The 144,179-nt window shown below is 40.2% G+C and overlaps 4 protein-coding genes and 1 long non-coding RNA gene across 10 annotated transcripts; 1 reads left to right on the top strand and 4 right to left on the bottom strand.

Annotated features, from left to right (window-relative positions):
* Nucleotides 1–9,624: 9,624 nt before the first annotated feature.
* LOC103182743 lies at nucleotides 9,625–31,576 on the bottom strand. The gene is made up of 3 exons (XR_488344.2): nucleotides 31,447–31,576; nucleotides 11,099–11,183; nucleotides 9,625–9,704 (listed from the first exon to the last, which is right to left on the bottom strand). It is a non-coding gene; the product is annotated as an uncharacterized LOC103182743 (long non-coding RNA).
* A 643-nt stretch (nucleotides 31,577–32,219) lies between these two features.
* kiss1ra (KISS1 receptor a) lies at nucleotides 32,220–43,382 on the bottom strand. The gene is given in 6 exon segments (XM_007899844.2): nucleotides 32,220–33,421; nucleotides 33,424–33,739; nucleotides 34,534–34,772; nucleotides 35,594–35,729; nucleotides 37,083–37,207; nucleotides 43,145–43,382. Coding segments are annotated over 6 exon segments (1,098 nt in total). The 5' UTR covers nucleotides 43,380–43,382; the 3' UTR covers nucleotides 32,220–33,374.
* A 24,830-nt stretch (nucleotides 43,383–68,212) lies between these two features.
* dph2 (diphthamide biosynthesis 2) lies at nucleotides 68,213–73,234 on the bottom strand. Of its 5 annotated transcripts, none has more exons than XM_007899840.1 (7): nucleotides 73,157–73,234; nucleotides 71,752–71,909; nucleotides 71,243–71,355; nucleotides 70,683–70,903; nucleotides 69,318–70,031; nucleotides 68,604–68,786; nucleotides 68,213–68,336 (listed from the first exon to the last, which is right to left on the bottom strand). In XM_007899840.1, the coding sequence occupies exons 2-7, from the start codon at nucleotides 71,902–71,904 to the stop codon at nucleotides 68,215–68,217; spliced, it is 1,506 nt and encodes a 501-aa protein (XP_007898031.1). In that variant the 5' UTR covers nucleotides 71,905–71,909; nucleotides 73,157–73,234; the 3' UTR covers nucleotides 68,213–68,214. The 5 variants fall into 5 exon arrangements, with proteins under 5 accessions (XP_007898031.1, XP_007898030.1, XP_007898032.1 ...); XM_007899839.2 differs by having other exon boundaries at nucleotides 73,122–73,196; XM_007899841.2 differs by having other exon boundaries at nucleotides 71,752–71,914; nucleotides 73,122–73,189.
* Nucleotides 73,235–77,280: 4,046 nt separating this feature from the next.
* LOC103182740 (selenoprotein Pb) lies at nucleotides 77,281–85,583 on the bottom strand. Of its 2 annotated transcripts, none has more exons than XM_007899837.2 (5): nucleotides 85,557–85,583; nucleotides 80,801–81,033; nucleotides 79,618–79,830; nucleotides 79,031–79,163; nucleotides 77,281–78,258 (listed from the first exon to the last, which is right to left on the bottom strand). In XM_007899837.2, the coding sequence occupies exons 1-5, from the start codon at nucleotides 85,566–85,568 to the stop codon at nucleotides 78,199–78,201; spliced, it is 651 nt and encodes a 216-aa protein (XP_007898028.2). In that variant the 5' UTR covers nucleotides 85,569–85,583; the 3' UTR covers nucleotides 77,281–78,198. The 2 variants fall into 2 exon arrangements, with proteins under 2 accessions (XP_007898028.2, XP_042191547.1); XM_042335613.1 differs by lacking the exon at nucleotides 85,557–85,583 and adding an exon at nucleotides 82,492–82,649.
* A 930-nt stretch (nucleotides 85,584–86,513) lies between these two features.
* usp24 (ubiquitin specific peptidase 24) lies at nucleotides 86,514–141,518 on the top strand. Its single transcript, XM_007899836.2, is given in 68 exon segments — nucleotides 86,514–86,944; nucleotides 97,046–97,211; nucleotides 98,414–98,481; nucleotides 98,957–99,100; nucleotides 99,619–99,741; nucleotides 100,037–100,072; nucleotides 101,736–101,760; nucleotides 101,763–101,800; nucleotides 102,131–102,196; nucleotides 102,492–102,566; nucleotides 102,933–103,091; nucleotides 103,880–103,994; nucleotides 104,090–104,193; nucleotides 104,449–104,556; nucleotides 105,065–105,160; nucleotides 106,613–106,774; nucleotides 107,441–107,548; nucleotides 107,851–108,000; nucleotides 108,579–108,710; nucleotides 109,767–109,878; nucleotides 110,433–110,509; nucleotides 111,017–111,157; nucleotides 111,884–111,937; nucleotides 112,023–112,138; nucleotides 112,327–112,393; nucleotides 112,954–113,064; nucleotides 113,734–113,832; nucleotides 113,961–114,125; nucleotides 114,807–114,892; nucleotides 115,327–115,420; nucleotides 115,542–115,703; nucleotides 116,106–116,203; nucleotides 117,484–117,579; nucleotides 117,823–118,054; nucleotides 118,691–118,853; nucleotides 119,039–119,194; nucleotides 120,789–120,859; nucleotides 121,527–121,687; nucleotides 122,323–122,384; nucleotides 122,563–122,754; nucleotides 123,579–123,696; nucleotides 124,086–124,230; nucleotides 124,623–124,742; nucleotides 124,872–124,997; nucleotides 125,472–125,570; nucleotides 125,654–125,736; nucleotides 126,185–126,326; nucleotides 127,082–127,201; nucleotides 127,687–127,907; nucleotides 128,381–128,505; nucleotides 128,992–129,133; nucleotides 129,486–129,636; nucleotides 130,148–130,243; nucleotides 130,881–130,984; nucleotides 131,590–131,703; nucleotides 132,989–133,085; nucleotides 133,449–133,565; nucleotides 134,211–134,300; nucleotides 134,573–134,675; nucleotides 135,153–135,256; nucleotides 135,687–135,800; nucleotides 136,145–136,210; nucleotides 136,786–136,852; nucleotides 137,054–137,132; nucleotides 137,745–137,820; nucleotides 138,584–138,670; nucleotides 138,863–138,973; nucleotides 139,496–141,518. Coding segments are annotated over 68 exon segments (7,812 nt in total). The 5' UTR covers nucleotides 86,514–86,602; the 3' UTR covers nucleotides 139,559–141,518.
* The last annotated feature ends 2,661 nt before the right edge of the window (nucleotides 141,519–144,179 follow it).

Genomic DNA, 144,179 nt, shown 5'->3' with positions numbered 1-144,179 from the left:
GGAAGCTGCATCAGAGGGGCAGAGACAGCAATTCATTTATTCTCTTATTTTTAAAATGTAATTATGAAAACACTGTGCAGCTCAGAGACTGCATTTTCTGCAACCTGAAAGCACTACAGATACAAGCACAGGAACAAGGTACAGCCAGTGTGTTTTGCCTACATGATGCAAGAATAGCCCATTAAAAGGAGGTCGGGAGTAAACAAAACATATTCTTCAGGATGTTTCTTTGGATAGGATAAGCAAAGATTTAGTTTTGCACTTAGAATTTCCAAATTAGGAGCAAAATATATAGTCAATTCACTTCACAGTAATATCCTGTGAAGCGCTTTGAGACATCTCAAAGAAGCGATAAGACGCTATATCAAATGCAAGGATGATTATTATTTTTGATAGCTTACCAGAAGGTTAACTTTAGGTTCTTCTTCTGTGGTATACAACAAGCAGCTTCAGCTCAGTGTTTAAGGCTGATCTCTTGTGACTTCCATATGTTGGCTAATGAATTAAAGGCAGATGATGCTGCTTTAGCGTTGGCAATGGCTTATGCCAAAAGTTTCCATTATTTGTTCCTAATTTTTATAAGATTATACACCATGACAAATCTCATTGGTTATGTATTGTGTGTAGTGCGTGCAAAAAAAGTATTGAAAACATGAACTCTTCACAAAGGGGCATTTAGAACAGGCTGGATTTATGTCACATTAGTTAACTTTCAAGTAATGCTGAATATCTTAATTTCCAGCTATCAGAATGTTTTTTTTCCCCTCTGAAACAGCTGTAACAAAATAGTTCTCACTGACTTTATCATGATAGAAAAAGCTTCTCAGAGGTTTGAAATTCTTGTTGCCTTACCCTTAAAGACATAGTCTTATAAAATTTGAAATTCTGCAGCATTTCGATTTGGAAGCCAGTTTCCCAGTATTCGTACTCAGGAATTTTAAGAACGGTGGAATGCAAAACCACAAATTAAGACTGAATTTAACAATGTTCCAAAATTCTGCATGACATCAAATTATAAGAAGATCGTCTTAAAGCTCAGACTGTGAGTAATGTTGTGCCTCTGGTGAGTCAGTGAGTTCAAAGACTGGGCTATCCACACCAGAAGGTTTCTAGTTGGATTCCTTGTTTGTAATAATAGTAATCTTTGCATTTGATATAGCGCTTTATCACGACTTTGAGACGTCTCAAAGCGCTTCACAGAATATACTGTAAAGTGAGTTGAATGTATATATTATGAGCAAAACAAGGTAGACAATTGCACACAGCAGTGTCGCACAAACAGTCGTGGATTGAGTGACCAAATTATTATTATTGCACTGAGGTAACTGATCTCAACCAGGGCAGAGGGTTGGGTGGCAATAATATGACCTCAGCTCCCTTGGTCTTGAGAGGGGAAATAAGCTAAGGCTTACACTTCTGACTGTTCAAGTCATATCAGCAGGGAATTTCCAGTGTCTGGTTTCCAATACTGTATTCAGTCACAAGTAGAAACACGAGGATTACTGAAACAATTTGATGGCCATATTTGACCAGCTAAACTACCAGACGTCAGCTGTAACTGAGGGAGTCTTCTAATGCCGTGTGAAAGAAACACAATGGCTATTAATATTTTTTTCTCTGTGGAAGCAACAGGGAAATGATTAAACCTCGCGAGCAGCAGTTTTGTGCTGCATGAATGAGGCTCTGATGTTAGGGAACAGAAGTTGGCGAAAAAGTGAGTCACTATGTGGTGCAGGCTGCACAAGTTATAGCACTCAGTTTTGCCAAACCATCCTGATTCCAATTATCTTTCTCTTTGTAATGAGATGCTGGTTTGTTTTTTTGCTATCAAAACATTTAGAAATAGTTTTAGTTCATTATCACCAAATTAAGGCAGGATTGAAAGTGTGGATAAGACGGACAACATGTGGAGTGACTGACGCATATTAGAATCTCTCAAGGAGGTGTCCTGCTTGTTTATTTTGAGACCTCTTAACTCCTTGATTTGAGTTGGATGTTGGAGATTTAGAACGTCTTGGAAACATTAGACTTCGCAGTGGTTTTGCCCCCAAAATATACAGTCAATTCACCTTACAGTATGTTCTGTGAAGCTTTTTGAGAGGTCTCGAAGACGTGCTAAGGCGCTATATCAAATGTAAGGATTATTATTATTATTAAGAGCAGATCTAACTGTAACTGAATCATGGATTGCCAGACCTTAGGGTTGGGAAAACTGATCGTTGTATATTATTAGTTGCCTCTGGAAATAAACTACAGTAGTAATGTAATAACTGCCGTCTGTACAGTACCACTAAATTAGGAATAAAAAGATCCTTTGTCATCTGACAGTAGACCAACACCATGTTGGAAATAATCCCTGAGGGTAGAAATAACATATGTGTTAAAGTAAAACATTACAATGTTTTAGAAAATCTTTGGCCCAGGATTTTTCTTGCAGCTATATTTTCTTGTGAGGTGCACATATTGTCTAAACTACTGCACTTAGAAGCTAAGCAATTTTACCCCCTTGAATATACCTTCATATTCATACCCCGCAAAATCTATTGAAAGCAGGTGTGGGTTGGTCAAGGTGAGTTACAATATCACATGTTGGCGAGAGACTGCCATAAACACCTCCATGTGTCCGTCCGTCCACCCTCCTTTATAACTCATCATTCTTCACCCCAAATCAGCAAACTCATTCTTCCTCATTTTTGTCTCTTATTCATTTCCTTAAATCTGCAGCAAGTAACTAACTGTACGATTTTAACTTGACCGCAAAATTGTTTTGAAGTTTTATTTATTCCTGTTTTTGAAAAAGTGCGAAGTTGAGAGAGAGAGAGAGACACATAGACAGTCACCCTTGACATTTTTTGACACAAACATATTTTGCTTCTAATGTTTTGTCACTTAAAGCAAAATTATACAGCAACCTCTATCAAAGCAAAGACAATCTTCCAACAGATCAAATCCCTTCTCGTCCATTCCTTTTAGAGAGAATCCCAAACTAGTTTTTGTTCACTCTTGTTATATAAATAAAATGGACTGTAACAAAGATGACTCGGATGTCAGGAGGCAATTTGTCTTTGTTACGACTGATTTATACCAACAAGTAGCAGTCTACATTCTGCAGGCTGTGCTTTGGAGGTACTATATAAGGAAGCGAACATTTTGTTGGCTCTGAGCACCTGAAATAAAATAAAATATTACAAGGTTAGCTTTTTTTAAAAAAAATTACTTGCCAAAAGTGTTCTTTATTGAACGTATTCATTTAGGAAATAGAAACAAGAGGAAGCCATTCAACCCATCGAACCTGTTCCACCAGTTTATGTGATTTTATTAAATCTTTTGAATCTCAATGCCCTGCCCTTTTGCCATACCCTTTAATACCTCTACCACTAAGTATCTCTCTCTCTCTTGTGCTTTCTGACTCTACAGTTTTATTGGGCAGATCAGGTCACACCCTCACCATCCTCTGTCTGATTATACATTTTCAGTTCTAACTGATTAAGTTCTGATTTTAAGGCCAATATCTTCCAGATCCAGAGCAGCTGAATAACAATTGATTCATTTTTTTTTTTTAAATCTTGAGCAATCACACACAAAGATATTATGTTTTATGAATTATTTTTGCTGTGCAAATATTTGAAACACTATACATTTGTTTTTCTGATCTGTCCATTGTTTCATTCTTTCTCCTCTATCATTATTCGTCTTGAGTGATAAAAGTGCAAACGCGGAGAGCAAAATTGCCTCACGTCATTGGGTGAATTTCCCTAGTAATAATAATAATAATAAAATAATCCTCGCATTTGATATAGTGCCTTATGACGTCTTTGAGACATCTCAATGCGCTTTGCAGAATGTACTGTAAAGTGTCGTGACTATTTTTGTGGGCGAGGTATCAAATCAGGAGTAGAGCTGATGGTAAAACGGGTATTTGGTTTGCATCCAATTGTCACTGAATTTATTCAGGTCACAGGAAGCCAGCATCATGGGTGTGGTCAGAAACTGAGTTGACTCATATCACTTCCAGTCAACGGAAAATTTCATGCACTTGCAATTCAATCCAACTCAACTGTGCAGTGTTCAAAAGGCAAAGGTATCATATAAATCACTAATTGGCTAAAAAACAACTTTTTAAAAGAAAAACAGCAACACAATAATTAAAATTCTAAGACTCTAGTAATTTAATGCCCGCGACTTGTCTGATCAGAGTCCACAAGCATCTCATTTTTACCTGCAGGGGATTTTTAAGAATAATTTCCTTTGAAGTAATTGAATCAATCTAATTTCTCTCAGCTCCCCATATCTGTCTAGACCACACATCTAGGTCTCATGTACTGCTGCTCCGTGCCAGCAGCTATGCATCCAAGTTTCCTATTGTCCTGGCTCTATTGACAACAGAAATTGGCAATGATGTGAGGTTAAGCACCCAACCACCAACACCACTACCATTTCTGGGCTGAAGTGTGTTGCTTTGACATGATGCACTGATTAAAAAAAAAGTAATTAATAATTTGGTCACTCAATCTACGACTGTGATTTGTGTCGACACTTGTGGGACGCTGCTGTGTGCAATTGGCTACTGCATTTTGCCCACAAAATATACAGTCAATTCACTTTAAGCGTCTTCTGTGAAGCGCTTTGAGACGTCTCGAAGAGTTGATAAGGCGCTGTGTCAAATGCAAGGATTATTATTAGTACTATTCTTATTATTGCACAACTGTACTAATTTTTCCAGTTCATCTTTTGTAAAAATCTATTTTGTTGATACCTAAGTTTGGGAAATAAAATAGATACCGTTGCTAAATCTTGACCGAGATAGAATTTCTCTTTAAAATATCTTGTTACATATCAGAGAATTGTTCCTCGCACTTGATTACTTCAGACGTTGCATGTACTCAGCACTCAAAGGATTATAGAAAAAAAAGTTTCTTTGTAATAGATTACCAAGGACATGTTATGTACTTCTGTTATAATAGATGTACTGTCTTATTATGGAGCTACAATGAGATTTGTTGTGGAGTTTCTTGGCTAAGGAAGTGTCAATTTGTGGATTTGGAGATAAACAAAACAATATACTGGTGATAGCTGTTGTGTAGTTTGTTCGTTACTTTGCAGTTATTTTTAGCCTTCATATTCAGTGATTTTCAAACAAAAACTCTTCTTCCTCACTCAACGAATCATTACACATTAAACTCAATGGACAGGAAGCCTAACCATCAAAATGCCATTGACGTCAAGGCTACTGACACTCGGAAAGAGGGCCTTTGCCGCCAGGGAAGAAAGAAAAACCAGAGTTGGAGGCTGAGAATCTGTATCTTTATCTCTGCTCGACACCGAATGAGGGGAGAATGAATTTTCTTGCTGTTTCCTCCATTGAGAATGAACTCCAGAGATGTTGCAGTGATTGAAGTTTTTGCCAGGTGGCTATTTAACAAGGTTTCTATTTTGTAAACAATACAATCGATGATAATAATAATAATCCTTGCATTTGATATAGCGCCTTATCACGTCGTCAAGACATCTCAAAGCACTTCACAGAATACACCATAAAGTGACTTGATGGTATATTTTGTGGGCGAAATGTAGCAGCCAATTACGCACAGCAGTGTCCCACAAACAGTCTTGTAGCTTACTGGTTAGAACACTCAACAACAACAACAAGATTTCATTTATAGAGCGCCTTTCACGTCGGGAGGACGTCCCAAGGTGCTGGACAGTTGGGTCAGGACCCGAGCATTGGGGGGAATGGTCAGGGTGAGGGGAGGGAAGGGAGGGAGCGAGGAGGAGGTAGGACAAGTGAGAGGACCCGGGTTCAATATCTGGACAAGACAAAACCTTAGGCAAGTTTACTTACTCCACATGCCTATGTTTAGCAGTAAGTAGGAGCCCAGTCGTCAGTTTTTGGTGGATCGCTTTCTGGGGGTAATAATCCCTCTAAAAATTAAAGAAAGAAACAAATCATAATAACAATAATCCTTGCATTTGATATAGCGTTTCTCATATCTTCTCGACGTCTCAAAGCGCTTCACAGAATAGACTGTAAAGTGAATTGACTGTATATTTGTGGGCGAACGCGGCAGCCAATTGCGCACAGCAATGTCCCACAAACAGTCGTGGATTAAAAATGACCAATTTATTATTGTTTTGTTTTAGAGGGATTATTATCAGGCGTGTGGAGTAAGGAAACTTACCCAAGGTTTTGCCTTGCCTGGAATTGAACCCAGGTGTCTCGCTTGCTACTGAGCTACAGGACTCCACAAATAAACAATTTGGTCACTCAATCCACAACTGTTTGTGGGACACTGCTGTTTGCAATTGGCTGCCCTGTTTCACCCACAACAGACACAGCCAATTCACTTTACCGAATATTCTGTGAAGTGTTTTGAGAGGTCTTAATGGCACGATAAGGCACTGTATCAAATGCAAGGATTATAATTATAAGGTTCTTACCGGCTCATTACAGTGGCGGCAAAGGCAAAGGCCCACAACTCAGTGCAGAAAAACATCCATTGTTTGTGACTTGTATCCTTCTCGCCCTTTGCTCAGGTTCAGCCCATGAATAATTAAAGATGTTATGTATCAGAAATATTCATTTGATTCAAATGATTCTTCTCAGCTGTAATCAGCATGGAACCTGCTGAAACAGGCCCCACGTAATGTACATTCCAGCACGACATATGGTCTGCAGTGTTGATTGATAAACTTGTTTTCCATCTTTCAACAAACTGCTTTTGTTTTATAGGAGAGACAGCGTCATCTGAACATGTTAACCGAAAGGCTTTTGATCTGCCCTGAGAGATTTGGGCTGTAAGACCACGAGGTCTTACATTTTCCCATTAAAATATTATAACTAACGTTGGCATCCAGAGCCAAACATCTTACATTACACGTGCTTGAGGGGGTTGTTTTTTTAAAAAAAAAACTGATTTTCACTGGAGCGCCCAACAATGCATATTTTTTTTCGTTCAGAGAACATGAATTGGTGAAAGAGCTCATTTTCACCGGAGTTAAATTTTCAAAAACTCAAAATCATCAATTTATCGTCAGTGTTTGCGAGCGCGGGGGTGGATTTCGAAATCTGTCTTGCTTGCAAAGCAATGCTCAAAAAAGTAAATTATGCGCACACGTGCATAAAGTTCACCAGGTTGCTATGTCTGTTCTGGGAATTTAGACTGCCAAGTTGCAGAATGTGCATGTTAAGGGGATGTTCCAAAATAAATCACGATTTTCACCAAATTATTATTTTTTTTAATTCCCCTTCTCTTGCCCCATTTTCTTCCACTTTTTGGACCGAGCTCCAAAAAGAGAAATTTCTAAGTTTAATGGTTCTTAGATGCATTTAATATCTCGATCCAGTCAATGACATTATAGTCTTTTAAAATCCGACTGACAGGAATTTGAGGAATAAATTAGGTCACACCTTCTTTCGGAATATCAATGTTGAATATAATTTAATTTTCTGATGTGGTTATTATCTTTTTTAAAGCTTCAACTCTGCATTTCTCACACCTTACCCCAATTCTTTGTTGTGGGCACATTGAAATATGCCTCTCTTTAAAGGTCATTTGAACTTTTCTTACTACAGCAACCCTGGCAATGTGAAACAAATGTTCACTTTTTCCTTTTGCCCAAGAATTATGGCGCCGCATAATATGGTCACTGTGTTAGGCTTTAAGATGCCATCTTGGTATCTGAGGAAGTTCTTGACCAGCTATGCTAAAGCTTAATATGGACATGATTTCAAACATCAGGCAGGATACCAGTGTCTATGTGACAATGCAGAGTTAAATAGGACAAATTGTTTTAACTCGAGGCCAGCAGAATCATGTAGAGAAAGGAAAATGAAGTACAGTAATGTTGAAAACCTGGAATAGATTTTGGAAAAGCTAATATGGAGGAGGAGGACGTTTTAAAGTGCATCACATGATTCACTGTGAAGTGTAGTAACTATGTATTTTGTAGGCAATCAGTGAATAGTCAATTTTATTTGACAAATGTTTGGCCAGAAAATCCAGGAGCTTTAATGTTCACCTGAGCAGACAGAACCTCAATCTAACTGATGGACATTGTAAAGGGATAGGTCGCATCAAACTAAACATGGGCTAGAAATTTTAGAAATATATTGTAATTTGTGCAAAACCCAGTCTGATTATATGCTAAGAAGCTACAAGTTAAACTGAGGTGAATAATCATCCATTCTTCTTTGAAATATCCTCTTTAAATGAAGCCTGCAAAATTAAAACTACAAAACACTTTCGACCTCTCCTAAGTAAAATTATCAAAGTAAAATAGTAAATTAACTGTATTCTAGCTTCTTAGATTGTGCATTTCATTTTACGCAGCTAATTTATTGGTCTTTTGAAGTGATATTATTTTAATCGGTTCCAAAGTACACAGAGCACAATCTTTATGAGTCACATAAAAGGAATAAATGGAGGGATTGAATACTGTATTTGTGCTACCCTGGGACCAAACTCAAGTTAAACAAAAAGTGCAACATATTGAAGGAATAAAACAGGTCGAGATGGTGGGAGGTTGACTTTGCAATTATAACTGACCACATGAAGAGAATCGTCCATCAGGTGGTGAGGTGCCAAAATTCCTGAGCGTCATTTTTACATTTTCTCAGCTTATTTGCCAGCTACAAGGCAGCCTCGGCAAATAAGCTGAGTACAACAGCAGGCTGATCTTACACAACACCCTTCAGATAGAAGAACATCTCAGAGGGCACTGAACAAAGACATTAAGGAGTGGGGTACGGGGAGGTGACCATATGTGTATTGAAGAGTGGGTCATCTTGTACAACCCTTACACACTAGGCATAGTACAGAGCGTGGAAGAATGGGAAATCTTGGATGACAAGACCATGGACTATTAAATGTACATTTGTAATTCTACCAGTCGTGCGTCAATTTAAGCTATGCTTACATAAACACATCAGGGTTTATACCCCACAAAAACCTCTGCCCTTCCTTATCCCATTCTCCATCATGTAAGGATTTTCCACAATCCTGCCTGATTCAAAATTTTAAAGACGAAGGGATCAAATCTTAAAGAGAAAATGACAAGAGGTTAAAACGAGGTGAAATCCAGGCCTCTGACTCATGCTCAAATTATGTTTACAACAGGAGTTGTTTCTCGAGTGTTTTGCTATTTAATTGATACACATGGACGTCACAGACAATGCATCGCTGGTTTCGAGTTATGCTGAGATGAGACTGTACCTTCTGCCAGGCTCCGAAGCCAGCTGCAAACTTCACTCAATAGTGCTCATTGTCTTTTCTAAAATGTTGCCCTTCCGCAATACCTTAACCTCACGTAAGGGTTTGATTCCCAGGCAGGGCGAAACATTGGGCAAATTTCCTTACACCTCCGTTTACCCAGCGGTAAGTAGGAACCTGGGTGTTAGTCGATTGGTGGATCGCTTTTCTGGGGGTAATAATCCCTTCAAAAAAATAATAATAATAATTTGGTCACTCAATCCACGACTGTTTGTGTTTGTGGGACACTGCTGTGCACAATTGGCTGCTACTGTTTGGCCACAAAATATACAGTCAATTCACTTTGCAGTATATTCTGTGATAAGGCGCTATATCAAATGCAAGAATTATTATTATGATGTTAATTTACCTCATTGTGTTCCTGCACCATTCCCTCCATTCCATACTCCCTTGGTACCAAATGCACATTCCTCTTCTCCCCGTTCAGTTAGAAATCTGTCCAGTTTAGCAGAAAAGTATTCACAATCTGTATTAGCATTCACAATCTATTCCACTAACAACAAAAACAACACAGTCAGCCACCTTGGCTTTCTTGGAAGGGCATTATAACAAATGTAAGGATTATTATTATAAGCATACACTTTTAAATGACATACAGCAATGGTAATTATAGCATTTATAATAATCCTTGCATTTGATATAGCGCTTTTCACATCTTCTAGACGTCCCAAAGTGCTTCACAGAATATACTGTAAAGTGAATTGACTGTATATTTGTAGGCGAACGCGGCAGCCAATTGCGCACAGCAATGTCCCACAAACAGTCGTAGATTGAAAATGACCAATTTATTATTGTTTTTTTTGGAGGGATTATTATTAGGCTCTGTGTGGAGTAAGGAAACTTGCCCAAGGTTTCGCCCTCTGCCTGGAATTGAACTCGGGTCTCTCACTTACAAAGCGAATGCTCTAACCACTGAGCTACGGGACTCCACTGCAGCATTTCATCACGCAGTGCTTGCACAGAGAAAGGAGTGTGTACCAATTTTATTTCTAATGTTTTTATTCTTGTTGTTAATGACAGCAGGAGAAACAATCTGTGGGAAAAGTGTGCATGCGATGCGGTTCCTGGGGTAGTTCTATTAGATTGAAACCAGCAGAGAAAGAGAGAGCAATGCTCCAACCTGTTTGGGTGGGTCCTGAGGCCGACAAAGTGGGAGGGTGATTCTCCTGCTGTTTATTGCAAAAAATTTATTCCAGGTATAATCTCACTGTGAAAGCCAGGTATAAAACAGGCAATGTTATTGTTATATTCCGTGTCACCCCACCCGAGACAGGATTTCTTATATCACCCAGGAGAACCATCACAATCCTGACTTTCAAGGGAAACAGATGTGACACGATTGTTGGTGAACTATTAAAATACAGACTTACTCATTTCCCCTTCCCTCACATATCTGAGGGGATGTAATGACCTGCAATTTACAGTGTTCTTCGGGGCAAAATTGAGTCACCGAGTTAACAAGGGCACTCTGCCCACTGCATAAACTTGTCCGCTACATAAAATGGGTGACTTTGAGGAGCTGGAACTCTAAACACCCAAACTGTGTTTAATTTACTGACTGCAAAATGTTTCTATTTTAACAATATAACACACCAATAATTATTTTCCTTCTACCAAAGCTATATTAATAGTCCTGATCCAACTGTAAAGCACTTTGGAACACTACCCTGCATGAGAGGCACTATATATATATATATATACACACACACACACATCCCAACTTCAGTCTCACACTACTCTTTACAGTAAATCCCTGTAAAATGTTTTGAGACATCCTCCAGACATGAAAGGCCATATGGCAAATGCAAGGGTGATTATGATGTACTCACTCACTGGAACTGTCTACCAAACTGTCTTCTTCTTTGCTCCCCCTCTCCCTTGGCCCTGTCAGGACACCACTTCAGGACATTCATCCTATGTGAAAAGCGCCAGATAAATAAAAACACAACGAATTGCATTTAAGAATTAACAGTCTCTCAGAATCTCTTTACAATGTGGTAAAACGGATTATGTGCAATGCTCTATTCTTTCCATCCAGTCATTGATGCTTTGGGAACATTCAGAACAACAACAACAACAACATGCATTTATATAGCGACCTTCACACCGGGTGGGGTCCTGGAGCGCTTAACAGTGGCGGAGTCTGACCCCAAAGCACATGCGGCATTTTGGGAGAGGGGAGAAATGACGGTTTCAGGGAGACTTTGGTTTGGAGATCACGGGGTAAAATTTGCGGTATTTCATGCCGTGTTACAAAATGCCACAAATCACTTGTCCACACACTGTTTGTACAATAAGAATAAATGATGTCTTTGTGTTGCCGCAGTCATAAGCCCTCTCGTTTCTGGAGATGAGATGTTGCAAAATGTATTGCAATGTTGGGAACCTGTATCCTAGAGACTAGCTGAACAGTTGGCAGCGAAATCAAGTCATCAAAGAGTCAAAAATCAGGCCACAGAAAAGCACAGTGGGTGTGGAACAAAAAAAAAAGGAATTTGAAGTCTTCAGTTAGGAATGAGTCACTTCCATTTGTTTAATCATTGATTTGAAATTTACTGCGGCTGAAATGAATGCTTTGCAGGTCACTTCGTGTTTTATGTGTCCTGCAATTTCTTTTCCCCTCCATCATTGAGATTACTACTTCAACAACAACACTACATTTGTAAAGTGCCTTTCATGTTGGAAGGAAGTCCCAAGAAGCTGGACAGTCAGGAATCAGGACTCGAGCGTGTGGGGGGGTGGGGGGTGGGGGGGGACAGGGTTGGGATGAGGGAGGGCAGAGGGGGTAGGAACAACAACAACATTATAGCGCCCTCCACGCCGGACGGCTCCTCAGAGCGCTTCACAGCAACAGATCCCGGGCAGCTGGAGGCATGGTTCAAAGAGGAGGGTTTTGAGTTGTGTCTTTCAAGCCCTTGGTGACTGGAAATGGAAATTTGATGCAAAGCACTGTCACTGGATTCAAAAGCAACTGGCACAAGTTCATCTTCCACACCAAATTCATGCTGAATTACGTAGACTGTTACCGCACAGAAACAGGCCATTCATCCCAAATAGTCTGTGCCAGTGTTTATACTCCACATGAACTCGCACCCATCCTAATTACCTCTCTCATACCTCTCCATTCCCTCATGTACACTTCAAGGCTTCCTCTGAAATTCATTCAGGCTTTCTGTGCTTCTACCACAGTTTCTGGCACCGAGTTCCATATTCTCAACACACTCTACGTAAGGATGTTCCTTACAATGCGATGATCTGTTAGTGGCTATCTTAGATTCCAACCCCCCCCCCCGTTTTGGACTCATGGGATCCTGCTGGCAAAACACATTTTCAATATGCCTAAAGTGAGTAAATAAGAATTAAACAACTTTGTTGGGGGGAAAGAGAGAAATGATTCCAGACAGGGCTATGTCAATAGGTTTTCTGAGTCTGTGTAAATATGATTATATTTACATATGATCAGTGTTAGCTGAATAAGCTCTCTGTTCTGCTTCTCACACTGTCAAACCACTGAAATAACTTTCTATAGCAACTTTTCTTATTATTCTAACACTCAGCAACAGCGCAATGTGACTTCTCCTGAAGAAACCAGAAAAATACTTTGAAGATACCCTTCCTTCTGTTGTCTGAGACCGTTCAAATTTATTACAATATACACACCCATACATGAGAGAAAGAACACACATACCAGCCTAAAGTCACTGCCAATATTATTGAACACTTATTGTGGTTCTCAGATTTGTAATTCATAGAATTGCATGAGATCTACTAATGCTGTGGTTTATCGTCGGAACTGTAGCCTTGTGGCCGGTATGAGATTGGCACGGGATGGGTGGGTAAGTGTGTGATACAGACGTACAGTTGCCAAAAACTCATCAGTTCATGATTCAAGTTGTCCAAATGATCACATGGATGCTCGTTTCAAAAGGAAGTCTCATTAACAGCATCCATTTTACGTTCCACAAAAATGAGTAAAATCGGATTCTGTGCGACAGTCAATTTCACCAGACTTTTTCCATTTTGGTTTCCGAGTGAGATTCCACAAACAGCCGTGGACTCAGTGACCAAATTATTTGTTTATTCATTCATTTTTGAAGGTAAATGCGATCCACCAATTGACTAACAACTGGATTCCTACGTACTGCTAGGGGCTCTGTGTGTGTGTGTGTGTGGGAGGGGGGGGGGTGGGGGGGGGGGGGCTGCGTGCTGCTCTGTGCAGGGATAAAAATCAGTGAAGATTCTGTGACTTATTGAAAAAAAGATGTTGAACCAAATCTGATTCCCTTTGTTTAGTAACGCGATATCGTTAATCTTTGGAGCACACGATCTGGCAGGGTAAGCAATCACAAGGGAACAATGTTCTGTGTCTCGGGGCGAGCCTGCCTAAAGAAATTACCAGTGGATGTGAGGGTAAGAGAACGGTTACACGTGGACATGTCAACAATAGCAGCAAAAAACTTTTTTTTTTTTTTAAATAAAGGGGTCTCTCTCACCTTATATTTTGAAGGAGTGCAGTTTTTGGATTCCTTTTTGAAAACAATTACAACACTGTTAACATTAACATCTATTTCGTCCAGATAAAAGCTTAGCACGAAAAGCTTTGGCAGAGATGCTGAGCTCGGTCCTAAATTTAGCTTTTACTCGTGTGGTTCACTGTGTGTATGTATATATATTTTAGATTATGCTCTTTCACAGTTTTAGTCAATCATCTATTCTCATGATGCGGGGACAAGAAGTTTGAATTAATTTTGCCAGAAACACACGCAGACTGCATATAACATCTAGCACTGTAACACGCAATAGATCTCATTAAATAATTTTTTCATCTCCACAAAACCTGGAGGCAAGTTTTAGTCCAAATGACATTCGGCAGCATTTGATGCTTTTTAGTATTTTTTCTTATTTATTTTTTCCTTACTACTGTATAATTAAAGATCTCACGTTACTTCCAGTAAACTGTAGTATGTGTAATCAGACAGGACTGAAGAAATAACTGTGTGGTTTGACAATGAAAATCATTGCAATTTTCTTTTCTTTTTGACAACCTGACAAATACCAATTCAGGCGTAATAGTGGAAAGGATTTCACTTCTCTGTGAAATAGCCTTTTAAAACCTTTTGCAAATACTGCAGTTACTGGAAATCTGAAACAAAAACAGAAGGAACACATAGCAGGTCAGGCAGCATCTATGTTCTGATGAAGGGTCATGGATCCGAAATGTTGACTCACTTTCCTTTCTCCATAGATGCTGCCTGACCTGCTGAGTGCTCCCAGCGACTTCTGTTTTTGTTTTAAAACCTTTATTAGGTTTTGGAGTTTTAAAGATCCCCTTATAGGTACAGCTGCAGCATTTCTTTTAAACACATGGAAAACAATACATTTGCCAGACAAGCTTGAAACAATTGCTCAATATATCTTGTGGTGCTGTAAATAGTACATTATTATCACGTCCCCATGGCTGTCTCAGAACAGAAGACATTTCCTGTATTTACCAGACATCTGGTGTAATAGGAAGAATTACCTCTGCAGTGGCTATCATTAAAATCATGAAATGTTTACTGCTCAGAGGAGACTGTTGAGACTATTGTGCCTGTGCTGGTTCCATGACTCCAGCTATCTACCCAAATCCCATTCCCTCTAGCCTTTACCTTTTAATACCATCATCTTTAGCCAATTTCTTTTAAATGCTGTCATGAACTTATTTGAACAACATCCTGGAATACATCCATCCTAGAAAATAAAAACCTAAATGGGGAAGAGAAGCAAAGGGACCTAGGGGTACACATATACAATTCACTAAAAGTAGCAACGCAGGTTAATAAGGACATGAAAAAGCAAACCAGCCATATGGGTTCATTTCTAGAGGGATAGAAATGAAAAGTAGGGAAGTTATGGTAAACTTCTATAGAACCTTGGTTAGACCACACTTAGTGTGCAGTTCTGGTACCCACATTATAGAATGGATGTAGAGGTACTGGAGAGGGTGCAAAAGAGATCACAAGGATGATCCCAGAACTGAGAGGTTATACCTATCAGGAAAGGCTGAACATATTATTTATTAGACATCAGGTGATTTTCTTTGAACCCAAAATTTACAATGTTAGGGGCACCAACACCAGATTTTCACATCATTATCTTGAGACAGATGAGCCCGGGAAAATATTTCAGCGATATTTGCATTTAGGCATTGGCAGAAAGCAAGATTGTACCCAGTAGTTACAGAATGGGTCAAATAGAGAATAAGTCCTCACCTTGAATCTCAACCTGAAACCAAGGTCTCATGTCTATGTTCCATAATCATCAACATTTACTGAGTAATTAGCTAGATTACTTGCCACACTGGGCTGTATTACAGACCCACAAGAAAGATCAGAGAATGGCTAAACATATTATACATACAGACAAAGGAAACCTTTCTGTGATCAGAATGGGGTGGATGCAATCCATGGCAAACAGTGGTGGTCTAACCCACTGTGCTCAAGATTCCTTTTCACTTAACATGACAAACAAACATGTGTTGCCACCTTTGCCACATGACTGATGTCAATATATTGTGTAATATTCAACAGGACCCAACACATCAATGACAAAAAATAAGCAGGTGTGAATGAGAAAAAGCTACCCAGCTCGTATAGATTGCCATGACTTTCGGGTCTACGCACAGGATTCCACCAGTCCGTCATTTCCAGCTGTCACCGGCCTTACCACCAAATCTCTTTATTTGTCTGTGGAAAGAGGAATCTGTATCTTGTTGTAGTTTTATGTGCCTGTTTATTCCATACATCATGAGGCGTGAGACTCGAGTGGGATGACTCACACGTGGATTTCTCCCCGCATCCAGCCCTATATTTTGTGAGGCCCTTTTGCAGGGCAGATGCCTTGGGGCCCCTCAATCTTGATCGGTAAATATAGTATTTCCATGTGCAATTGCCAAAGTCATTCTGTATAAGTTATTTCAGATGTGAAACCAGAGCAGTGAGGGATTATACCACTCAAACTGAATAAACATGTATTGCTATAATCCATTCAGGCACCTCACATCCTCTCCTGCAAGTTTTGGAGGCTTCTGGTATTTCTTACTGAGAAATGGAAAAAAAAGACACTGAAGGTGTAATTCTTTGTTGATCGGTAAATTTACCGACTGGCCAACCTTGGCAGTGTAGCTTACATTGGGAAAATCTCAACAAAGACGCATACCGTCAAGGTTAGCAAGTGCTGACAAGCACCAATCACCTCTATAATATATTCTGACTGGTTTTCAGGGCAATGCAAGCGAAATACCAACGCATCAGCCTTTCCCATGAAACAAAAGTGGATTTAGACATTTTTGAAAGCAGATGAAATGCCAGGAATATAACAACTTGCATTTATTTTCATAATTAGGTAGAAGAACATGTGAAAATGCTTGACAAATGTAGTGGTCTGAACGGAGAAATAAGAGATGTTAACCACAGGCACGGTTGAAGCGATCCATTTTTAGGAGATTCTTGAAGACAGGGAGAGAGGCAAGAAGGAAAATATAGTGATTTGAAGTTCTATTCAGTGCGTGATCCATCGTTTTAGAGTAGACAATTGAAATTCTAAAGTGACAAGAACTTTTTTTCCCCTTTAGATTTAATTCTAACGGAGTTCTGTTGAAATAAATTCTCCTCTACTTCTCTTTTTAAATATATCACGTCATACAGAGTGTGGTGCTGTGCAAATATAAAAGGAAAATTATCAAAAAAACTCTTAGCAACAAATTGTACTCTTAACAAAAAAGGTTTTAATTATATATTTCAAGTAGTCCTGCATAAAAACACATAACTATATGTTAAGACTTGGCACAAAAGTGATGGAAGTAGTAGCAAGGGCAAAATTAATCTTAAATTTCTATTGTAAATCGAGTGAACAAAACAATAGAAGCAATTCTCAGACAAGGCTCAAGACTGAACATAAATAAATTCAAATAAATTCATGGTTTAAAGTTCACAAGCGCGCAACGTTGACACACCCTTTGCTTATTGCAGTTCTTGGTTGGTGAAGGATTTTCAGGGTTTCTTTGAAAGAATTATTTGCAATCAATAATTATCTGGAATGAATCAGAGATGCAAATGAATGCACCTTTGTCTGAATCGTGCATTCAGCCAACACCTAAAATGTTTGCTTCCCATGCTTGGTACTTGCCTGAAAGGTATTTTGATGGCAATGCTTTATGGGCTAAATTCAGCATTTAGAATCAGGCCATCTCTCTTGCAATGGGACAGCAGCCACACCCCCCCCCAAATGGGCGACTGTTTGATCAATGTACCTCTAAAACCGCCATTGATTTCTCCTCCATGTGGTAAAGTGGAAACACTTTTCCAGCACGACTTATGTCTTCGTAGTGTGCGATACAGCGTGTTGGAACCCAACAAAATAGATTCTTCACTTCAGCCACAATATCTTGCAATCATAAGAACACTGACATTCACTGTTTATGTGTGGTTCCAGAATGGAAATAGAAATCATATTTCCATATGTATGAGCTCATAATGTTCCGCAGCGAGGACTGGAATTACTTTACTACGAGGCTCTCTTTGTTCCCACTGCCACCATAGAGTTGGCAGCTCCCTCGATCACTTTTAAAGAAGGAGTCTCTTCGCTTTTAAGATTGAAATCAAACTTACGAACCATTAGCATTGACTTAAACATCTTTTCCTAACCATCTGCTCTATTGTTCTTCAATTTTTGTTGTTTGGGTGACATAGGAATGCTGTACCACAGGAATTGCACAGAAATGTTGTTGAACCCAAATGCCATAGAGCTGAATTAACATCAGCAGAGACACAGTCAATGGGTTCCGGTAGATAGTGCATCAGAAAGTTTGCCATTTGATCTTTTTAATAATGATCCTTGCATTTGATATAGCGCCTTATCACATCTTCAAGACGCTTCAAAGCTCTTCACAGTGTAAAGTGAATTGACTGTATATTTTGTGGGCAAAACGTAGCAGCCAATTGCGCACAGCAGTGTCCCACAAACAGTCGCGGATTGAATGGCCAATTTGTTTTTCTTTTTTTTTTGCATGTTAATTCAGGTCTGCAAATCACAGTCACTAAATTTCACAGTAAAATTCTTTGAAACGCTTTGGGACATCTCGATGCCGTGATAAATTCCTAGATCAAAAGTAACTCTTATCATTGTAAAGCATGCACCTTCCAAAATTTATTTTGTTTAACTGTAATTCTTCTCAAATTTATACTTTTTTTAAAAAATACATTCAAACTAGAAAGAACTTTGCTGGAAACTGAGTCATGCCAGGGTGGAGGAGATGCTGCGCTTCTTGCACAAGGGATTGGGAAGGAAATAATCAAAGAATAAAGTAACCTGACAAATTGTATTCAATTGTAGAACAACATTGAGTGTTGCCTGCCAGCTGCCTCAAACTGATCTGGTGCATAGTACAGTGCAACCTGAAGAATACCCCACCCACCCATTTCCTTTCTCTTGTTTGCTCAGCACCGTTTAAACAACGAAACAATAGGGTTTTATTTCTTTGAAATGACAGTTGCCCTGTTCTCTGAAGTTTTCTGATAAGGTCTCACAAAAATTCAAAATTTGCACACTCGTTAGCTGAGTTGGAGCACGAAAGAAAAATACATGATATTACATGATCTCCTGATCTTATTGTTCTAGTGCAGATCCAATCTAAATTGCGTGAACAGGCCAGATTTATATCTTCTTACAAGAATGTTTCCAAAGGAGCTCAATAAACCATTTTTATACAGACTTGGACCCAGTGTTAAAAAGTAAGACTGACTGTCTTACACTCTCTTGGCCACTGTTACACCTGGATTTAGACCCAGCTCTAAAAAGTTCAAAGGCTAGTCTCCGTCCTTTAAAACTCTAGTCTCTGCATTAATTCAATATTCCAATATTACACATTTCTACAGACAGTAGGTCTTAAATGTTCTGATTCAGCCCCAATTCTGATGAATGGGTAAGCTTTCCTAAGAAGTTAACTTAAATCCATTTGACGCCCTTCTCCCTTCAACCCTAAATGTGATCCACGTTATTCCCTCTCAACACGTCCAGTCCTCAGAGATTGAATGGGCCAGTGTTGTACCCTCTTCAGTCATTCTGTTTGAAATGGTTTGCCAGCTTCAATTCTTGTAGAGTACACATAACTGGGCATTAAGATCCTTATGGATATTTCAGTTTGGAAAGGCAAGATGCGATGAATAATTTACTTGCACGGGAACGTTCCCCAAAGTGATCATGAGCAACAGAAAGCCTCTGTACTCAGAGAGTGAAATAAAAGAAGTTGTAGAGTAGGGTGTGGCCCCATTTTATAAATTCTTTTAACTTTACTTTGTTAGTCATACAGAATAATGTCAAATACAAACCACAGCATAAGTGAAAACGTCCTGACTTTTCTTTTGTGTCCTGTGAATCTTAACTGCTGAGACAGGTTAGTCATATGCCAACTTTGATGACTGAATCACTAAATTATATAGTGATCCCATTTTCCATGTTCTTTACGCTATACACATTGTCAGGCAGCTGCAGCCTTGCAGAGGGAATACACAGATAATGCGCTGGACAACACTTTGGATTTTTAATGCACGTTTTTGTTTTTTAAAAAAGATTTTCAGAAACATTGTTAAGATTTTCTTTAAAATCTTGGTTTTAAACCAAATTTAGTTCAGTGTCAAAGAACATAACAATTAAAATAAATAATAATAAACCTTGCATTTGATATAGCGCCTTTTATATTGGGAAGAACAGGATTTACTGTCAATTGTAGTCGCTGTGTATTTCGTGAAGGCAAAAATGGGAGCTAATTTGTGTACAGCAATGTCCCACAAACTGCCATGAAATGAATTACAAATTTTATCTGGGAGATTGTTGGCTGGGACTTGGGACTTGAACCGACAACCTTCTGACTCAGAGGTTCGAGTGCTTCACTTGCCTGCACTTGCTTTAAATAACTGCTGTAATCAAGATACTAGGTGCATTACCTGAACATAATGCAATACCTGTTAAAAAAAATTAGCTTAAACAGAACGTATTCATAAAGCGTTTGAAAATGTCACGCTAGAATAGTACAGGCTACTCTTTCAAGGATTTTATTTAAACACGTTGCTGAGAATCAGCTCATACCTATGGCACTATAAATAACTACTTTAAGTGAGGCACTTAGTATATTAAATGGAAAGCAACTGCATTGGTCAGCTGTGATTTTTTTATATATTTGTTTATTTTCCCCTTGCCCCAAATTAAAAATATAAATGATAACTAACATCCAAAAAACAGTGTACAACATTGCCCAACAATACTGCACGACATAGTTCTCGCTGCTGTCATCGCATTCCTGAAAATTAACACAACTCTTATTTGATTAAATGCAACTGGAACCAGAGTGAAACAATAGTCGTAAACAGCAGCACAGTCAATCAAGCCTCACTGGGATTAAGTAGTCTGTGTAAGCGATCGATTAACCCTCCACATAAAACATCCACATGGAGTAACTAGTAAAAGTGACAAGTTAGAAAATAATGCCTTGAATTGGGTTGGACTCTCGCTCTCAATGATAAAACTATAATGGGTTAGACATTTCAAGCTGTGAGCTTGTACAGAGTGTAACTTCAAGGCTTTAGAAATTGCCCCAACATGCTTGGTAAAGTATATTGTTCTCATTTATTTATTTGTAATGACATGTTTCTCCTGCTGTGCAGTGAAAAAACAACTTGAATTATTTATGGCATCTGTTTTTGTCGGCAAATGCAGCAACAAGTTACGCACAGAAAAGTTTCACTAACAATCGTGAGATGAATGACCAATTAAGAGAGCATTGTTGGCCAGGACACCAGAATGAATTCCTTCCTCTTTTCAATCTGCGTCATGAGATATTTGAAGATAAATGGACAGGTGGGGCTTTGAATTGCTGTCTCATCCGAAACACTGTACTTTTGACAATGAGGTATTCCCTCAGCACTGCACTGGAGTGTCAACCCAAACCGACATAAATGCAATACAATAAATATTTATCCAGCACCTTTCATGTCAAGATGTCTCAAAGTGTTTGACATTGATGGATGGGCACCCAAGCTGGGGTGGGGGGGCGGAAAGATGATCAAAAGCGCAGTCAACTAAGGGTATACAACATAGTTACTAAGATTCATAGCTCCAGCGTGAAGGTTTTTTTTACAACTCCCACCAGTTTCATTTTGCCATTCAGAATTATATCGGGGAACAGATTCAACAACAACTTGCAGTGTTTATAACGCCCTTAAAGATAACTACTTCAAGTAAAACATAGAATGACATGATTTATTCACAATTCTTGATTTTAAAAAAATGGCACGACAACACAAGCAAGCATTGAATGATTTGCTCAAGAAAGAATATTCACAGTGATACAACAGGGAGAAGCGAGAAGCAAGAGTAAAATATATATTTATACATACACACACATACACACACACCAAACAAGGGAAATGGAATACTATTCAACTTTGTGACCTCTCCTGTAATTAGATTTATCTCCTATTACACAATGGCAATTGCAGCATCATATGCAACAGCCATGGATTTATTACCTGTACTTTAACAATCATACGTTTTTTTAATGAAACCAGTCCTGAAAGTGGTTTGGAAAATAAAACTAACTATACATGCCACATAGTCTCTCCTATACAATAGAATATCATGTTGCCCTCGGCTCACCATCTTCCAATTATTGTCGTGAAATCTAGATACAATACAAAGTACCAAATTACATTTGTAAAGTGCCTTTCACATCAGGAGGACGTCCCACAGTCGGGGATTAGGACCCTTGCCGGGGGGGGGGGTGCGGGGGGTGGGAGCTGAAGGTTGACAAGGGTTAGCAGGTCGGAGAGGTAGCAAGGCCTTGAAGGTGAGGATTTTGAACTCGATGCAGGCGAATGAGGCAGAATTAACTCTTAAAGATTACAGAAACACCAACCAAAGGACTCAGAAAGTTCAGATCTATTTAATGTGAAGATGGCTACACGTAGCCTCTTGATTTTTCACATGACATTTCACTTTAAAGTTCTTAAGTACAGTAACAAGGTTGGGAACAGTGTTCAATTAAGGGTTTTGGTATTCTCACTAAATAAGATTTTTCTTTACTAGTCCCTAAGGAAAAAAATTAACACATTTTATGTAAATCGAACTTATTTCTAAATATCTGAGAATTAAACTAACTCCAGTCTGCAAAGTCAACTTGATAGGAACAGGTTTCTACTTTCCTTTGTCTATGGACTTTCTCACTAACCATACATCAATTGAATATCTTATAACCATGAATATCCCCTATAATTTCAAATAGAAAGGAAAAATAAGTTGCCTAACTGAGGGGTTTCTATTTAAGTTTAATAGATTTGGATGCATAATTTGGAAAAACATTGTGTTAAGTTTCATAGAGTATTCCACTTAAAAAAACTTAGTTTAAATTAGAAGTTAACTGTTTTCTTAATTTAATTTTATGCATTAGATGGAACTAATTTTAAGAATGTGTAATCTGATCCTGAAGTTCAGATGATTTGAATAGAGAATAATAAATATCTGGAAGTGATTGCAAGCTGATATTCTAGTTAAAGTATAGGTGATTCGTGAAAGGAATGGAGAAATCATGGGACAGATTACAAGGCTCAATCTAAATGAGCGGGAATAGCTGGATCATATAGATAACAACCAATATATGAGAGTGATTACACAAGGGGTGCAATAAAAACTAGAATAACGTTCAAGTGGATTATTGTATTATGAACTCTGACAATTTTCCTTGACGCTGTGAACTTTATGAGATGGCTTTGTTTTATCTTGGGCACTGTGCGATAATCCTTTAGAATGACTGTAACCTCTTGTAAGTTTAGGCAAAGGCTGAATGATAATGTTAGTATGTCACAGACTAAAGAGCGGAGGCTGTACAGACAGTTTGAGCAATATGTGAAAAGTCTGCATTTTAGAGTTAATTCAAAAAAAACATTTTTTAAGGCACAAACAACAAGCAGACACCAACACATCACCCAAGGCAGCTGAAATCTGGGGCCCAGAAAATAATAACCAGCAGAAATAGCCGTTTTATTATTTTTTTAAAAAAAGACCATTTCTCTTTTTGTTTTATTTTGAAATTATTTTCTCATCAAAGTCCAAGATGCCCAGCAAATTAAAATCAATCCACAAATCCAAAATCAACTTTCTTATTGGCTCCCAAATCAAAGGTTATATTTTATTAAAAGTCTGCCTCACATACACCTCCAGGAGGGAAATCTAGTGCAAAGGGACACTATAATAAAATGTTGTGGGATATCTGATCAAAGAGCCCAATTCATTAGTGGCCTGGCCTATCTGAGGGACCCAACAATCAATATGCTTATGTTTTTATATGCTGGTGTTTGATTCTCTTTTTCTTGCTCTTTACACCAGACATTTTTTTTTGTTGATTTTTATTTTTAATTTAAGATGAAAAAATTGAAATGTAGAATCTGAATTATTAACAACAACAACAACAAGATTCCATTTATAAAGCGCCTTTCACGTCAGGAGGACGTCCCAAGGCGCTGCACAGTTGGGTCATGACCCGAGCAGGGGGGAAATGGTCAGGGTGAGGGGAGGGAAGGGAGGGAGAGAGGAGGGGGGAAATGGTCAGGGTGAGAGGAGGGAAGGGAGGGAGCGAGGAGGGGGAAGAGAGTCGAGAGGGGAGCTGAAGGCACGGTCAAAGAGAAAGGTTTTGAGACCGGCCTTGAAGGAGGAAAGGGAGGAAGCGGCGAAGGCACTGGGGGATGGAGTTCCAGAGCCTGGGGGCTGAGAGGCTGAAGGCCCGACCACCGATGGTAGGGCGGTTGGGGCGGGGGATGTGGAGCAGACCAGAGCCAGAGGAACGGAGGGTACGGGCAGGTAGGTAGGGGGATAGTAGGTTGGAGAGGTAGGAGGGAGCGAGGCCGTGAATGGCCTTGTAGGTGAGGATGAGGATCTTGAAATCAATCCTCTGGGGGATGGGGAGCCAGTGGAGGCGAGCGAGGGTGGGAGTGATGTGGTCCCGAAGCCTGGTGCGGGACAGTACACGAGCTGCAGAGTTCTGAATGACCTGCAGTGTGGAGGGAGGTGGCGGGAAGGCCGGCGAGGAGAGAGTTCCCATAGTCCAGCCTTGAGGTGACAAAGGCGTGGACCAGGGATTCAGCAGCGTGAGGGGTGAGGTAGTGCCGTAGTCTGGCGATGTTCCGGAGATGATGGAAGGCGGTGCCAGTTGTAGTGCGGATGTGAGGGAGAAAGGACAGCTCAGGGTCGAACAAAACGCCGAGGTTCCTGACTGGCTTTGTATTAACTACAGTGGAGGTGAGAAACCACAGATTACTGAGTTTATTTCATGATGCAGAATTTTCATAAGTTATTCATTATAATAATACTCGAATCTGTTGTACAACTTAATCACCCGCAGAATAAATTACATAGCAGTGCAAAAATACAGACCTCACCAAAGGTGAGATTTGAAGTATCATCCTAAACCTGCGCCCAGAGGATTAGAGAACGAGCACATCAATATCAAATTAAATACTAATCAACTGAAGAAAAACATTTACTTATTATTGTAAACAACCGCCTACAGTCCGGTGAAAGAATTTTCCAAAGTATAAGAAAGGATGAGACTGCCACCTAGCACAGTGAATGTTGGGCAACCATTTGAAACATTCAAGAAAGAAATGGACAGAATTTTGATTCAACGAGGACCAGGAGCATTATAGTTTCCGGCACCAAGCTAGTGGGGAAGATAATAATAATCTTAATATCCTTGTATTTGATATAGCACCTTATCGCTTCATTGAGACGTCTCAATGCGCTTTACAGAGTGTCCTGTAAAGTGAATTGACTGTATATTTTGTGGGGGAAAGATGAGAATGATTGGCACAAAATTTTGGAAATTGAGTTAAACAAAGAACCCGTTTATATCCTTTTTAATGCTCTTTTCTGTCCTGCACATCACGGTAAGAACCTGCGATAGGTTAAACCAATTGACACATTTAATCTCTCACTTGATGATTGGCTGCATTCGCTCTCAATCACCATTATAACATTGAGCTTTAACTGATAAAACCCAGTGTGCATATTCTCACTGCAAAACTGGCCTCTCCAGACTCTCTGACTCCAGCAGTAATAAAATATGTTCCGAAGTAAGTTCTATAGACTTAACTCTTTCCCAGCAGCAGCAACAATAGCCAAACTATCAGATGCAAAAAAAAATACTGTGTGGTAAAATTAGGCACAGTCAAGGAGAATCTCTCTGAACAGCTCAGAGAGTCACAAGTGTACATAAATGCAGAAAAATATAATTGGACAGTATTAATAATAAGATATTGAACGAGAAGCGAGTGTAGATCAGCAGTTTACCGTGGCAGATGTGTAACGTGCAACACAATGCCAAACCCAAACTGGTAGAGATCAAATAAAAACCATAATGGAGTGAGAGTTGACCCGTGACCTATTCCCAGACATGTGATCTGACAATTAACACATCACTGAACAATGCAGTCAATGTTAATAATCAATAACTGAAGCCTTGGCTGCATTGTGTTCCCGGTTCCACCAAATCAATGGGCTCCAAGCCGCCATCGGATTTGCCAACTAGTAGGATATTAGTTAACTTTATTTTTGGTTAAATTGGTATCCCACAACTTCACAAGGAGCAATATTTCCCGTGTTTGCCTACAAAAATAGTCACTATACTCCACAGGAATTACCCGCCCGTCTAACGCTTCGAGATGTTTTGCTGTTATAAAATGATAAAATGCAAGTTCTTTCCTGTTAACATCTTTCTATCAGTAGCATTTCCCCACAGATCTTTTACGACTATCACTTTCCCCTATATTCTTCTATGCGTTACCTTGTGCTTCTCTTTAAACTTCAAGCTTCTACTAGCCCACCTGCCTGATCCTCTGAGCAAAGAGGAAGGAAGGATGTCCCTGAGGATGACTTACTAATAGGTTTGAAAAAAATAGGTTTTCATTGGAACAGAGAATGTTAAGAGGAAATCTAATAGAGGTTTTCAAACTCGAGAGGGTTTGAAAGGATAAATAGAGAAAGGTTATTCCCAGTGATTGGTAAATAGGCCATAATAATAAATAATCCTTGCATTTAACATAGAGCCTTATTACATTCTAAGGTGCTTCAAAAAATAAACTGTAAAGTGGATTATCTGTATGGAGAATTATGCCAGTAAACCCATATATCTTGATATTCAGCACTCCACTGTGCTAGCATACTGCTTTAAAGCAGTGCATTAGCTCATCATACCAACTCGTTACCACAGGAGTGAGGCCTGATTTGAAGTAGCTTAACTAAGGCAAACAAAAAAGGGATATACTTTCAGTGTTCCACAACACTTGCAAGGATTTGAGTTTTCTTTGAAACATAAAAATGTGAATAGTTTGTAGCATAAAATTAATAATGACAGGTTGTCCATAATAAGTTACACATATCCTTAATGTGGCTTCAACAGGTGGGACATTGCTATGTACAAATTGGCACCACATTAGCCCACGAAATACACACCATCACAAGTTTACAGTATATGCAGTGAAGCTCTTTGAGACATCTTGATAGAGTGCTATAATAATAACAATCCTTGTTTTTTTTAAAAAAACATATTACTACCTATGGGATTCCATTAAAGTTATCTGCTTTCTTTTCTCTCACTGCAGCCTATAAGCTTTGTTTTTTTGCATCAATAGGGTTTCTGTTACTTCTCCATGTTAATCACTCACAATCTAACTTTATCCATTCTTTTGTCGATGATTCCATTCATTAACTCTGTCTCACAGTGGTCTGCTGACAATGTGCAGGCATTTAAAGTCCACATTTGACGTCACCTAACCACAACTTCTTGATTTATCTCATAATAAAAAAACTGAAACGAGAAATAGGTCATTATGTTCATCACGCCTATTCTCTGTACAAATCCTCTTCTTCCTCCACCCCTTCTTAATCACCTAACTTCAAAGTAACTACAGTAAAGTTCTTATAACTTGACCCTGTCTTAACTTGTCACTATCAATTAAGGCATCATGCTACCAACATCCCAGCCACATTTATATATAAATAACCACTACTGGTAACTCATCACTGAGCCCTTTTCTCTTGGAGCAACAAGTTATCAGTTTGCAGTATTACAGTATTCCCTTTCCTAACTTCCATGGGAATGAATGAGTTTCCTTATAACCTTCCACTCCCTCCCTCAATGAGTATTGCATCAATTTAATCAGAATTTATTAGTTTACAAGGGAGCTGGGTTCACACACTTACCGATTTGTAGTAAACTTGTTTTAATCTCTAATCCAATATAAATCTCTATCCACATCCTTCCACCGAACGCTTGCAGATCGAGTCAAATCGCCTACTTGTGTCAACCTGTTCAAGTTTTTTTTAATTTTAAAAAATATCTGTATAGATTTGATCTTCTCTGCCACATTTTCCAGCTTTGGTGGATTCCTGTGATTGCACTCAGCCCTCTTAATAATGTCAATAAACTAAAGGGCAAACCTCTACGCTAAAGCACTTTAAAGGGGTTATTTCTGAGCCGCGACGAATCATTTGCAATGGTAAAACTACTTCAATAAGTGATCTTCGGTGCAGGAACCTAATTTATGTTTGGTTTTCAAGGGTTAATTTGGTGCTGTTTTCACATTGAACCGACATGGAAAGCGTAAAGAGTGTTAGACTCTGTTGACAGGAACAGTTATCACAAGATCACAATGAAGATTTATTACTGACATTAAAAATCCTTTCGCTTTATTGATTTATTTTAGGGGACATTTTTAATTAAATCAGTCGATTACGGTTACCTCTCTGGTTTCTAAGAATTACTGAATCTGACAGTGAAGGAACTGAATTGCCATCAGGAGGAATTAAAGCCACGGATTATAGGAATTTCTTGGCTTCAGCTAATTTAAAGACCAAACTTTTCAGTACACAAAGAATCTGCCGATGAAATTTTACAACAAGAGAATTTTACAAGCAAAGGAAATGTATTTGAGGCACAACAAGTATTTTTTGGATGAGGTTTGTGCTGTAAGTATCCTCAGTAAATCCGATTCAGTCTCTTTTTCTATGTTAAGACAAATGTGTTTTTTTGGGAAAAAAAACAAGCTTCAATTAAAACAAAATGTCTATTTACTGATATAGTGTTTAGCGACAAAATGTTTGATAAATTGCTTGATCTCATCTTGTCCTGAAAACCATCACAGTTCCAGTGATATTCTCGGTTAAGATCTGCAATGTTGCCATGTAATTCATTATCCTATCCAGCACTAACCCAAATCAAGTGTCCCATCAACAAACTGATGATCAATGTGAACTATTACCACTTACATTTAATGACTTATATTTTTAATTGAGTGGCACCTTGAAGAATAACAGCGAGACTAATTAATGGGTGTGAGGATTTAAACACGCTCTTGGCAATTCTTATGACCCATGAGTTGGGCGTTCATTTAGGATAAAGGTTTGAGAGAAAGGGAGCAATTTAAAGAAATCCTTCAGGTGATACAAACCGTGGGAAAGTGAAAGCCGGATTGCTTGTGGGAAACCATATGTATTGCCTTCACCCGACTCTCAGGCATTTTGACTATCAGGCATTTGTTATACATTAGAATATGTCTTATAAATGCATTAAAAAATACCCTTAGTTTTTTCCTCTTTACCTTAGGAGTTATGTGTGTTGAATGTGATGGAGAGGGTGTAGGATTTCTCCTTAAGTGAAAGATAATACAGGTTACAGAGATGTAGGAGTTGATGTTTTATGGTATCTGGGACCAGGATTATTGGATTGCCAGTATTGTGGAGGGCAATACACTATATATACGTGTACTTCATAAACTGCTTCTCAGAGAGAGAGAGAGACCTTCAAAAGAACAGGATTTGGAGAGCAGTAACATGGATAATGCCATGACTTAATATTCCGAGTTATGAAGAGAAGACTTGGGTAATTGCAATTGGAATATGTTTATAAAATGATCAAAATCATCTATATCATAGATGCAAGCAAGTTTGTCAAGTTAAATGATTAGAAGATGTGAACAAAATGAACAAACCTCAAGGGAAAATACAGATAAAAAAAGAAAGGTTTGTTTCTCTGAGAAGTAATTTATATTCAGAAAATACTTCCATCAAAAGCAGTTGATGCTATGTCAAAAACCTCCCGTAAAACAAAGGATAGAATATCGGTTTTGATTGAATAGTATTGAGTTATACAAATAACCAGAGACAGAGAGGATCTGATATTACAAAGAACACTGGTAGCTGTGTGGCTGGGACTACAGCAATCTCATCTGTGGAATGAAACCATTTAGGATTGAATTATGTTGACTGCACTTTCAGACTGACAGCTCAAGAGTTTTTCCTCCCACTCCCTGAGCTTCCACAGGTTCATAGACCTAAATTTCTCCAGAAGCTTGACCTGGGCTCATTCACCTCTCCCGGGAGATGAATAACTTGGATCGAGTCTCAGTACTAATTTGTGTGTGTGGCTCATTGAGAGTGCCACTTCCCTGCTGATGTCACCAGCACTTAATGTTCGAATCAAATAAATTCAGAAGTAGGAAAATAAATGGGATATTAAAATGACTAAAGTCCTTGCAATGTTTTTGAAAGGGGGCCTCATGGTTAGCCTGCATCATATGCAAAGAAGTCCTGTTGGCGAGAGGTCTCCCTTAAGCAGCCAAATCATCTTGCTTTCAGTAAACGACTTACACCCACGTAAATCACATCGATTCCAATCACCGAAAAACAACGCCCGTTCTCATAAATAATTTTTTTGTGTGTGAAACAGTGAAGCTGGAGGCTCGAAATGGCCGCGCAATTGTGGGCAATCCTAATGGCTTATTTACTTTGGTTTATACGTGGACCGTGACTCACAGAATGGCAGTGTTTAGTCACAAGGACGTTTGTAACGATCGAATCCATTTGACAGTCCATTTATAGGGCAGTAATAGTTACCATACTCTGATGTGTACAAACACTCTGCATGGGAATTTCTTCCCAAACAGACTGTTACAGTCTGCTCTGGCTCCCCCTGTAGGTCATCACAGTGGTGCTTTTTCTCTTAAAAAGAAACATTTAGGAACACCCTTCAAATATAAAATTGTATTTCCCTCTTAAAATCGGAGAGTTCTATCAAAGGATGCATCTATAAAAGACAGAGTTTGGGAACAGTAACCCCCCTGCCCGACAATATCCCTCCAACGTCTTGTACCTTTGCAAATGCGTTAAGTTGAACCCATTAGAAAAAAAAATGATTATCTGAGTTAACAAAGTCATCTGAAGCGCTGGATTAAATACTGTGTAAATTGTCCAGGTTCTGTACTGTCCTTCATGTAATACAGTCGGTTTTACATACCATGGGAAAACGAAGACTCTGTTATCCTGTATTCAAACATTCTAGACATCTCAATCTTTTTTTCTCAGCCCTTTTAGATTCTCAGCAAAGGGACAGCAAATTTATTCCATTCGATGCTTGTGATTCACTCTAAACCGGCCTGTTGCATTTTTCCAGCTGGAGAAGTGTTTGTTTAAGGGAAGTCTCTATTTTCAGCCCTTATGAATCACTTTTCAAGTCATTTCCAGTCAATTCAGTGGAGGCTACAGTGATTCAGTGTTTATGTTGGATCTCGAACCAGAAATTAATACTCACTGGTTTATCTTCACTGTTAAATCTACAGTGTTTTTTATTAAACATTACTGGCAGATCGGGTTTCATTTATTGCTGACATTCTGAGAGTTTTACCTGGTTCCCAGGATGAGAGTTTTCCTTGGGAATTAATTTTCCGCCGTGGATTGTTTTTTAAAAGACACAGACCGTGGCGAGAGAGAGAGAGAGAGAGAGAGACACACAAAAGGAAAATGCATTCGGGTTCAGTAATTCTGCAGGATTTGTTATCACTTAGATTTGAAGTTGGTGGTGGACACCAGGACAATGTTAGTGGGTCAAGGGGAAAAGCATGTAAGTGGCGTGGAGACAATAATAAGCTTATAATAACTTAAACAACACAAGCAGACACAATTCCAGAACTGAGAGATTAAAAGAATCAGAGAGGTAGCGGTCCTGGGAGAGGGAAATATATTCCACATTGCCCTGATCTGTATTCTCCATCCCCTGGACTGAGTCCCATACCTAGAGATTTCTGATAAAGCGGCTTACCTGATCATTGACCTGAGGCAGTGAATTTGCGGTGTTTCTGTTTCATGCTAACCAGTGATCAGGCAAACGTAATGGTACTTTTAAACCAGTGATCCCAGAAATCAGTGTAGCAGGCAATTATAGTAATCGCACCAACAGAACGGTCAATTTAAGCAACGATCACAAAAGCAGAATGTTTCATTGGCTCGTGAGCAGAAGGAATCATTCCACAGGGAGAACACTAGCTGGCAATCACACTAACTGGGTGACTTCAGTAAGTGTTAGTGTTCATGCTAACTCAATAATGATACTTAACTGGGGATCACACTAAATGAATGATTAACTGCCCTGAACTTATACAGTATAACTTCCATGTTTAGCAGTTACTTTCCAAGGCCTCCCTCTGTGACTCATGTTTCTCTTGGATTCTCAGCTCCAGCCTCTGTTGACTGCCAAAGAAAATGTTCAGAATATTCTGGTGTTATTCATCACGTAAAAGGAAAGTTCTGTTTGAACAACTACCTTTTTTTTTGGAAGCAATGAGCACATCATTTCTGTGGCAGACAAACAAGAGACAAAAAATAAATGGTTTCTGGCATTACTGTCACAGTACCTCATCTTATCCTCCCAAAGTTCTAAATAGTCATGACATGTCAATGTCTGAAAGGTAAGTCATGTTAGGAATATGTTTTAACTTGAATTAAAAACAATTTGATGATGTTCAGTGTGGATTTAGAATGAAAGCAACGTGAAGGTAGGCCAGCATAATATTCATAGACAGCAGAATTGAGTTAAGATCATTTTATTACACTTTATTTCTTCTGTGTTTTACTTGCTCCAAATCTTTAGGTTTCTCTGGGCAACACACCATTCTATAGCCTGGACCTCAGCAACTGAGCAAATAGCTCCAAAAACCTCTACCAATGTTATCCCTCTGATTGGCACTTTTTATTCAATACTGTAATAATCCTTGCTTTTTTTATTGTGCCTTATCATGTCTTTGAGATGTGTCAAAATGCTTCGCAGAATATACTGTGAAGTGAATTGACTGTATATTTTGTGGGAGAAATGCAGCAGCCAAATTGCACACTATGTCTTTACCTTATGCACAATAATTAGGATTAGGATTATAACTTCATTGTGTAAAAATATTAATTTCAGCTCCCATTATCTGGAACTATAAAAAGACAAATTATTTCTAACTCATTTCAGTCAGAAAGGTTTCGAGTGATCTTAATCAGCTCCATGGTATGGGATTTGGGTGATTCAAACGGCTTCCTTTTAATTTAAATTAAAGGTAGAATCCCATTAGACCAAACTATTTCCTATTCTTTGCCCTTGCAGAGAATTCAAATGGATCAACTTGCTTTCAATTTGTTCTCATTGTATAAAACGTTTGACTATACATACCTATAGAATGTCAAAAAAAAAACCTGTTCAAAGTGCAGTAATTCTGCAGGAAGCAATATCAATTTATAGCCAATCCAACACTGAATGTCTTCAAGAGACAGCAAAACATTGTGCGAGTCCTAATGATTCTTTTTAAAGTGTTTGTGTTGTTTTTGCTTCAGCTGAAGTATTCAATGAATGATTCAGTGTGCTGAGATGAAAAGATTTGTACATTGTCTGGCTCTATTTTCTAGTTTACATAATTCCCTATCCAAGAATAATATTTTCTGGCAAACCAGTTTGCAAGCAGTTAGCTATATCCATTCGATTCAATGATAGTGATGTACGTTGAGTGGATGACAAACCAGTAAATGCTACAAGAGCTCGATGAGCTCTATTCGCCAATAAACAAATGGTGGGACATTCTCCTGGAGATACATTTGCCACAGCAACTCAAGGTCTGGGTATATGTCTGCTCAACAGTGTTCATAAGCGCTCCGGGAAGTTACCCCACGTGAATGTCGCTATATAAATGCAAGTTGTTGTTCATTCGTTATAATTCATCTCACTTCTGGTTCTGCAGTGACGAACTTCATTTCTGCATTAAGGTGCCAGAGGCCATGCTGATATCTCTCACCCTCTTCCGAAACATAAACGGAAATGCCTTCTTGAAGGTCTTCCTGAAGCTGGCTCCCATGAACCCGTACACTATGGGGTTGATGCACGAATTGGCGTATGACATGCAGTTAGCCCAGGTCTTGATCTTGTATGTCTCATAATTGGCCTGGAATTTGGGATAGAATCCTTGGAAGAGGATGAAGAGCTGAATGGGACCCCAGCAGATCATAAACAGCAGCACAATGACCATCACCATTTTGGAAATCTTGCTTCTCATGGCTATTGTCCTCTCAGACAAAAGCTGAACCTGGTTTAGAAATAGACATAAATACACGAGTGTTAAACTCTTAAAGATAAAATGATAACATGTTTAAATTAAACATTGTTCACAGCGCTTGTTGGTTGCCTCGTTGTTTAGGACTGATTCCCTCTGGCTGGGAAGGAGGTGGGAATCAGACAGACCTCCTGCCTTTCAGCTATTGATTAAAAAACATTGATTCCAGTACTGGGAGAAGATAGTAAAAGAGAAGAAAAAAGACAAACATTTTTGATCATGGCGAACAAAACTATTGATTACAGTAATATTAGAAGAAAATAAGAGATGAAAAATGAAGATACAAGAAGCAAGATCCAGGAAACAATATGTTATCAATACAATATACAAGAAACACAACTGCTAAAGACAAGGACTTTTGATTCCTTAATTTGATGCCTATGATTATCAGCGTGCCAGTTATAGAGACCAGGCTTGCTAGTTCAAGAATTTTTATCTGAAGCAAGAGGTCTTGAGATTTTTCATCTACTGCTTATGAATTTCTGAACTTTGATATTGTCATTACAGTAACATTGCTATAGGCATGAGCATCAGTCAATATTGTTGTTAGTAACTTGCCTAGTGTTACTAGGTTTATTGATTGAACTAATGCAACTTTCCTGACTTGTTAAGTAAACAAGCTTTGAATGTAAAATACAAGTGACTTTGGCTTCTCTGATCACGGGTCCTAATATATAAATTTCAGCAAAGAGAATAAGTTGTTTTTAACAGAGTGGTTAACTGTACTGTTAACAGTACGGTACTTCTGGACCCAACACTACACTCACCTGATAATTGTTGTCAACAGGCTCAACGACTGGCTGCCCAACTCTCTTAACCATGAAGGAGTAGCACAGGGAAATGGTGAGGAGAGGCAGAAGGTAGGCAGTGAGGAAGTGGTAAAGTATGAAGCCTTTCTGATGGGTGACTGAAGGAAAGTCCTCCGCACAGTATGTCCTGGGCCCGTACCAGTATCCCTTTTCAATCTTCTGGTATATAACAATCGGGGTGGACAGAGCAAAGGAGCCTTGAATCAAAGGAAACCGATGTTAAAGAGGTACATCATGTGCTTACATCACTCAATTGGCTGCCACGTTTCGCTCACAAAACATACAATCACTACACTTTACAATATATTCTGTGAAGTTCTTTGAGACATCTGGAAGATAAGATGCTGTATCAAATGCAAGGATTATTATTATTGTTGTTGGCACCAAACATTGGAAGACACCAGAGATCAGGAAGTGATAATTAGGCTGCAGTTAAATTGAAGGATCCAGATTATGTTTATGATCATCATAAAAATCGCCAAAATCTTCTATTCTTTAAAACGTACTCCTAAAACTATTGCTATTTAATAGACTCCTGAGTCTATTCCCTCATAAAAACAGACAGTGTAAGTCATGAGTCACATTCCAAGAATTCAAATATATTGTCGCCTGGACAATACAAATAGCACATGCTGGGCAGGGCTCAATACTACATCGGGCAATGTATTTACACCGGTCAAATAAATACTGGGGGAGCCTCAGTGCACATATGCTCAAAATATTTTTAGTATTACTTCTTTTATATTTCTGTCTAATATCTGAACGTTTTGATGAGATTACAAGCTCGGAACAGCATTCCCAGTGGCTTAGTAGAAATGACTGGGGCCAATGCACAGGAATCAACAACAACAACATTACATTTATAGAGCGTCTTTCACGTTGGGAGGATGTCCCAAAGCGCTGAATGTAGAAGAGGAGACAATCTTCATTGAATAAATTAATTGACCACCTTTGCTTGGAGCAGTGAAACAGTCGGACAGATGGATGGACATGCTGGGTATTATACTGGAGCACATACCCAGCCATATGCATGTGCTGACCACCATGGCAACTTTGGGAGTGCGATGAAGGAGTGACTTGAGTGGATAAACAGTAGCGTAACATCTGTCGGCACTCATTGCAGTCAGAGTAATGCAGGTTGCTTGGACTGTAACCTACAGAAATAAGGGATATAAAAGCAATTATTAGAAAAAGTTACTGATAGGATAAGCCACTACGCCCCAAAATTCTGGCACACTCTTTATCCCTCCGTCTTGCCCCTTCCTTCCCCATCTTCAAATTGCACCCAAAAACCTTCCTCTTCGACTGTAACTATGGTCACCTCCCCCCCCCGGCAAGCGATCGGGATGCTATCCTGCATGGGGGGCGCTGTATGAATGCAAGTTGTTGTTATTGATAAGTAGATTGATTCGCACATTGTACACTACCACTCTCAGTCAATATAGTATAATAATATAATAGGCAGTCAATGCAATGCTGGGATGTTGTCCATACAGTGGAGTCCTGTAGCTCAGTGGTTAGAGCACTCGCTTTGCAAGTGAGAGACCTGAGTTCAATTCCAGGCAGAGGGCGAAACCTTGGGCAAGTTTCCTTACTCCACACAGAGCCTAATAATAATCCCTCCAAAACCAAAAACAATAATAAATTGGTCATTTTCAATCTACGACTGTTTGTGGGACATTGCTGTGTGCAATTGGCTGCCGCGTTCGCCCACAAATATACAGTCAATTCACTTTACAGTGTGTTCTGTGAAGTGCTTTGGGATGTCCTTCCGACGTGAAAAGCGCTATATCAAATGCAAGGATTATTATTATTATTATTTCAAGGACTAGTGAGGGAAGCTTCTGAATGAAAGACTGATTCCTGCTAAACAGGCATTCAACAAGGCAACTGATTCTGCTGAACACAAGAACTACCTGAGGTTTGACTTGCTATGTATTCAATAACTAAGAGTTGTAAGTGTAACAACAACAACAACTTGCATTTATAAAGCGCCCCTCACACAGGGTAGCGTCCCAGAGCTCTTAAGTGTAGAGGATGATTACAGCATTGATTTGCTGATCACTTTGATGCCTGATATCTATTTTGCACAGATAAGTGCCAATTGTTTTAAGTTTCATTAAGAATCATCAAGTGATAGACTCCCCCACTCCCTCTCCCCGATTCAACCTTTCGTCATCTGGACATGGCAACCTGAAAGGATGCTTTGCTTCAGATTCCCTGGTTTATTAACATTGCTTTTGCTGGATTGGTGATGTATCAAGATGATTTTTTTTGGTTATCTGGGTGTCTGACACATGCAGAAACCTATCACCATGCTCAAGAGTATTCAAACCAAATTGAGAGTATTAGGCATAGGTTGGCAAGAGCCAAGGCTTGGTGACCCTAGGATGTCAGATAATCTTAGGAAGCAATGAATGTTCATTGACCTAGACTCTGGAGGGATGGGGAGGCGGGTTGAGCATCCTATCCCTGTACACTCACTCAAAGTTTACACTTTCACTCACCTGTTGCAAGTAGTTAACAAATTTGCACATAAAATCTCCAAAGATCCAGCTGGGCAGAGGATAGAGAGAGGCTGTAAATGGCACACAGCAGACGAGGAATATGATATCTGTGGCAGCAAGGTTAACTTTGAAGAAACAATAAACAACACAAATCAGGAGTGAGATCGCATCAAAACCTATGCATTTTGATGTGGACTCGTCCACACTGAGTTAGTATGCAATTAACAGACTTCACAAATAATAATAATAATAATAATAATAATAAGCCTTGCATTTGGTATAGCTCCTTTCACATCGCGAGGACATCCCAAAGCCCTTCACAGCATTTTCTGTGAAGTGGAGTGACTATATTTGTGGTCACACTGCACAAGTTGCTTTTGCTAACATCTGCAACCTTTTTTTATTTCTGCTTTTCATAATTTTGCTAAACATTTATAATGTATAACGTACTTACATGGTTGCACCCATTTTCATGTGCTACCCATTGCGAATTGTACACGTTAGGCCCAAGTTTGTCTTTATTCAGATCATATTCGCTAAAAATGTTGTGATTTCTTCAGCATCACTAGAGGGCAGTAAAGCTATTGCATAAGTGTTCGAAGAAAGCGTAGCTTCCCGATAACATATCTCTCTTATTCAGCAACTAAAATAATCTTCTGCACATTTCTGTACAATGGCACATTAAATCAGTAATGTAAAAGGAAAGGAAAGAAACATTGGGAAAAAAAGAGCAAAAGAAAAGAGAAATAAAACACAAATAGAGACAAATGTATGTCACTTGGAGCGCTTAATAGTGGAATAAATTATAATATCAAATAAGGATTGATTAAAGCACCTTAAAATTATGTTATGTGTGAGGGTTTTTGTTGTTGAAGAATTAAATTTTTGAATTTGCAGCAATCTGTTTTTATCAACCAGTAAATTTTCATTATTTTCGTTCCTATTTTTGGAACTCTTTAAAATCAATTTTTATTTTCTCATAGGAGCTTGGTAATAGAGTGGGAAATTAATATCTCCAAGCCATAACTGCCGGGTGTGTCACAAGGATTGGACAAAGGGGGGATATTCATCAGTTCTTGGGCACCCAGATCATGTTTTTGTCCTCAGTAATGTGAGATGTTTGTCGAGTTGGTCAAGATGCCGTGCAGAGCATGTTAGATGTCAAGCTGTTCCTTGCATTGTGCATTATCATGTACTCAGGGTCAACGTTAGCCTCAATAACATCCAGGGTAAAGCTGCAATTACACTTGGTAGTTTGGTTCTTGGTGTTCATGTGGAATAAATTGCAGTATAACTACAAATTCATCCGGTTTTTGAACTGCATTTTTCATAATGCATCACACAATAAGTTACTGATGCGTGTGACGTTCACTGAGGGACTTGCACATAATTGCCCCAAAGATTTGAAATGCGTCAGTGAAACCGACCCATGTTTAATGGGAATACCTGGCCCACTCACAATAGAGATGTACGTATGATACTGTAATATCAAACTGTGGACAATTGGCACTGTAGACTTATTCAGCTCGGAACTAGAATATGAGCGTGCAATTTCATACCTCAATGTAAGACACCAAGCTGAATTTAAAATTGTGTAATCTACTTTTTGTAGTAAACCCAGCCTTACAGTTTGATGGGCTTGTCATATAACCAAACTGCTCAAATTAATAGATTTTTTATTCAGTCTTAAATCCTGCTCTGTAAAGATTACACTTTATTACAAGTGTGTGAAATCTATCTCACTGTAAAAAGAAAATAGCTTTATTTATTTCAATTGGTTTGTAATCTATCAGTAAGATTATAAACCTATCTCTAATTTTGTCAACGTATCTACAATCTGTCTCACTGTAACAGCTCCCAGTTTATCAACGTCAGTGATTTTTAAAAATATTCAATTAAAACTAAATTTTCAATCTGTGCCATTGCTATAAACCAGGTCTATTAATTTCAATCTATTTGCAATCTTTTTTTCCTGTAACAAAGCCAGTTATGTTACTGTGGTGTTTCTACAAATTGTCTCCCTATTGCTTTCTACAACCTTACTACGATCAACGCACGGAAGAATATTTGGAGAATGTAATATTTACATTAATAATTAAGTGTAATAATAGCAACACTTATATTCATAATAGTAATAATTAAGTGTAATGACCATTAACGTTTACTTGGTAAGTAGGCATCTCATTATTTAAGCACTCTGGGACGCTACTCTGCCTGAAGAGCACTATATAATTGCAAGTTGTTGGTGATCTTGTTGTTATTGTGAAGAACATCATTGCATGGCCCAGATCGGTTCAAACCACACTGTCAGGCGTGGATATCCATTGCCTGGTATCAGATCAGCACATGCTCAAGTCACTCTGGCACAGACTTAGTTTAAATAAGGAACACCACTGGAGCTCAAATCAACTCTCCGTGTCACTGAGTTGGGCCCATGTAACACGTGGGACCACAACAATTATTGTGTCTGAAAGTGTGGCTTCATTTCAGTTGGTCAGTGTCACCGGCAGTCTGGTGGTATGCAGTCGTCAAGGAAACATTGCTGCTCCTCAGCCAGGTCTGCATTCACTGTTACACAGTATTACATGACATATTTATAACAAAGCGCTCATAATTCATTCAAAATGAATATATGAATCAGTGTTCACAATAATAACCAGATGGAAGCATTGGGTGATTTAACGAGTTGCCCCAGTGTTCTATTTCAAGTGCTCCGGACACTACCCCACGTGAAAGGCGCTATATAAATGCAAGTTGTTGTTATTGTTGTTCTATTGCTTCCGGGATGAAAGCAGCCTGAACAAACAGATTCATTTTTTTCTTGTACAAAAATGATTTGGCGATGAGGGCGAAACCTTGGGCAAGTTTCCTTACTCCACACGCCTGATAATGATCCCTCAAGAAAAAACGAAACAATAAAATTGGTCACTTCAATCCACGGCTGTTTGTGGGACGCTGCTGTGCGCAATTGGCTGCCGCGTTTCGCCCACAAATATACAGTACACTTTACAATATATTCTGCGAAGCGTTTTGAGACGTCTAGAAGACGTGAGAAGCACTATATCAAATGCAAGGATTAGATTACTGGATGAGGCAATATTGCACTGATGCAGCAGTTCGAGATTGAGTTGAGACACATTGGAGGAGCCGAGTGGAGGAAGCTTTGCTCTTTTTCTAAACCATTTTCGTTCTATGCAGCCTGGTCGTCCTTGATGTTAACATGAAAGTTGGAACATTTCCCATTGCAGTCTTGAGAATCAAACGCAGAGTGACGTGGTCTGTTTACTGATTTATCAAGCAGAAATGAAGAATAACTAGAAACATCATATCGCAATTGGCTGCTGCATTTTGCCCGCAAAATATACAGTCAATTAATTTTACAGTGTTTTCCGTGAAGCGTTTTGAGACGTCTCGAAGACGTGATAAGGCGCTGTATCAAATGCAAGGATTGTTATTATATATGTAGTTGAACAGGTTCCAGTAACAGATTCAAAAATCATAAGCTTTAACTTAAATTAGACACAAATGTCACTTCACGTTCTGGCATCAGATTAATGTCAGATTCAGTTCATACTTAACGATTTATGGTATAATATAGTGGAGCTGAGCTTAGCTGAGCTGTCTTTTCAGATGTTTCGATTCACGGTGTACTTTAATGGATTGAATTGCATCACATTATAAACATTTGGTTTTTCCAGAAATCCATTGTTTTTCATCACACACCTTCATTGCGTAACAAAGACCGATTCAGGCCCATAGCAACAATAGTGTTTCCTTGGTAATAAAATACTGCACAACCCTACAGTGCTAATTTTAAATTCAAGGTCAATATGAATTGCTGATTGGAGAACTAAATAAACACTTCTAACCAAAGTTGCATCTGAATTTGAAACTAAGATCTTTCACCTGTGTAGTCCTGGGTGAATTAGTGGTCACTTAGGAAATCATATTAAGTATAATCACAGTTTTAGTGTGTGACAGGTTCGATGGGCTGAATGGCCTCCTCCTGTTCCTGGTTTATAGGAATGGAAAAGACTAAACACTGAGACATGAACCTTAAAGAAAACATTGGACACGTTTCGCTGCAATTCTGAACAGTGTGAGCAACTGCGGTCAAAGCCAAGAATTGATTAGTGCTTTCAAGCATATCATGCAATCTCCAGTGATATTGCCTTCAGAGTAAGGGAAGCAAACTGTTGTGTTAACTAGAATAATACCAAGTCACTCATATCTGCATGTCAACTCTTTCGCATCTTTACCACACACAGTTAGAGCTGCCGAACGAGTTACATCTGTGCACAGCTTTACTGATGTTTCTTTTCTGCTCCTGTACACTTGCTACACAAGTCGTGTAAGTTACCAGTTCACGCACAAGTCATACAACAACGTCGACTTTCATTTATATAATGCCCTCCACGCAGGATAGAGTCTCGGAGCGCTTAACAGTGACAGAGACTGACATGGAGAAGGCATAACCGTGTATGTCATATCGATCTCTATGTCAGCTCATGTGTAAGTACCATACACAAAATAAAAAATAAAAAAATTGTGTTAGGATCTAAACAGCCTGACTTCCATGTCAAGTCCTGTACAATTATGGTGTACAGAAGGTCAAATCACCAATACCTGATTCCTTCAGTTCTTATGTCTCAGCAATACATATCATTAATAAACAGTTCACTCCCAGTGTTCATATACGTGCTCGTTCTCACGCACAACACAATAAATTAATAAAACAACTTTTTTTTAAAAAATGTTATTTTATCATCCTCATTCAGTGTTATTTGAACATTTATTTTGACCATACTGAAAGTCAGATGGTATTGTTTAAAGACAAGATGTACGATTCTGTTTTATCTGTTGAATAATAATAATAATCCTTACATTTGATATAGTGCCTTATCGTGTTGTGGAGACGTCTTAAAACTCTTCACGGAATTTACTGTAAAGTGAATCGACTGTACATTTTGTGGGCGAAACACAACAGACAATTCCGCACAGCAATGGGGGGAGACAGGTTCTTCATTGCTAAAGTAACGACAGCTCGCCAGATAAAACATTATTAACACTCTCCATGTGGTATCACAAGATGAAGAGGTTGGTCATTGTGTTTCCATCACACTCAACAGTTGGGAAAGGTTCTTTTTTTAACGAGCGAAAGAGAAAGAGAAAGAGAGCTCTTTAATTATTCGTGTGGAGGAATTCAAGGGGAAGAAAAATGAACACCTTAATTTGGTGTAATGCCAGTGCACCTGTTTAAAAAACAATATCAATTTAGAAGTAGGACTGTGGCACTCACAGAGTTAAGCAACTGATAGCTTAGAGGTGAGTCTCTCCATGTTAGTCTGTCTTAAATTCAAGAAGAAAGGACCAGAGTGTTTAAACTTCTACACTTCAGAGATTTATTTTTGCAAAGGAACTAACAAGTGGGTGATACCTGAGAAGGTAATGTATATTTTGCTGTCACCATCAGAATATATATTACCTTCGCCTCCTAGTCATATTTCACACATAGCTATATAATGCACAAACTCTTCTTTATTTTCTTGATATTCTTATCATCTATAAACGTTTTTTTCTCTCTTTCTCTCTCTCTCTCTCTCTCTCTCTCACCCTCTTCCTGAGCATTCGGTTTGAGATCCAAACGGTTCCTATTCCCATCCATTGCATCTATTCCTTTCTTTAGGCACAGATCCCTTTACCCCGTGTTATCATTTCATTCTCACCGCTTTAACAGCAACAATAATAATCCTTGCATTTGTTATTGAATAAATTGCAAGGATTATCATCAAATTAAATTACATTGACAGTTCCGAATCCCATCCCTTTGCATCTATTGCTCTGGTTAGAGACACAGACAGAGTGAGGGAGGGAGTGAGTGAGGGAGGGCGGGAGGGAGGGAGTGGGTGAGGGAGGGAGGGAGTGGGTGAGTGAGGGAGTGAGTGAGTGAGGGAGGGAGTGAGTGAGTGAGTGAGTGGGTGATGGAGTGAGTGAGTGAGGGAGTGAGGGAGGGAGTGAGGGAGGGAGTGAGGGAGTGGGTGAGGGAGTGAGGGAGTACTTACCGATGTAGAAGTTCGTGGCTGTCCTCATCTGCCGGTGTTTGGTGATGATGTGGATGACCAGAGAGTTCCCGATCATCCCGGTCAACATGATCAGTCCGAAGAAGAGAGGGACCATCCAGGCGTCGGTCAGGAGCGGAGGGTCACTCTCCTCACTGCCGCTCACTGGGGACGAGCTCAGGTTACAGCCACTCGCCATCTCCGGGGGACCGGGAGGGGATCCGTGTCCCAGGTCCATGGGAATCCCAGACATGGGTGAAGGGAGTGAGGGAATGAGTGAGTGTGTGAGTGAGTGAGTGAGAGTGAGTGTGTGTGTGAGTGAGTGAGAGTGAGTGTGTGAGTGAGTGACAGTGAGTGTGTGAGTGAATGAGAGTGAGTGAGTGAGTGAGAGTGTGGGTGAGTGAGTGTGTGTGTGAGTGAGTGAGTGAGTGAGTGAGTGAGAGTGTGTGTGTGAGAGTGATTGAGTGAGTGAGTGAATGAGTGAGTGAGAGAGAGTGAGTGAGTGGGTGAGTGAGTGAGTGAGAGTGAGTGGGTGGGTGAGTGAGTGAGTGAGTGAGTGAGTGAGTGAGAGAGAGTGAGTGAGTGAGAGAGTGGGTGAGTGAGAGTGAGTGAGTGAGTGGATGGGCAGCAATCGAATGCAATCAGCAGAATGAGAATGCTGCTGGAAAAAGGGTATTACTGTTATTTTCACCCAAAAAAAAATCAGACAGCGATCTCCTCTCCTGGATAGGAGTGTTAATGACTGAGCTGTGGGTGTCTGGTGGTTAATGATCACACTCCACCTCTGCTCCAGACCTGTTTTATACTGGAGATTGGAGAGGCGACAACACGTGTCTAAGGCTGGCGAAGGAGGGTGGGGGGGGGGGGAGGCACCTGAGCCACACCTCCTGCTAGTTTTGGTCCTTAATATCATCATATAATACACTGTAATCCTTCCTGTCTTCGCGACGCCTGAGAGCACTTCGCTCGATCTATCCCGCGAAGCGAACGGGGCTAAAAGGAAAACTGGAAGGCCAGAGTTGGCTCGAGGCGAGTACGACGATTGATCAATACTCTGGGATTTGCGCTCGGTTAACTTTGGGATCCGGCCGCGAAGCAAGCACTGCGGCAGGGCGTGAAGTTGGTGAAAAGTGCCCGCATCGAAAACGTTGATCGTCACAGATGTGAAGGACCGAAGTCGTTTCCTTCTGTTTTGGCAACAATTTTATCACAGCACCCGTCACCTTAATAAGCACAGCGTTCAACCAAATATGACTGCCCCGTTTCGCCCACAAAATATACGGTCACTGTGCAGTATATTCTGTGAAGAGCTGTGAGACGGCTTGAAGGCTTCATAAGGCGCTATATCAAATCCAAGGATTATTATTATTATTACCTATTTATGGAGGTATCATCTTTCTGACAAGGCTTTTAAAAAAAACAAGTTTATACCTGGTCTTTAAAGATCCAGCAGCATAATTTGAAAAAAAAAGGGTGCTGTCTGCCTCCAACACAGTCACAACACTTGAAAGTAATTATTTCTACACCAGTGATATAACCTTCAGAACAAAGCCTTGCAGGAGGTTGCAAAATTGAATTGAGTTTCAGTTGAATTGCCTGCAGCCAAGTAGCTTCTAATCAGCACCCTCTTTCCCCACTTAAAAGTACTTCATGTTGTGGTGAAAAAGAAACCTAAATCGATACTGTACCTCCCTCGCCTTCGATTAAATCCAGGCTTGAGGATTGTGGTAAATGAATGATGTACTCGCAATTACTTGGTTTTCCACGTGCTACTCTTTTTCTTGTCTATTTCTTTTCATACGTACTGTATATTGCAATATTTTGGTGTAGGCAGTAATTTGTGTTCACATTATCAGAGGAATTGGTTTGACAAGAATCAGTTATTGTACAGTCGTCGAATCCCGTCTGCTTTAAAATGTGTTTCCAGTTGATCCAGGCAGGGATGAGATTTATAGGACTGATCTATTGCAGCTCATGCTGACTGAGAGAGTCAGTGGTGCGGTTTACTTGAAAAACTAACATATAAAATAATCTGTCTTTTTTTTATCCCGTTCTCCTTTTTTTTCACCCACAAAATATACAGTCAATTCACTTTACAGTATACTCTGTGTAGCGCTTTGAGACATCTCGAAGACATGATAAGGTGATATATCAAATGCAAGGATTATTACTAATGTCTGACATAGTAACTCAACTAATCCGGTTCGCTTCATGTGTCAACAGTTGTCAGCCTCAACAAGTGAGAATAACCCCCAATAAGTCTTATTCATTAAACTATGTTAATGTTCTATATATTTCAGTTTGGCAGCAAACGCCTTTTCTAATGGCATTTCAGAGGATTTTCCACCAATCATATAGAATCAAGGATTATTAATAATAATAATCCTTGCATTTGATATAGCGCCTTATTAGGTCTTCGAGACGTCCCAACAATGTGATAAGCCGCTGGTTTAAATAAAAGGTTTATTATATTATTACACAATATTGAGGACCTTGAAGACAATCGCAAGCATCTGGAGGACTTCAAATTTCCATCTTGGATTTGATAGGTTTCATCTGAGAGAAGCGGGCTCAAATTGGTTTGGCTGTTCATCTCTATTGAAAGGCTCCGCACTTTGCTGCAAGTCATTCCTTCCTTCAGCGTGATGGTGAAGCTGTCACTGTTACAAATGACAGCGCCAGCAGTGAATGAGCTAAACAGATTAGAACTTAATGGTCCATTTCTCAACCGCTCGAAAATGTCAATTTACTTTACAAAATGATTTTTTCTTTAGTAATACCTAGATTAGTTATATTACCCATCCACTCAAAATATAAGATACCTTTTTATCATCTTTATAGGTCCAGAAACTACAGTATAAAATATTGACTGCACTGTGGAGTATACCAAAGGGCAGAGTGTATTTTATTTGGTGTGATCTCAATTGCAACTGCCAGAATATCCTCAGGATAGATGTAACTGCAAACCACTACAAATGATAACTATCACTCTTCTCTGTTGAGTCATGATATAATAGTTCTCCTGTGTGTTTATCTTAGTTTTAAATACTCTTGATTTTGTTAAAAGAAAATAAGAAAAAAAACGCATTAGCCCTCAGTGGTCAGGCTTGATGCTGACACAATGGCAAAGTGGTGAAAATATTGTCATTTGTAGAAGTCCATAGAAGTCTCTTGGTAAGTATATAATAATAATAATAATAATAATCCTTGCGTTTGATACAGCGCCTTATCCTGTCATTGAGATGTCTCAAAGTGCTTCACAGAATCTACTGTAAAGCGAATTGGTGGGCGAAACACACACAAAATACACAGTCAATTCAGTTTACAGAATATTCTGTGAAGTATATTCTATGTGTACTTCCCATCCCCCCCACACACACACACACAAACAAAATACAGCAAGTCTGGTGTTCACATTAATTGATTGGCTCTGACGTCTCTATTTTTTCTCTTTTTCGTTCATAACATTTACAAAATTTAGTTTCGATCTGATTTTCACCTGATTGTCATTAATATCAGGCTGAGATTGACTGTGGTGCTTCAGGCATATTAATTGATAATTCATGCAGAGAAAATCTGTATAATTAGTGGAAAGGTTAGAAGCTACTGCTGCGTCTATGTGAGTCACACAAAAAACAATGGTTGTCCTTAAAACCGACAGTATAATGGCATGAACTGGCACTAGAAAATAGTATTTTTTCACAAATACTGTACATTAAGCAGTGATTGCACAATATTCTCTTTGCAGATAGGAGGACATTGGGAAAACATTTATTTATGTTTCTCTATTCAGATGGATGCAGCAGTGAATATTAACAAGAGCTAAAAAGGAATCATTTAAAATATTACTTTTTTACTGACAAAAGCAGTGGAACAGAGAGATCTATTTTATTTTGTGAAAACAAGCTTAAAATGGCGATGTGGTTCACTCAAAATTGTTGTTTGTCACAATCTCCTGCAGAGGACAACCATAACGGGAAGAAATTTCTCTTTCAAATCGCATAAGATACAAAAGCTGAAAAAAAAATCGGCAATCAGTAATTTCATGACGGACTAGGTGAGTCCAGGGAGGTACAGTTGTCATCCTCTCCTGCCAATTCCCTCAAGTAAAGGACAGACCATTTTATTCCAGGAAGAGACAGAAAATGAGAACAGAAGAATTTGCGAGGTGAAAGAAGACCAAGGTCCATCCAGTTCGCCTTCCACCATCCGGGCAGTCACTTGCATATGTCATGCCCCAAACTATGTACTGTATCCACCAATATTATTTCCTAACAGAAATCGAGAGGTGTGTTTGATGCAGAGGTCTGAGAGCAGTTTGCTAGTCTGTCCTCTCACTTAAGGTTGGCTGCAAGGTTTATACATGACGAAGAGGGAGCAGGGAGAGTGAAGTTGTTTTCAATTAGCGAAATCAATAATTTAAAAAAATCTAAATAGTGTTGTGCTTTTATCAAAGATTCAATTAAATGAATCGATTGCAAGAGGCAAGCCTGTCTATCGGTTTGTTTGGTTCAAAAGGTTTTCTCTTCATTCTATTTGTTTGAAGGTGAAGAGCTCTCTCAGCACAATTATCTCATGACTAAGGACCTCTGTACCTGCGGTCAAGCCTGTCTATCGGTTTGTTTGGTTCAAAAGGTTTTCTCTTCATTCTATTTGTTTGAAGGTGAAGAGCTCTCTCAGCACAATTATCTCATGACTAAGGACCTCTGTACCTGCGGTCGACAAGCTTTCTGTAGGTCAATGTGTGCTTGAGTACCCTTCATCACTTGCAGTGAGACCCTTTTAATGATATGAGTAATAGGCACACAGCCCTGTGCTACTTCGGATCCCAGGATGATCATAACAGGGCAAGCAATTGGGATGCTCAGTTTGACAAGTCCTAAAAACATTTCCAGTTAGTTAAATGTACCTATGTTATCTCTTCTATCTTGTCCCACTGTTATCAAAGCGTTTTATTCTCTAGAGAGCTGTTCACTATTCTAAAGGGAACAAAAGCCCTGTTTAAATTCCAGGCCAATTTCCAGGGAAAAACAATCTTTTTGAAGGAGATGGATAAGTGTGATGATCTGAATGTATTTATTCCTCAATAAATTCCCAATTTGAGACTCTGTAAATCCAGTTACAGAACTTCTCTGTAGAGTATTGAAAACACCAGATCTGTCAGGATTGCGTTAATGTACAGAGCTTCCTTGTGACATGTCTATTCATAATCATTGGTGGAAATGGGCTCAATGCCTTTACAGTCTTTTATAAACAGAATACAAATCCATGTTATGATTGCTATGAGCTCAAGGCAGACAGATGCCTAAATAAAGCGGACAAAAATAATAAAATCTCGTCAGAGGAAGGAGTGTTAGAATTTTTGTTTAGAAAGATAGGATGACCATGAAAGATCTGTAGATGGATCAGAAAAAATCTCTTCAGGAGATTCTGTGTTTAAACATCTTCATTACACTTCGGTAAGATTTGTGGGAGTTATCATGATTCTCTTTCTCTTTCATCATGTGGAGTTCTGTAGCTCAGTGGTTAGAGCACTCGCTTTGCAAGCGAGAGACCTGGGGTTGATTCCCGGCAGGGCGTAAACCTTGGGCAAGTTTCCTTACTCCACACACCTGATAATAATCCCTCAAAAAAACAATAATAAATTGGTCATTTCAATCCACGACTGTTTGTGGGACACTGCTGTTCGCAATTGACTGCCGTATTTCACCCACAAATATACAGTCAATTCACTTTACAGTCTATTCTGTGAAGCACTTTTGAGATGTGTAGAAGATGTGAAAAGCGCTATATCAAATGCAAAGATTATTATTATCATGTCAGCACCTTGGGATGTCCTCCAGACGTGAAAGGCGCTATTGTGCTATTGTGTTGTGTTGTTTTTTCATAGAACCAAAAAACAATTGGTTTATCAAAGGCATGAATGTTTAATTAGTCATTGAAATAACATGAAATAAAACAGAATTTGGGGTTACTGTATTCCGGTGAGTAACAAATGTAACAGAATAACCCCATTGACTGTAACATTTACACTTTGATCTCCAATGATTATCAAAGAGACAATTTAATTGTCTATAGATCTCTTATTAAATGTCAGTGCATTGCAAATTATTGGGCAATTGATTTTTAGCGGAATGAATTCCTATCCTAGTGCGTGTGTTTCATTAATTGCCAAGCTGCACACATTTATAATGATAAGTTGATTGAATTTGTATTTATGATAAAAAAAAGATTATCGGATTAGGCAGGAGCAATACTGTACAAGGAAATTGAAAAAAGCCAAAGGAAGTAAAGTAAATACAACATGTTTCAGGGCAACATTAACAAATAGAGCAAACGGACAATAAGAGCTGGAGCAAGTGGTTTAGATTTTGCAAAGTGTTTGATCTTCATTATAAGTGTTTGGATCTTCAGGCCAGTGAAGTGACAAGAACATTCAGGGACCTAGAAACTGGTTTAGTAACTGAAAGGGCCTTAACTGAAATTGCAATTCAATAAATAATTGAGCAAAATGAGTGAGCTCTTTTCTATTGTTCTGTATGTTCTGATTTCTTCAGTAACTTGTATTTGTTAGGTTCGCTTTCAATAGATCTATAATATCAAGTCAGTCATTCTTTATTGCTAGCTGTCTCAATGGTCCCAATTGTGTTAACATGACTGGCAGTACTACCTTATTTGATATTTGTTGTTGCAATTATATTGGTCATTGTCCTTTTTATATGAAGTCTATGAATCAAATGACAAATTGATTTTCAAGTCAAACTCTTCAAAATGTACACTCATAGATGATGATCTTTTTAACATTCATGAATTAAATATTATGACAATGATAGCTTCATAGATTATCCATCTACATCTCCAATAACTGCTGTCATCACACCCCTCCTCAAAAAACCTATCCTCGATCCCTCTATAATCTCTCACACTACCATTCCCATCTCCAACCTACCCTTCTGTTGTTGACATTGTTGCAGGTCAATTCAGTCACACCTCTCCCTCCTCGAGCCCCTTCAGTCTGGTTTTCACCCTGCCCACAGCACAGAGAAGCGCTTGTCAAAGTCACAAACGACATTCTCTCTATCTGTGACCAGGGTTCCTCTGCCTCCCTGTCCTCCTGGATCTCTCTGCCGTGTTCGACACAGTCCACCACGCCATCCGCCTCCATTGGCTCTCCTCTCTTAGTGGAACCGCACTCGCATGGTTTGTTCTACTTAACCAACCGCCTCCATTTCATCTCAGCAAATGGTTTCTCCTCCCGCCCCCGCCCGGTCTCCCCAGGGCTCCATCCTTGGCCTCTTCTTTTTCTTATCTATATGCTCCTTCTGGGCGATATCATCCGCAGACACGGGGTAAACTTCCACATATATGCAGATGACACACAAATCTACTTTGCCTCCTCCAGTACCAACTCCAGGTCCGTCGATGTTCTATCGGTTTGTCTGGCAGGCCTCAAGGCCTGGATGAGTGCAAACTTCCTGCAGCTGAATGTGGACAAGACAGAAGCCATACTCCTTGGCTCCCGTCAATTTCTTCACTCCTGCGGATCTAAACTCCTCAACCTTCCTGGGCTCTCCCTGAAACTCACAGAACCAGTACGCACTTAGGCATCCAGTTCGACCCCCAGCTGTCCTTCCTTCCCCACATCCGGTCCCTGACCAGGACCACCTCCTTCCACTCCGCCACTTTGCCAGCCTCCGACCGTACCTTAGCCAAGTGCATGGGCCCTCCAAAGACAATGGGAAATCAGGTTTGCTGTATCTCTGGAGCTCAGAATTTATGGCCAAAGGAAGCATTGAGGAGCAGGGACCATTCACCCCAATCCAGAGATCACTCCACACAGGAATGTCCATGGGACTCAAGGTTTAGAATGTGGGGCAGCAATCCTGTGAAGCATTTGTATCACAAAGATTTTTAGATTTTAAGGAGTAGATATGCAGAGCAGTCTCTGGGATTCAACACGAGAGACAAAAGCCATGATAGGATCCAATGGCTTGTGTAAGAACAAACTGAATGAAGGCAAATGTCACAATATGTGCTTAGAATGAGAAATCACTGAAGTAGTTTATTAGGAGAGCAGAATACCCCCAACCCACATCATAGCTTTCTTCAATACTTTATTATGTTGGTCAGAAGAGATCTTTCAGGACATTATCTACATGTACTGTTGGCATTAACAACTTTGCCCATAGAAAGCAACACCCACCTCTGTAGGTATTGCATCCATCAAGTAAGTGCCTGTTTCTAACTGGTTAATTTTTTAAATTTAGCATTTTGGATATTAGAGACAATTATCTGCCTGGATAATTTACATTCATGCCTCCAAAGTTTCAATTACTTTTTGCCATGGTCGGTGACTTCCCACTTCTCTAAGTTGCCCTTGTGACACCGCAACTGTGTCAAAGGAGAAGTAGTGGATTCTGTCACCTTGGCATTGCTTGTAATAATAATAATAATAATAATCCTTGCATTTGATATAGCGCTTTTCACGTCGGGAGGACGTCCCAAAGCGCTTCACAGAGTACACTGTAAAGTGAATTGACTGTATATTTGTGGGCAAACGCGGCAGCCAATTGCGCACAGCAATGTCCCACAAACAGTCGTAGATTGAAAATGACCAATTTATTATTGTTTTTGGTTTTGGAGGGATTATTATTAGGCTCTGTGTGGAGTAAGGAAACTTGCCCAAGGTTTCGCCCTCTGCCGGGAATTGAACTCAGGTCTCTCGCTTGCAAAGCGAGTGCTCTAACCACTGAGCTACAGGACTCCACGACCATTTTTATGGTCACAGTTATCCTTTTTATGGATGTCAAGTATAGTAACATGTCACAACTTGGAGTCAGAATGCTCCTCAGGCATTTGCTGCTAGCCTAAGGTTACTGACAAATCCAGGGGGGATTAGTTATAATTGAAGCTTGGGATGTCAACATTAATATATATTTGAAATACCCGAGAGCAGTCGAAAAATGACTTTTTNCTGACATTTCAGATGAGAAGGTCACGTCAGTAAATCAGGTAACCGGCAAAAGAACACCTAAAGAATACAAATAACTGTTTGTTCATCATTCTGTCTTCAGACCAGCACTTCCTTCAAGAGCTCTCACAACAGGGAAGCTCCTGGGAAAGCACCAAAAGTTTTGCTACTACATTACTGCAATGTCCCCTGAGTAATGTTCTGCCTATTTCAATTTGACAAGTCCATTAAGCGTATCCCGGGCGTCAATAACAGCTAATAAGTGAATTTGTTATTACAATATGCCTTGTCTGACTGGAATGCTTATTAACCAAGCTAATTTACCTAAGAGTATATAGGTATTTTCCAAATTCCACAACCTCCTGCCCTGTGTTTACTGGAGTACAACTTGTATTCACATTTAAATAATAATAATACTTGCATTTGATTTGGCACTTATAGCATCTCAAAGTGCATCACAAGTAATCGTTGCCAAGTGCAGTGATTGTCTCTATTTGAACTTGTTTCTGTCTGGAGGATTGTTGGCCAGGATATTAGGAAAGATTTCTTTCTCTTTCTCACGGGATTTTAGAGAAAGTTAGATGGAGGTAGAAGGGCTTCCTGTGGGAGGGAAAAAATATGAGTTTGAAGTAAAATTAAAATGAAGAACAATTAGTAAGCTGTGTGGTGGGTCACATTTCACATGGATCAGCTGATGCTTTGTTATTTGTACAACAGCTAACATTTAAGATAGAAAAGGTCACATCTATACCCGTTGGAAAAGATGAACTAACAGCCCAGAATAAATGGCTCTTGATATTTACAGACTCTCATAGAAAACATGCAACTATAAGGTCAGATTGACACGGTAAAGTTGGATGCTCAACGCTCCTTTCAGAGAAGAGCTATAGCTAAAGTTTTCCCAATAGTTTGTTAGTTTCATAAACTCACTTTACAGTGTATCCTGTGAAGCGCTTTGAAACGTCTCAAAGATGTGATAAGGCGCTATATCAAATGCAAGGATTATTATTATTATTATTATTGCACACTACCTCCAAGATTGTTCATATTGTTGCATCAAAATTAGCAAAGTAAAGTCTTTGGTTTATGCGCCTAACTAAGCATACTCTGAAGTCTCAAAATCTAGTGTAATCAAGTTTGTATTTTTCAAACTCATTCATTAATTTGAACACCACAGATGCAAGCTGCGAAGTGTTTGGGGGGAAATATTGCTACCTTCAAAATCCTCCAGACACTCATAAAATACACAGATTAATTGCAAATGATATTTTGGCTGGTTTCATTTTTTGACAGATTGACACAAGTCAATGCAATTGCAAGACAAAAAAAATCTCACAACACATGCGAATGGCCATGAATGGAGGCCATGGGCTCCATATATAGTTGTGTATCATCATAATAATAATAATAATAATAATAATCCTTGCATTTGATATAGCGCTTTTCACGTCTTCTAGGCGTCTCAAAGCACTTCACAGAATAGACTAAAGTGAATTAACTCTGTTTTTTGTGGGCAAAATGCAGCAGCCAATTGCATACAGAAGTGTCCCAGAAACAGTCGTGGTTTGAAGTGACCAATTTATTATTGTTTTTTTTCTTGAGGGATTATTATTAGGCGTGTGGAGTAAGGAAACTTGCCAAGGTTTCACCCTGCTGGGAATCGAACCCAGGTCTCTCTAATGCAAAGCGAGTGCTCTAACCACTGAGCTCCAGGACTCCACATCCTTTCACTATAGCCCAATAAACAGGTGAGATTATTAGAAATTACATACACTTTGAACTGTAAACAAGGAAAAATGTATGTTTCGAAACAAAAACGATTTAATGGGGGGAAACTGCTAATAACAGCAAACTGTTGAAATGATCCACTTAACAGAGCAAATGCAGCTCAACCCTTGAAGCTATTCATTAACTCGAAAGTGGAGCTAACCATAAATTCAGTTTCAGTTTGTACAGCCTAATTATAGTGTAATACAACAGTGAACACATTAACAGCAGTGAATGCAACTGGAACTCAATGACATTTACTCTGTGAAAGTCATAGTTGCTCAAAAAGCAGCATGGGTTAATCATAAATAGATCAATCCTTGTTTAATAAGAGAATCTGCTTATAAGAATCGTGTGCAGGCATTAATATAAGATATGTTTCTGAAAGTCTTTCAAGTTGTAACAGAGGAACTGGGCTGTGCAGTACTTTTCCTTTGCAATCGATAATGCTTCACAAATAATGCTGGACGAGAGACAACTTTCGTCAGCTCAACGTGCGTAAAACTGAGGCCCTCCTGATTGTCTCGCGTCAGCGCCTCCGCACCTCAGGCGCTGACAGCATCAGCATCCAAGGCTGCACTCTCCACCTCTCAAAGCCATAAGGAACCTCGGTGTTCTGTCCGACCCTGAGCTGTCCTTTCTCCCTCATATCCGCACCACAGCTGGCACCGCCTTCCATCACCTCCGGAACGTCGCCAGACTACGGCACTACCTCACCCCTCACGCTGCTGAAACTCTGGTCCACGCCTTTATCACCTCAAGGCTGGACTATGGGAACTCTCTCCTCGCCGGCCTTCCCGGCCCTCCCTCCACACTGCAGGTCATTCAGAACTCTGCAGCTCGTGTACTGTCCCGCACCAGACACCGCGACCACATCACTCCCACCTTCGCCCTCACCCTCGCTCTCGCTCGCCTCCACTGGCTCCCCATCCCCCAGAGGATCGAATTCAAGATCCTCATCCTCACCTACAAGGCCATTCAAGGCCTCGCTCCCTCCTACCTCTCTGACCTACTGTCCCCCTACCTACCTGCCCGTACCCTCCGTTCCTCTGGCTCCGGTCTGCTCCACATCCCCCGCCCCAACCGCCCTACCATCGGTGGCCGGGCCTTCAGCCTCTCAGCCCCGAGGCTCTGGAACTCTATCCCCAGTGCCTTCGCCGCTTCCTCCCTTTCCTCCTTCAAGGCCGGTCTCAAGACCTTTCTCTTTGACCTTCAGCCTTCAGCTCCCCTCTCGACTCTCTACCCCCTCCTCGCTCCCTCCCTTCCCTCCCCTCACCCTGACCATTTCCCCCCTGCTCGGGTCCTGACCCAACTGTACAGCGCCTTGGGACGTCCTCCCGACGTGAAAGGCGCTCTATAAATGGAATCTTGTCGTTGTTGTTGTAAAGAACATATGTATATCTTGCACAGGTTTTCACTTTATTAAAATATTAAATTCCACCAGAAAAACATTTGGGTTTGCTTTGCATCTACTTGACGAAACCTTACATCATATTTTATAGTACCAAGTCACATTGGAGGAACCTATTCTAATATGTTGTAAAGCATTGCCAACCTTGGAATATTATATCCAATTCTGATCACTGTACATAAGAAAAGACATAAACAGACTGGACAGGCTTCAATGAAGGGCAGGAAGATGGTGAGAGTGTTAGGTAAATGAGCCGGGCAGAGCGGCACCATGACCTCAATCCATATTCAGTATAATGAAAAGAATATTAATGGGGAACATCAACATGTGGATTTCTGAATAATAAAGGAAAGGAGCAGGAAGGCTGTTGGAGTGAATAAGAGTCCATTGTTCAAACATATTTGACATTGCTTTTTGTTGCTAATAATATTAAATAATATTAGCTTTATGCGGTACTTTGATGAGAGTAATAGTCACGGAAGCAGATAAGGAGCCTCAGGCTCAGGGCAATCAGTACTTAACTCCCAAAGGAGGGTGCTGAGTTTGAGGTTGCACACTACATCCATTGACATTGATAGCTCAAGGGTAAGTTTGCTGGACTGACTGTTACTTTGAAGTGAAGTTTACATAAAAGAATATATTTACGTGCAGAAAGTGCTGCTTATTGCACTTTGCAAAGGGAGCGATGTCAGCAACTCTGCTGGTCCATAGTATGCATGCACAGCGAGCAGGAAGTTTTCTCAGCATTGTTTTCTACGCATAGCAAGGAATGCCCACTACACACTGGAAGTGACATCCGTGATGACCCGGCGAGCCAGAAATCAGCCATTATTTTACATTTAGCTTATAACACAGTCTGTGAGCTTTTATAATAATAATCCTTGCATTTGATATGGTGCCTTGTCACATCTTCGAGACGTCTCAAAGCGCTTCACAGAATAGTGTAGTGACTGTGTATTTTTATGGGCAAAACGCAGCAGCCAATTGCGCACAGCAACGTCCCACAAACAGTTATGGATTGGAGTGGCCACATTTTTTATTGACTTTGAAGGAATTATTACCCCCGGAAAAGCGATCCGCCAATCGACAAACAACTGGACCGAATTATAGTGAGGTTCCACTGTCTTAAAAATGTAAGTGGATTTTATACGATTTTCTGGTACTTAGTAATTCGAACCTTTTATTCGAGCTCAGTCTCTAACATCAAAAGATGTAATGTGATTCATGAAGGAAAATTACTCAAGCTCACTTCACTTACTCAAAACCTCTGGTGACATTATTCATGCAAGGTTAATTGGTTGGTTGTATTCAGGCCCATGCTAGGTTATTCCTCTCAAGTGGAACTTGATGCTCCAGTTGCTCTGGAGAATATTCTGTAAATAAAACACAGAAAGGTCCTGACAACAGCTGATAAGAGAATGTGTCATTACATGGGGATGCAAAAGGATGGTAATTGATTGCACTCACAAGCTATTAAATTTATTTATGAGAATTAAATTAACACTTTCATCATCTGACCTTGACTCTGTTACAGCATTAATTGTATTAGTGATTGTCGATTCTGCCTGTGTGAAGGAGCGTGGAATACAAAGGGGAAGAAATTATCCTTCAGCTGTATAGAGTGTTGGTTAGACCCCTTCTGGAGTACTGCATTTAGCTTTGGGTACCACACCTCAGGAAAGATATATTGGCCGTAGAGGGGGTGCAGCGCAGGTTCACCAGAATATTACCAGGCCTTAAAGGGCTAAATTAGGATGAAAGGCTACATAAACTTGTATTATAATCCCTAGAGTTTAGAAGGTTCAGGGGGGATTTGATTGAGGTGTTTAAGATGATAAAGGGATTTGATAGGGTAGATACAGAGAAGCTATTTCTTCTGGTGGGGAATCCAAAACAAGGGGGCAGAGTCTGAAAAGTAGAACCAGGCCATTTAAGAGGGAAATCAGGAAGCATTTTTTCACTCAAAGGGTGGTAGAAATCTGGAATTCTCTCCCCCAAAAGGCTGTGGATTGTGGATCCATCCACATCTTGAAGAGCGAGGTTGTTAGATTTTTGGTAGGTCAGATTATCAAGGGATAAGGGGGAAAAGTGGAAAATTGTAATTGACAGGATTAGTTGAGGTACAGATCAGCCACGATCTAATTGAATGATGGAACAGGCTCGAAGGATTGAATGGCCGCCTCCTGTTTCTATGTTCCTATATCCAGGCTAAGACTGAACTAAATAATGGGGTGAAAGTTTCCTGTCACTGATGTCTGCAAATCAACTGCCTGGACAATTTCATATAAAATTTTAATTATTTTGGTAGGTGTTCTGGTGGAGCCAGTGATATCATTATGTTACATGTGTTATTAGCCCTTATCGCTCTGAGAACATTAAGTGCACCCAGACACACTGCTCCGCATGAAGGGCGCTATATAAATGCAAGTTGTTGTTGTTGTTAACATTCCATCCTCATCCCCTTGCCCCCACCCCCCCCCCGCTCACCTTACTGCTAGATTTAACTATTGCACATTGCTTTCGCTTCTCATATTGCATAACTACTTAACGGAAGTACTTTCTATTCTGCTCTGCAACCTAATTTTAAGACAAGAGAAAGAAAAGCCTTGTTCCTACATGTCTACCACTACCTCTTAGAAATGAACAACTTTCAAGATAAGCCATTACCTGTTGCAGAGTTTCTGCCATTAGTTGCAAATGGCACTGTATTCTTGGCTTGTACTCTAAACCACAACATGAAATGCAAAAATGTTAGCGCGATTATTGAAGTTTTTTTATAATAAAAATAAAGCATTAGATTCCAGCTCTCAAAAAAAATGGATTTTTACTCTTTCTTTCTGCTTGTGAATGTTTATGAATAATTCATTGAATCACTGAACTGTGCCTGAAATTCAATATCAAAAGTGTTAGCTCCGGCTTCAATTCATCATGTGAATTTTAGCATTAAGGTAGAACCTTCAACCTCAGCTGAGAAATACAGCTATTGTCAAGCTCTAGTTGTTCGTTCTTCACCCAACTGTGCATCGTTTACTGTATTAATCAGCCTTTCTTCTAATTCCCTCCTTAATTATAGGATATGCAGAATTCCATGACTCTATAATATAATTTATGAAGGAATGCAAGTGACTGTCTGTCAGGGGCTTAGTGTTGTGTGTCTGTGGAAGGATAAACCAGTTTCTTATGATTGGATTCAGTGTCTTGGGATGTCCCCCGACATGAAAGGCGCTATACAAATGTCATTTTGTTGTTGTTGTTGTTGTTGATTGAACAGCTGTCACCTCATCTTTCAGCTGTCACTTGGGAATCCAATTCAATTTATACTCCACATACTTTTATATTAAACAACAGAAAATTCAAAAGTATGCCAGCCTTTAACTCGGGCTCTCTCTCAATGTTGATAGGAGTCTGGTGGATTTTGTGCTATAAGATATGTTAGCACAAAGGAATAGGGCGTTGTTCACCATCAGGCATTCCCAGATTAGATCCAGCTTAAATTGGATGTAAAATTCCTTCAAAGTACAACAACAACTACTCACATTTATATAGTGCCCTTAACACGGGGTGGCAGAGTCTGACACTGAGCCAAGGTGAGAGGGGAGTGGGGGGGGGGGGGGGTTAAGTAACCCTTATCCCTGATTTTTTAAAGACAATCCTTACTAAACTGATGTGACATTTGTAGTAAGAATGTGATATAGAGAAAATACTCTAAATATTGCTCTTTGTTTTTCCACGAGCTCACTCCGTAGGGAGGAGGACAGATGTGAACATCAGCAAAGCCTGGCACTGTGACGTAAAGATTAACTATAAGAAATGTTGCCAAATGCAAGTAGGAAATCTACAACAGAAGAACCACATCTAAAGTGCAAAGCTTAAAATAAATGAATGACTATTGTATGTAAACCATTAAACATAAAAATAGTATGAAAAAAAACAGTTGGAGCAGAATATTAATGATTTTGACAAGTGATGTTTGATGTAAGGCATCTTTAAAAGACAAATCTCTCCCGCAAAAGGAGGTTGTGATGGTTAGTGTCCTGTAAAAAAAAATTAAATATTGCTTCAAAGCTCATCTTATTTTCATATAACTCACTCTGATATTAAAATCTTCTATAAAAAATGTCACCAAGGGTTCTAGTAATTACTTGTGAAACGCTTTCGGGCTTTTCAATATAACGGGTTGAGAAAAGATAGAAGATAAGCACAGCTCCAGATATTTAAATAAATTTGGGACTTGTGTCACTCTTTTTTTTACCGCAACGGTTATTCCTACTATTTTCCTGATGAACTCTCCCTCTTTAAAAGGGGGTTCTAATGACTTCCCTGAGAGACACAGTTGTCATGTATAAAAGCCTGCGTCTGGGCCAGACACGTGCAGGTGAATGTCTGCTGTGATAGCTATCAGTAAAATAAATGTGTATGGTGGGGAGGGTGGGATTCTCAAACCAGTCTGCAATCACTAGAGGAGCGTTCTAATAGTCTGTAGCAAAGAAATTAAGTCAGCACAATAGGTGCTTGTAAACATATTGCAGCATTCCTGAAAAAGCTTAATTTACTTTAGTATGAAAAAAATTAAAATACAGCTAATTAACAAAGAAAGAAGATTCTATTAAATGGAGGTGCTTAGAAACTTTACTCAAGTGAGAAGTAGGACTATTTTTGCATTTTTGCTGGAAAACAACTCATCCTATTTGTTTAAATATATTTTATTCATTACTAAACCCTTTCAGGCGAGGAAGTGTAAACAATGTATATGTCACGAGTGGATAGAATTGAAACCATCTTCTATCCTCTCCCCCTCCTTAAACAAAAGTTTTAGAGCATCATGAATAAATAAGTCTTCCTATTTACGTTTGCTTCGTTAGAGATTACTTTCAGCATGATGAACAAGTGCATGCTTTTAACATTACCTCTATTGGTGTGGAAAACAAAATATAACCAGTGCATTTAAAACTTAGCGCCCTGAAGTCGTCCCATGTGCCTAAACAATTAGTTTGAACGAGAAAATATATTTGATCATTGTAATTTCTTAGTTATGTTTTGTGCTGTAAAATAATAAGTGTGGGAAGTGGCAGACCAGTGCAGCCAATAGATTGGATGATCGCTGATGAAAACGTGCGCCCACTTAAATCCAAACTGTTATCTAAGTGTCCCTCTGTAGTCTATTAGAGTCTGCACATTGATAATAAACCTTGGAGAAATACTTAACAATTGTTGTCACAAGTTATGAAGCGAGGGAGTTGAGAAACTCGCCTTTGTTTCACACACAAAGGCATGCTGATCTTTTTGGACCTGTGAAAGATTAAGTAAAAGAGGTTTAAAAAGATCCAACATGTCATTTGTGTCTACTTGCTCTTTTGTTTCTTTGTTCCTCTGCTTCATTCTGCTCCTCAGATAACACAACACAATGGCAGCATATTCATAGCGTATTCGAGGCAGAAGATGTCTAGGCTTGTATGAATATATGTTTGAAATGTATAATTTATTTCCCCAAGAAAGGTGTTGGCAAGTGTAGTTTTATTTTAGTTGTCTAATAAAAACAATACTGTTTTATAGTGATTGTCAATATCCACTAAGTCATTATTTCCCCTTAGTTGCTCATTCTTACTTAATTGGTAACTATTTGAACATTGCTTCAATCCCAACATTTATTGTCCTGAATGAAATGAAAGATAAAGAAAACGCTTGAGGATGTTGATTTTGTGTATCTTTTGTGAGTTTTTTTTTCTGACGAATTCAGTTATTATTTCTTGGAATGAATTGCATGGAACTGAATGTAATTCAACCCCTCCCCTTTCCCCGCTAAGCTGAAATCTTTGCTGGACAATGTTGGAGGCAGTCTTTCTATGCGTTCAACTTCTTCATGAACTCCAAGTTGTCCTTCAAGAACTATGAAAAATTCTGAATGCAAGGCATCCCTCCAATCCGTTGGGCTTTCCCTGGTGACAACTCCAGTGTTAGCTCCTTGATCTCTTCCTATTTATTATTTTTTCTTCTTATCTACAGCTAACACTTCAGGCAGGTCCAGATACTGGGATCCTTTGAAGCGATTTAATGTTTCATAGAGTATTTTTATTTCAACTCAAAAATCACAAGAATGATTTGGATGACAAAGGCCCTCCAGTCAATTTGATCTCAAAATATAAACAGCCTCCTACTGAAGGGTCGTGAATAATAATCACGTATAGATTTACAGATAGTTGGAAATGAGCATCAAAGCATCAGTTTACTCTTGGGATTCATGTGATCTCATAATAATAATAATCCTTGCATTTGATATAGCGCCTTATCACGTCTTCGAGATGTTTCAAAGCATTTCACAGAATATTCTGTAAAGTGAATTGACTGTATATTTTGTGGGTGAAACGCGGCAGCCAATTGCACACAGCAGTGTCCCATAAACAGTCGTGGATTGAATGACCAATTTTGTTTTGAAGGAATTATAAAGCGATCTGCCAATTGACTAACAACCAGGTTCCTACTTACTGCTAGGTAAACTAAAGTGTGTGGAGTACGGAAACTTGCTAAACGTTTTGCCCTGCAGGGAATCAAACCCAGGTCTCTTGCTTACCAGGCAAGTGCTATAACCACTGAGCTACACGACTCTACGAGAATTGTAAAGGGAATTAACCTTGGAGTGAAACATGGCAGCGAATTGAGCATAGAGATTACTATCCCCAGAAAGAAAACCAGAAACAACCCGGTTCCTACCTACTGCTCGGTAAACAGAGGCTGTGGAGTAAGGAACGTTGCCTAAGGTTTCACCCTGCTCGGGAATCAAACCTGGGTTCTCTCACTTGCGAGGCGTGCTCTACCCAATACTCTACAGGACTCTATAATCTTCAACAAATGTTAACGCAATTTCACTTTCAATAGGGGTGATCAGATAGTAATCAGGAGCTATGGATGATTTCTTAAACTAGGGACTACTTCACTATCTGTTTCAATTCAGCTAACTAATCATAGACCAGGATCACAACTGTGACCTTCCTGTTCTATACAGTTTCATTTATTGAGTAAAATAGATCCCACAATCTTGCAATGATTGGTAACTTCAGAAGGTGAAGCCCAGGTTACAGAAAGATTGAGCTGAATAATAGATAGATAATTTTGACCAAGCTGCTCCACATGTTGAAGACAAGTCTATTTAGATATAATTCACTGCCTCCGAGATATATTCTCTGGACAGTGTAAATCAAAAGGAATTGAGAAACATCAGGTTTTGTTGAGCTGAGTTCCAAGAAGGAGCTGTGTTCCAAATCTCCATCAATCATCAAACAAATAAATCATGTTGTACCTCAAACAATGCGAGAAGCTAATAAATAGCTACATTTGGGCCACATTCCCCTCTCCGCTATTAACAGTTAATGGAGAAGGTTTTGCCTTTGTATTGCCTTTTTATTATTCTGCTCATGGTAAAGGTGTTTCAACAGAAAATCAAAAGGGATGATCTGGTGTGAAACTGAAAGCTTTGTTAAATTAACTTTTTTAAAATGTTGACTAAAAGTTTCCAATCTGAATGACTAACAAAATGACAAATTACACGGCATTCATCTTAATGAAAACAAACAGAGTATTTGTGGCACAGTAATTAAAATCTGGAACCATTATTTTGCGTCGTCTTTGAACTTTTCCCAATGACTCTATCTCACATCTGGATCACTTCCACCATTCATTACCACATAATGTGGCAACATTTAAAAAATAATGTTTCCCATAGTGGTTTTCAGCCAATCAATATGGAATAGTAGAAATTGAAATGTTTTGCCATATGTGGCTATTGGGGTTCAGCCCAAAACAACATTCAAAAGGAAATTGTATAAACATTATGAAGAGGTATGGAGAAAGGAGCAGACAATTGGGATCAGAGTAAAAGCTCCAGTGGAAGTCTGGCACCAGCCTAGGCTCGATGGGCCAAATAGCCTCATCCAATGTTGTAACTTCTAAGCTTCAATGTATTTCCAGAAGAAGGAATCCCATAGTACAGGGTATCAGTTATTGTTAAGGGTCAGATTTTTGTTCATTTTCTTCCTCATTGAAAACAAGCAATGTGGGTAAATACCCCATATCCCAGGCAAAAACAGCGAGTGCAAAGACATCCTACCGATTGATAAATCATGTCCAATCTCCAACACCACTGCTAGTTTGTGACAAATGGACAAGGCAACAAATTTAATGTGTCAAGCTCCAGCTCCAAGTGTAAGGAAGACCATTATTTTCTTGGCAGGGAACACTCAGCAGGTCAGGAAGCATCTATCGAGAGGAAAGTGTGTTAATATTTCAGGTCGATGACCTTTCATCAGAACTAATTTCAAGTCGATGACCTGAAACATTAATTCATTTCCCTCTCTGTATAGATGCTGCTTGACCTGCTGAGTGTTCCCACAGCAACTTGTTTTCATTTCCATTCTTTTGTTATCCTGAATATTGTTGGATACCAATGAGTAAATAAGGACCAATTAACGAGGACCAATGGAAGAAGATCAGGAGAGAAAGAAAGCGGGAAGAACTGAGTAGAGGGTGTTTGGTGTGAGTGTTGGATTTTGTAACTGGAGATCTAAAATAGTGTTCTACACTTTGTTTGTTGAGAACATAACAAATATCTATTCATTTTGTACTTCTTGAAGTCTACCACAGCAGACTCTTACCATCAATCTCAGACCTACTTCTCACTCAAGTGCATATTTTGCTATCTTTTGTAGTTTTCCTATGTAAGACACGCCTAATAATAATCCCTTCAAAACAAAAAACAATAATAAATTGGTCATTTTCAATCTACGACTGTTTGTGGGACACTGCTGTGCGCAATTGGCTGCCGCGTTCGTCCACAAATATACAGTCAATTCACTTTACAGTATATTCTGTGAAGCGCTTTGGGACGTCTACCAGACGTGAAAAGCGCTATATCAAATGCAAGGATTATTATTATTATTACTAATTTATTTAAATCCAGTCAGGAATTGATTTAATTATTAGAAACTATCCATATCTCTATTGCGTGTTCAATCATTTTTTCTTGTCTCTTCCTTCTCCTAAAAAATAATTGAATAATAGAGCAATGGAGATGAAAGAAAAAATACTTGAGCAACCAATGGAGATATGGATGGCTTCTAACAATTAAATCGATTCCTATCTGGATTCAAATAAATATTGATAAGGGGATACAGATTTGTGGATCTCAGAAACCTTCCAGCAAGTACCTCATCCATCAGCAGTGAATGCCAACAAGGCATTTGAGTGGGAGGCATCACAGCAAGATCAATCCTGTCCTCACCCAAATTCCACAGGCATATGTTCACTAGCACTCATTGAACAGTGATTAGGAGGGTGATCTGTGGCCAGTTATCCCCTCTCAATCTGAGGACACTGAGTTTAACTAAACAGTGAATGATGCTTGCCACATCAATGTTGAGGGAGATCTAAAGGATGGGAAATGCGATTATTTCTAAATGGAGGAAAATAAAGAAATGATTTAAAGTGAACATTAAGTATTAATTTAAATAGCAATTTATGGCTGGAGGATTATCAAGGTACAACAGAGACATAAGAATGAAAGAATTTATTGGGCAAATGAAGACCAAGGTCCATCTAGGTCACCTTCCACCATCCTGGTAGTTGCTTGACATGTTGTGTCCCAAACTATATCCTGAGACAATTATGTGATGGGGGAGATTCTGAGTATGAAAGACTTAATGCTTCCAGCGAGTAAACATTTTTTCCATGTCAAGTGTTGCTTCAAACAGCAGGTAAATAAGAAAGATTGTCATTTCACAGCTCATCAAGCACAGCCTGTCCAGTGCTCCTTCAGCATGTGAGGCACAGAGGAAAAAACAACTCAGTTAAAAACAGAAGGTTGGAATAATTCTAGGAAATGCAATATTTTCAAAGTTCCATTCCTTATCAAAGAGAAGATAGTCAAAATGTAAATATTCTTTCACAACACAGCAAAGGTCTTTTAAATTCACAAATAACGAGTAGGTAAACCAATACAACACCTAAATGTGAACTCATCTTTCATTAAATTTCAAAGGAAATAAGTCAGGATCAACCAGAACTGTACAAATGGTCACTGGGGAGCAAGATTTATGATCAAAATAGTTCTCTGCACATTAGTGTTTCCAGCATCAAAGAATGAGGTTCCTGACTGGTTAGGGGTGTCAGGCACTCAGACGATTTATGACACTAATCGGATTTTACATCTGGCTTTCTATTCTGTGTGGAAATTTACTGTAAAAGAGTTATGGTACTTGAGATATATGGTACTTGGAACATGCTGCCTTCCCCTTCAATCCATCCCACATCACTATACAACACTAAGTGTATCTATGTATTACTACATCTTTCTCTTTATAGGTAAATTATATGTTTCTCACTCTGGATATCAGTGATCTGTTCCAGAAAAAAAATCAAGTGTGAACATCTATAAAATATACAGTCAATTCACTTTACAATAACTGGAAACATTATATCGCCACGGGCTGCTGCGATTCGCCCACAAAATAGTCAATTCATTTTACAGTATATTCTGTGAAGCGCTTTGAGATGGCCCGTAGATGTGATATGGCGCTATATCAAATACCAGGATTATTATTGTAATAAATGCTTTAATTTGTTACAATCAGAATTACCTGGCTTTTTTATTTGATGATTTTTTTGCCCTGGGAATCAAAAAATTACTCCCATGTAAATGATTCCAAAAGTAGATCATTTAAAATACAAGAAATATGATCTTTGCTTCCTGCAGAATATCAAAGATTCTGCAATGCAAAAAATGAGCGTGGATAAAAAGAGAAAACAACACCGTGCAATCAGTACTTAGCAACACAGATCACATTGGAATTCACTGTGAATAGCAAAATGTAAGTGGAGTCTGAACACACTAATGGTTCTGGACGTAAGGTACAATTGTGGAACAAATGGATATAGAAGCTCTCCTTAAAAACACCACTCATTGGAATTCACCACATCTCTCAAGTGTGTTCGGCTATTTTCATCAGAGCGGACCAATATGTTAATTTCAAGGCCCATTAGATGACTCTTTGATAAAGCGAAGGCTAGTGTTATCAGAGAATGGAGAGCTGCAAAAGTCATCTATTTACTGCACAAGCAGGTGAACAAGTAACTTTTTTTTTAACAAAAAAAACAAGTAACTCCAATAACTTTTTTTTAAACTGTCTTCTATTTATACGGTAATTTTTTATCCAGGGCTGTAATGTACAATTTTGATTTTACATTAAATGAATAAAACACCAGTTGCCCCACGGGGGGGCGGCAGCATCTGTTGGCACATTAAAGTGTGTCTTCAAAAAGCTTCTGGAGTAACAGGACGGATAAAAATTAGCTGTGATGCCATGTGACTGAATAGCCTGAAACTCATGGTCAAGACTTACATAAGAATAATTGTCACTAAGACAATGTACTGAAGACATCCAATTAACGAGTCTGTAGCCAAGAAACGGGATTAAAAAAGTCAAAATTTGCTTGAAAAACAGATGGGAGAAAAACAAAATCGCTATTATGACAATAATCATTACATTTAATACAGCGCCTTCCATATTGGGAGCATCTCGAAGCATTGCACAGGTATCTAACAATTGTGTCCCTGATGGCTGTACAGAATATCCCAGGAGGGGAGGTAGCATGTGCAGGTTTTAACTTGTATCCAGTTACTGTACTAACGTTTATGAATAAAGAAACCAAGTTGTGTTATGCAGAGCACCAACGTTGAAAGTGTAGGCGTATGCTATAAATCAAAAAGTTGCAAGAATGTAAATTGGAGTTTACATTTCTAGAATCTACTGGTCTAGAATCTATAAGCGTGCAGTGAAGGTATAGATGATAGAAGCAAAACAGCAGCAGCAAAGAAAATAAATTCTGTACATTGGATGGAAGCATGAACAAGCACTGCGGGCTGTTAGCGAGCTTGAAAACGCGGGTGAATTCGTTTGTTAAGTCAGCATATTAATAAAACATCACAAGTGAAGTTCCAACAAGATATTTCAACCTTCAGTTTTTTATTTCTTTGATTGCTCTTTGAAATGGAGCATTATGGCTGGGAGTAAAGCAGCAATGTTACTCATTACCATTCCATAATACTTACAGGAATATGACTTCCCTGGATCAAACGAACATTCACAACAGCTCAAAAGGAACATTGCTGAAGGAGGTACTTCATATTCTCTTTGTAGGAAAGATCGCTCAGTACATCACCTCTCTTTCATGGGAGATGTATATTGACACAGAAACCAGCTCACGGAGCAAACAATTGGCATCCTTGCACTCCTGGGTGTCAATCACAGCAGCTCTTTTTTCACTCCTGAGAGTGACGCTCCCCTCCTAAGGTTACCCATCATTACAAATTGGGAGTCATATTGGGAGTCATTTTTTTTTTGATCTCGTGAATTGTGGTATCCAGCAGCTTTTACCTCCAGATGTATGTATGTCAGACAATAAGGCATAAATAAAAAAATATATTTGTGCATCTTTTGAGCCAGTAACAGAATACAAGGGGTCAGGCAATATTGATAGCATTCTTATTAATCAGACTCGCATGGTTTAGAAAGTTATCTGAACACCAATATATTTGATTGCCTGGTAGTATAGTCCTTGCTATCAGATTTGTGAGATAATAATAATATTATATAATCCTTGTTAGATTTGTGAGATATCTACTGAAGGAATATGCTTAGAGAAACTTCACACCCGAGTCTCAGAACTTCAGGTCATCCATGATTACAGGCATTTTAAAAGAAAAAAAAATATATACATACATATTAACACACAAACACATACAGCCCCAATATCCTAAATATTTAAAATTCTCTTAAGGAATCCTTTTTGTCAACATAGCTTTCTTTTTCAGATCCCTTTTCAGAACATTTCACCCAATTCCCATAGCAATGTATTCCAGTGCATCGAACTGTTCAGTTAAGTTCCCTCTTCCTCATAAGCGATGGCGATTCCCTTTCTTCCTTCTACTGCTTTTGTCACCGGAGACTCTCCGAGTTTCTGTTCCAGCCCCTGCCAACTCCTGGATGCTAAGAAGGAGGCTGTAAAAAAAAACATTGTTATGCTAATGCTGCACCAGCACCAACGAACCTGCTTTACCTAGTATTTGCTTTTGCGCAGGAAAAGAAGGAAGCTGTCATGTTGTAAATTACGTACATGAATCTCCCTGGGGTTAGCCTGGAAGCAAACCACCTGCCCATCACCTTGTTTGGGTTTTGGTATGAAGTGAGGGGGAATATTGATGCAGATAAAATAGAAAATAACTCTTTCCTTTCCCCTCTGGCACATAGCCTGAATAGGAGCCTTACCTGCTGAGTGTGACTGAGTAACCGCTAAGGAATTATTCCTCTGGATTAAGGATGTGCTGGAAGAATTGTTCTGCCACTCTGACTTCAACAGGTGTGTGGCTCGCAGGTTCCCGGTTATCAGTGAGACATCTGTCTCCTCACCATTAACAATCTCATCAGGAAATTCAACGTGGCAGCAGGCACCTGTGAACACAACATGCGATAGTCAACTGGGAACTTGCAAGGCATCAGTTCTTGGCTAGATGTACCAGGAATTCGGCAATGTTAAACCGACCCAGTCCATATAAACAAGTCATAAAATACATTGAGATTTTATTCATTTCTGCACAACTCATAAATTTTCACAGAACCAGAATCAGATTTAAATTTCTATTTGTTTTGCAAACTTATTATGGACTTATTTTAAATTCACTAGAGAAATAAAGTGGCCACAAATTACTAACCAATTCACAGTATATCTCACTTAAGTGGGCATTTTTCATGTCTTGTAATGTTCAGTTCTAGCCAGCTGAGCATCTTCCAGCAGAAATCACTGGATAATTATTAACCTTGCCTGATTTTTCCCTCCCTAGAGACATTGAGCACTGCCCCACCACAGCCTTGACGAAGATCACCCATTCAGCACAGACCGACATTCAGAATGCAACCTTCCAATCTATAAGGTCCAATGCTTTGCTTATAGCTTTATATAAAACAACTGTAAAGTATGTGCACCTGGGAGCAGGTCCCTGAAGTCAGTGATGTACTCGCCAGTCCATTCTCTTGCTTGGTTACAAGCAACCTCCATCTCATAAGGTGTTACCACTGGCCTGTAAAACTCACTGGAATCCAGTAGCGAGTTTTCTGGACAGGCAACAACTACATAGATATCCACCTCCAAGAAATTGGCCAGCTTGGCAGCATTCAGTTTACCCATCACAAAGGTATAACTTTTCTTGCCAGCCTGTTTTATTATCTGTTTAAGATGGTCAATAACAGAGAGGTAATCTGCAACACCGAGAGTGCCCACTAAAATGCCCACAACCTGGGCATCCTTGGCTCTTTCAATCATGTAATATCGTTTCATCAAAGCCCTGTTGACATTCAAGGTTTCTTTTCTGCCGACACCTTTCACTGGATCGAATGAGCAGAAGGAACATTGATTCCAAGTCATCATGAAATTTGTGAGAGTTAGACTCTCCTGTCCGACGTAGAACATGCTGTAGTCTTTCAGATCACAGTTTCCAGCAATGCTAAAATGGCGGCCAAATTTATGAATAACTTGATTACTAGGCTGGTTGTAGATTTCTATTGCAGAATGAGGATCCACTTCATTATCAGGGTTAACACCATCAGTTCTCAAAGAATCTGCCACTGCTTCCCGTTCACTGCAAATTGTTGAAATAACAAGGTTTTCATATTCTGGTTGGAGAAGATGGTGCAGTTCATCTAGGAAGAAATCAAAAAGTGACTTAAGGTTTCAAATAAGTAGGTAAAAGAAAGTAAGGCAAATGACAGCATATATTCATCTGAATCTGACAAACATATTGAAAAATTATATTGTTGGGAAGAAGTCATTGAGGTCAATGCTCCCATCCACCTATGGGTCAGTGTATCGAACCATTTCATGATCCAATTTAACTGATGTATTCCCACTACTAACGGTGTTCTCTATTAATAAACTATCACCAACTAACACATGGTCACAAAGGAAAAGGAAATGAAACTCATCCAAACGTACTTAAGACACCCGATTCTGTTGTTCCAGTCTGACTCGCTCCCTGCCATCTCTGTAAAATCCGATTATTACTGTGGTGAAGAAATCGTTCGCAAGACACTACTTCCAAATGCACCTGATCTAGAAACCAAAGGCTGTACAGCAGATTTTGGGGGGTGGGGGTTAATAAGCCTATTCACCATGACTTTTACGGTTTCATGTCTAGTCTATTGACACAAAAACAATCACTCTGTATATAAATTCCCGGATTTCAAACCCAAACAGGAACCTAGCAAAGAAAAATGCATAAGACAGACAGCAAGAGGGACGGACGTACACTAGACAACCAAGGCAAATGAAAGAAATGATTTCCAATTTCTTACCCAGGATATAGGAATATGGAACATCAGATTGAATGACGACGTGGCTGCTCTTGTCTGGATATAGTTCGCGGAAAGAGTCAACGCACTCCTCCACATTCACTGGCTTTCTACCAAACACATACAACACCGGCAATCTTCTGGAAGGGCTAAGACATGCTCTTCCGTAATGGACGATACCATCAGCCTCAAGGTGCTCAGCAGCAACTTCATCTACACAGCAGCTGTCAACAGACAAGAAGTTAATAGGCAATCCCGGAGCATATCTGACAACATGAAGTGAGGTTTGTACCCATTGCGCAAGAAATGTGAGGGCTCATTTTATTAGCTTCTTGGAGCTCATACAACATTATGCTGCCATCTACTGTTCATCTCTTGTGTAAGAGATGAACAAATCACAGATAGTAAGTGTAATTGCAGTATCTCAATGCCTTGGGATGTCCTCCCGACGTGAAAGGGCTATACAAATTTAGCTCTGTACTGTACCCCCACTAAAACTAACTATTCATGATTTATGAACAAAACATACAAAGTTTGAACTCTCTGTTTAATTAAACTCCCACCTGCCATAGGATGTGTCACCTAAGATGAAAAACTTGGAACCTGAGCTTTTCTCCAGCTTTGATAGAATCACAGCAGAGTCCACTAGAAGTTCATCAGAGAACTGGAGAGCCACCTGTCAGAATCAGGAAGGAATCTTTTCAGTATTGAATTTGTTATTAATGGGGACATTAGCCAGAGTAAAGTTACAGTGACCAGAAACCACTTGGTGCTGAATATATCACAAGTATTTAACTTTGTATCGGCTGGAAGAAAAACTAGCACATCCAGTTATAGGCAATATCAGTGCAGTCTGTTGTAAACCACAATTGATTTTGTCTATTGCTAAACAACATCTTCAGAGAAAGGCGTTCTCTCAGTTAAGTAATACATTAACATGGGATGGTGAAGCAAAGGGGTGGCGAAGAGAGAGAAAATAAGGGAAATAAAAAGGTTAAAGGTTTGAAGAAAGTTGTGCACAGCTGCTTGACAGGAATAATCTAATCTGATAACCCATTGTGATCAGACTAACCTTTTTAAAACCATGTTCTGTGATGAAGCTTCTGGTTCTCTCTATCTCGTACACCACATCAATCTCACTAGGGCAGGTTCTGTTGACAATTTCCAAGATGTCCACGGACCGCTGGATTGCCTGAGAGCCATCGTCGCTGAATCCAGTGGTCATGGTAACTAAACCACAAAGAAAAACTAGAGTTTAAAAATAAACATTGATACAAAGAAGTCCTCAAAAAGTTCTTACTCTAATTAATGTTCACAGCAAGTCACATGCTTTATAAATAACACTACTACAGACCAACAGCAACTAATGGTACTTTTGTCAGGTACTCAAGATTGGCTTTCAGCACCATTAATGTCTTTCCCCTGCTAATGCCCTGCCTACTGAACAGAAAGGACAAGACATGACAAAGCTATCACTCTATCCAATTTATATATATGATCACTAAAAATAGGCTGTCAAAATAGGATAAATTGAGGGGATCTGCTTCCCAGGGAAGGTAGAAGGAAGGGAATGATGATCAAAAACAAAAGGTCAAATCTTGGACTCAAAAGGAGCAATGTGGAGCAATAAACACCGGTGTGGCCTGTTTCCACACTGTAGTGAACAGTACAATTGCAGGGAGTCCTTATACCAATAAGTCACATTTACAGCAGCTGCTGTAATAAGTCACTGTATTAAACTAACAGTCTCCTCTCTAAGTGCCCCTCATCTCTGCCCACTCCCCCCATCTCTGCCCACCCCCCATCTCTGCCCACTCTCCCCATCTCTGCTCACTCCCCCCATCTCTGCTCACTCCCCCCATCTCTGCCCACTCCCCCCATCTCTGCTCACTCCCCCCATCTCTGCCCACTCCCCCATCTCTGCTCACCCCCCATCTCTGCCCACTCCCCCCATCTCTGCCCACCCCCCATCTCTGCCCACTCCCCCCATCTCTGCTCACTCCCCCATCTCTGCTCACTCCCCCCATCTCTGCTCACTCCCCCCATCTCTGCTCACTCCCCCATCTCTGCTCACCCCCCATCTCTGCCCACTCCCCCCATCTCTGCCCACTCCCCCCATCTCTGCCCACTCCCCCCATCTCTGCCCACTCCCCCCATCTCTGCCCACCCCCCATCTCTGCCCACTCCCCCCATCTCTGCTCACTCCCCCATCTCTGCTCACTCCCCCATCTCTGCCCACTCCCCCCATCTCTGCTCACCCATCTCTGCTCACCCATCTCTACCCACCCATCTCTACCCACCCATCTCTGCCCACCCCCCATCTCTGCCCACCCCCCATCTCTGCCCACTCCTCATCTCTGCCCACTCCCCCCATCTCTGCCCACCCCCCATCTCTGCCCACTCCCCATCTCTGCCCACTCCCCCCCTCTCCTAACTCCTTACCCCCGGCTCCAGGCCCATCAACTCCACTCACTCACTCGAATCTCCACCAGGGCAGCGTGGGAGCACGTGACCGCCGGCGTCCCCTGAACAGCGTCCAATCAGCGCTCGGTGTGGGCTTCCCTCGGCCAATCATAACGCGCAGCCGCGTTGCCCTCTTAACCAATAGAAGCGCGGGATTTCACCACTGACCAATCACAAGAGGCGCCAGACTGACCAATCAGAGCCTGCGGGCACCAGCTCAGGGCCTAACGGCCCACAACAAGCTTCCCTCCTGCACCTGAATAACACTGGGAACAGCTCGTCAGATCATAACCAGCGCTGTCACTCATTCGATCAGTACAACTGTTTTACATAGCTTTTGGTTTCTAAACCGCTTTCGTAGTTACTAAAAATCCGTCTGTAGTAGTTTGAAGCCCGAGGGAGGAGGAGGAGGAGGAGCGCGTTTTGCTGCATTATGGCCGCCCAACGGACTACAAGTCCCAGAAGGCTGAGCGGCGACTCCTCGGTGCGCGCAGGCGCGGTGATGGCGTTCAGCGCGCGGCGTCGTACAAAGGGCCGGCGACGTGCCGGGCCGGTGACGTCACGGGCCGCTCGCCTGGCCAGTCTGACTGGGGGGGGTGGGGGGAGGGGGAGGGCAGGTCAGCCTCAGGCTCTGTCTGACCCCCAAAGTGCAGCTGAACTCTGCCTCTAAAATAAACCAGTGCGCGCCAACCCAGGATGATATGATCCTACCAAGTAGTAAGTATTTGGGATTTCATAAAACAAACAACGTTAACAATAAATGATGATAATAATAATAAGAAGAAGAAGAGCGATGATCGCGGCATTTGACACGGCGCCTCATCGCGTCTTTCAGGCGTCTCGAAGCGCCTCTCCCGGGGACAGGGCTGCAATGCCAATCGACCGCGTACTTCGTGGGCGAAACGCGGCGGCCGGCGGCGCACGGCGGCGGCGGCGCACGGCGTCCCCCCCCCCCCCCTCGCGGGCCGTCGGGGTTCGAAAGTGACCCATTTTATTATCGTTCTTTTCCCCGAGGGGTTATCATCAGGAAACTCGCCCGAGGTTTCGCCCTGACCGGCCGGGGAGCGAACCCGGGTCTCTCGCTTGCGAGGCCAGTGCTCTAAACCGCTGAGCTGCAGGACTCCACACGGGGGGGCGGGGGGGGGGTTCATTGCGTCGGCCACCTGCAGGTCAAGCTTCGGCCGGGGCTGTGAATGAACAGCGTTGCTTTGTCGTTGGTGGATGATTATTCGCAGTTTCAATTGGCGCAGGAAAGCCTTGTAACTTTAGCTCCGATGGGAACTGAACATAGAGCTCAACAGACACTGGTAGAAGAGTGGGCGATGCTGTCGCGATATCATCGCTGCAGAATAAAGTAAAGCTCGGACCAGCTTTGTGATGTCATTTTTCTTGTTCAGTTATCATTGTTGTGGTGGTCGGATCTTTTCTCTCAAATGCATAAAATTATGAATGCTTGATGAGTAATAGAGTTATTGTGCACTCTGGCGTGAGTTGTAATTACACTACGTTAACTTTTTGGTCTGTAGTTAGTGAGCTTCTAATTTATTGACTTTATCCAAAGCCCCATTAAACTTTTGATCTCATGGTTTATGAGAACAAAATGAGCTACTTGTGGAGTCCTGTAGCTCGCCTCGCGAGTGAGAGACCTGGGTTTGATTCCCGGGCAGGGCGAAACGTTGGGCATGTTTCCTTACTCCACACGCCTCTGTTTACACAGCAGTAAGTGGGAACCTGATTGTTAGTCATTTGGCCGATTGCTTTTCCGGGAGTAATAATTTCTTCAAAAAAAAATTGGTCACTGAATCCACGACTGTTTGTGGAACACTGCTGTGCACAATTGGCTGCCGAGTTTCACCCACAAAATATACCGTCAATTCGCTTTACAGTATATTCTTGGAAGCGCTTTGAGACGTCCCAAAGACGTAATGAAGTGCTATATCAAATGCAAGGATTATTATTATTACATCACATAATCCTAAAAGTAAACTGATGCTTTGATGCTCATTTCCCACTATCTGTAAATCTATATGTGATTATTTCTGCTTTGTTCATCTTTAAACTTGTGAAGAAAGTCTTCCATAATGTGTTAATGCACTAATTCGGATCTTTTAAAAGACCATACAGTACTCAGTAATGAATAGTGAGTTTAAAATGGTAATCTGAACTACAAAACTCTTATAAAATCACAGTGTCTCAAAGAATATGGAAAAAGAAGAAAACCATATTTCATGATACAAATGCATGTATTTATTTTATTTCCAGATTGGCTTTGCCCCTTTTTCATTGCCTTTGTGGCGTCTATGATATTAGCCATTGTCATCTGTTCTCTGCTTCATCTGAGGAAGAGCAAAAAACGTGAATATGAAGTAATGGAATGGGTGAATGCAATGGATAATGGAGTAAACTTGTACCATCCATTGCTACATTGGATTAACAACAACAATGATTTCTCGATCAAATCCAAAGTGTGTTTTGCAGTAGATGGAGAATGGAGGAAAAGAAAGATTTAAAAAGGCAGCAACATGGTACCAGTAAGATTTAAGAGGATACTGGAAAACAATGTTCATTTGATCATGAAGCAGGCATCTGTAGCAGTTTTTTTCAGAACCATCATTGGTTGATGTCCCTACAGACATAAATCCTACCTGCCTCATCAGAATCACAGCAAGAATGCCAGGTGCCATTCATCTTTCAAGAGTAAGAAACTCCAGAGCAAATTTCACCAGCTGCTATTTACTGGGTGAAATGTGGACTGCTACTTCCCAATAAGTGGAGGAGGTTGGCACAGGACAATTTCCATGGTTGCTACAGTTGTGAATGTTCCATGTTTTTCAAATAGTTTGGGAAAAATTCAAATATTTCTAAACTGTAGTAGACCAATCCAAAGATCACGGATGTGAAGGCCCAACTACCAAAAGGATACAGCACAAAAGACATGGTGTTGTCTCAATTAGGACTTATGTATTCTCTGTTTAGACGGTCTCCCTGTGAAAGTAATTTCCAACTGTTTTGGATTCTGGAGGTGGAATGCATGTGGCAGTATTCACCAGTCTCCAAATGTATTTTTAATGTTCCAACTTTACCATATTCCATAAAATCTATGGTATTAAAGAAACGTCTGTACTATTCCAAATAAGACTGACATGAATAATTCTATTTTTTTTCAAAATTCACAAATCTATTTTCATTCCTACAGTTTAATTATCCAGCATTTTTCTTCACTTCTTCTACCCGTTTAAGCTCCTGTCTCAAAAACAGTTCACAGGTTCATTTAAATACGAAAGCTCAGCTTTCATTCTTCCCAATCTAGAGATGAAATTGCTTCAATTTATGGCAAAAGTAACATCATTTCTTCAAAGCCTCAGAATAAAGCAAAGCGATGCCAATTACACAGCAAGGCATCCCCTCCACATTGTACAGAAATCACATTCTGTTTCTCTCTCTCTCCCACTCCTTATTGGGCAAGGCATTCAGTCCACCCCTGTCCACTCCCCCATTATACAGAAATGACATTGTTTGTTCCTCTCCCCTTCCTCCCTATATTGGGCAAGGGGACCTCAGCTTCCTATTGTGTGGCCTACAGTGACCTTATATTGCAAGTTTCACACAAACTGGGACTGTCTTTTCTTGCTTGACCAATGAAATACCTGGCTGGGGATATATTTTCATTAAATGGAAACTCAACTGAACTTTTGTTTTTTTGTTTTTGCCATTCAATTGATATTAAAGTGTCCTGTGTGATATCACTTTTGTCATTTCTGAAGTCAACACAGTAGGAAAATGCATCTCCAAGACAAGTATTATAAAGTGTGATAATAAATCCAATTTCACTCCAGTGATTTATTGATCACTGAATCATTCGCAACAAAAAGGATTTTTTAAAAAAAATCATTGTTAAAATTAATTAGCAGATTTATATCAATTTTCACCTTCAATTTAACGCCTCCCACCTACTTTTCTGAAAGGGTTTGACTTTTGTTTTGGTACCACTAAAGGTTAAGAGATGCCTCGGTGGCCCCTGCTGCATCCTGACAAAGGATAGACAGTGATCTAAGGAGCAAGCAACTTGTCTGTTCTCAGGGGACAGCTCCCCAGTATATCGGACAAAATAATTGAGAAAGTGACATTAACATTGCAGTTGGTCTCAATTTGATGTAATCATCAGCTTTATTTAGTACAGTGGTAATCAATCTTAGAAATTCACATATTTTTTAAAAAAGACATGGGATCTTAAATTCTAATTTATTTTAAATTTCTTAAAAAAGAATAAAATCACTAAAGGATAATACTACAGCAATTTATTTAAAATAAGACTTGCAACTTCCATGCCATCAGCGATTAAAATCTTTCCTTTTCAGTTCTCCATGTGCAGTGTTCTGGCTGTAGTATCTAGCAGTGAGTTTGAACCACAGACTTCATTGAGCACAAGTGAATAGAAACGAAACACGTCTAATAACTGGAAGCAGAAGGAAATGGTAATATGGACTTATGTTTCTACGGTGATCAAGCTACTTTATAAAGCTCTTTTATCATTATAATGTAAAAGATTGAATGTAATCAGCTAAATTACTGTAAAACCCTGAAATGTAATGTGTTGCTATCTACACCTACATTGGTATTATTCCCATTCTGCAGGTCATGGTTTCTCACTCATGGTCAGGTAAGATGGGAGCAGATTCTTTTCAATGTATTTAGGAACACAATATACTGTGCTGGAGTAGAAGCAATGTGGTTCCTTAATTAACATCCCCCATTGGCACCAAACATGGTGAGTTCTTGCCTTAGAGCACAACATGCTTTTTTTAAAAAAAAACACTTGCAAAGTAACATCTACGTTATCCAGATCTTCTTTGTGGTTCTTGCTGATGAGACGTTGTTGGTAGCAAGTATCCGCATTCTAGTTTTCCTGGTTTCTTCACTGGTTGGGACTGGGGGGAGGTTTATTGTGTTCATGTGGCTTAAAGTGAAATGCTGTATACTGTCCAGCGCCTTGGGACGTGAAAAGCGCTGTACAAATGTAATCTTGTTGTTGTTAAACTGACTTGTTTTCTAAAGCTTAGTCTGAGGTGTTGGGACTGAGGTGCCTTGAAGGTGTGGTAGTTACGTTTCTGTCCATCTGCAGAAAACAGAATAATAGCAATGATGTCCTTTCAATTGAAGTAAATTAAAAAAATAACATTATTATTAACTTCAGGGTTAGCAGGTTGACTGTGACACAATTTAAGTGATTTATCTGTGCAATAAATACCACAAATGTGATTTTCGTTTTGACTGGAAAAAAACTGCTTAAAAATTAAACCAATGGGTAGGGGTGAATAATTCACCCTGTGATTCATCTCCCCTCATGTGATGTCTGATGTGGTGAACTTGCCCTGTGGATAGTCAAATGGGGACAAATGGAATTCTAATATACTTGTATATTACTTTTATAAGAATGTAATTATTTTTATTTTTAAAAGCTAGTCTGATTTTTATTTAGGCAGCTACTACAATCAGTGTCCTCTACCATCTAGCATCCGTTTTATTTGCAAATCTTTCCTCTTGATTTTAAAGCTTGTGACTGAAACATTTCTTTCTGTCTTTAAATCATTTTAGTTCCTCCTTTACTGTGTTATATATTATTCTAGTACTATACTAGCCATCCCAGTTCAGAGTAGATAAATGGCTCTAATAGATATTTCCATACAGTCTGCTTTTGGTAGCCAGAAATTCACTCCCCCGCCCCCACCCCCCCCACCCCACACACACACACACATAAGATGGGTCGTGTATTATTAAGTCGGATAATGACTTAGGTGCAGATGCTCACTTTACTCTGCCTCATTGTGACTTTCTTACACTAACACTTGTGGTCTTTCTGGGTCGCACTGTGCAATACTGACAGTTACCTCCAGGCTGCTTTTGGTGATTGTACATTCCCCACAGATGTCTCTTTTATGGGTAGCTCGGATTGCTGCTTCAATATATGGATACTGGAGGGAGCTGTACGGTAATACGACGTGGAAGGTCAATCTCCCACATCTAGGAAAAAAAAGACATTGCAAGAACAAGATATAAGGCATAAATCAACAAGTATTTTTAATAAACCAACCCTCAAATTGGGCAAGGTGCTGAGAACTACTGGATCTCTATATCCTACCTTCGAGCCACGCTTCAGGAGTGATAGAGGATAATATGTACAATAGTTTGAGGCAATAATGATATCCAGCTTCTCCTGACTATTTTCTTAACAAACAGCCCAAATTTGGGAATAGTAGGCTAAAAATAGGAATGAAATATACAACATAAACAAAAGTAACTGGTAAGCGAATTTTAGGAATAGAGAGAAAATGGGGTGGGGGGGATGAGGAATTGTCAATTTTTCCTTTGTCTTTTATCCAGTGACACCAAAGAGAAAGTGTTTGTGTGTGGATTGGGTTTGGCTGTGATGCCCTTACTGTTGGCAAATATTAAATACATTTTTAGAACAACTAACCTGTCATAGATTAGGAAGTCATCCTTGCCACCCTGCAGGCTGTGCCAGACATCAGGCTGAATTGGTGATTGCTGATAGACAGAGACGTTGTTGGGAACATGCCGTTTGAGCTCCCAGAGCATAGCCCTAGATTCTGGTGCTTTCTCATTGACTATCATGTAGTGCACATCCTTCAGGCCTTGACGGGCGAGCTTGTCTTGCAAGCTGCCTAATCTGTAACAACACCAACAACTTGCATTTATATAGCTCCCTTCACGCGGACAGCGTCTCAGGTATTTAAAAGCAATAATAGGGACAAACTCAGTCCCCAAAATACGATACTATTTGGTAAAGATGTGCAGTAGTCCAGAACATTTAAGATTGGGTGTAATTCCTTTAAGCCACAAGTGGGTACTGACTGGATGCTTTTACGTTAATAAATAGTGATAGAATATGACTCAATATTTTGTTCCTTAAATCACCACAGAGTAAGGGCTGAGAACTGCTCTACTAAGGAAGGAAGGAAGGAAGGAAGGGATGGAAGAAAACATAGGGCAGAAGGAAACTTTTAGTAGTTTCTACCACCTGGTTATAATGTTTCACTGATAGAAGTTCAATTTTTTTATCATGCTAAATAAATGCAGTGTCAAACATCACCTGTGGAAAGATCAGGTCAGTGACCAACATAGGGCCTTTACTGAGCTACAAGTGCAGAAGTTTTGTATTGTGTCAGTGTGGTAATTTTGCACAGGATTTGCACAATTTTACACAGGACTCAAAATAAGGACGGGGGATGGTGGGGGGTAAAAAGACTCTTCACACTGACCTCCCAAAAAATAATGTACTATCAAATTGTTTAGATACACATTCTTGATTCCATGTTTAATGTACAGAAGCAAGAGGACCGTTCCCACTCTGGAAATCAACAAGCCAATAGTTTGTGTGCCATTTCCAATATAGTGAATTCTTGTTCTTAACTGTGCTTCTGTGGTGAGGAGCTGAAATAAAGACTAATTCATTTCCCCTTTGGAATGGAGGAAATACTCAAGAAGTCAATTACTCTAAATTACTCTGGTGTCATCCTGGTTGAATGGAATGAAATTGGTGGAGGAATTAGATACCTTCAGCTTAGCCTCTTGGCTGCAGAAGTTATACATTATATCAGAGCTTGAAACAAGTAATTACAAACAAGGTGGGCACTCACTTGGCCGCCTGCGTCAGACAGAACTGTCAGCTCGCTTTGAGAAGAGCTACTACAACCACGCTGCCCAGCTGCTGCTCCATCGGGTTCTGGTTAGCAATCTCCCAGAGAGGGGCTGCCTGGCAGATCCTGCTTTCCTGCTTCTCCCCCGACACAATCAGCACCAGCCCCAGAAGAACAGTGAGCAAGGGCACCCCCAGCTCCATCACAACTGCTTCCACAACCCTACAACACAACTTTTTAAAAACAATTAAAAAAAACAGCATTACATCAACAGCACAAAAAGGCCCAACAACACAGAAGGCAGATTTTTTTCTGCTGATGGTACAAAGCTGAGCCATAGTATTAAAACCCCAGTCCATATGGCTAGCCTGATCTGTGAACTCACTCCAGGGAATCAGTTCCAGTTTTTGTGCCCGAGTCCTGCTCTCAAACTCTTAAGACTGCCCCATCATACACTTGCAGGATCCTGGATCAATTTTCATAAGTGCACCAGGTAAATGGGTATTATCCTTTGATCTTTATTTGAAAGGTTTCAATTCTCTGGACTGAGGTTTAAAAACTATTGCAAAAATTACACAATAATTGTTAACCCTTCAATGAAGATGTCAACCGCAATTCAGCTTCTTGCACACCACCAATTCACAATAACAAGGCGTTAGTGCCTGCGAGTTTGGAAATAAGTGCCCATCTAGCTTCTCAACAACAACAATAAAATTACATTTGTAAAGTACCTTTCACGTCTGGAGGACGTCCCAAGGCACTGAACAATCAGGGATCAGGACCTGAGCATGGGGAGATGCGGGGGCAGGGTTGGGATGAGGGAGGGCAGAGAGGTAGGAAGGTGGCTGAAGGTATGGTATGTGGCACATGCCAGAAATGGACTGGAGAATGAAGAAAAAAGGGAACGAACTAAACATGGACTTGCAAGCCTCACTTAATTGTCAGTTCCGTCATTGAGTTGTGTAAAAAGAACATTTAATAATAATAATCCTTGCATTTGATATACACCTTAACATGTCATTGAGAGGTCTCCAAGTGCTTCACAGAATATAATATAAAGTGAATTCACTATATATTTTGTGGGTGAAATGGGTGAAACGCTATTCCAACCTATGAAATATCACAGTGATTGTTTCATTGGAAATAGCCGTTTTTTTAAAAAAAACATTTTTAGTTGCCAGAGTTCGTGTGGCAACCGAGCAAATAGAATAAACTTTGGTCTATTTGCTTTTTTTTTTCTCCTTTGCTTGTGCGATATGCAGCTCTGACCTCTTGCAGCAGTGGGAGTCACAATGGAAACCGAGGAAATCAGTACAAAGGCAGCTCTGACCAAACAACTGATCGATAATCGATCTCACTGTGAGATCGTGCAGGTTCCATTCGTGGTGAAAACACATCTAAGCAGAGAGGGGAACCGGTTTTAGGGAGAATGTTATTGTTCCAGTACTAACAATCGGGGCAGAGAAGGCGAAATCGCTGCAACAAAATACAAGCATTACTGTTTATGTAAAACCTACAAACCGCACGGTCGACAGGGGAACATTATCACAAACAATCTGGAGAAAGTTATTCGTGGAAAGCGCAGTCCCCACACGGTTTGGATAAAGCCTTTCTTTCACTGACTCAATGCCTGATACAAACCCACATTTAACTTTAGCCAGCAAATAAACCATCAGTAGGCACGACTTTACCTTGTCGCCAATTTCCCTTTAAAGCTGTGGGATTTTTTTTGGGTGTGCGATCCAAGTTCTAGCTCTCCAGCTCTCCAGCTCTCAGCCACAGACAGGAAGGCATCTCGGTCAGGACAAAGGCAATTTCACTTTCCTGTCCTATCAGAATGCATCCGACTGTTTAAATGCCTGACTTTACAATTAACCCCTTGAGGAGTGAATCCATTTTTACACCAATGTAAAACAGATGAGTTATTCCATTGCTGGTAATGTTATTTCCATTGCTCTTCAAGAAGCAATGATTAGAACTGTATCAGGAACTATCTGCATTGTTCAGTTGGTGATATAATCTTTGTTGAATTACATTTTTGGAGTTGGGAGTAACCCATTCGCCCAAAGTGTAAGCTTAGCCCCCTCCTACCTCTGACCTGCTAACCCTCTTACCGACCTGTCCACTGCCTCTGTTCAGCAGGCTCCGACCCGCTCCATATCTTCCGCCTGACCTACCTTACCATTGGGGGCTGGGCTTTCCACCTCTTTCAGCCTCTCTGCCCCCCACCCTGTGGAACTCCATCCCGCAATCACTTTGTCTTGTTCCCTCCCTTGTCTCTGTCAAGACATGACTCAAGCCCTTCTTTTTGACCGTGCCTTCAGCCACCCTCCTACCTCTCTGCCTTCCCTCATCTGAGCCCTGCCCCCCCCCCCCCCCCCACCACGCTTGGGTCCTGATCCCTGACTGTTCAGCTCCTTGGGACGTGAAAGACACTTTACAAATGTAATTTTGTTATTGTTGCCCTTCCCTACAAATAGGGAAGAGAAGTAGGAATAAAATCTTAGATGAGTCATCTCTTATCCCAGTCAGGCCACTCTAGTTCACCTAATAACTGCTCAAGGGCATCTCTAATAAACAATGGAGAAGTTATAGAGAGGGAGAGAGAAGTACAGAGTTCCTAAATTCATGATAAATTGTCGTATGCCTTGTCACTGTAATTTACAAATGATTCACATGTAATTTACCTTTCATACTGTCTCCACTTAAGTCTCCACAAACAGTTTCTCCTCCAGCCCCCACATCGTCTTGTGCAGTGTTCCTCAGGGCTCCATCCTTGGTCCTCTCCTCTTCAACATATACATGCTCCCTCATCATCCGCAGACTTTCTCTGCCTTCCCCACCTCCGCAACATTGCAACTTCAAGGCATATCTCTACCCTCCTCTTCGACCGCGCCATCAGCCACCCTCCTACCCTTACTCTCCCTGCCCTTTACCCCTCGTGATACCAATCCCCCCGCTCGGGTCCGAATCCGTCTGTCGAGTGCCTTGGTACGTCCTCCCGATGTGAAAGGCTCTATACAAATGTAATTTTTGTTGTTGTTGAATGATTCAAGTCAATAAAAAGGTACCAAGCAAAAAAACTAATGAATTTCAGCATCCTCTGTGGGAACATTATATATTCATAACGTTCACTCATATAGCATAGGCTGACACTCCACAGCAATGTTAGATGTACCATCTTTCAGATGAGTTGTTATACTGAGGCCCCATCTGCCTATTCAGGTGGACATTAAAGATCGCATAGTACTAATTGAAAAAGAAGGAAGTTTCTCCTGGTGTCTTGGTGATTAATCTCCCCCACCAAAATAAAATGATTCATTCATTTCATGGCTGTTTGTGGGATATTGCTGTGCACAAAATTGGCTGCTGCTTTCGCCCACAAAAATACCACTCCACTTTATAGCAAATCCTTTTGAGATATCTTGCCAACGTGAAAGACACAAATTCAGACAGAAGGATTATTTTTATTATTAACATTTGGGATTATGGTTCAAAGTTGAATAATTCTTCTAACATCACTGTTACGTTAGACAAATACCTAAGTAGGTTTGTGGAATATTGTGGAATAAGTGCAAATACATCTGAATCAGATTTAATTACCACAGCTCTCCTCCTCCACTTACCAGCACATCTCTTTTCACTACCTGACCCTTCAAAAATATTCTCAGTTGCACGTCCAAGTCGATGCTCATTTTAAAAAAAACTATATATACGGTATATAATTTTGGAGCAAAATCATTACTAGTTTTCAAAAGAGTTCAGTACATTTTCTCATTTCTAACCAGTTAACAGTCTGTGTGTGTCAATAGAAACATTTCTCGAAAGGGAATATTTACTTAGATTGAGTCATTCTGTGTATATTTTACCATGTTTGTTTTATGAGAATAATCAGATAAAAGCAGAGATCCAATGCTTACTGATTTATCTTTGTACTGTATAATATTTAGTTCAACCTAGAGTCCTTTAGCCCAGGCTATCTTTCAGTGTTACTCTTCCTGAGAAATGCATATGTGTTGTTGGGGTACCACTGGAAGATAACCTGCTAAAGCCACATATCTAACTATTACATGTATTGTCCGTCAAGATCCATGCTGCTTGCCCAGCAACAACGACTCTACCTCTTAAGAGCTTTGGTTTCACTTGGAACTCTTACACCTAACAAAGAGAAATGGTCATCCCATCAGATTGGGCTGGGTACAAAGTCAACTCCAGAGGTTTGAGTAGTCCAATGTACCACCCCTTTCCCCATCATTAGAATGCTCTACATAAGTTGTGCTTCACTTTGAAGAAGTTATGTACTTTCAATACAAATACAATACAAAATTACATTTGTATAAAGCATTTCACGTCGGGCGGACATCCCATGGTGCTGGATGGTCAGGGATTTGACTGTCCTATACAGGTAAATGGAACAAAGACCTCATGTTTAAAACGTTTTTGCATTCAAAGTGATTTCTCCTGCATTATAGAGACCTCAACATTTCAGTAACTATAAAAAACTGTACAAACTGGGGGATAAGATTCCACGAACCTCTATTCTGCCACATCATGGCCTCGCATATCGGTCTATCGGTCTAAGAGAACTGAATTAACCGCAATAGGTTTTAAGTTCATTAATCAACAACACTGTAAGTACAACTAGTTTTTTGCACATTAATTCAGTTCCATTGTGGTCCGTCACTTAATAGTCTGAAACCAGGTGCCAGCTTCATAAAAGTTAAATTCTATGTGACTTTTCACTCAGTACGATTACCTTTATAATCATCTACAGCCCTGTTCAGCAGCTCATAATCTGCTGATGGACCATCACCGGCCTCTTCTTCTATGTGAGCCAGAGGATTTGAATGCTTTTGCTTCTTCCTCCTGTTCTTTGTTCCCCAGGTCTGGTCCTGCTCCCCCTCCTCAGGCTTCTCCAGCCTAACAGTGGAGTTTCCAGTTTTAATGAAGGACAAAACATGAACCCATCCTTCTCTCGTGCTGACCAGTGTCAGGGGGTTCCCAGTGTCGCTGAGTGTCCGCGTCTCAAATGGAGTTCAGCGCTTGGAAGCCCCACACACTGTGTGGAAAGGGCCTTATATGAAGGCAAGTCACTGCTGCTGACGACGATGATGGTGATGACGGTGATGAAGTTGGCCTCAGCTTCTCCCTCCCAAGCTTGACCCTCGGGACACGACCGCGGGAATCGCCTCACCTTCAAAACCAAACCGCCCATCACGAGACGCGCTTTCGAAACCGTTGCCTCAAGTCGTCGCCCGGACTCTTTTTTTTAAAATTTTTTATTTTTAATGAATCAATTCATTCATTCATTAATTAAATAATCAACATCTATTGGAGCTGTGAAAAAAAAACCGACATATCTTTAAGAACAACCTCTGGGGGGGGGGGGAGTGGGGGTGATGGGGGGGGGAGTCCTCCCACCAGGAGGAACGACGCTTGATCGACAGCCCCGGCGCTTCTCCTTTACCAAGATGGCGGCCGCGCGGCCTCGTGGCCGGTCTCGGCCCACGGCCTGCCCTTACTTCCGGCCGGTGGGTGTGGGAACCGGAAGCCGGTGCCTGCTGTAAACATGGCGCCGAGCGGCTCGGATACGGAACAAGGTTGTGGTGGAAACCAATAAATTACAAACCGGTGGCCTCGCACCGCGCGCGTCAGACGGAGCCCCCCCCCCCCCCGCTCGCCCGCCGGGCCCGCCCCAGCTCGTGACCGGGGAGGACAGGCCGAGGCCGAGGGTGGGAGACGGGGCGGTGGGGAGAGGAAGCCGCTGATGGGAGAGCGGCGGTGAAGCGGCAGCCGGTCAGGATGGACGTGGAGGAGGAGCACATGACGACGCTGCTGTGTATGGGCTTCTCGGAGCCCGCCACCATCCGCAAGGCGCTCCGCATGGCCAAGAACGACATCAACGAGGCCGTGGCCCTGCTCACCAACGAGAGCCCGGGCCTGGGCTACGAGCCCATCGAGAGCGGAGACCGGCTGGGCGGCGGCGGCGGCTCTACCAGCGGCGGCGGCGGAGGCGGTGGCGGCGGCGGCGGAGGAGGAGGAGGAGGAACCGGGGGTGGGACCGGCTCCCGCGGAGGCGGAGGGGACTATAGCCGGAGCGGGTTCGACCCGCCGCCCGCCTACGATGAGGTGGTGGAGGTGGAGGTAAGGGATGGGATGGGATGGGTCCCCTTTGACGGGAGGTTTGACCGCCCCGCGCTTTCCCCTTCACTCCCCCTCCCCCTCCCCACCCCACTCGCTGCAGTGATGATACACCCCTTTAAGGAAAAGGTTGACCAGAGCTTTCAGGGCTGGACTCGTTTCTCACGGATTCGGGATGTGATCCGACATGGGGTGGGGGTGTGTGTGGGGGGTGGTGTGGTGTGGGGGGTGGGGTGGGGGTTGGGGGGGGAACATGGATTCGAGTCTTCTCTGGGTCCAGTTTTTGATGGACTCGAGCTGTCATGTGTCAAGGAAATGTGTGACCGGTTGGGGTGTCAGTTGCACGGCAGCCCCCCCCCCCCCCCCGTGTGTGTGTGTGTGTCTTCGCTGAGCAAATAGGCGAGACACGTTTCACATCGGGTGACATGTACCGATCACCCCCCCCCCCCCCCCCGCGCACGTTGATGGTTTTTTTTTCCAGTGTCCCTTTTTCACGACCGTCTTGAAAGACCCCGTTGTAGGTGCTTCCATTTTGGGGTATCATCAATTAATCAGTCAGTCCTCTTCAAAGGATTGGGGTGGAAGTGCAGAAGCCCTTACATCCCCCCTCCCCCCCCCCCCTTCCCCCCACCCGCCTCTCCCTCCATTTCTTGTTTCTGTCGTTTACAGTGTGTGCAATGATGTCTTAATTGTCAGTTCGGCTCTCTTGTGGCGTGTAAACTTACTGCTGTGGTCCTCCACTGTCGTCGGTACTTTCAGTTGAATGCTATAATTGTCATCTTCAGTCATTCCGTTGCCCTTTACTCATTTGTAAGTTAAGAGGCAATGGTTTAAAGACTTAAAAACTCCAGTTGGATTTCGTGTGTATTTAGACTTTTGCCCAAAACACTCATTAAAACATGCTAATTTTGCACCGGATGGACTGAATTGCTACACCAGGGACTAATGCTATATTTTATTTGCTGTGAAGACCTTGGCTGCCGTGAATATTTCAGATGCACGATAGGGAAATTGTCGCCCACCTACTGCTCTTCAACTTGCCAGTTGTAATTTTAGTTAGTGGTATATGACATTTTATTTTTAAAACCTTTTTTTTAAGCATTATGCTCTTGAAGTCCTAATTAGTAGGTAAAGGTATCAGATTGATAACTCACTAGTTAAGTGTCAGCCTGGCTCACTTGGAAGCACTTTCGCCTCGTGAGACAGAAAGTTGTGAATTCAATACCGACATTTGGATTTTAATCCAGACTGATTCTCCTAATGCAGTGCTGAGGATGTGCTGCATAATCTGGATATTGGCCTCCAGAGGAGATGTCATCTTGTTTAGGTGGATGCTGAAGGATCCCATGATAAAGAAAAGAGAAAGGAGTGACTTGGTGTTTATCTTAACAATGCCCTGCATAAAATGGTCACTCAAGGCTGTTTGTGGGGCATTGTTGTGTGCAAATTGGCTGTTGTGTTTACTTACAAAATAGAGTCACTCCACAGATAATATTTGTGAAGCACTTTGAGATGTAATAAGGTGCTATATAAATGCAAGTTCAAAACATTAATAAGGGAGAAGAACAGCTTGTTCATGCTATTTTGTTCTGTATAATGTGTGTAAAATAAGATTCCTATAATAGCTCAGTTTCTTACTTTACCAACTCAGCAGGGGAGCTCAAAGATTGATCCCTGGACTTTGAGTTAGGTGATCTCAGCCAAGACTGGCTATAATAATAAATAATATTCCTTGCATTTGATATAGCACCTTATCGCCTTTGATACCACCTTATCAAGCACTTTAAGTGCTCTGAGACGCTACTGTGCCTGGAGTGCGCTATATAAGTGCACGTTGTGTCTTCAAGAAGTCTCAAAGCGATTCACAGAATATACTGTAAAGTGAATTGACTTTATTGGTTCAGACTAGACAATGATTTTAATCTTTCTGAATTCCTTCCCCTTTTACTATCTATACATACACATGAAGATTGACAGTTTGTGTAAGGTACCAAAGCACAACCAGCATCTGTGGAACTGTACTACAGTAGACCTTTAAGAGAGGAGAAACCAAATACGTACTGAAAAATCACAGAATAGAACAGATTCTATTGCTGTTGCTCTTTAGTAATCATGAGTTTAATTTATTTTGAGGAGGGGAAAATTGATGGGTACATTATTTAGGCTACTCTTGCACATGTGATAGTGATGTGCTAAATAGCAGCATTGGTGCAGTTGCAGCCATTCTCGCAACGAGCATTATACTCCTTGCTGGTACACCATTCACAAGCTGCAACTCATCCAAATCTCCACCGCCCACATCCTCATTTACACCAAACTCTGCGCACCCATCACCTCAGACCTCAACTGGCTCCTGGATTCCCAGCAAATCTATTTCAGTGTCCTTGCCTGCAAATCCATCCACTCACTCCCTGACACTCTGTGACCCTACTCCTCCACTTAGCTAACAGGCTGGACTGATTTTCTCGTTGCAGTGCTGGGGTGTGCTGCATAATCAGATATGCCTCACACCCTCAGCACTGCATATTGAGAGCATCAGTCTAGCTTCCTGCATGCTCGCCAACGTCTCCGCGCCACCATTGGTAGCCGAGTTCCTAACCTCTGGAACTCTCTCGCTTTACCATACTGTCTCCCTCCCCAAAAGTGGAGTCAAAAAAAAGTTGAGCCAGTTTCTATAACTATGCAAACTGTTATTTGTGGAGTTGGTAGTTTTTTTGAAATTCAGAGGTTTCAGTTTAATTCTCTCAAATTTTCTATGTTGAAACTGGCATTTTTACAACATTAAGTAAGAAATGAGATCCGGGGTAAGACATTCAGGTAGTACAGAGGGAAGTGGTGCATGATTTTGGCTCTGATGGAAAAAGTTGCATTTTTTAGTGTAAAAGTACCTCATTCTTCTTGAAAATAAAATTCACCTTTTAATATACAATATTCCCCCAAGACTGAGGTGCATAATTGGAATTTACTTGAGCACTTTGGATTACATTATAAAAGGTATTAAGCCTGTTTTTATTGCTATAATGGCTACAGTGCACTAAACTCAGATAGGCAGTCTATACCAGTCTGAGCATGGAGTGAGGACGAATTCACTGATTTCTTTGAGAAAAGCAGGTAGATTTCAGAATGTATGGTCAAGACTTGTAGCGTGTACTCCTGGTAACCTGTGGGCTAAAGATGTGATATAAATAGAGTGTTACACTACACACACAAGACAAACAAAATGCTAATAACATATTAGAAATATGATAAGGGCTTGAAAAGAAGCTATGAAGGCTGGGAATTGTAGTATGTTTCTACTGTAATGCATATTTCTTGATCTTGGTGACTCCCTATGAAGTATTAAAATGCATCTCTGCCTTCAATAACTGTTGTATATTTCAAAATGAGATTCCTTCTTAAGGAAGGCATGTCCGTTCAGTACTGGAATTTGCCAGAATCAAGCTTAGGTGAGAAACTGCACAGCACTCCACACTACTTCAGTATGCATACCTAGACCTCAAATGTACTCCTCGCTGGTCTTCCCAACTCCACTATTCAAAAGATCCAGCTCATTCAGAACTCTGCTGCCCGCATACTTACCCGGAGCAAACTCCGTACCCACATCTCACCAGTTCTGGCCCAGGCTCCATTGGCTCCCCATCACCGAACAGATCAACTTCAAGATCCTCACACTCGTGTTTAAATCTCTTCACTCTGGTACCTCCCTACCTCTCCGACCTCCTCACTCCCTAATCCACCACACGGTGCATCCGCTCGACTGACACCGGCCTCCTGCTCGTCACTCGCACCTCCACCCCACCGTCAGAGGCCACTATGCCCTGAAGCTATGGAACACTCTCCCTCAATCCCGCCGCCTTGCCCCACCTTTCCCCTTTTTGAAGTCCCGCTTAAAAACCTTCCTCTTCAGCGGTGCTTACAACCACTCCCCACACCCCCCCCCCCACCCCGGCTCAGAATCAGGCTCTGCACTGTTAAGCACTCTGCGACGTTATCCTGCGTGGAGGGTGCTATATAAGGACAAGTTGTTGTTGTAAATCTTAAACTCCCAGCTTGATTATTCAACAGTTTAGAATTTTTAAGTGCTTTAATTAAATTTTCTTTTGGTTTAACCACTAATATTTTGACACTGGTCCTCAGCTCCTTTGCACTGTGGTGCTAGCTGAAAGTCTTCAACTCTCTCAAATTGGCTCACAGGATAATTTCTTCGAGGGATAATTCTCTCGGTGCCATCGGCACTATATTTCGTAATCATTAAAAGATTGACTCCACCTTCCCCCTTCATTCCAGTGGTGGTTGATTCATGCTGGATATTATTGGTTCTTTGGGTGCTACCTGGAGTATCTCGCCTCAGTGGGACATGTGTGAGAATTCGCAGCCTATTTGTCTGTGGGAGGAATACCTCAAGGCATCATCCAGGCCTTGCCAGTATCCACACAAGTGCACTTTCCAACAGGACTCACCGAACAGCTTCAGGAGTGGTAATCATTGGCTGTTTTACTTTTCCCCTAGCACCTTCTTGCACTAAGGGCTTTTGATGCCAATCGTGACTCCCTTACTGTTACCTTGGTTGAAGTTAGTCAATTCAACGTATACTGTACTGGATCACTATTGGTCTCGGGCACTGACTTTCAAATGTTTTTGGCAGATCACGCAACGTTAACAATGGCTAAAGTGATAGTCAGAATACCAGCTGAAACTGAATGATATTAAGGATTTGTTATCAAATGGGCAAGGCCTTGGAGGATTATTGAACAAATCTTGGTTTCTGCATTGGTCCTCAACAGCTGCATATTCATACATTGATTGTATATTAAGTTAACCTCCTATTGATTGAAATGCTTTTCTTCTATCAAGAACATGAATGTATGACAGATTTAACACACATTCTCAACTTGTGTTGGAACTGAATATAACAACTGACGGACTGCATTCTGAATTTTTATGTGTGATCATGTGGATGGCACAAGACACAAGAACTGATGTGCAAATTTTGTTTGCTCAGTCAAGAATTGAGACTGATGCGTTCAAGAAGCCCTTTGCCGTGATTACTCTTCAATGCTAACTCCTGAGAATTTACGGAATTGTTTTCTTAATGTGTGCAATTTCTTGGGGGGGGGGGGGGGAAGTAAAAACACATCACTTGCCAGTGCCCAGTGGAAATGGGTACTGGTTGGAAGCAGGTAAGGCATCAGACTCAAAAGTGTGATTTGGGTAATTCTGAATGGACAGGTTATGCAAGTGTGAAACATTTCTGAGGTTCACACCGGTTGTTCAGCTAAGACTACCTTGCCGATTCAATCTCATGTAACAAATAAGTAATATTATCCAAGGTATAAAAATAAGGAAATATTCTGATGGTGGAAAATGGAAAGAGGAAGTTAAAGCATTGGATCAGGTTAGTTAGTTCTGTGGGCGTAGATACTGCCGGCATTAGCTCAATGGGCTGACTGGCCACTTTTGGTACTCATTTCTATAATTCATTCATGACGTCCTCTCTCTCTCTGACCAGGGCTCTCTCTGCCTTCTTGTCCTCCCAAACCTCTCTGCCATGTTCAACACAGTTGATCACCGCCTCTCCTCCCTTATCCACTTCAATGGGACTGCACTCACAAGATGTGAGTCCTACTTGACCAAACGCCATCACTTTGAATCTGCAAGCAGTTTTCTTCCTGTCTTGTCCCTTGATGTACCCCAAGGCTCCATCCTTGGCCCCCTTTTCCGTATTTACATGATCCTCTTGGTGATGTTATCCTCAGACACGAGGTCAACGTCCACATATATGGGGATGACACACAAATCTGCTTCTCTGGCTCCTAGTCTATTGATGTTCTGTCAGCTTGTTTGTCAGACATCATGGCTTGGATGAGTGCAGACTTCCTGCAGCTGAATGTCGACAAGATGGAAACCATATTCCTCGGCTCCCGGCAACATCTCTTGCGCTCTGACCTCCTCAATCTTGCTGATCTCCCCAGCTCCACGATCCCATATCTATCCACAAAATTCAAAACTTTGCCGCTAGTAAAATCACCCGCTATAAATTTGCCTGGGGTGAGTTAATGTGCTAAGTTTTGTTTAGTGCCCTTTATTTGTTGGCCCTTGTTCCGAGTCGTGAAGCAATAAACCAATTTCACTTTGTGTACCTACCTGTCCAGATTCAGCAGTTATCTAAACACAGCCTTTTCATATCATCTTTATTCTCCCAGAGATTCCTGAATTTTTGATGAAAATATGATTGCTGCAGTGACAGGCCTTATTAAAAGTGCATTTGCTGTATTTCCAAGTAGAGGCAATTTACGTGCATTTGACTTAACATAGCGCCTTATCACGTTGTTGAGACGTCACTAAGCGCTTCACAGAATATATTGTAAAGTGGATTGACTGTATTTTGAAAAAGGCAAGTTCTATGTCTCAGTGATATTGTACATTCAAGTTATAGTCTCCGGACAGTCAACTGAAGAATAGAACGGGTTGGAAGCAAGTTGCATGTCTACCCTGGTCTCAACCACAGGATGTGTATGGACTTTTTTTTTTTTTAGTCTCTCCAGTTCTGATCTTGAAATTCAAGGTAGAAGTGAAAGTTGCAAATATAGAACAGTACTTTAGGATTTCTGTGTTATGCTATTCAAGTCAATGGGCATGTGGGATGTGATCCATTTAGCAGGACAAGTGGATTGAGCTCCTGTACTAACTTGAAATGGACGTAATATTATTGTTTGGTCAGTTCTGAGAATTTGTTCCATTGTGGTTACGTTAATAGATGAAAACATTACAAGCAGCACATGTAGCTACTATCTATATTTAGAAATAGCCTGTGTAAACAAAGTAGGAATTCTACCTCTTTGATCTGATTTGAGAGATTACAAAGATTATTAAAAAAATACAGAAACTGCTATATACCATTTTCTGCTTTTTTTTAGCTAAAGGCGACTGCTTATCTTGATAATTCAATTTCCCTAACTTTTTTCTGTACTCCTTGATACTGTTTACTTCTTCAGTAAACTTTAACTTCTTTTTACTGCATTACTAATCTATTTCTCTTACCTGCCATCGCGTGGCCTTCTGGAAAGCACATTCAACATTCTCACAACCCTTGTGTTAAATACTGGCCTTGAAAACCTATACATTATTATACTTCGTCAAAAGTTGTGTAAAATTTATCTGGTCATGGAGATTGTGTAGTATTCTGCATCCTTTAATTTGTGGGGATGGTCTGGTGCCGAAGTATACTGCACTAAAGAGCGAGTGGTGAGACTAGAAATCTCAACTGGTGACCTCAACCGAAAATTTGTATAGCACCTTTCACATCGGGAGGATGTTCCAAAGCGCTGGACAATCGGTGTTTCAGACCCGAACTGGTGATCGGGGAGGGTGGAGGGCAGGGGGGAAGGAGGGTGACTGAAGGCACGGTCAAAGAGGAGGGTCTTGAAGGAGGCAAGGGAGGGGGCGAGGTGGAGGGACTGTTTGATGAAGTTCCAGAGGATGGGGGCAGAGTTGCTGAAGGCCCGTCTGCCAATGGTGGGCCGGGCAAGGCGGGGAACTACGAGGGAAATTGATATCTAATGCTTTTGGGGACTTTCTAATTACCAGATCAAGAGTGACGGAGTTTTGGGTAGAGTTTCTGGTCCACCCTTGTGGGAGTTGCATTTTAATAATAATTAATAATAATACATTTTCGGCAGACGTAGGAAGAAGTATTGTCACTGTCTGCTGCCTTAACATCCAACACTCATCTAAAAATCAAGCTGCTGCAACAAATAGTCTTAATGTTTTTGAAGGTTTAAAGAAAGCTTCCTCACACATTCTGCAACACTTCAAAATAATCCATCCACCTTTTTATGAGCCTCGCATAACATGATGATCATATGCTTTACCCTTCTGATTGTATGAATACCATCTTGTATGCTTCACAGTTATCAGTTTATCATCACATGCTGAACCAGTGTTGTTGAAGTTCGCACAAGGCAACATGAGAGGTCTCTGCTTGCCCTTAGAACCTGAGCACAAATTCAACCAGTCTTTGTATGTTCAGAAGCCATTGGGGTATTTTGTGAGGGCACATTTATTTATTTGTAGATGGCTGTGGTTGCATTGTTATACAAGGAATGCCATGATCTACTGCCCCATCTTAATTTTGATGGCTTGTTCACTAAAGCGCAGACTTCTTTAGTGTGGTAACTATTCTGCCTTCAAAGACTATGATATAAGTGCAAAAAAGCACTTTAGTGCATGAGATCAGTAAAGTTTTATTTAGACATGATCGTTAAATCCAATTTATATAAGACAACCAAAGGTCATTTTAATCCTTTTGAGGACTACTTAGTATTCCCACATCAAAATAAGATGCCCTCAAAAGATTTTTAGTTTTATTCTCTTTGATTCAGCTGTACCATCTGAATGGTCTTGCATGATTTTTAATTGTGAGCTGTAGAACTGTAAAACAAAATCTGATCAGTTCTATTACTCTTGTGAGAGTTGAGGAGGTGCTCACCAGATTAATTGCTTTCAATTTATGAATGGAATGCTAATTGTATTCCACCTCCCTTTCCCCAAAATATGAAGGTCTTGAAGAAAATTTCTGAAATGTTTTGAATTAATTGCCAAACATTTGGTCTGAATTGTCTTGGAGTAAGAATGTAATCTGTTTGAGGATGTCGTGTTTCAGTATGTCTCAGTCCACTGATTTGCCTTAATTGGTTACAAGTGCCACTCGACTTCATAACAGTACTCTATATATTGTACTTTCAGACATTTTCCTCCACATCTGGTGGAAGTTAGAGGGGAAGAGAATTTGCTGTGGACTTTTTTGTTAATGAACAATAAGTTGCCATTTATCAAGATTCTAACTTTTTTCCCCCTCAGTATATTTTTTCTGAAATGTCAATGACACATTTCTAGATCTGAGAGAGTGATATGGTATTCTATTTGAATATTCACATTGTACTGAACCACCAACTATCTGATTGTTACCCAGTTCTTTTAGAAACTCGGGTGCTGGAAAATTGATTGCACATCTGTCAACATCCTGTGGTTAGAGCTCTCATTGATTGTCAGGAATCTGGCCATCAGGAACCATTTCTAAATGCCAGTGGTTTACTATTCTTAGTCTTACAATTTTTTGAATGGCATTCCTAATAAAGCAAGTGAAAGCTTAGTTTCTGAGTAGAACTTGAGGAGCTGGATTTATGTCAGTAATGGTACAATCGCTAACCTACAATGATTAGCCATGATGCAATTTCAAGTCTTTGAAAATTCAGCAACTTTGAGTTCCTAGGTTCAGTCAGTCTTGCATAACAGTCCTGAGTAAGGCCATCAGATTGAGTGTTAAATCTATTTTTAGGTTACCATGGTCTCTGAGTAAGATCCTTCCGTTGCATCCAAGATTTGAATGCCAGGCTCTGCTGAGTTCGCTCATCTCAGCCTACGTGCTACAATTGGCCTCGGCACTCCTAGGATAGGGAGGAAAAATTAGCTTGGCTTCTCATTCTTGATCACTGTCCAAAGAGACCCTCTGTTGAAGGATGCATGCGGTTGGAATTGTCTATGGACAGGATCAAGATTAGGTGTGATTTTTGTGGTCTTCGTCTTCCCCCCCCCCCCACCCACAGTTGAGTCGCATCCCTATCATCACTCACTGTCTAGGCTTATGAACTAATAATGGCCAGTTGGACAAAGTACTAGAGAGTGACTGGAGAAAATGGACTCAGAATGCCTTAAGGAGGAGATTGAATTGGTGGAAGGAGAGTAATAACCTGTTTTACAAACTTTAATGGACTCTACCAGTATGATACAAAGGCAGTCTTTTTGTGCTCGTTCTATGTAGGAGTGGAGGACACATTTGCCAATCTAGGCAAATTGTTTGATTATCAAACCGTGTATAATATATATTTGTAATTGTAAAGTTATACTTGATAACCTCCATTACCTTGAAAGTTCTGACTCTATGATAGTCTGCCCGGAGTATTTGTATAACTTGCATAATTAGAATGGGGGAAAAGGCCAAGATTTAAATTATTTTCCTAATTAAAATAAATTAAAGTGTGAGGAAGGATGGTCATCTGTATTGGTTTGTAATGGCAGAATGTTGTTTTTCCCCTCCCCCACCAGAGGAGTAATGACGAGAATGGAAACTGTTCAGAAAACATTGAATTTCCCACCACAAATTTGTACGAACTGGAGAGTCGTGTGTTTACTGATCACTGGTCCATCCCTTACAAACGCGAGGAATCGCTGGGCAAGTGCCTGATTGCATCCACGTGCCTCGCACGGCTCGGTAAGTACCATAGAGCATTCATTAATAAGGAATAGCAAAATGTCAGCGTGGCCTACAGTGGGAGTGGATCTAGAAATGGTTCATCTTTTGTCTCCATTGATTTACATCATGGACAAACCTAAAAGGGAGTTAATCGGAACAGTTTATATAACCCTCTCGCTATATATTTCCTGCAATCAGTTATTTCATATAACTGAATTTGTTATTGTAAGTTACAGTAAAACATTTTTAAAAAATGTTGTAGTACAGTTTCTTACTAAGTTCCAGTATCTGACTGTTGCCTTTCTCAGTTGTTTTGGCATTGAGCATTATTTGGTTATTCAACAGTGGGAGTAATATCAGAGGTTTATGATCAGGAGAACCATGGCTGATTTTTTTCCCCTCCTGGCCTGGGGCATTGAGGCCAATTGTAGTTTTCTTACTGCTGTTCTATCTGAAATCTGAGTAAGGATCAAACTTGCAACCTTTTGTGAGGTCTGCGTGCCTCAATGCTCCACTTGGTGGTGCTTTTTCCCACATCTCTGGAGGAGCTGTTGTTCTACATTAAAGAATTTACTAACTGGTCCAAAGTTCTTAGAATGGCACAGGATTCAGTTAGAGTAAAATTCTCTTTTTTGGCAATTGCGGTTTACTAATTTTATGTTTAGTACAGTAGCACAAACATCTATATGGTGTAAATACCAATGTGAATGAGGTGTTTGCTCGTACCTGAATATCATTTTCCCAGGAAATGGGATTTACAACATTAGAAGCACAAGGTTTTACTTTTGTTTTATTAGAGAAAAAAACAAATTGTATCATAGGGGTGTTCTTGATCACTTTAAACTGTCACATTAAAATATGATACTGTTTCAGCTCTTTAAGTTATGACTGCTGTCCAAAGATGTGTAAATTGCTGTATTGCCTCCAACCAGCCATGCCACGGAGCAGCAGGAAGCATGTCCACCCTGTGGTTCTCCTCATGGTGCATTCCTGATCGTGGGCAGAGTTGTCAGATACTGAGCACAGGAGTAAGGGAAAATTAGTGATTACAATGATAGAGGCCTGGGAGCAGATCAGCTACTTACTGGGAAATAAAGCTACTGTATTAATGGTGTAGAATATTATTATATTCTGAATTGATAACTCTATTCTTTTTTAAGAGTGTTTATTATATACACTATACATTTTAACCACTTTTTTTTTATGTCTGATCACTCCAGGTCTTGCTGATGCCGATGAAAATTGCAAACGGTTCATGGACAGGTGTATGCCAGAAGCTTTCAAAAAGGTAAACGCCTCACTGTGTTGTGTGTACATGGTAAAACAGCTTGAGGGGCTTAAATTACAATTCCAACTTGAACTATTATGTATTTTCAAGTTGTCGCAGGTTTTGTTGAGTTAGCCAATTTCATTTCATTTGCCTTAATTTAAAACTGTTCATTTTACAGCAAGTACAATTCTCTTGGGTCAAAATAAATGACTGCACTCAGATGGGTTTCTGCATTTGAAAAATATTACAGTCTTGTATGTTTCCCATTTGGAATGAATGGAAACCTAATCCCTGTTGATTACATTGTAGAAGGTCCTTGAGGGCAGCCTATTGAAATTGGAAGCTTTTGCTCACATTGGTTCCAGATTTAGAAATTGTATAACTCAAAGATTCTTGATGCTTCTCTCTAAATCCAAAATGTGTGCTAAAAATGTGAAAATAAAGAATGCCAGTAGAAGGTGACTGACCTGTTGTTGTCTTTGCCTTTTTGCAGTTGCTGACATCAAGTGCTGTCCACAAATGGGGTACTGAAATCCACGAGGGCATCTACAACATGCTGATGCTGTTGGTGGATTTGGTTGCTGAGCGAGTCAAACAGGACCCAATACCCGTTGGCCTTATGGGAGTCCTCTCAATGGTACATTAGCAATTGTGTTTGAATGTATTGTAATATATACTGTTTGCTATTTCTGGGGGATCGAATTCTACGATTGAGCCTGATTTGTATGGAATGAGCTTTGTGGCCATTGTTCATAGTGCAGCAAATATTATTTCTCTTACTTATGTATGCTGGGTCACTGTTCACATCTATGAATTACAACCCAGAATCTTTTGTAATTGTTGGCAGGTACCTTTGCCTTGGGGGTGTGGGTGCGTTGGTGAAGGGGAAAGAGACAGATGCTATTGAATTCCATTGCAAGTCAAAATTCTTGTGAAATCAAAATATACTTGATTATTTGGTGTTCTCAGGTAAATGGTGGTGCATGGTCAAAGAGCATAGGTGGAAACCTGGCTAGAGAATCATACCTAGAAAGAGAGCAAAAATAGCTCAGAACTACTAGATTCAAGAAGTATCCCAACTGCAGTATTGAGGCTATTCTTTATGTACCGATTTACTCATGCCAATTGTACTTCTAATTGTCCTTTGCGTTTCAGGCTTTCAATCCAGATAATGAATACCATTTCAAGAACCGAATGAAAGTGTGCCAGAGGAGCTGGACAGATGTTTTTGGTGATAGTAAATTATACGCTGTCTCACCACCAGCTAATTTACAGAAGGTGAGTAAGATGGTGCTAAGAAGAGAATGCAGTAAATTCATAAGCATTTAGGGCAATTTGGTAGAATATGTTTATTGAATGATAGCCCTGAGAAAAGGCTTTTGAAACCATAAATGATGCCATGAATGTTATTTTAATGGAATAGACTAGCCATGAATTGTTGATGACTTGAATGTTAACTTCTGATCAATTATCTATTATTCTAGCAGAAACATTTGAAGATATCTGAATTATTGTAATAGTTGTTCTCCAGGAATCTTTGTCCACTTTTTAATGTTTTTTTTTTTTTTTGCAGGAACCACACGGGTGGCTCATAGATCTGGTTAATCGGGTAAGCACTACCTCCTGTTCTACATAGGTCAGCCTGCAGAAAAATCTAAACCATGTGAATAATTCTGTGAGCTCACTGTTTTATTCGTTCTGTCCAGGGATGAATTATCAGTTCTTCATTGCACTGCTTCGACTTCTAACTGGTAGAAGCCCTGGTCATGAGTGGAGAGTGCTATGAAAATCATATTAGACAGTATTGCCTATTATTGTATATTAAGCATGCTTCTCATGGTGATCGATCATTTCTCCCTTTGCCTGCTACGGACATTTCTTGTTAGTTTATCAGAACAAACAATCAAGATATTAGTTTGTTCTGTTTGTGTATACTTCGTTCTTTGTTTGTGTATATCTGGTTCCATATCAGCTCAACGTCTGTGACCATTTTTGTCACATGTCTGGTATATCTACTTGCAGTTTTACAGAGTCTTCTAACACTGACCTTGTTGATAATGATCTGGAGCCGGTGGGGGGGGGAAGAAACTCCGTTATAGCCATATGACTCATGACTCGCTAGAGTTTTGTTAAGAATTACAATTTTAACCAATATCTTGCTTCAGTTCTGGATCACCACAAAGTAATGGGATGTTGAGTTAGAAGTTGAGTTAGCCAGACCTCTTTATAGCATACCTTAATTTGTTTTGAGGAGGGAATTTAATTGAAACTTGCCACATTCAGCCTTCCTTAGCCAAGGAACCTATAAATAGGTGCCTGGTGACCAATCAAGAAACAAGACTAATAGGTTGAATGGGAGAAGAATAGTAAATGGTTCTCATATAATGGATATCACTGCAATCATTGAAACTGTAGGATGGTGCTGTACTTCTGTCAATCAAATTCCCACCTCAGGGAACCAACTAGATCTGGTTTCAATATATATACACCCTGCAGCTCGCTCGGTGGTCAGCATACTGCCTTTATACTGGCCTAATCTAACCGGCTCTGTACATTGCCCTCGGTCAATATGTAGGCTTATATTAAATTACAAAACTGGAACGTACCTTTGTGTGTACATCATCAACATTGAACACAGAGCCTTCTCTTTACCTTTAAATTGACATCCACTGTACCTGCTCAGTTTGCAGTTTTTTTGAGGCTTCACATCAATCCATAAAAGCTCTTACTTTGGAGACTATCCAGAAAATTGAGGCAGATTTCCCTGAAGAGTATACTGGACCTTTCCTTCAAATACCCCAATGCTCAGCTAGATTCCAGGTGGAGATGGACCAGAATAGTTGAGTTCTTTCCATCTGAATTTCCTCACTAGCTGGAGTTTAGTAAAGCTTGTTATCCCCTAATAACTCATTCTAGGGTTCTAATGCTGTAAAAGTCATGTAATAAATGCAAAAAATTGCAGCCTTTATGATGGCGATTAGAGAAAGTACCAACGCTTAACAGAAAGGAATAAGATATGAAAGGAATAATATATGATAGCATATATGATGGTTGGGAGTACAACATGGAGTGTAATTTAGCCACCTGATGGGAGAATTGGAGGAATGTTTAATTTTTTCATTTAGATTGTTTCAACATGAGTAACATCATGCTGTGATTTTTATATTTTAAAAATTATAGTGTTCTGTAACCACCTGATTCTTTTACTTCTATATCAGTTATCAGTACTATTTCAAACTGAGTATCATTTCATATTTTGTTTTATAATCTAGTTTGGTGAGATGGGCGGCATCACAGCAATCAGACCAAACTTGGTACAGAGGATATCGAAACTGCAGTAAGTCATTTTTATACACATTTTCCAAGTAGCAAACCAATACCCTAAGTACCTGGTTACTGTTATGAAAAGGAGCATGTGGTCAAAATGTCAGTTTAATGTAATTTTCCATCATGTTATAGTGTATAGAGCCAATAGGCCACTGGTGCTTTGAAACCATTACCTGCAGTGCTGATTTTAAAATCATTATTTGCATGTATTGACCGCACATGCCTTGGTAACCCTGATCATTTCTTTCTAAGGTTTAACAAAACAAATTGTAACGTTTAATGCCTGTTATTTGCTTCCCATTTGCAGTTTCGTCAATTCTGATCCCTTTCTTTTTCTTAGGCAGTTTCTGCATTGGTGCAGCCGCTGGGAGTGTGTGCTGAGTATTTAAACCCAGCAGTAGTACAGGTGAGCCTTGCCAGAATTCCAGCAAAATAGTTTTGGTGGAGGTGGAGAAAGAAAAGTAGAGTGTAAAATAATTGATCATTCAGAAATAGTGACAATTCATCTCTGGAGAATCTGACAACTATAAATGATGCTGAAGATATTGACATAGAAAATCTGGTGGGCATAGAGGGGAGATGAGTTTTGAGCGCAGTGTTTAATCCACTGAATTGTAAGTTGCTATTACTATCACCTAAGAATACAGCATATTTTGGACTGGAATACAATGTCCATCAATCGATTATTTTGTGTTTGGCAGCCCATGCTGGACCCTGTCATTGATAAGATGATTCGATATGTACAAAGTTTGGAGGAAAAGGATCTAAAAGACAAGGTAACTTGTACAATTGTTTGATTATTTTGCTGAAAAGAATAGTAGATTTATAATGACTGTTTAAGTAAAAGCGCAAACTTTGGGAGTTTTTTCTTTGTGCTGTATGAATGGTAAATATTGAATGTATCTAATGGTGCGTGGATAATGTTGCTGGCCATGGAGGACATTGCTGCTGAGTCAGATCCTGTTCCTGCCCATGTCTACACCTGTGCATTTTCTGAGACTGCTGGATCTTTGAATAGAAATTTCTGTACTCCTTATGTTGAACAGCAACAAATTGTATTTACATAGTGCCTTTCACTTCGGGAGGATGTCCCAAGGCCTGAAGGCTGGAAAACAAAATCTAATAATATGTTTAATCCACAGAGACTGGTGACTATTCCAGAGCTCCTCTCTGCTATTAAATTGCTGTGTATGCGGTTTCAGCCAGACTTGGTAACCATTGTAGATGACCTTCGACTGGATATCCTCCTACGCATGTTAAAAACACCCCACTTCAGTGCAAAAATGAATTCACTGAAAGAGGTAAATTTTCAAATACATTCACATGAGTGTGCTTTTAGGCCTTTAGAGGTTTTTGACCAGCTCCCTTGTTATATTCCTAAATGTCATCTTCTAAATTTTTTCTATTGTATGTTTTATGGACAACGCTATTACTAGGTTTGTGAACAGTAGCAGTTTTAGGGGTCAGTACAGTAAAGTCCTGTTATAATGTAGTTTATAATATTTATAAAAATCCAACCCACCTTACAATAGGACTGTGATCATTGGTGAGGACTTCTTCATTCACTGTACAAGTGAGCTGCTGACGGACTCACTTTGTCGGCAACTGTTTGAGATTTCCTTTTGTCAAGAATAGAGTATTCGCTATTCCCAGAGGGGTACACTCTGCGTACCCAATCCTGGAAAGTCCCGGGCTGTTGATTTATATGCTTGACTTTCCATGCAGCTAATTAAGTCTTATTGAAGCTTTTAAAATGTGTGGATCTTCCTAAATGGCAAGAGGGTATGAGTTTAGCATCAAAGCATGATTGAGCTGAAATTGGGTTGTTGTGGTTCCTAATCAGGAGGATAATGTAAGTGGTTGATACTGTTTTCTATTCTCGTTGCATTTCACTGCAGGATTAATGCACATTAAGCATTAAATGACAGCTTTCTTGGAGCTAGGCTAATGCTTGTAAATCTGCATTGAAGCAGCAGCCCATACTTGACCTCAGGGCTGTTTTTGAATATTTGAAAAGGTGATTTACATAACCTCTCAAAAGAAAAGCAACACTAAGACATAACTGGAATATCTTCATTTTATTCTTCAGGTTACGAAACTGATCGAAGATAGTACATTGTCAAAATCTGTGAAAAATGCAATTGATACAGATCGGTTGTTAGACTGGCTGGTAGAAAACTCAGTACTATCAATAGCACTTGAAGGTATTGTATATTTTAACCAGACAATTTCAGAATTTTAAATCATTTAATTTGCTGTACTTTTAACAAATTCACATGTTTTGTTTTCACCTCTGCAGGAAACATTGACCAGGCACAATACTGTGACAGAATAAAAGGAATTATTGAGCTCCTCGGTAGTAAACTCTCCTTGGATGAACTTACTAAGATCTGGCGCATACAGGTATGCAGTGGAGGTAAACTCCAAACTCCTATTTGGAAGCTGCTTGAAAGATTTTATTTGGAGTATTTTTTTCCATCGTTAATTTCAAAGCAACTTCTCATGAAAGGTCCTCTCTCATATTCTGATGATGCTATCCTTTTTGTGGGTGGGTGGTGGGGAAGATGCTGAGGTGTAAGCACTGTAATGCTTTGAAGTGGAATGTTTGAGACTCCAGTTTGGTTGGTTATTTAAATTGATCACATTGTTTTGTGTCAGGCAGGGCAATCGTCAACTGTTATTGAAAATATCCATACCATTGTTGCTGCGGCTGCCGTGAAGTTCAGTTATGACCAGCTTAACCATCTCTTTTTACTGATACAGAAGGTAAGTGCTGAGAACTGCTATACTAATTTGTAAGTGTGTATTTGCAGATTGTGTGGATTTGCATTTGGTTTATGTTCAGTAAAACTGAATATGAAGTTCAGAGCAGGCAATTAAAGGTTTCTCGATTAGCATTTTACCAAGCTACCATACTGTTCCCCTGCCTCTCCTATCGGAAGCATAATAATTCCTTCAAAAATAATGATAATAATTTGGTCACTTAATCCACGACTGTTTGTGGGACACTGCTGTGCGCCATTAGCTGCCACTTTTCGCCCACGAAACATAGTCAATTCACTTTACAGTACATTCTGTGAAGCGCTTTGAGGTGTTTCGAAGTTGTGATCAGCTGCTATATGAAATGCAAGTATTATTATTTAATATTTTGGTTATCTCTGATTCAGAATCGCTCTTATAGTCCCACCTCTGTGGTTAGTTAATAGGAATAAGGTCAGTTAACTCCCATTAGATTCTATTAACAGAATATTTTTACTCTCCATCTTGTGTTTAGAGTTGGGAGATTGAGAGTGACCGAATTCGGCAAAAACTGCTCAGCCTTATAGGAAGGATTGGCCGAGAAGCTCGTTCAGAAACTACAACAGGAAAGGTAAGAATAGAAAATCAGGTAAATGTTTAACATGGACTTTTTAATGCTCCTCCAAGCCATTGAGTAATGAATAGTGCAGTTGAGCTGACGTGTCTCTTCACCTATAGTGGTGTGCAGATGTAGCCAGAGGATTATTCACCTTCTCCGCCCTTCTCAACTTAATAAGTTGAGGAGCTCATTTTGTGGAAATATTGGGCGTGAGTCTGTTCTACCACAAAACCATGCTGCTGCATGCATACTGCTTACAAAGGGGACATTGTATGTATCATAATTGTTTTCCTGACAGTTTTAAGCAGTGACTTCAGATTGGCAGAGATCCAAAAATGAAGCATTTGTGTAACTTTCCAACTATATGGTTGTATGATTCTGCCTTTAAGTGCTCCGGGACGCTACCCCACCTGAAGGACGCCATATAAATGCAAGTTTTTGTTAATGCAATTTAGCTACTATGCTTAATAATAATAATCCTTGTATTTGATATAGCGCTTTTCACGTCGGGAGGACATCCCAAAGCGCTTCACAGAACACACTGTAAAGTGAATTGACTGTATATTTGTGGGCGAACGCGGCAGCCAATTGCGCACAGCAATGTCCCACAAACTGTCGTAGATTGAAAATGACCAATTTATTATTGTTTTTGGTTTTGGAGGATTATTATTAGGCTCTGTGTGGAGTAAGGAAACTTGCCCAAGGTTTCGCCCTCTGCCTGGAATTGAACTCGGGTCTCTCGCTTGCAAACCAAGTGCTCTAATCACTGAGCTACAGGACTCCACTTAAGTACAGTAGATTTTCTCTTTTCCACAATGCATCAGTCAGAGCCAAGGGAAGGCCTTCCTGTTTCTCCCAATAACTTCTGTTAGCAAAATTTTTTTTGGCATTTGAGGTTGATTTCAGAACTCTGAACCATTGTGCTAGCTTCTGTCTTTTGTTTCATGGATTCCTGCCAATTGCAGAGTGTGAATCCAGAGACACATTGCAGAGGTCAGTGGCTTGAGTTTGCAAAGCACATCTTGGCTATAAAACTGAATCATGCTCGACAGTTGTTGCATTGTGCAACTTTAAAGCTATGATCACAGATTCTTAGTGCAAGGTTATTTTTGTTATAAGTTGCATTTTTCTGTAATGCTGCTCAACCTTTTCAGTCATTGGGTGAATTCCTAATCTAAGTATAGTATAAGACCATTTTTTAAAAAATTTCTTAGTTTATATGTTCTCACAAAGCATTTGTGGAGCTTCTGGCAGGAGAGTGATGTGTCCTCTACCAAAGACCTCTACATAAAGTGTAAATTCTAGTTTGCGGTCATTTTAATGGAAAGTGGAGTTCTACTGATGGTCATGTTAATTTCTCATCAGGCATTTGATTAATATAGTGCTCTTTAACTTGATAAATTAATCTGAGGGCTCGTTGTGTTGTGTTTATTGCAAAAATGTATTTCTCCTCTCCTTCCCCAGGTTCTGGAAGTGCTATGGGAACTTGCGCATTTACCGTTACTACCCACAAACTTAGTCCAGCAGGCACTGGAGGAACATCTCACAATACTCAGTGAAGCATATGCAGTGAAGGAACAAATCAAGAAAAGCTACATCATCAAATGTATAGAAGATATTAAGAAGGTAAATTTGCAGGGATTTAAATTATCAATTTTCCCTTTCTTGTTTGGTTAATGTATAATAAACCTCTTGTATGCATATGGTTACTGTTTAAATATATTTAAGTACCTCGCTGATTGGATTGGCTGTGAATTTATCTTTGTCTCAAAGTTATGACTGAAGTGTGACCTGCTGCTGATGTTGACAATAAGCAGCATATCAACACAATAATTGTAATTTAGAGCAGTCTGGTTATTGACTATGGTTTGATTCCTAAATTCATTGAAGCAATAACTGATTTTTAAAATCAAATGATTAGTACTGAATGTTTATGTATCATGAGAATGATTGACATGATAACTCCAGTTTCCATTGACTATTCATACTAAATGGTTTTTTGTTCTTGTGGTAACTTTTCTACCTCTCTTCCTTCAGTGTTCAATGTTTTTTTTAAACAAGCAAGCATAAAATCCCCAAGTCAATTATAGATCTGTGTAACTAAAGCAGTTTTCAGTTCAATGGCTAATTCTGGGGTATTAAACATTTTGGCTCAAATGCAATCTTTATTTGAATATGTATTTGTAGCTCTGGAGCTTTTTAATGCATCAGATGAGACTAGTCCCTTCTGACATAATCAAAATGACCTTGGCTTGTATGAATCTATTATGGTATGTATTTTGTTTTCCTTAGTCATCCCAGCAAAGTAACCAGCAGCCAGTTTGGGTGGTTCCAGCTTTGCGTCAACTTCATGAGATTACTAGGTCCTTTATCAAACAGACCTATCAGAAACAAGATAAGGTAAATGATTTTCACTAATCCTAATTTTTTTNAAACAAAATCGTACTTCTGATGGAGCCTAGAGTGAACATGTAATGACAAAGTGGGGTAGAAGAGATCTGCATTAGATCCACAACATTGTACAGATTAGTAGAACAACCATTTTAATAACTTATTGCTAGTAAATCATTTGCTGTGATCATTTTTTAAGTTGAATTCACTTATATTCTTGATAAAAAGTGATTATTAAATTGAAGCTGGTTCTAAACCCCCACCCCCCCCCCAAAAAAAAAATCCTAGTATTTTGTGTTGTGGTTGTCTAGAGCATCGTCCAGGATTTGAAGAAGAACTTTGAAATCGTGAAGTTGGTGACTGGGAGTCTGGTAGCATGTCATCGACTAGCTGTTTCTGCAGCAGGCCTAGCAGGGCTTACAGGCTTGACTTTGGTAGATGGCAGATATACCCATCAGGAAGTAAGTATTTCACAGAATGAGTGGGCATTGTGCAAGATTTGTCTGTTCCTGATGTCATTGTTATGTGGATAGATTGTGCAATTCAAATATACTTACGTACATAAACATTTTTTTATTGTGTGTATAGTATATACACACACATGTCTGCATAATGAATGGTCCCTAGTTGCAATGCTTCTTGTGCAACCGCAACAGGCCGAAGCCATTAAAGTTTAAAGACTCATTAGAAATTCTCTTTAAATAAATCACTATCTTCTGAAATCAATTAATCTTACGCCTGAAATCTTGACTGAATTATGCAAGTCTGATGTCAATTGTACAATAATTATACTCAATCTTTTCTAGTATGAAGTGGTTTTGCTTAGCGTTTCCTACAGGTCTTTCTGCTTTTCTTGCAAAGGAAGTACACTTTCTAGTTCAGTCAAGTAATGATCTACTCTCAAATATGCATTCATTAGTCAGTCGGCTGTTTTACGGCTACCAATTCAGTAAATTCCTTGAGGGTAACTGTTTATAAAAAAAATTGCACTTTTCTATAGGATGTTGTGTAATTTCCTAATTTTTTTTTCTTCCCACAGTACCTGGAAGCTCACCTGAAGTTCCTTGCATTTTTCCTTCAAGAAGCCAGCCTTTACATTGGCTGGAATCGGGCCAAAGAAATCTGGGAATGCCTGGTTTCCGGACCTGATATTTGTGAGCTGGATCGGGAGGTAGATCTTTTCCCATCTTCCGTCACTGTGTTATTCAAAGCTGGATGCACTGTAAAGCATAGTGACTGTAGGCAAATGCAGCAGTCAATTTGCACACAATGTCCACAATTTGCACAGAAATGTACTCACATGTCCTTGAATTGAATGACCAATTTTATTTTGGGGAATTGTTAACCAGGATACTGGGAGGAATTCCCTTCTCTTTTCAAATGGTGTCAAGGGATTTTTAATGTCCACGTAAAAAGACAGATGGGTCATCAGTTTAATGTCTCATCCGAAAGATGGCACCTCCTACAATACAACAAACCCTCAGCACTGCATTAAAATGTCAACCTAGAGCTGAAAGTCCTGACTTCAGGCTTGAAACTTCAACCTTCTAACTCTTGAGGCGAAAGTGCTACCAAATGAGCTAGACTGAGGTCTAATGTCAGATGAGTGTTTCTTCTTGGAAATTGACCACACTGCAGATGAATGGGCATCTGCAGAATAAACCACTGTTATCTTTTTGAAAAAATAGTATTTATTTATTGATGAATTGCCTCTAAATAAGCATCACATTTTAGAATCTACTCCACGAGGCCATTAATAGGCAATAAATACAGTAATGGATCAAAATCTTCTCTTTTACTCAGCCAGGTAATATTGCTGGTAGAAGTTCAAACTAATTGGGCTGATTTATTGCTGGCTAAATTAGTTTAGGTTTCTACCTTAGTAGCTATAGTCTAGGGACAAATCTGCTCATGCTAGGAAACAATCATTCATACTGATTTTAAGTACTCGGATTTGTATTGAAAGAAACTTTTTTCGAATTATGCTCTGGATTGGTAACATAGTTCAGAATCCATGGCATATAAAATCATGGATACGGACCCATAGAGTAAAAATATAAAGTGGAGATCAGAGATTGCTGGAAAGTTTTTCTCTCTCTCTCGTGCAGTGAAGTGGAAGGGTAGGAACTATTTTCATACATCAAATGTTTGGGACTTTTTACACTCTGCATGGCGGAGGATAGATGTACATTTTAATAATGAACCCTTTCTGCCATTTCTCTCTCAGCTGTGTTTTGAATGGTTTACCAAAGGACAGCACGACCTTGAGAGTGATGTGCAACAGCAACTCTTTAAAGAGAAAATCCTCAAGCTGGAGCCCTACGAGATCACCATGAATGGTGGGTCATGTACAGTTGTGCTTTTGCCCAGATTAACATTATCCTGTACCTGAATGCTTGATTAGGTGAGCGGTGTTGATGTGCTGTCCATGTGGTCAGTACCAAAGAAGTCGTCTCCGCTGTAGAGAACCTGCTGTTAGGTATTGTAAACCATTTGCAGCACAATCCTGAATGCCCCTATGTTGCTGAAGAGAGGTACTGAGCAGAGACAATGCAATATCTGAGGACGAACAACTGAGATCAGAACTTGTCTAACGTACTTCCTTCCTTCATTCCTTCCTCTAGTATTAATGGAAGCTTTAGAACTAATCTCCAGTCCATATTGTTGTACAGGCAAGATGCAAAACCCTGTCAGAAGTTCCATTCTAGTCAGTAGAGGAGCTCATGTTTTTTTTCAAAGGTAAATCTCTTGGTAAGATTTAGTTGCAGTTGAGTTGAATTTGTGATAAGGTGGATTGCCTGCACCGTGTAGAACTTATATTTGGATCAATGGGGAGTATTCAGGGCTCAGTACCCAGCTGTTCTACAAATTTACTCTGGCTTCCTTTTTATAGGGTTTAATCTCTTCAAAGCTTTCTTTGAGAATGTAAATCTATACGATCATCGATTAAAACGACAAGGGACGCAGTTGGTAAGATATCTTTTCTGCTCCTAAGATGATGGTTGTGCTTAAAGTATTTAAATGTTTATAATAATTCTTCTGATTTAGAATCCTGTAAAGTCTGGGTATTAGAGGGTGAGGAATAGAGTATATTGACTGAATCATAACTTTTTATGTCTCGTTCTCCCATTTTGTATTCCTGCCTTCTTTCAAACCTGCAGTGTGTAAGAGCAGTGAAGGTTGGCTTGTATTTGTACTTTTTCTTCTGGCGAGGAAATGCTTTCACAACCTCATTGCAGACCAACTAATGCGGCTAATAAACAAATGCACTTAAGCGCATTGCTGTGTTACGTTATCTTCCAAAAGCAGCTTTGTTTTGAATGCTGAGATTGTCCTTGTAAAGAATGCACATTTATTTCTGTTGACTCGTAATGTGAAAGGAGTTCCTGCAAAAACATGCGACATAAGGGGTGGGGAAGGGATTGATACTTGGACAGGAACCATTAACCCCTGTGACCTGGTGTTTCTGATCAATAGCACGTAGAAAAGCTTGAGCTAATAGGAATGGACTTTATCTGGAGAATTGCCATGGAGTCGCCGGATGAAGAAATTGCCAATGAAGCAATTCAGCTGATTATTAATTACAGCTATATCAGCCTAAATCCCCGACTAAAAAAGGTACGAGTCCAAGTGTCCGTGTTGCATGAGTGGTATAAATTATGTAAATAGCATTTCAGGATAAAGCATTCACCTATATATAGTTGGGGAGGGAGGTGTTTCTGTGGCAGTCATGCAAGCGCACTATCCTATTGCTACACCAACTTGCATTTATACAGCACCCATCGCACAGGGTTGCATCCCAGAGCGCTTGACCGTGGCGGAACACGACTCTGAGCCGGGGGGAGGGTGGGGTGACCATGGTTGCGGTTGAATAGGAAGGTCTTCAGGCACAACCTGAAGATGGGGAAGGAAGGGGCAAAGCAGAGGGATAGAGGAAGAGTCTTCCAGAGTTTCGGGACATAGTGGCTGAAAGCGCGGCCACCAATAGCGGAACAGAGGGCACGAGGGACAGTCCGAAAGCCGTCTCTTCTTCCCCCCCCACCGAATGATCCCAACCATCTTTTCATTCTAGCATTAAGCTGTTTCTTAAATGAATCCAGGTCCTGGCCTCAAACTACTTTACATTCCATGTGAAGATGTACATCCTGGTGTTTCTCCTAATCTGCCTCTTCACACTCTGTCCTCTGAAAATACAGAATTTGGCTCACTTTCTCTAATGCAGTGAGGAATTATACAGTTTGAAAGCAGGAGAATTTAGCTTCAGATACGTAACTTGTCGAGTCTGTCAGTATGAAATAATGGATAAATCCACAACTAATCTTTTTTATTATGCTTTTATTTTAGGACTCTGTTTCACTGCATAAAAAATTTATAGCAGATTGCTACAAGCGCTTGGAAGTAAGTGGAAATTTTTGTATGTTTTTAAAAAAAATTGATTATTTAAAGTATCTTTGTACATTTTGTCTCTTTCTTTCCATTTTAGGCTGCCAGTTCAGCTCTAGGAGGCCCAACTCTGACGCACGCTGTTACTAGAGCAACCAAAATGTTAACAGCTACAGCTATGCCGACTGTGGCTACATCAGTGCAGTCACCATCCAGGTAAATAATCCAAGTGTCTCATAATCCCAGCATTTTCTTGTCATACATGCACCTGTTGATACAGATTTTACTTGAATATTCAACTACCCTTATTCCATCGGTGTTAAGGGTGAGAATGTCTCTTCCCCCACCTCCCCATTTTGACAGAACTGTCTCATCACTTGCATTGTGTTCATTCGTAATTGCAGGTCAACTAAACTGGTCATCATTGAGCGGCTGCTGCTGCTTGCAGAACGATATGTGATCACAATAGAGGTGAGCTACCTGTTAAATGTTTTTGAGCTAAATCTGAGATGCGTAAGAGCCTTGCTTCCAGGCATTTGCCAAAATTGCTTTTGTAACTGGAGGCTCATGTTAGTGCTGAGGGTGTTGGTCCCTTTGCCTTTATTAATTGCCCTTTGTGAAGAAATTGTTTTCAATTTGTCTCCGTTTAGTGCTCTCGTTGACTTTGTTTTACTGTTTTGTAACACATCATACTGTTTCGCTTTATGGAGATGACTTTTTGTGGTGTTAAATAGAGCAACAATCATGAAACTGACATCAATGCCTCATAATTAACTGCAGAGGCAGCGAGGAAGAATTTCTTAGTTTTTAAAACTCCTCAGTTATTTTATGCTCAATTTGAACTTCAGCAACAATTCATTTCAAATTCTTTAGTTTATGAACACTTGTGTATAAATGCACAAACTCAGTTTTTACATTATAATTTTTGGAAACCGAATAAGATCGCTCCTGCCCTGACCCTCCAGGTAGCTTAATTTTATTTTGGTGATGTGCTGCATGTTGTGTTAAATTTGTGACCATCTTCTGTGCAGGATCTGTACTCTGTTCCTCGGACTATCCTACCTCATGGTGCCTCCTTCCACGGACATCCTCTAACACTCACCGTTATCTGTGAGTCCACAAAAGACTCCTTTAGTATAGAGGTTAGTGGTGTGACATTTCTGCTTTGATTTGTCTTTAAGTGCTCCGGGACGCTACCCCGCTTGAAGAGCACTATATAAATGCAAGTTGTTGTTATTTCCAATTTTCCTCCTTGCCAGACAGTTCTTTTTTAAAAAAAAAAGACAAATGCTGTGTCCCACAGGAATCCAGGTCTTCTCTCTGCTCTGAAACTGGTATGATTTTTGCCCTGTTCTTGTGTGTCCTTTTGCCATACAATAATTGTGAGGGTAATTGAGTAATCTGCCTCCAAAAAGTAAATGGAAGTCTCCAAACAGTGAATCACCAGGGCCATCAGCCCTATTTTGTCAACCGCGCTATCATGCCCAGGAAATGTACGTATCCTTTTGCTGGCCTCAAATTAGCTCCAAGAATTCCTTGTAAATCAGAAGCTTTAATTCCAATCCCCCCCTCAATTGCCCTCTGATACTCTGTCAGAGAAACCTTTCATGAGTGTTGGCAGGTTATTCAACTGGATGGGAAGAGACATCGGAGCTGAGCTTGATTCTGCCATCTGAGCACTTTCCAGTAGGGATTGCTGGGAAGTGCAGATTGGTTGCAGATGGCCTGGGTCATTTTGTCTCTTTCCAGGATTGTGCACGACTGCTGCTGCTTATATAGCAATAACAGTGGGTTATGTTCTCTGTTTTTAGGCTCATAGCAATGAGACTGTTGGGAGTGTTCGGTGGAAGATGGCAGAGCATCTCAGCTGTCCTGTGGACAATGTGCATATATTTGCCAATGACAGTCTGGTGAGTCAACCAACAATTTTTCGGGAAGAGTTGGAAAGTTCACAGGATTCAAAATACTCACTGTGTCCTGTGGAGCCTGAAACTACAGCTTCAAATAAAAACTAAATATGTTTTTGTTTTCTTTCCAGCTGACCATGAACAAAGATCAAAAGCTTTTGCATCAACTGGGATTTTCAGATGAGCAAGTACTTACTGTAAAGACACCTGTAATGGGAACCCCTTCGGGCACATCAGTTGACCCGTCAGCCAGTGGCAGCAGCAGTGTCTTCAACTCTGCTTATGCTATGGAACAGGTAATGAAAACCATAGAGTTCATTAGACTTGGATATTTTGACCCAAGTTACCAATACTGTAATTAAACTCTGCAATTCAATTTTTTTTTGCCATTCGGTACACTGGTTGGTTCTGACCCTTGTTCCAAACACCAGTACTTTTCCTGTTTCTACTTGGTGAATGAAAACATCTGAGGCACATAGCTGTTCTTCTCACTGATGTAAAATTATCATGTATATGAGAGATTTGAAAGGGAAGGGCTGCAGGTTGGTCCTACACTTTACATGTGAAATGGAATCTATTCAACAGACTGTTCCAACTAGAGCAGGTGGTCCAGAGCGCCCCAAAGTTGTTCAGTGTTGGACTTTCTGAGGAATCCAGACCTTGTTCCTTAAGATTTTTACTTTCAGTCCTAAAGATAAACAAACTGGAATGGTTACAGGACAGTGGAACATATCATCATCTAATGAAGATTAGAATAGCTGGAGCTTGTTGTTATACACGCATGCTGATGGTCATAAAATGTTACACTTATGAAAAGTATTTTTTGTTCCCATAGTCCTGTTTTTTTTTTAGTTCAATGGGACTTTTGTATTTTCCTGTTGAATCATCTTTCAGCAGGGCTCAGTTGGCTTGTGTTTGCTTTGGCAAAATCATTGTGAGCAGATTCCTGATTTTGTTTTGTTTTTATCTTGCAATAGGAGAAGTCTCTGCCTGGGGTAGTGATGGCACTGGTGTGTAACGTATTTGATATGCTTTACCAGCTTGCCAATCTTGAGGAGCCACGGTGAGAATGCAGCTTTTGGTTTTACAAGTTTCAATTATTAGAAAAGGATAAAAAAAGTGATTCATTATTTTTGTGGCATGTAAGAACAACTTTGGAATAAGCCTGTTTCCTTCCTCCTTCTCCACCCCCTCCTAACCTTAGTGGGCAAAGTGTCTGAGCTTCAAACAGGCACTGCTTAGTAACTTAGTGTAAAATTCCAATATCAAGAGCCTCAGGCTTTGCAGTACTTTGCTACCCTGTGATTGGCAGTAAATGGTCAATCTTCAAGCTCTAGCTGAATAAAAATAAGACATTATAATTTAACAGCTCTGAATGCAAGCACACCGGTCTACCTTTCACATATTAAAATACACCAACTAAATTCTAACCCAGTAAAGACAAACATTTGGTTTAAATTGTACTCAAGTCATCCTTGATGCTTGTCCATCTTTTAGGATAACCCTACGGGTTCGAAAGTTGCTGCTACTAATTCCAACTGACCCTGCCATCCAGGAAGCCCTGGATACACTTGATGCTTTGGGCAGAAAGGTAGGACATGACAGCTGAATTTAGTTGCACTTATTCTAGTATTTTCCTTTTTTTAAAAAAAACTTATGCAGAGAGCAATGCAGACACAGTGATTTTGATATTGAAGGTTTTGTTTCTATAGCAAAAAACCCTGCTGACAGATTCTTCCAGTCATCAAGCTTCCAAGTCCCCCTCGCTTTCCTCCAAGCAACAGCACCAGCCAAGTGCAAATACCATTCTGGAGAGTCTGTTCCGATCATCTGCACCAGGAATGTCCACCTTCAGAGTGCTGTATAACCTTGAGGTACGAGTTGCTCGTTTTTTTTTGGCAGGGGGAGGGAAGAAATGGAATCTTAATGATGCAATTTTGGGACGTCGCGGTACTTACTGATGTCAAAACATGATGTGACCGAGGTCTGGTTTCTCTCCAGTACGTAGCCCAAGGTAATGAGTGAAACTTTGGAGAGGAGAGGTCTGGGGGAAGATGAAACTTTCACACCTGAGACAGATCCTGTTTATGTTCAGTGTTCACACCTATTTATCATTATTATTAAATATATATTACATTGAGGGTTTTGGATAACAATTTTGAGCATTTCTAGTTTTTCAGCATCCTGACCCGGTGTGTTGAGCCCAATTCTGTTCAGTTGTGGGAATGAAGTTCAAGCAAAAAACGGGCAAACTAAAATGTTCCTGTTCTATGTAGGTTCTCAGTTCCAAGCTGATGCCCACTTCAGATGACGAGATGGCAAGAAACTGTGCTAAATCTTTCTGTGAAAACTTCCTCAAAGCGGGAGGGCTGAGGTACATTTGCTGACTTTGCATTTTCATCTCTTCACAGCACCTCGCTTAAAACAAGTCCTGCAATTAAATTCAGTTTGAAGTGCACTTCTTTCAAATGCCAGGTGTTTCAGTAGTTATGTTGATTGTTAGCTGAGCAAATAACTTCACTTCCTATGGAATAATGTGGTTTAAGCAAACTGGTTCAAGCTTGGATTTATGAGTCCTTATTGAAAGCTGTTTTGGACTCTCGTAAAGAGGTTTATATCTTAATTCTTAACACATCAGCACTTTGGTATTTTGTGACTTATCTGGATGAGTTCAAACTTCCTGCAGCTGAATGTGGACAAGATGGAAGCCATACTCCTTGGCTCCTGTCAATGTCTTCACTCCTGGGCTCTCCCTCACACTCACCGAGCCAGTGCGCAATCTAGATGTGCAATCCAGCTGTCCTTCCTTCTCCACATCTGGTCCCCTAACCAGGACCCCCTTCCTTCACCTCCGCCACATTGCCCACCTCCGACCATACCTTACCCTGAATGTAACCGATAACCTTGTGCGTGCGTTTCTCATCTCCCGCTTGGATTACTCAAACGGACTCCTCACCGGTCTCCTGAGCTCCACTATTCACAAGATCAGCTCATTCAGAACTCTGCCGCCCGCATACTGACCTGGACCAAACTCCGTACCCACATCTCACCAGTTCTGGCCCAGGCTCCATTGGCTCCCCATCGCCAAACGGATCGACTTCAGGATCCTCACACTCGTGTTCAAATCCATTCACTCCCTGGTACCTCCCTACCTCCCCGACCTCCTCACTCCCCAATCCACCACATGGTGACTGCGCTCGACTGGCACCGGCCTCCTGCTCGTCCCTCGCATCCTCCGCCCCACTGTCGGAGGTCGCACTTTCAGCTACTACGCTCCAAAACTCTGGAATACTCTCCTTCAATCCCTTCGCCTTGCCCCGCCTCTCCCCTTTTTCAAGTCCCACCTGAAAACCTTTCTCTTCGACCGTGCTTATGACCAGCCCCCAGCTCGGAGTCAGGTTTCGCCATTGTTAAGCGCTCACAGAAACACTACCCTGCGTGCTATATAAGTGCACGTTGTTGTGATCTCTGAATGAGATTGCTATGTAATTGTTCTTAAATAATTTTGTTTGGAAAATGCCCTCAAATGTTTATTATAGATGTTAAAAGAACATATTGCTATTATCAAATGTCACCCAGGGAACGCATAACTCGAGTATTATTCCCACTTTGTGCTTTTCAATAGAGGCTAACAACATTTTCTCTTGATTCTAGTTTGGTAGTGAATGTAATGCAGAGAGATTCCATTCCATCTGAGGTGGATTATGAGACGAGGCAGGGAGTGTACTCGATCTGTTTGCAGCTTGCAAGGTGAGAGCCACTTTCTGTTCACTCACAGAATGGGTAGCGTGCTAATTATCCAACTAGAACCTCCATTTCCACCTTTGCAGGACATGCCTACAATTCCATGTATGCCTTTAACCAGCCTGTCTCCTTTGAGGTTGTTCAGTTCCAGCGAAAACCTGTTGCCAGTTGGCTGTTGGTTCAAAGATGCACTTTTTCATTTATCAGCAGAGTTGGCAGGAGCCTGACTGTGTTTTTAACCTTCACCAGGTTTCTATTAGTTGGACAGACTATGCCTTCTTCTCTGGATGACGATTTCCTGAAGGATGGAATGGAAGCCCTATCCTCCCGGCCGTTCCGTAATGTTAGCCGGCAAAGCAGCCGTCAGCTGTCAGTGTGTGGGAACCAAGACAAGTCCACAATGAGGCAGATTTCTTTGACGTCAGACAGGTCATCCATCCGGATTGAGGAAATTATACCTGCTGCTAGAGTAGCAATACAGGTGTGTAAAGTTGATGGCTTTTCATTCGTTTTGTGCGATGTTTGCGATTTGTTTATCTCTTGATGCAAATGTTCATTTACATCTTAAACGTGTTATGTGCCTGAAAGGGAAATATGTCATCTCTGGCTGTAACTTTGCCAATTTTTCTTGTGGTTGGTGTTTGATTTCTTGCAATAAATTGTGCACGTTTGTTGCACAAAGGTGTCTTAGTTTATAGATCACTGTAAATCTCCAGGGCAGAATACACTACACATACACCAGCAGGATGTCTGTTAGCAAATCTGTTCTACAGCAGGAGAACAGAGTTTACTATTAAACTAAATGGATCAATATGTTTGACAGAGACATATAATTATATATGGAGCGATACAGCACAGAAACAACCATTTGCCCTAACTAGTCCACGCTGACATTTAACTGAAAGTATTTGTTGCCTTCCAAACCAATTCAGCCTTGTCCACCTGTAACAACACTCAACATCTGTATTTTTCTAAATGTTAAGAATTGCCCCATCGTTCCTAAAAGAGGGTGAAGATCTTAATATTTGTTCTCATTGTTGTGGTCACTCCTGACTGTGTACTACTTTGGGTTCCTATTAATCATGTTTAACTTGCTCTCTGGCTTTAAAACCTGCAGACAATGGAAGTAAATGACTTCACCTCGACAGTGGCGTGCTTCATGCGGCTCACCTGGGCCGCAGCGGCTGGACGCCTTGACCTGGTCGGGAGTTGCCAACCGATTAGAGAGAGCACCAACTCCCTGTTTGCTGTTGGCGTTCGAAGTCGGCTCAGCAGTTCAGGTAAAGGGATGGGGGGGGGTTTCATCTGTACCTCCTGTCATTTATCATATCCTTCCCTTGATACACGATGGACTGTGGCAATGATGCTGCTCTTGAGATGGCAACATAAGTGTACAACTTTGCGGAGAATAAAGTTACCAGGGGTTTACTGTACTTCCGTATTCATTATGATGACTGTCTTACAGGCAGTACGGGCAGCACTGGAAGTGAAGGAGAATCGACGACACTTCACGCCGGGATCTGTGTGAAGCAGCATTCAGTCTCCACCAAAGACACCCTCATTGCTCGAGAGGCCTTATCTCTTCTGGTCACTTGTTTACAGCTTCGGTGCCAGCAATTAGGTATTTGCACTCTTCTACTGTTTGCTATTTGAAAATGTCAGTCAATTAAATGTAAGTTTCTGTTTCCTTATCCTGCACCAAGAGTTCTGAAAACTCCAAGAAGATGCTACTCCTATTGTCTGCACAGTATTTGATTTATTCAATTACTCTTACTAAAAATAATTATAATGTCAGATCCTTAACTGTACATTACATTGTAATCCAAAATGGTCAGTCAGTCCATTTTTGCAGATTCTTTTATAAATGTAACTTTCTCATGTTGTCAACTGATGAGAGATTATAGTTTTAGAAATCTATTTTGCTTGCTGGATGAATCAGGAACCTAAATCGAACTGAGCAGAAAGCCACAAGCTCAAATGCTAAAAAGAGGATTATTATAAGAGAAATAGTGTTCAAATATTATTTGTTTGTGGCCTTCAAATGTTGTGGTTTGTAGTCACTGACGTTTAGAAAGCATAAACTACACTTTGAAGAACTGTCAATATATAGTATCCAATTGAGGGGAGCCAACAGCAGGAGGTGAAGCTGTAAGAGCAATGGAACAAGATGGCCTGGTGGATAAGTGGATATGGTGAAGAGTAGACGTAGAGAATATTTAACAATACTGGGTTACAATTTTGCTTCCATTACAAATGAAATTGCAAGAATTCCTCAGTGGGAATCGAGACTTAACTTACAGTTGGCTGTATTGCCAGGACAATGGATGACTAGTTGGCTCGTGTCAGCACCTCAGGCTGTGGCAGCATTAACCTCCTTCAACTCACCAACTCAATCAGGAACCTAGGTGTCTTGTTCGACCTTCAACTGTCTTTTCTTCCCCACATCCAAGCCATAACCTGCTCTGCCTTCCCTCACCTCCGTAACATCGCTCGACTCTGCCACGACCTCAACCCTCAGGCCGCTGAAACTCTTGTTCATGCCTTCACCACCTACAGGCTCGACTATGCAAACGCCCTACTTGTCGGCCTTCCCAACTCCTCCCTCCACAGGCTGTGGATAATCCAGAACTCTGCAGCTCGTGTCCTCTCCCGCACCAAACTCCATGACCCCATCTCCCCCACTCTCGCCCGACTCCATTGCCTCCCTATCCTTCAGAGGATCCAGTTCTAGATCTTGGTTCTCATCTGCAAAGCCCTCCATGGCTTCGCCCCACCCTACCTCTGTGACCTCCTAAACCCCTACGAACCCGCCCGTTCCATCCGCTCAACCGGCTCCGGCTGCTCCACGTCCCCCAACCCACCCTCCCCACCATTGGCGGGAGAGCCTTCAGCCACTCTGCCCTCAACCTCTGGAATTCCATCCCCCAGTCATTCCGCCTCGCTCCCTCCGTAGCCTCCTTCAAGTCCCGCCTCAAGACCTCCTCTTCAACCATGGCATCGGCCACCCCCCCCGACCCCAGCTCTGGTCTGAAATTCTGTACACTGTCCAGCGCCTTGGGACGTCCTCCCAACGTGAAAGGCGCTATACAAATGTAATGTTGTTGCTGTTGTTGGCTCGGTTATTAGTGGTATGGCAGGTGAGATAAAAAAAATTGTCCAGTTGTAAAGCAGTGGTATCAGGGTGGCAAATATTAAAGAATATTTTGTTTTTTTAGGTTCTTTTTATAATCTTCCTTGTGTGAGTGATTTTACCATCGACATTCTGCTTGGGTCTCCCAGTGCTGAGGTAAGAAAGGCTGGGAGATATTCTCTTAGATATGGAATATACTATGCTGTCTTTTTCAATTTTGTTCTTTGGGACTATCTATCCAACATACTGAAGGATAAGTACTGAGCCCACTGTTGGGTACAAATATGACAGTGTTAAGGGCAAACAGGCCATCATACATTTGTACCAAAATTAAGAGTTGGCTAAAGTTCATCCATGACAGAATAAGATGGAGCAGATTCTGCCTAAAACTTAGTATGGAGTTTCAGAAAGTGAGGAAAGATCACCGTTACCTGCCTTTTAATCTCTTATTGAAGAATGATGAGATTATAACCATGTTGCCTTTCTGATTGTAGAATAATTCCAGAGAGTTTAGAGAGGGCAGGGAAATAACTAGAGGAGGGGAACTTTAAGTGCATTCTGAAAGATCGCAATAAAATGGTTCCTGAAAGAATAATGTTTCAGAAAATTAATATTCGAGCAGAGAAAATAGCTGCCGTCTTAGTAACTGGATGGTCATTTGCTCAAGCTTTACTCTTGTCGTTTGATGGTGTTCGGACCTAGATATTAAGTAACCAACCAACTTTTCTTATGGTATCCACTCTGTTTTCATAGAACTTCTATATTAATTTGCATTTCAAAGGTGCAGTCATATTTTATTTCCTTAATGCTTCAATATTCACAGATCAGGAGGGTAGCCTGGGATCAGTTGTATACTCTGAGTCAGACAGATACCTCCACAAACCCAGAAATCCAGAAGCCCAATCAGTTCCTGCTGCGAGTGGTTCTGACAGCACAGCTACCCCTCTGGTCCCCGACCAGCATCATGCGGGGAATCAACCAAAGGTGGGTTTTTGAGTAAGTCAAGCAAACCTTGTGAAATTGTGCCATAATAAAGCTGACATACTGAATTAAAGCATGTTAATTAAGGCATGATGGGCTGAATCGCCCCTTTCTGTGCTGTAATCTACGTTAACATTATCTGCTGCATTGCTTACTACATGCAATTTTTAATTGACGTCTCTATCCCAAATGTCATTTAGATTGCTTTAGACCAAGTGAATGGGAAGGTAGTGTCCCAGGTTTTTACTGCTCTTGACATGGGCAACAAGAGATATTTCTTTAAAAGTTTGTCTTCCCTCCTTGCAGAAAATCACCAGGCTTCAGGTTGGGACCATCTGTCACAACATGTGAATTGTGTAATCTTTATTACAGCTTCTAACAAAACAAGATTTTTTTTGGACCATTGCAAGCAACTTCATTTTTCAAGATCACCCCTTTTAGGTTCTTTCAAGACTTCAGCAAACTATTTTTCATCCTTCTCTTATCCTCGTTACACTTCAACTGAATTGGAATATGTCCATTTCCATTTTGAATGTGTACACTCTGTTGGATGTTTGTAAATTAACACTGAACTAGAACAGATTTAAAATATTGTTACTCGGTCACATAAGTAGTAACCTTTCCAATTTATTTTGCAGGCTTTTGTCCCAGTGCACAGAGTATTTTGGCTTGAGGTGCCAACTGTTGGATGACTTAACATGTAAGTACAACCTTTTGTCACACTTGTGAAGTCTCTACCACTTAAGTGCCCCGGCACACTACCCAGTGTGAAGGGCGTTATATAAATGTAAGTTGTTTTGAAGTGGAAAGACCTTGTTTTTGTCGAGTGTTATCCCCTTCCTTGCTCTCCACCAATTTTTGTCATGATTTGTTTTCAGCTTCCGAAATGGAACAACTGAGCATCAGTCCTGCTGCTATGTTGGAAGATGAAGTTAACTGGCTCGACAATTTTGAGCCCACATGGACTGCGGAATCTGAGACCAGCGAGTCAGATAATGTTCTGCTTGCAGGACATCTGCGCCTTATCAAAACTCTGCTGTCTCTCAGTGGCCCAGAAAAGGAATTGCTCGGTAATTTGAACATTATTTAACCAGCACTAGTAACTGAAATATACGCAGTTATTACTAGTGCTACTCCATGACAGCATTTCATTTTCGTTCTTTTTTTAAAAAAAAGGTAGCAGAATTTATATTTCTGTTTCTGGCCATTCCACAAATGTTAAAAAACACAGAACTCTTGCTTCTAGATATCTATTGCTAGTAGTTTTTTTTAATTACAATCATTATTATGTAGAAAGGAATAATGTGGGATAAAAATTCTGCATTACTTTAAGCTATGAAACTAAGTTTCATTCCCGATTATGTACTCTTGTGCAGTCCTGTGGGGGGGGGGGGGGGGGGGGGGGCGGGAGGGTTTAAGCTTCTCCAGAAAGAAATTAAAGGATAAGTGATGTGAGATAGACACATGGACTGGTGGCGTCTGAGCGAAGAGCTACTCTGGTTGTGGCTTAACATATTCCACTTCAAAATGCTGTAATTGCACAGTTCTAATTTTTTCTGTATGGACAGAATCGCGTGTAGGACAGTTATTGTGCCAATAGGTGGTGATGTGATGCTTTAAATAACTTTGTGAATAACTGCAGATGGGAGGCAACATTCTTTAACGTGTAAGTGTTAGGAATTCTGTCACCTGGATACTCTATGACTCTGGTGCTGCAAATCTCTCATAACAAATACGGATATGTCTTCCACTGTTCCCTCTGGTAACATGAACATTTACTGATGCTGGCTCAAATATTCTTTTTGTTCAAAGACTTCCAATGTAGGCAATATTTCCAGTTGTATTTCAGATTTTTATGCCCTAATGAGTACTATCAATGGATTTGTTTACACAGGCCAATCTTTAATCAAACAGTTGATGGAAGACTTCCTGTTTCGTGCTTCCAAGATCATCTTGACCAGTCACAGTACAGCTGGGAGCCATTCGCTCAGTCAACAAGATTTCCATCCAAAGTATGTGAGATAAGGTTCCTTTGACAATTGTGCTCTTGTCATGTGGCAGTTTCAAATATTTTTATTGGGTTATTTCTTTCCTTCATAGTTGAAAACCTCAAGTATGATAAACTCAAAGGCCCAGCTAGAGATGACGTGTGATAAACACCCCAATTATGGAGTAAGACAGGGGGAGTGGGACTAGTTGGTAGTGCTTTCAAAGAGCTGTCACAGACACAATGGGCTGAATGGCCTCCTGTGCTGTAAGATTCTATGATTTGTGAATTGCCTGCTCTTCTGACCTGTAGAGCTAATTATCCTAACTCAGCACTGGCTAGACTATTACAAAGGCCTGTGTGCTAAACAACTGCATTGCCCAGAAACCTCATTCTGCTTTTCTCCTGCTTTAGGTGTAGTTCGGTAAATAGCCGACTTGCTGCTTATGAGGTGCTGGTTATGCTCGCAGACAGCTCTCTGAGTAACCTCCAACTCATCTGTGGTGAACTTCTCTCAATGCACCATCAGTTTGATCCTGAACTCACAAAGGAGTTTGAGGTAAGATTAGTTACTTGTTTTCTGGAGTTTTATTTCTACATAGTGTGTGATGAAGCCATTAATGTCCTTGTGCTGCAGGCCAGTTTATTGTCCAGTGGTATCGATGCGAATGAGCGATGCATTTGTAAGCTTAGGTGATTCCCATCTTTCTGCTGCCACTGACTGATTTGTCTTGTTTTAAAGGAAGAATTCGAACCCATCATTTACCTTTTCGTTTACGATTCTTAGTTCAACTTTAAATCATTGCAATTGTCTTACCAGCCTGATGTTCAGCCTCAATTTGTCACCGTATAACCATCACTGAGATGGAGAAACTTTGCAAATTATTTGCGTGGTTTTCTTCAGCCGACCTTTGAGTTGGGTCTGAGTATTTAACATTTTATGTGTTTCAGTATTTGCCTCCTGTTGACAACCGCTCGGTCTCTGGGTTTGTGGGACTGAAGAATGGAGGAGCCACTTGCTATATGAATGCAGTGTTTCAGCAGCTTTACATGCAGCCTGGATTACCAGAGGTAAAGGCATTTTCCTATCACTAATTTTAGTGGTCCACTTCCACCAGCATCCTTCTGGTGTTTGAGGTTGGCTTACAACCTGATGTTTGGGTCTGGTTTCACCTATTCTTCTGTACATTTTTTTTTCAGGCAATGCTTTCAGTGGATGATGATGCTGAGAATCCAGAGGAAAATGTGTTCTATCAAGTTCAATCCCTGTTTGGGCACCTGATGGAAAGCAAACTCCAACACTATGTTCCAGAGATCTTTTGGAAGGTTAGCGTGGCTGTAGATCTTTTACTTTTAATTGAAAGTGTAAGCTATTGGGTTATCTTTTATTTTCTAATAAACTACCCAATTCAGCGAGAGGGAATGCAGGTCAGAATCCCAGGAACTCTGCTACTTCGAGGTGTATATTTCTAGCATTCTTTGTTTCATAGACATCAATCTTGTTGATTCTTCAATGTAGAAATGACTAAACAGTTGTGCCTGGATCCACATGCTATGTTAATATTTGTTCATTTTATTTATTTACTTATATATTTTATATACATCTTCTGATAAATCTTGTTTTACATTTCAAATCACATACTGAGATCAGCCATTGCATTCCTTCAGATTGCAGGATATGTAGCTACTGATTTCTGTGATATTTTCATTTTTTAAAAATTTCAGTTATGTTGAATGTTGCTTTGAAAATCAGTAATATAAATGGTATTAATATTTTTGGCACTTTCGTATCCTCCCTAGATCTTCAAGATGTGGAATAAGGAGCTGTACGTGCGGGAGCAGCAGGATGCATACGAGTTCTTTACCAGCTTAATTGACCAACTGGATGAGCACCTTAAGGTGTGTGCGTCATACTAGTTGAGCATGTACAAAGTGTGTGTGTTTATTGTTGTGCAGTTCCTGATGACTCTGTGTCTTGACAGAAACTTGGACGTGAACAGTTTTTTAAGAACACTTTCCAGGGCATCTTCTCTGACCAGAAGATCTGCAAAGACTGTCCTCACAGGTTGGTTCTTTTCATAAGAACATAAGAATTTGCTGGTGAAAGAAGACCAAAGTCCATCCAGTTCCTACCATCCTGGCAATCACTTGACATGTCGTATCCCAAACTGTATACTTTTCCCTCATAGGCTAACACCAGATCTTTAGAGACTAAATTATTTTCTCGAGTACGAAATGATTTGGTTAATGGAGAGTATCACACAGAGAACAAATGATCAGTCTTATTTCAAATCAGCAACCTATTCAAGTTATACCTTTGAAATAGATAAAATAAGCAGAACAAATTGCAAAACTTGGGAAAATATAGAATGAGGAAAATGTTAAACTGTTCTGTTAATGCAATGAAATGAATCTTGAATAACTGCCAAGTTCAGAGCGAACCTGTTGTGGCCATTGATAATATCTGATGTAGTACAGAAGAGTTTACTTTTTCTAATTATCTTGATGTGTAGATATGAACGTGAGGAAGCTTTCATGGCACTGAACCTGGGAGTAACATCTTGCCAAAGCCTGGACATCTCATTGGATCAGTTTGTAAGAGGGGAAGTGCTTGAAGGAGGCAATGCCTATTACTGTGAAAAGTGTAAAGAAAAGGTAAAGTGAAGTATTTTTCAGCTTTTAAAACCAATGGGAGCAGCAATTAAAATGTTCCTCAGTTACAGGTTGTCAGAGCCTTGGAATGTCCTCCTGACATGAAAAGCACTATATAGATGTAATTTGTTGTTGTATAGAGAGTTTTCGATGGGGTTGCTGTTAGAAAATTGCAAAACAACAACAAAATACAAATTGCATTTATATAGCGCCTTTCACATCGGGAGGGCATCCCAAGGTACTGGGCAATCAAGGGTTTGCACCCGAACTGGAGGTTGGAATCAAGAGGGGTGGAGGGCAGGGGGGGAGAGGATAACTAGGCTCTATCAAAGAGGCAGGTGGGGGCCAAAACAGTAATTCAGTAATGTTCTAATCTGCTTTATTTGAGAAATTCTTAAATTTATTCTATTCATCCCCTAATCCCAAATATAAGATATCGTGAATTTTTGGTATTTAGTGTTTTTGCAGGGCACCATCCTTGATCTTACTGCATTTTATTAGTGCCAATAGTAATACTTTACAAGGTTCTATTGCATTGTCGGTAAGAAACTGAAGGTAATGATTCCTTCATAGTACAGGTTTGCTGAGTTGTTTAGCCAAACTTTTAATGATTATTTGACAACCCTGTAAAATTTATTTTGAATCTCTCCGAATTCTTCTTCTGAACTGTCAGCAGATCTTTCAGTGGCTCTTAAAATGAATGAGATGTTTTTTCTCCACAGAAGCCTTAATGTTACTTTTCTATTTTCCCCTTTCAGAGGACAACAGTGAAGCGGATGTGTATCAAATCATTACCCAACGTGTTAGTCATCCATTTGATGAGGTTTGGATTTGACTGGGAAAGTGGACGTTCAATCAAATATGATGAACAAATACGAGTAAGTGTCATCTATGGTACTGCCAATTCTACACCCAATTTGTCTTGACAGCCCATGTAGACTCTGCACCAGGTTTACAATACTAAATAGAAAACATTTGCCCATTGGTGCTAAGTCTTTAAATTCGATGTCCATTTACTGTAATGTTATTAACAAGTCCATGGATTTGTTGAAGGTTTATGATGTTGCTATGTCTGCCTGCCTCCCACAATTTGTTTTCCATGTTTATGAAAGATTGAGATTTCAATCTGGTTGTAAGTAAATTCATGTCAGTTGAATTTGGGTGTGATAATCTGTGATCAATATTAATAATGGAGTTAATAATTGATAACGGACGATCATCATAATTGATTATGTGTCTCGTGTTCCAAGTGGAACCCACAGCTGCTTTATCACAGCTATTTCATATTGATGCTCCTTTCACTTGACCAAAGGCACAATTGCAATCCATTTACAACCTTCCTTTCTCTTGAAAACAATCCTAGTTTCCTTGGCTTTTGAACATGGAGCCGTATACAGTGTCTGGAATGGCACGGCAGGAGCTCTCTTCTGAACACGGTGAAAATGGTAAAATGGGTGATCACATGGGCGGAGGGTCTCCTAGGAAGAAAGGAGCACCGACTGAAAACTACGAACTGGTGGGCGTGATTGTTCACAGTGGCCAAGCACACGCTGGTCATTACTACTCCTTCATCAAGGATCGGAGGCGAGTAGAAACTTGGAAACTATAATAATCCTTGTATTTGACATAGATTCACATCGTTTATACGTTTCAAAGCTCTTCACAGAATATACTGTAAAGTGAATTGACTTATCATTAAACTATTATCCAGTCAGATTTGTCCTAGATGCAATAACTTAATTTGAATATAGTATTATGAAAGTTATGGAAATTTAAAGAACACAGTGTATCATCTCCTCCCAGTTGAAGTCTATCTTTCTCCAGGCTTGTTGGCTATGTCCCTGCTTCCTAGTGATTTAGTTTTGCAGCCATTTCTATTACTTGCAAACCTCCAGTTTTCTTTTCTCAGTTTTCCAAGATATTATCACTCATCTTAGTGTTCTTTGCTTCATGTTATTTTAATCTTCCTTCAGCCTCTTCACCAAAAATATATTGATTAAGCTGTGGCTGAGGCAGCTTTGGCTCTTATGTTAATTTACTCCTTTTGAATTCTGTAGGGCCGGTGTTAAAGGGAAATGGTATAAGTTTAATGATACAGTGGTGGAGGAGTTTGATCTAAATGATGAGTCCCTGGAGTACGAGTGTTTTGGTGGAGAGTACAGACCCAAAGTCTACGATCAATGTAAGTTGGTATCGAACAGTTGTAAGATTTTGGGAGAATTTGTCTTAAATATAGTTGTAAGTAAAGCTGCAGTTGAACAGCTGTTAGTTGATCATTTGATAAGGCTTTCAAAAGAGGGGATAAAAGAATTTTTAAAAATATTTTTAATTTTTTTTTCCCCACTTCTTCCTGATTTGTCAATGCATGGCAGAATGTAAGTGTGTTACTGCAACCGCATGAAAGCAAATTAGTTTCCTCAAATATTTAGTGTTGCTCTAGGAAAGCTGAAGTAGGAGTCAATTGTATTCATGTTGCTATTTGTTAGGTCAGGGTATTAAGGGATATGGGACAAGGGCAGGGAATTGAACTTGAGGTACAAATCAGCCATGATGGTATAGAATGGCAGAACAGGCTCAAAGCCTACTCCTGTTCCTATGTTTCTATGCTGTTTAATTGTGATGTACAAAGTGCTCCTCCATCAAAAAAAAGTTTCCTTTTTCCATGAAGCCAACCCCTATCCTGAGGTCCGCCGCCGATATTGGAATGCCTACATGCTGTTTTACCAGAGAACAATGGACCAAAACTCCCCAGTTTTACCAAAGAAAAGCCGAGTTAGTGTTGTTCGGCAAGAAGCAGAGGATCTCTCATTGTAAGTAAACTCTTAAAAGCAACTGGTGCCTATTTTTATATTAATGGTGATATCCCATGCCTCATAATCAATGGCTCATAATCAATGCCCCAACCATCTTTTAAAATGATGAAGTTCCAGTGTTGTGAAATTTTCAGTTGAAGCATTATTGACATAGAAAATGAATCCCAATTTGTGAGAAATTAAGCCTATAAATATATATAATCCTCACTTGGCAATCAGATTTATATTTTCTGAACCTTTTCAAATCACTTTCTCTTTCTTGCCATGTTGGGGAGTGTGGTAGAGGTTTCTTATTCTCGATTGCGCAGATTCTGGCATATTGAAGGTTTTCTCTTTGTTCCTTTGGCAGGTCGGCCCCATCCTCCCCAGAGGTGTCGCCTCAATCATCCCCTCGTCCTCACAGGTCAAACAATGACCGCCTCTCGCTATTGACTAAGCTGGTGAGGAAGGGAGAGAAGAAGGGTCTTTTTGTGGAGAAAATGCCAACCAGAATCTACCAGGTAAGAGGCGCTGCTCGTTCCTGTAGTTCTCATTGCTTCAAATAGATTTAAACACAGAACACATTTCTATACCGGTGTAGCAGGGCCGAGGTTTTGAGGTCATAGCCCTGTACGTATGGATGAATACGTACAAAATGTACACACAACGCAGCAAGTTTATAAACTCACTGAAACCTCTTACTAGAAGCAGCACGGTGGTGCTGAGCAATAGTGTGTAAACTCTCAGCTCCCAGAATAGACGCAGTTTTGCATCTGCTTCGCTCTACTGATGCTCTATGGTGCTTTGAACAATGATGATATTGCCACAGAACTGCGGAGAGGAAAGGCCCACCTGGGTGATGTGTGACATTTCCCAACCATTGTCTATGTGGGTTCGGGTTATCAGCAGGTAAAGAAAAAAAATTGTTTCGGCCTAGGCAGGGATGGTTTAAAGAGTATAGTGAAAAACTGTAACTTGCCATCTTATTGGAGATTACTCTGTAAACAGAATCTGTATATTTTCTCTCAATAGATGGTACGAGATGAGAACTTGAAATTTATGAAGAATCGCGATGTGTTCAACAGTGACTACTTCAATTTTATTCTCTCGTTGGTTTCAGTCAATGCAGTAAGTGCTGTTGGGTGGTCTTGTGTTGGAAGGGAGATTGATTGAAATGTTCTGATGAAATCCCGAAACACGGTTACTGATTTTACATCTGTTGCAAAAGTATTGGTGCCTAAAGAAATGTCCCTCTTAAATACGGAACTATTGTGTAAGGTTACATACTAGAAGTTGTCAGAATACTTATGGAACTTTAAATTCACCTACTTCAGAAGAGTGTATACTGGGATATGAATGGTGAATAACTGACAAGTTCTTCTGCCCCAAAACACGTCAAATGGACTATTTGCTGTTTTAGCACCTGGTTTGGTCAGATCTCCACTGCAATCTCTTCAAAAGCACCTGGATTTAAAAGTTGCCCAATTTACCATTCATTCGTTCAGTAAAATACTCCCACCAAAGCTACTTGTATTTTGTACATGAAGTATTGGTACAAAGCTTCTTTTCTTTGACCAGGCATCAATTTAATTCATGTACCTCACGTCATATCACCTCATATCTGCTGCCACTCCTGGTAAAGAAGTCCAGTGCCATTCCGAGGTGAGGTAGAGGCTGGCAGAGATCACATGGTTCCACACAAGGGCTGGTAATTTCAGCGAGTGAATCCTCTGATGGTTGTCTTTCTATTGCTTTCTTTCTGCAGACTAAACTGAAACATCCCCAATACCAGTCCATGGCAAAGGTCAGCCTGAGACTTGCCATCCAGTTCCTCTTCCAAACTTATCTACGAACCAAGAAAAAACTCAGGTATGAAACTAATCACAGCATGTTTATTGAGAACTAGACTGAGGTAGGAAATGTCATTGCTTGTGTAGGATAGTTTTTGTTTCTGTAAATATCACTTCTAACTCACACTTCAAATTAGATCCTTAATATAAAAGCATGAAGCTTCTAAATGTTTCTTTTTGTGAAATAATAACTGCAATATCAAATTGTGAACTGGATTGGTCGTGGGTGGTGATTCCATTCACATCTTCAAGACTGAGGTGGATAGCTATTTGTTAGGTCAGGGTATTAAGGGATAGGGTGCAAGGGCGGGTAATTGGACTTAAGTTACAGATCAGCCATGATCTTATAGAATGGTGGAACAGGCTCGAGGGGATGAATGGCCTCCTCCTGTTTCTATGATTGTAGGTAGGATTTTAATCTCCTGCAGGCATGTTTTCTCTTGTGTACGCTGACTGTTTTTTAGCCGCGCATGGAGTTTGCTGTTTTGTATACAGATTTATTTCTCTTTATTTGGTACTGGCAAAGACTTTGTTATATTGAGTTCCCTCTGAATGCATGCCTACCAAGTGATGGTTAGTACATTGAGCCTTCCAATACATGTGAGGTCTCTGAATACCTTGTAGGGTGGATACAGAAGAATGGATCGCCACCATCGATGTGCTGGTGTCTAAAAGCTGCGAGGCTTGCCAATGGCTGATTGAATTCCTCATTGGATCTGAGGGACGGGAATTAATAAAGTGAGTTTAAGATGCAAATAATGAGTGCTACACATTTTAAAAATATGTATTTGGCAGGAGGGTTCAAAATAAAATGAGGCTTGAGTGGGAGGGGAGTTTAATATAGGCAAGTCTGACTGTACAGGTGAGGCTTAACTTAAAGTTGATGATCTAAGATTGCTAGAGTTTGATTATTTCCATTCATATAATTTCAGTGTCCTTACCACGTAAAGGTCAGTAACTCCTAAAGCACACCCCTCTCATAATCTCAATGTTTCTATCCAATGGTTTCTTTCAGTCAATTTTAACCATTTAAAAGAAAAATCTGATTTGAAGCATCTTTCTATTTGTTTGTTTGCTTCTTTTGAACTTAACATTTTTAAGTCCCGATACAGAGATCAGTGGATGGTTTGGATTACTCAGTTGCTCAGAGGAAATAGCAGTTACGTTTACAACATTCTGTATTGATTAACCTCAGTCAGGTGGAAAATACTATCAAACGTACAGGGAGCAACACAATCACTGCATGTAGTGTCTATTATTTTTGCAATTTAAGATATATGTAAAGATTACTGCAATGTACTCAATGTAAATATTTAGCAACTTTGAGGGTGGAGCCCAATAAGAAGTAGGCAGTCTCCCAGGAACATGTTGATCTTTGGTTGGCCCACTGGATTATATGGTGACCATGATCTGATGTCAGCCTACCTATGCTGAAGTAAATCTAGACTCTTCAAAAAGTGGGGGTGGGGCAGACATGCCTGTTTCATAGACAAGCTAAGACATGGTCAGTAATTGGGGATAAGAAAGCAGTTCTACATCTGGTTTAGTGATTCTGTAAAGTCTGGAGGCAAAGCTTTTTGTTCAAACTACTCCCTCATAAAGTATATCCTGTTAATGACTCCATTCTTCATTTTTGTTTTAACCCTATTTATGGAGCCTGTCTCTCTCCTACTGTGCATTTTGTGGGGAGCATCTGGCTTTGTTCTCGAGGACTCTTAATTTAGTTTTGGATGAGATAGACTTAATCCTTCCTACCCCAGGAATCTCCTATAGCACCATCACAACTCAGATTCCTACACGTTTCACTTTCCTCCACATTTTTTTTAAGCTAAAGACCAGCTTTGAATGCTATTTCTGCCAAACAAACATGTCAGATAACAGAAGGGGGAGAGAAAGTTACTTGTTACACATCTGGTGGTGATCCTCAGATTTTAGGTTGTCTGTCTACTCTCTGTTAGGATGGGGAGAATGAATGAGAAAGTAGTATAACAAAATACGCTTTGCTTTTCTATGTACATACCAGGATCTTTCTTCTGGAATGCTGTGTAAGGGAAGTCCGAGTGGCTGTTGCTACCATCCTAGAAAAAACCCTTGAGAGTGCCTTGCTTTATCAGGACAAGGTCAGTAAAACCCACTTGTACAATATGCACCTGATGAGTTAATCATAGAGTTGCACTATAAGTTTGGGATGCCTTGTATGCCAGTCATTCTGATCCAAATGATGTTGATGCTGTTTATTCAATTAATTCCCAAATCTTAAGTTTCCAACAACAAATCTATAAAAGTCTGACAAAGGAATGATCTGAAGTTTAAAATATTAAATGAATTTGTGATGTTCTCTCATTATCTGTGCATGTTGTCTGTTCCGGTCTTACTGGTTAATCTGTATCGCGACGTGAAAAGCGCTATATCAAATGCAAGGATTATTATTATCGCATTGTTTATCAAGGCTGGTTTGCAAAATTTACAATTTGTTTCCTCAGCTGAAAGGACTGGACCATTTGCTGGAGGTGCTGCTCGCCCTTCTCGACAAAGACGTGGCGGAGAACTGTAAAAACTGCTCCCAATACTTCATTCTCTTCAACAATTTTGTACAAAAGGTAGGTGTTGCTTCGTGCGTCTTGGATCTGCTTTGTTTTATCAGAATAAGGTGAGCGAGTCTCAACAGTTGACGGTATAATGGTCCGTTCAAGTACTGAAAAGATAGAGTTTCTATAAAGCCAGACAAATTAAAAGACAGCATTTTAATGACCTGAATACAGAGCTTTCAATCTAGTTTGAGTTACTGTGCTTTGAGGATCATGATGGAGCATGATGCTTCCCTCCAGATACAACTTGCCTTAGCGGAGAAGGAGAGGTGGGGGAAACCTGTTAATGCCGTTCGGTATGTATGAGCCAATGAGTGTACATGAGGAGCCTGGAAGTATAGGGTGGATAAACGTGTTCAACTGATATTTTTAATGCACACTTCTGCACTGTCTGTTCCCCACAGGGTCTTAGAAAGGTGGAGAATTGTAATCTTGCACGTCCTACCCTCCGGTGCAAGTTTTTATATGTATACAGGACAATCCTGTGGTTAAGCAGAGGTCTTGTCTTATGGACCTAGACCACCATAACAGGGTTGCCTTGGTTTTCTTCTCCTTGTATACTTTTGGAAGATGTTGCTTTACATTAAAGCTGGGTTTGGTGGTGCACTAAACTTGTTTCAAAGATCTTTTCTCAGTCTCCAATTCTGTTTCATCCAGGGTGTCAAGGCCTGTCAGCTGCTATTCAAACACTCCGCATTTAAGAGAATGCTCAGTTTTTTGCTGGGTCCCCCAAGACAGAACAACCAGGTAAGAGATATTCTTGTGTTTTGATAAAATAATCAATTATGTAACAATATTGACATAGCCCTTGCATCTCAGGAGGATATCTCAAAGCACTTCACAGAATTTACTATAAAGTGTATTTTCTAGGCAAATGTAATGAACAAAAGGGCAGGAGTGTTGCCAACTGAGCCAGGCTGATGCATAATGGATCAGATGTAGTGCTTTCTTTATGAATATTATGGGATACCTCCCACTCCAATTATTTAAGACTAAATTTACCTTGATATTTCTATCAGAATCGACGATGGAATTCTGCACAGGCCCGTGAGTTCTGGTATCTCCACACCACATTAGCATCACTAGTCCTGCTCTCTGACATTTCATCCCTAATGACTATTGGTGAGTACACTGTTTTTTTTCCCTCCTGGCAGGCTGCCAAAACATTACACTGTGTTACAAATTCTTGACTGTTCATTTCCTTTCTGGAATGTTCCTTTTGTAGCAAATTTAGATTTGCAGGGCTTCAAGAATTGGCAAATTTTGAATTGCTGATATATTAGGTGAGCGGTCAGGGAGAGAAGCTCAGAGTAGTAGGTTGAGTCCACCCAGAATGGAATGATACTGAGCTACTGAAAATCGTTTTCAAAGTTGAGAGCTACTTAAAATTAGCTTTGTGATCTTAAACAGGGCAGATTGACAAAGTGTGTGTGCATAATATATAATCTTGATCTTTGGTGAATGTGTTGTGAGAAACAGCATTTGAAGTTTGTTGTTTTCTAATCTAGGTAGTAAACATTGAACAGAATGTATTCTTGCCTTTCTATGACGGTTATCAAATATTGAATAAGCAAACCGTATAATGTAATTTTAATCTAGATCCTGGTCAGTATAAACGGAATATACCAAACCCCCAAATACCACTGCACCAAGATGTGGAAGCTCTACTCTTCAGACACGATGGTCAGGCTTACCTGCTTGAGGTAATCCTTTTCATTTCTCACGTGGATGTTCAAAATCAGGTACTGTGAGACATGTGTTTAGAATAGTAATTTGTCTACTCATAATTAGCAAACCTACCTTAAGCCTTTTTCCTCTTCTCCACAAAAAAGTATTCAGGGTGCCATCAAAGTAGAATTATTAAACCAGCCAAGTTGCTTAGAATACCATAATTCTACAAACTGGCTTGATGAAGTATTTGAAAAGATGTCTGAACAATGTCATGTATGTCATACTGGCTGCATTTGGTTTGAAAGTACTATGAGAAGTGATTTTTTTGAGGCATTTGTGCCAACACTGGTGAAATCCTTGAACATGAAGGAAGAGTGGGGAAAGGGAATGAGCCAACGCTAATGATAGAAACTGAAGATGAGGTGTGTCTTACAGTCATCAATTTGTGCTTTTGTGTTTTAGGTTATGTTTGCCATGCGGGAGCTGACTGGGTCTCTGTTAGTCCTCTCTGAGATGGCTACTTACTGCTGTTTCTGCAATGAACATTTTTCTCTTAGTGTGCTACAGATGATTAAGGTAAGACCAGCCTAACTTGTGCAGAAGAGTTCACTGATTACTTTTAGCCTTTGTCAAAGTGAGGGTTGTCATCATGTTGGGTGAATGTGTGAGAGAAGATGTAAGAGAGGGATCTCCCGTAATGGAGCATTGTATTTAGTGGGATTGCGTTTCCACAAGCCTCACTAAGAACTCCGCAAAATGGCAAATTGTGAATGTGGATTCCAGAGTCCAATCACAGTTCAGATTTGAACCCAGACTTGGAAAAGAATAATTGATTATTTGTGAATTGATTGTTACACTGGAATGTCACATTTTTGTTCAGTTGTGTATCATTATATAAGTTTGTGCTTTGTATTGTCTAGAATCAGTTGGAGACAGCTCCGCCCCATGAACTGAAGAATATCTTTCAACTACTGCATGAAATTCTGGTAAGTGAGACTGACTTGGTGTTCAAAGCAATAGCAAGTGTTGAATTTGATACAGTGCCTTATCACGTCTTCTAGACATCTCAAAGCGCTTCACAGAATGTACTGTAAAGTGAATTGGCTGTATATTTAGTGAAACACGGCAGCCAATTGTTCACAGCAGTGTCTCACCAACAGTCGTGGATTGAGTGACCAAATTATTAGGTTTTTGTGAAGATTATTATTCCCAGAAAAGCGATCTGCCGATCGACTAACGAGGTTCCTACTGACTGTTAGGTAAACAGAGGCGTGTGGAGTAAGCCAAGTTAAATTTCTATACAAATATTACACAATAGTATTTGACTGGGTTTGTTGCTCTGGTAACCCAGGTGGTGTGTCCTTGATAAACCTGTGTCGGAAGAGCAGTTCATCTAAGAACTGGAGAAGTTGGGTCTCGTCGATGATACTTGTAAAGAAATGAGGATTTAAAAAAAAGTTCATACCAGATGTAGATTCTGATGTAGAAAATTATAGTGTTAATCTAGAATGTTGCAAATTCTGACAGATTGTAACCGAGATATTTTTTTTTCCGTGTCTAGGTAATTGAGGATCCATTGCAATGTCAACGGCTGAAGTTTGCTTTCGAGTCAGAAAAAGGACTGCTGGGTACATATTTACTTTGTGTGTGTGTGTGTGTGTGTGTGTGAGAGAGAGAGAGCAATGTGCATGTAACATGCACATGTAAGTGTTCCTCTTATTTGGTTGTGTTTTACTTGTCACTTGGCCTTGAAGGCTGTCGGCCTGTTTTGCCACTACGAAGCTGTGCACTTAATATTATTTCTAATGCTCTCTTTCTCCATCCCCCAGCCCTAATGCATCAGAGTAACAATGTTGACAGCAGTCGCTGCTACCAGTGTATCAAATTTCTGGTCATCTTGGCTCAGAAGTAAGTACATAAGTCTTGACGGATGCTGCTGGTTGTTTCAAGAGATTGGCTTAGTCAAAGTGGTTTTCCCAGAGACTCAGACTTGTGTCTAAGAAAGCACGTGACCGACCGGTCAGCTTTAAATAAGAACATAAGAAATGCTGGATGAAACGAGGACCAAGGTCTATCTCGTTCCCCTTCCACCTTCCTAGCGTCGCATGCACATATGTCCTGAACTATCTATGTACTATATACCATTAAATATTTTGGAAACCTTTTAAAAGTCACGACGTTGACAAGTTTCACCTCGTTTTATAATGGCAATTTCTTTTCTTCAACAGTTCATACCTTGGCTAGCAAAAAGTTACAAAGTGATATCCTTAATAATAATAATAATCCTTGCATTTAATATAGCGCTTTATCATATCTCCGAGATGTCTCAAAGCGCTTCACAGAATATACTGTAAAGTGAATGGACTGTATAATTAATGCATTATAAGATAATCTGAGATGACCTGCTGTCTGAGTTTATTTCCCTCTGCGAGTGACTTTCACATAACAAGGTCTCTTCACTTCCAACTAACCTCTGCCTCCCCCCTGCATTGAATAATGAACACGTTTCTCTCTCTCAAGGTGTACAGCTGCCAAGGATTACTTTCGGGAACACCCACATCACTGGAGCTGGGCTGTACAATGGTTGCAGAAGAAGGTAAGCATTGTGAGCAATGTTGTATTTCTTTTTCTCTTTGAGATTTTCCCTTTTCCAACGCTGCATGAAACTGACATTGAAACCCCACCAGCAAGAAGCAAGTAGTATAAATCTTAACGGAATAACTCTAAAATTGTTTGTTTCAAAGCTGTTGTGATTTTGGTCATGTACATTTCTCGAATCGGAACATCTATAATGTAGTTTTCCACTCTGCTTGTGGTATCCAAGTCCTCGTGTGGAGAATGCTATCTACTGTAACATTCGCCATTTTAAAGTTGTATTGTAGAATTGCAAGGGAAGCTCCATTGTTGGAGTAGATTGAACTGCACCTTACAGACTAGGCGTTCACTGGTCTGTGCAGAGTTTGCTGGTATCGGCCAGGTTTTCATGGGGGAAGTTCAGTTGCTCCTGCGTGTTCCAGGTTAGGAAAACCAGGCAGGTTCTCCTCCTGCTTCCTCATCTACATCCTCTGTTGTGCGCGGACATGATAGCTGGATTGGGAGAGGTCTGGCTCAGCATTCCAAAGCCAAGTGGCCTGTGACACTCAGCACCAAGACATGAACAATGTCAACTTGGATAAGGTCACTGAGGGCATCCAATGTCTGTGGAACTGCACCTAGGCAAGAGGAGACCAGCTCTGGAATAAAGAAGCAGGGTTGTGCAAATGGGGAGAGAATTAGTAAAATAATTGGATGGGCTCAATTTATAGAAATATACATTTCTTTTAAATGACAATGTTTTGTCTATTTTTCTCTGCTTTAAGATGTCTGAACATTACTGGACCCCACAGAGCAACGTGTCAAATGAAACCTCAACCGCAAAGACTTTTCAACGCACAATATCAGCACAGGTACCGCTTCTTCCTCATCCTTTTAGTAACAACAACTGTGTTGATTGCTTTACGGTTTCAGTTTCTTTGGTGACTTATCAGGAAAAGGAATAGAATGAATAAGAAACAAATTGGCATTGTGTGAAGAAACTGAAGTCACGCAGTAAAGAAAACCACCTCCTGGAGGTACTGATGATTGTTGCTTTATTACAGGACACATTGGCTTATGCCACAGCTCTCCTGAATGAGAAGGAACAGTCTGGGAGCAGTAACGGGTCAGAGGGTAGCCCTGCCACAGAGAATGGAGATAGGACATTAAGACAGGTAAAAAAGACAAGTAATGTAGCTTTAGGTCTCAGTGCAAATTGTTTTACATTAGCACTTAAAGATTCAAATTGTTTCCCCATTATTTCTCTCACACTCAGAATATTTGTACTGAAGCTTAATGCTATTTATTTTTTATACTCTACTGTAAAACATCTGCTACTACTGCTAGCACCTATTTTAAATATTCTCTATTGCTGCTAGTTCTTAAAGTTCTTGAAGGTCTAGCTTCTGCTAAAGATGTTCTGTCATTAGCAAGCCAGGATTATTGATATACATGTTTGGATAAATGTTCAATGTGTATTTATATCTAGTGTAGTATTATGATAAAAGATATGAAAGATAAATCCCCGCAGTCAGCACATGTATATTATACATATACGAGCTTGTCAGATTTGAGATGTGCAGTTTCCTTGACCATTCTTGATATACATGTATGTATAGCTTTAAGTGACTTTAACAATCCCTCTAGCCACTAAACGCAATGATCTAAATCTTGTATTTTTTTGTCTCAACAATCAGGGCTCAGAATCTCCCATGATGTTGGGTGAATCCAGAAGTGACCTTGATGATATGGATCCATAACGACAACTGGAACAAACAGCTGGCACAGAGAATCCTCTAAATAGTGTTGAATCACGGAATCCTTTTGACACTGAAAGACAGGGCAGAGTACCACATGGCTTTGGAAATGGATCGGTTTAGGGAGAATGTGACTCCCGGTTTGCAAACAGTGGGCCTTTAAGAACTGTTAATGCAGTGAACTGAATGTTCACTGACTAAATAGTAGTAAACCTAAATCCAAGTATCTCTCCTCCTGTTTGTTGACTTTTGTCTGGGAAGAGATAATTAGTACTTGTGAATATTCAGTTGGAAAAACAATTTTTTATCTCATGATTTCAGTAGTAACTGCGGAAGGATTGATTAAAATTTTAGTAAAATCTCATGGGGGTCAGGTTAGGGTTAGGGAGAGCTCACTGGATATTTGTATAATAGTTCCCAGAGGTTTTTTTTGAATAACCAAATGCTGTGTGGTCATACAGTGACATAGATTTAATTTTATCTGTATAATAGAACAAACATATGGATAACTGTTCTGTTCACAATAGGTCATGTATTATGTGTCTCAGAATATTTAGTATGGTCCCAGGTGCTTTTTATAAGATTAATTTTATAAGATGGGTAAGCGGGAGTGTTTTGAGCTATTCTAAGAGTATACCTCATTGTATACCTCATTAAAAAGGCAACCTGGCACTTTATTAAATATTACATCTTTTAATCAGTGCAATTGTTTTTCTTTTTAAATCCATGTAAATCCATGTAACAGAAAAAAAATTCCAACAATAGTAACATATGTTCATGCCACTGGGTGTTTAGGGATTCTGAAGGTCCGAATCTTTACCATTTATACCACAAGTGATAGCATTTTGATTGATGAGATCTAAACTGATATTTCACCGACCATAATATCTTTATCATGTCACAGTAACTATTCCAATGCCACAGCAATTTCCTTCTGACGTAAAATAGCTTAACTGTTTTCAGTGTTCAAAATAACAAGTTAATATTTTTTAAAATCACATTGGTTTTTGACACCCATATGATCTAAATAGAACTGTAACGGGCAACTGTGTAATATTTATTTCACCAATGAAGGTCACCAACACCCACAATCTCATGCCTCATACTTGTGGTTTATGAGGTTATCCTGATCAGTAGGTTTGTTCATGCATATTTATGGACACAGATCATCCATTACCTAGTAATTAGTGCACAAGACAGTAATCTATCTGGGTTAAATGGCATTGATGGCTTTCTTTGGAACCACTTCTAGTCATTTAAATCTTGGTATCCAATTACAAGCTTGAAATAACTTGTATTGCTCTTGTTTTGTTCTTGTGTTTTTATGGTGAGACTCCCTTTTTTCTTCCCTTCCTCTTTCTATTGATCTTTCCAGGTCCTGCATCATGAAGGCTAAACTAGTGTGACCTGCTCTAAGCCACCTCCAATGCTGCTCTGAAATTGGCCTTTGTGGGAAGAGTGTGGCTGGTCTCGCTGACTGTCCAGCCTTGTGCATTTGTGTGCGGGTGTCTCTCTCTCTCTCTCTCTCTTTCTCTCTGCTGAAGTAGTCAAGATAAGTGATCTTGGCACATGGGAGATTGCAGGCACAACCCTGCATTTCACCACGGTGACCCTGCACCACAAAAGTGTCATTTATTTGAATGTATATTGTTATTTTATGTTGTATTTTTAAGTAACCAATGTCCTGGTGGATGCTGATATCCACTGTTTCATGTCATCTGATGTGTGGTGTATTCTAATCTAAAGAGAATCGATTTTCTTTTACCCATTTAAAGATTATAGAATGATCAATAGAGAAATAATGCAGCTTGTTATATAATCGGTGTTACACACTTGCCTGTTACATAACCATCTGTAAAATTATGAGAGCCCATGTTAATGCCAGATGTATGTTTCTTTTTGGAGGGGACGGTCAGAAAGATTGAAATATCGTATGTAAATACATTAAAACGTTACTACAGTAGTAATCTCCAGAATGTCTTGGAATACACTCTACAATAAAAATTGGTCGATGGATAGATGGATAGACGAAACAGTGAATTGACATTTGATCCTTAGAGCTGCAGTGGAATGTTTTAAAATTTGTGAGAAAGCGTTGATCTTTCTCCTCCATTTTAAGTGGAGGAGACTTTTTTAATGTATATATAGATATGTATATTTACTCTTAAATTGACTGAAAGCTGATAATTTGCAACAGTTTGTAACCAAGAGAAGAATGGTGTCTGTTACATTAGTAACCCCAGCTATAGATTAAAGGTTTTTATATTTTAAAAAAAACCTTTGATCTGTAGTTTTACAAATTGTGATTGATGAAAATTGGCAGAAAATGGGTATCAAAGCTAATTAAAGAAACTGACCTAATTGCCTTGAAACCTTGCTTACAATTTCAGGAAATTTGCACCCATTTTGCTAAAGGATTATTCTCACAAGAAATTAAGCTTTAAATCAACTTTGTTTAGTGAACAGTCCATACAGCTAAAATTTACAATAGGCAAATCAAATCTTTCTCTTCCCCCCACACAAAAAGGATTGGACTGTTCAAGGGATTAAGCATTAATTCACTGAACAGTTAGAACTTTCTTTTAAAACCTTTCTTTTCTTTTAATGGCCCACTTTAAAATGTACTTTATTTGCTTAGTTTAATGAAAATCAAAATATTACGGTAATTTTCCACATTTTGTTTTTCTTCTATTGACGTTCGAGCTCTAAGTCTCCTTTTTGTCTCCCTCCCCACTATTTGGAAGCTTAACAATGTTAGAATAGTTGCAGAAATACTGCTGCACTTGTGCTATAAACCAGTATGTTTTGATGTTTATTTTAAGACCCACTTCCTGCGTGTGTGTCTCTTTCTCTCTTTTCCATTCCTTAATTTCTGGTGTTCTAAATTCATTCTATTCCAATTTTAGGACATCAAAATTCAGTTTAGTAGATCACTGTGGATTAATGAGAGCAGAGCAACTGCAGTAGGGTTTTCTAACCTTCATTAAGGTGTGTATGTGGCTATATATATAATATAATATATATAGTGCCGTCACTGGCCTGTTAAGTATAGTGAAAAGGTCATTTTACAAGGACTACGTCCTGGCTGCTTTTTGGAGAGGTTTTTATATGTTCAAATTGAGCTTCTGTTTTATAGTTGAACGTTTGGGATTTACGTTGAATGTGTATATTGTGTCATTTTTTTTTAAATGGTCAGTTCTACTAATGGTTGGGCTGCTACAGACATTGCTCCTGTATATTCACATAGATTTTTTAACAGGCAAAAGATTAATGAAAACTTCATACTGATGTGAACCTTTTATCTTAATTGTATACCAAAATGAAAGTCACAGAATAAACCTCAAGATATACCAGATGGTTTTATCCTTGAGGCATTTTAATGTGACTTTCATAGAGGTTTGTGTCAGTGAAAGGGACAATGACATTTTCTTCAGTGTAATTAGACCTATGTGAAGCTAACTGACCAGTAGATGACAACAGGAGCATATCTTGTTACAGAACTGCAGGCTTATTATTTGAATCTGCCAAATACTATCCATCATAGAACAAACAAATTAGGTTATTGTATGTGTATATATTTGCAAACATCACTTAAAAACAATGAGATTGAATGGGGTGAATTGTTTGAGTGGAGTGTGTGTTCAGCAAGTGGCATAATAATAAGAATAACTTGCACCTAAGTTGCCCTTAGTGTCTGCATTCTGTATGGTCACAACGTCTAGTCTATAATTTTGTGCCAATTTTGGTATTTGTTTTATTTGGGAAGGTTTATTGTGGTTTTGTCCATGTTGAATTTTAGGCCTTTTTTTTTTGCCTTACTGTGCAGCCACAGTTTGCACAACAAGAATGAAATCGGTCTTGGGTTTTAGGCTTTTGGCAGATGATTCTTGCCCGCCCTGGATCACCAAGCCAAAGGCACAGATAGTTGCAAGTGCCTTTATATTTTTTTGAGAGGGGAGACTGGATGAACTTGAATTGGAGCTTTATCACAAAAAATACCAGGTATTACCAAAAGAGGTTGGATTGATTTCAACATATCTGGTTTATGATTACCAATAACACAGATGGAACAATTATTTTCAACAGCCCGATCACCTAGATATTCCAATTTCCAGGGCACAGAAGCTGAAAATTGCACATTCATCAAGAGCTCGCAGGTTAAACTTAATCAACTGTGTACATGGGGGGAGAAGCAATGGCTGCTAGATACCAGAATTGCTCGGAGAGGGAGCCAGATATTTGTCTCTAGAGACAATTGGGTGGATGAAAACCAAGTTAAATATTACAGGTGTTGAAAGATCCCATACTGCTTATTCTATTCATGTCATAAATCGGTGATAACTTTAGGCTTTACATGAGTATTTTCTATACTTTATGAAAGTGAGAGATTTTGGTGCTGGTGCATGGAATGATTTTCCACTGTTGGCATCAACTATAGACTTCAGGCACAGGGATTCAGAGTAATCTCCATTTACACAGCCCATCAATGTGCCTTAACCCAACCTTTCCAACCTCCCACCCCCACTGCACCAAACTAATAATTCCATCTCTTGCACCAGCAATCCCTGTGTCATGTCTGTCTGCGTGAGGCTGCCCATTTAGTGCCAATTAATGCCAAATTATG

Source organism: Callorhinchus milii, unplaced genomic scaffold (assembly GCF_018977255.1).
Source record: "Callorhinchus milii isolate IMCB2004 unplaced genomic scaffold, IMCB_Cmil_1.0 Scaffold5, whole genome shotgun sequence".
Taxonomy (NCBI): Eukaryota; Metazoa; Chordata; class Chondrichthyes; order Chimaeriformes; family Callorhinchidae; genus Callorhinchus; species Callorhinchus milii.
The sequence above is the reverse complement of the archived record's forward strand: the minus strand, read 5'-3'. Positions and strand labels throughout refer to the sequence as shown.

Excerpts from the sequence above, each read along its gene's own strand:
- dph2 (XM_007899840.1), bottom strand. The coding sequence starts at position 71,904 with ATGACCACTGGATTCAGCGACGATGGCTCTCAGGCAATCCAGCGGTCC. Across the intron at positions 71,356-71,751 it reads CAGAACATGGTTTTAAAAAG|GTGGCTCTCCAGTTCTCTGA; the intron begins GTTAGTCTGATC and ends TGATTCTGACAG. Across the intron at positions 70,904-71,242 it reads GGTGACACATCCTATGGCAG|CTGCTGTGTAGATGAAGTTG; the intron begins GTGGGAGTTTAA and ends GTCTGTTGACAG.